The 144,179-nt window shown below is 38.8% G+C and overlaps 5 protein-coding genes across 5 annotated transcripts in view; 4 read left to right on the forward strand and 1 right to left on the reverse strand.

The window, feature by feature from the left end:
• The first annotated feature begins 24,584 nt into the window (after positions 1-24,584).
• LOC139710331 (cyclin-dependent kinase 4-like) lies at positions 24,585-80,820 on the forward strand. Its single transcript, XM_071622257.1, has 8 exons — positions 24,585-24,899; positions 52,199-52,570; positions 68,297-68,435; positions 72,465-72,632; positions 73,596-73,705; positions 74,669-74,719; positions 75,502-75,640; positions 80,479-80,820. The coding sequence occupies exons 2-8, from the start codon at positions 52,341-52,343 to the stop codon at positions 80,812-80,814; spliced, it is 1,173 nt and encodes a 390-aa protein (XP_071478358.1). The 5' UTR covers positions 24,585-24,899; positions 52,199-52,340; the 3' UTR covers positions 80,815-80,820.
• Positions 36,055-37,939, forward strand: LOC139709896 (uncharacterized). Its single transcript, XM_071621855.1, has 2 exons — positions 36,055-37,413; positions 37,907-37,939. The coding sequence occupies exons 1-2, from the start codon at positions 36,055-36,057 to the stop codon at positions 37,937-37,939; spliced, it is 1,392 nt and encodes a 463-aa protein (XP_071477956.1).
• Positions 38,032-40,140, forward strand: LOC139709906 (uncharacterized). Its single transcript, XM_071621867.1, has one exon. It carries the CDS (start codon positions 38,032-38,034, stop codon positions 40,138-40,140), a length of 2,109 nt encoding a protein of 702 aa, XP_071477968.1.
• Positions 80,821-110,152: 29,332 nt separating the features above from the next.
• Positions 110,153-121,339, forward strand: LOC139709916 (uncharacterized). The gene is made up of 7 exons (XM_071621875.1): positions 110,153-110,218; positions 110,970-111,085; positions 113,259-113,311; positions 115,108-115,330; positions 115,886-116,063; positions 116,763-117,008; positions 121,129-121,339. The coding sequence occupies exons 1-7, from the start codon at positions 110,153-110,155 to the stop codon at positions 121,189-121,191; spliced, it is 945 nt and encodes a 314-aa protein (XP_071477976.1). The 3' UTR covers positions 121,192-121,339.
• A 3,064-nt stretch (positions 121,340-124,403) lies between these two features.
• The window catches only part of LOC139709927 (uncharacterized), a 43,331-nt gene continuing 23,555 nt past the window's right edge, over positions 124,404-144,179 (reverse strand). Inside the window, exons 2-12 of the mRNA XM_071621886.1 lie at positions 137,829-137,995; positions 134,650-134,788; positions 133,547-133,704; positions 132,793-132,949; positions 132,047-132,143; positions 129,285-131,667; positions 127,979-128,028; positions 127,274-127,439; positions 126,514-126,688; positions 125,086-125,174; positions 124,404-124,497 (exon numbers count right to left, since the gene is read on the reverse strand). Of these exons, the coding sequence (XP_071477987.1) occupies positions 124,404-124,497; positions 125,086-125,174; positions 126,514-126,688; positions 127,274-127,439; positions 127,979-128,028; positions 129,285-131,667; positions 132,047-132,143; positions 132,793-132,949; positions 133,547-133,704; positions 134,650-134,788; positions 137,829-137,995 (3,675 nt within the window). The remainder of the gene's footprint in view (positions 124,498-125,085; positions 125,175-126,513; positions 126,689-127,273; positions 127,440-127,978; positions 128,029-129,284; positions 131,668-132,046; positions 132,144-132,792; positions 132,950-133,546; positions 133,705-134,649; positions 134,789-137,828; positions 137,996-144,179) is intronic.

Raw genomic sequence — 144,179 nt, forward strand, 5'->3', positions numbered from 1 at the left:
GCATGACGAATCCGCCATGTATAATAGGGGCCTAATTCCTGCAAGGGGTTTTCGTATTGACCAAAGTCACTCCTCTGCAGCAATCACTCGATCTCTGACCCAAGCAGGCTTTATTTTCTTCTTCAGAGTGTTTTCATCTTCTTTCTTTCTGTTCTGTCACACATCTGCAGCCAGGCCAAGCAGATCTTCAAGAGCAACAGGACGTCAGGGCCACATAGCAGGGCCTCATAGCAGAAATTATTTATTTTTCTCGAAAGCCATCTTAAAACAGACTCTTCGGCGGTGGTCAGAAGAAATCTGCATGATAGAGAAGGTGTGCTTACATACATTATTTCTGTAAATTAGGGTCCATGAATTTTCCGGGTACTTTACCAGGAGTTGGCTGAAGGTCTCAAAATTTCACAAATGGTTGCAAAGGATTTTTCAAATGTTGTTAATCTTCGGGGAAAAACAAAACCGTTGCTAACATTTTGTTTCCAGTCGCGGGGTATCTCACCGAGCGACGAATTATTATTTGCGAACGTATAGCGAATTTTGGGTTTCGTCAGAGTTCGTGAACAGTTTATCTAAGTCTGCAGTCTATCTAATTTACAAACTGTTTTTACTTCTAACAGAAAGTTTTTCTTGTCGCAAGGAAATTCTGAACAGTTAAAAACGTCTTTGCGACAATAAAACCCCGGGACCCTGACGAAACCCAAAATTCGCTTTACGTTCACAAACTTTAATATCCGGTCAGTGAGATACCCCGCCCAATGCTTTTCGCAAACACTCAGACGAATGTTTACAACTCTTTCCTACAAGCATGCAGTCATCATTGCTGACATTGCTGATGAGATGTGAAGTTTCTCCTTTTTTTCCATGTACAACTTTTGTGCATTTTTGTGTGTAGGTTATGACATCATCACATAAGCTATGATTTGCAAGTGCCGTTCCTTTATGGTTTCGTGAAAACATGTTGTACACTGCGGATGTTACAGTTCAATACACTTCAATACGTTCAGGGGGTCATTTCATGAAGCATTTTGTCCGACAAAGTTGTCAGACAAATTTGCTCTTAGCCAATCAGATGCAAGGATTTCAGTAGCTTGTAACAGTTTGTCAGAAAAATATCCGACCAAAATGCTTCATGAAATGCCCCCCAGATTTTTTGTCTAATCTCGATGAAGATGAAGCCTCTATCTCATACCAATCCTGATTTCACTCTAAAATGAATTACAGGAAACCAAAACCAAAAGAGAACGCGGATTGAGGGAAAGCAGCAACATTAGTAGAACACATCAGTGAAAGTTTGAGGAAAATCGGACAATCATTGCAAAAGTTATGAATTTTTAAAGTTTTTGTGTTGGAACCACTGAATAAGGAGACTACTAGAGTTCGTGGCGTCGTGTGTGGACAACAATATATAGAAAATATAAAGAGAATTCCACAAAAATTCATTTTTCATGAGAAGTACAAATTCCATCAACTTGATACTGCATGACATACCGTAAGGGTAGTAATAGTATTCCACTTGCTTTCTGAAAGCGGTTAGTCAAGTGTTCTTTCATTACGCTAGAAAAGTGAAAGCATGTTGAATTTTCTTTATATTTTCTTTATTCATATTTATGTACAAAGGAAGTGAACTTTATCGGAGTAACCCATTAAGCGAGCTACATCAAGACGACATACCGCAACGGATTGATACTTTTATATGAAAATAGATTTTTCTCCATCAAGAACTGTACATCAATATTAACTCGTCGTTTCACAGTTTTTCACCCCCTCAGTGTAAACTAATCCACAACTTTATGCACAATTATGTCATGATGATTAGGAAATGAATAGTGCCGAAAAGAAAATAGATAAGATCAAAAGGGAGGAAGAAGAGGAGGATGAGGCGGAAGAGGAGAAGGAAAAGATGACAATGTTATGCAAAATAATAGATAAAGAATTATAAATAGATAGATAGATAGATAGATAGATAGATAGATATAATAGATAGACAGATAGATAGAGAGGGGAGGAGAGAGAGAGGGAGAGAGGGGGGAGGGGGGGGGTTAATGGTTATCAAAATCATAGTCTCATTTTGCACACGTCCTTATAAAAATGGTAATCTCCGCTGGACTTTTATTCAGACGTATGTTGAGTACAGATGGAGTGAATAGGGCTTAACACGATGGGCCATACTTGAAGATGTTAGTTTGTATCTAACTGTACTTAGAGGCAGGGGTTCGAGCTTCATGCATGGTTGTTAAAGGCCAGCCCGCCCCTCTTTGTAGCAACCAGTTTAGAATACAACATTAATCTGCTTAACCAGTTTAGAATACAACATTACTAATCTGCATTAATCTGCTTAATCTTTATTCTACTTTGATTACTCCGTACCTTAATTATGGTATTCTTGTGTGGGGGAATGCAACTAGAAATCTTCTTGATATACTGTTCCGTATTCAAAAACGTGCCATCAGAAATATCAACCATGTCGGATATTTGTCCCACACGAATGATTTATTTTTGAAAAATAAAATACTGAAAATATCAGATCTGTTCAGTTACAACGTCGGCATATTTATGTACAAATTTTCTGCCAACGAGTTACCGGATGTTTTTACTAGCATGTTCAGAAAAAAACTATTTGATTCATAATTATCCTACCCGCCAAAGTGACGCATTTCACCTTCCACGTACTCGAACAATTTTCGCTAAAAAAAACGATAATGTATACGGGCCCTAGATACTGGAATGACCTCTCCCCCGAAATAACAAGCTGCTCGTCTTTATATTCCTTTAAACGTAAATTAAAAGAGTTTTTATTGAGTGCATATTTTGCAGACACTGAACAGTCGTAATGTCTTATGTAATACTGTGGTATGTTATTGTCCAATCAAACATTTTGTCAACACGTTGCAGATTCCATTTAGGGTCTTGCCATCGGGCTCTCTGAATTCATCATTAGCAATTCCACATTCTACTTCGTTTCCCTCTCTTCCTCTTTCCCTCTGCCCCTCTCTAACCTTTTATGCAGAGCTTGACGGCAGGCACCAAATGGCTTAATAGTTGTACATGTTACTTTTTGTGTCTTACTGATCATATCCTGGTGAAAGTTTTAATGCAACAATAGTTTATAGTATATATACCAAAGTAGGCTGTATAATAATGATGGCTCGGTCACAGTAAGTTCATATTAATGTATAGTTTGTTTGTTTTTCTTCTTCTTCTTTTTCTTCTTCTTTTTTATTACATAAAATTTGGCAACCTTACATCATCATTCTGGTCTTATCTTCTATCCGTTCTCCGTTTCTTTTTCACAAACACTGATTACTCGGGGCTTACAGCCAAACAAGCTAGCTTTCACGTAGGTCCCGTCATACTTCTCTTTGATCAACCCCATTTCGATTTCGATTTTGACCAGTTATCATTACATGTAATTACTGTGTAATCACCATGTATATTGTTTGTTTTCTGCACATTGTTCACAAGGTAAAAGAACTTGTCTGGTTTCTGTTGTAATGTTCATAAATGAGAAGTATGAAAATAAAATGAATTGAATTGAATTAATCATTATGACATGTAATCTTGTCCCTCCTCTTACCACACTGAACCAATCGAATAGTAGTTTGGTTTCCAGACCCTTTGCTAACTGTACTCCTTTTACAAAATGCACCCTCCGCTGCGACGTAGTCTCCGCCCACGACGAAGTCAGGAAGTCGCTGCCTTTGCCGAGCGCAGGACCATCCAGCTGAAACCGCTACCTCTTCTGCCGTTAAAGGGCGTTAACATTCTGGGAAAGGAAATTAGTACGAACACTCTGACGACGGTCTGATCTGGAGCCAGACTAATCGAATAGTAGTCAATGGTCATCTGACAAAATGATCCTGTCATGTTCAATCAAGAAGCCAGTTTGTAGTTCATGAGCAGAATAAGGTCACTTGAGATAAAGTATCTGCGTACAGATGTAATGATTATTCATATATAGATAGTGCTTGTCAGCATATATCCACCTGACAGAGCGTTCATTAAAGGTATTATTTGCCATTTGCAGATGAAAAAAACCCCAGCTTTAGTAGGTTCTTCAAATAGTTCTAAAAATGTGAATGAAGGATAGAAACAGCCAATGTAAAGATATTAATCAGTATAATCAATGTTAAGTATTACACAAATTGTGTTATAATAGAATTGTTTCTAGAATAAACCGTCTATATACAGTTATGGTTTATTGAGAAAAACAGTGACATCTCCTTATATCTTAGACTTTTCTGCGAATATTTTCATATGGTAGGATATCTTGTGATACAACTGACCTACACCTGTACACATAATGCATCAAGGTGATAACTCGGAACATTTTCAAATCACTGCTTCCAATGGTATGAATGAATGAATGAATGAATGAATGAATGAATGAATGAATGAATGAATGAATGAATGAATGAATGAATGAATGGTAAACAATACCTTTAAAGCCTGATATTTAGCAATATTGATAGAAAAAGCTTGTTCATACATTCAATACACAATCAATGAAATGGATGATTCCCAAGTGTTATGGTCACCTGGTCTACGCAGGACCTGGTTAGATCTTTGCTTGAACTTGAATTCCATATACGCCTTATGCATTATAATCTCCGCTTTGAAAAACGAGTGAAGTGCCTAACCAACTGAGAGAAGAAAGAAAGATAAATCATTTCACGTGAGCATATTACGATCTGGTTTATCGGACAGCTTTATTAACAACACTATAATGAAAACCCCGTGTATTTGGATACGGAGTGAAAGATACTAAATGAAATTTCACCTGCTGATAAAAGTATATGAATAAAACAAAAGTCAATCCGATCCAGAAAAATATATCCAAAAGTGTAAATCAAAGCTGATACTGAATGAAATTTCACCTGCTGATAAAATGTATATGAATAAAACAAAAGTCAATCCGATCCAGAAAAATATATCCAAAAGTGAAAATCAAAGCTGCATGGTCACCTCTCACTCATCAAATTTGCATGTGTGGCTATGAAAGACATCACTTTTTTTTTGGGGGGGGGGGGGGGGGGGGAGGGGGGAAGATATGTAAAAATTACAGGAAGATATGTACAAATTACATAACAACGTCTCTTTATTATCTATTTCTCATTAAATATGAATCAATTTGCGGTTTTGTGTATCTCATTTTACTCCATTCATCACTTTCAGGGAGCGTGGAAAGATAAAAGTGTCACTCTGGTAAATTCAACCTGAGGGCCTGTTTTGTGTGCAGAACTGATGATGTGTGGGAGGAAAAATAAAATCGTTGAGGAACTGATTATTTTCTTCTCTCTCTCTCCCTCTCTCTCTGCCTCGAACAACTTTATCCGTCATCCATTTTGCTGTGAAGCACGCCCTCTACGGCAGAATGATGGATTCGCCTGGCATCGCAACCTGAGCACTGAGGAGTTTCGATTCTTGTTTTACTTTGTTTTGTTTCTAAACATAGAAGAGAGAGTGAGAGGAAAACAAAATTGTGGTCTACGTTTAAGTAAAGTGAAAGCATAATATTATTACCTTCAAAAACTAGACGTGAAAAAGGCACGACTTTGCGTAGAATTTGGCAGTACTGTCGATTGTACACGCTTTGATAAATTTTGATCAAATCTTTTGACGAATAAATAGTACGGTATTATTGTTCGCGCTGTAGAATTTAATCGGGCATACTTAGAAAATATAGGTCGGGTGTTATACCAGTGACAGAGCCAGGGAAAGTTGAAATTGTTCAGTCCACCAGATAGTGCTTTGTCACGATCATTCCAGGTAGGGGTGCGGTTGACACAAAAGACACCGCAGGAAAATTATATAGTTCGCTATACCACCCAGCGCAGTGGTCCACACACAAAAAATGCGGGCATGGAACCCGATATCCAACGGTCGGAATGAATTAGTGTTAAGTGTCTTGGTCATAGTTTATCTCGTTGGAAAATAAACAAAGAAATAGACAAGGGAAATAGATAGAAGAGGCTTTTCATCACTTTCACTTTTTTCCGACTTGCAATAAAATTTAATCTCTGTAACAGCATCAATTCTGACTATAACAGGTAGTCTTATCAAATTTTAGACCCTACTTCCTTCCACTTTAGACAAAAAGCCCACGATAATTAGGAAGGAATAACCACTGTCTATTTTCACTTTGCATACTGACCATGCTGCCAAGGCACCACTTCTATTAAAGAAGGACATAAAATTAGAGTAAGGTCTTCTCTCAATCACGGATGGCGTCCGTTGATTTAGTATATCATGAATTTACAGACTTATTGAGCAATCCGGTTGGCGTGTAGAATACTGAACGAGCAACGAAGTTGCTGCAGCACTGAGTGCGAAAGTCGGATTTACGTAATGTCATATTGCTCTGTAGAGAGTGTAGATGGTGCTCTTGATTGGCTTAACGAATGCCTGATATGTTTCGTCATGAATTCTAATAGTTTCCTACTAAAGAAGACTGACTGCTTTTTCTTACCTCTGCTTATGATGTGGTTATCAGGTGCCCCTCCAAGGTGTTCCCTTTTGCCCTTCGTTTCATCTAAGAGAGTTATACTAATTGTTTAAGGTTTTGACTTTTCATTTTTCTTTATAATACTATTGTTATATATATACTCTCTAAAAAAGATCGAGTGAAAATGTTCACTCTAAAAGGAGTGAATTCAAAAAAAGAGTGAATCTAGAGTGATATTGGAGTGAATTTTGAGTGAAAATGTTCATTTTCACTCATTTTGGAGTGACCTCAAGGATCACTCGAAGATTTTGAAGTGATCCCTGAGGTCACTCTAAAAGGAGTGGAAATGAACATTTTCACTCAAAATTCACTCTAATTTCACTCTAAATTCACTCTTTTTTTAATTCACTCCTTTTAGAGTGAATATTTTCACTCGATATTTTTTAGAGAGTATTTTTTTCATTAGTGCAAAACTGAGCAAATAAAATGGAATTTTATTCGAAATTATGCGGGATTCGAACCCGAAACCTCCGGATTGCTATAGACCGGTGATCTGGTCAGTTTAACTTTGTTTGCGTTTGTTATATACTATTCTCCTTCCTTTCTCATAATAACTCTCATATCATTCATATATACATATATATATATATATATATATATATATATATATATATTTATATACATATATATACATATATATATTTATATATTTATATATATATAAAACATCTGCCTGTGTGTGTGTATGTGTGCGTGTGTGTCAGTATAAAAAATTTTCTCATGTCGTTAGTGTATATCTTTGAATCATAGGCTTGTATTCATCTATTATATAGAATTTGGATCAGATGTGTTTGTTGTGGGAACACTGAGGTAACAGAGGAAGGCTCTGCTGCCTGTGGGTTTATAAACATTAAAAAAGTTTTTGAGTACGAATCTTTCCCATAGGATCTTCCTTGGACCTAATATTCTGGCCAGAACTAAATGTATTAATTGAATAAGAATAATCGGCACCTATATAGCAATGCTTGGGTAATAATAATGGCAAGTATTCAATTTTTCAATTCAATTCAATTCATTGATTTCCATACTTCTCAATTATGGACATTATAACGGGTTCTCTGGGAAAACAGTTTTGATAATTCTGCAGTGGCTACGTTATTGTATGGATGCCAGTGGTCATCTTTGATAATCAATGTATGTACCATGAGGATTGAAAAAAAACAACAACATTCAAATGTTTTCATGTCATGCTCAATAAGATATTTCAATATAGGAAATATAAGCTAAAATCAACAAATAAGAAAAGGGATTTGGTTTAATGCATGTAAAGAGTTTCTTGTAATCACGCATCCACAGTATACAAACCGATAAGTCACTCATCATCAAGAATATCCTATATACACACACAACACACACACACACACACACACACACACACACACACACACACACACACACACACACACACACACACACACACACACACACACACACGAATGTATCATTCACACAAAGATTGACAGAATAATATTCAACGTGAGGACTAATGGGCAGCGAAAGCTTTGTTAAATATTTTGATTGCCTTGGATAAAGTTTGGTTTAGAAAGCGATGTATCGAAACTGATTCTGATTTATTGTCTTTTATTTTCAAGATAAACTGAATCCTGGGATATATTATTATTCTTCATTACAGGTCAACGATATTTAAATAAACAAAATTATATATTTTTTTTTCGAACTTTAACAGCTGTTCAGGAACACGATGACGATACGTCACGCTCAAAGAATCTGGCAAGAGCCTCCTGACGAACATGACGGGAGCGTTGTAACTTGCGAATTAACAAGTATACTGATGTACCGTATGTCCCCCCCCCCCCCAAAAAAAAAAAAAAAAAAAAAAAAAGAGAGAAAATTATAATCGGACTTTCCGCAACGATAACTTTAGAAATTGTGAATCAATCCCAATGCAATTTCGAGGTAACAAACTATAACTTACTACCTACATCTTACAAAAAACCTCATCCGATTTGCTTCAGTGGGCAAAGAGAAATGAGGATCTTTGTATAGAATGTCAGGAATCCCTTCCCTCTAAGTTTGTCCATTGTGTTCACAGTTAATTCCAAGAGCATCGCGATCCAATATACTGAACTTGGAAGAAACGGATCCATGACATGCTTTACAATTTACGATCCACATTTCTCTGTGACCTCTTGACCAAAATAAATGGGTTTTTCTGCAAAATGTAGGTAAGAAGCTATAGTTTCATGCCCCGAAGTAGCATTCAGATTGTTCAATCATTTTGAATGTTATTAATGTGGGAATATGATTGTATTTTTGGGGGACATTCTATATTTTCTGAGACGAGAATTTTCACAGCTCCAGTGGATAAGACCACGGGCTCTCAATTGTGAAATTCCTGGTTCAAATCTCCCGGTAGCAGCTGTCGTGTCCTCAGGCATGTAGGCAAAGCACTTTATCATCATGGCCTAATCCCTGGGAGGGGTCTAAAAGTCGTTGGTTCGGCACTCATACTGTCCATACAGAAGTTTTATTAGTGGCCATGTGAAACAAACTATCTAATTCAGTTATAGTTCAATGCAGTTCAATCAATTTCAATATTCTTCTGCGTCACTATTTGGCAGAGCGAGAACAACTAATTTCAAAATCGTGTATCTCGTTGCAGGCTCGAAGTTTCAGATCCGACTCAGTAATCTATATGTTTATGATAATAATTATTGTCCACCCATTGCTATAAATACTCTGACAACATAATCATACAGTACCAGTATACAGAAAAGGGGGAAATTTACAGTTCCTGGAAGTTGAGGAGGAGTTGAAAACATCACGGAACTCACGATGCAAACGATATCAAACGCTACAGAATATCACAGGGAGATGTATATTAAGCATCACGTTTTTTATTTTACTGGAAATGCGAAATATATTTATACACATATTCGTATGAAATCGCAGGGAAGAATCACCCAAACTCTAAAATCAGTATAGCATACTCTCTAGCAATAACCTTTACGAATAAGATTAGATTTGTCCGTCATATCCTGCCAAATATGCCATGATGTCAATAAACACGAAGTCATATAGGGGGCAATCGGTTCTGTAGTTCCTTCATTGCACGACCTCAATCTCGGTCCCACTGATCTTGATAATAATTATAGTGTGTTCTTTGACAGACGTGTGAAACGTGAAACTTCCTACTTCATGTAGGCATGCAACATTAGTCAAATAGGAATAAAAGTATCACATTTTTCAAGAAATTACGTTTTTGTTCAATATCTTATAATTCATTCAGTACAGTGAAATGTAATAACACGCATAATTTGTTGTGTTTTTTCCCTTTTCATTTGAAGAAGAGTGTATTACTTATAAATCCTTCCTATAAAAGTAAAACAAAACTAAACCCTCAAAACAGAAAAAACCCATCTCTTTTCGCAACACAATTATTTGCACTAATGTTACTTTTCATAATATTTTTTGTTCTCTTTTTTTCATAAATGATAATGATGGTAATAAATACGGGCAAGGAAATATATAGGAACTGTATGACATTTCCTCACCTTTGTGTGGGACTTGCAAGTTGCACTGACAGGTAACTAAGTCATGTAAAAAAAATTTGATTGGCTTTCTCATTATATGCTTCCTGGCTCATTACATCATGCTCATTGCCCCTAGCCATCCTGTCATTTTCGGCCAAACGAAATAAGTTTTATAAAGAACCATGCATAATAATGGCTTTTGCAAAATCATCACAATAAAGAAGGAAATAAACGGACCCCCCCCCCCCCCCCAGGAAAAAAAAAAACAACAACAACAACAACAACAAAACCAAGAATGAATACTTTGATAGATCAATAGATGGATGATTGAATGAATGCAGATATGAGATGGACAAAAATGGATAAATGAAATGAAGGAATGGAGATGTACAATGATGATAGTCTACAGCTGAATGGCCAAAATGACAAATGAATAACAGAAACAATAACAAGATAGATTATAGACGAGAAAGAGAAAGGAGTTTTGACTGGTATAAATAGACCCCAAGCAACACAATTACTATACAAGCCGTGCATATCAAACTAAATATGACGTCTTCCGGATCTGATTGTCTATAGTCACACGCCCATAAAAAATGTCATTCAGGTATATAGAAATACCAAAGTGTTGTTCTTGTTTAGATCGGATCAAGTGAACAGGATTTGATGTCATCTTTTTGCACAACGGAGTGACCACCCAGTTTCCTAATTGCATAACTTCTCAGCTTCATTAATAGTATTCCTGTGATTGTGGAAGTACAACCATCACTAAGGTTATAGTTTTATAACGCTATCTCTTCATCCACGTTGTTTCTACTTCCCTTTCGTCACGTAGCCTCATTCGTAAATCAATTCATTTAATTATTTCGCATGTACACCTTGCGTATTTGGATGGATTGATGAAAGGGGAGACTATTTTGATTAGGCAATTATGCATGGAAATGAATAAAAAAACAAGCAATTACGTATTAAATTTAAGAAAATGAGTTTCCTAATTGCATAACTTCTCAGCTTCATTAATAGTATTCCTGTGATTGTGGAAGTACAACCATCACTAAGGTTATAGTTTTATAACGCTATCTCTTCATCCACGTTGTTTCTACTTCCCTTTCGTCACGTAGCCTCATTCGTGAATCAATTCATTTAATTATTTCGCATATACACCTTGCGTATTTGGATGGATTGATGAAAGGGGAAACTATTTTGATTAGGCAATTATGCATGGAAATGAATAAAAAAACAAGCAATTACGTATTAAATTTAAGAAAATGAGAGAAAATGGTGCACACTTTGTAATTTTCACCGCTGGAGAGAGCGCGGCATTACACCGTTTGCAAACATCGTCAGTTACTTTGCTATGAGAGCAATCACCGATATGGGGTCTTCCCATGTGTTATACAGTCCACGAACTCGACATAAAAAAAAAAATGGTCCATGAGTCATAGAGCCCGCGAGTCACACAGTCCAAGAGCTCGATACATAGTCGTAACAAAAGGCCCATCAGCTCGACAATAGACAAATAAGGACCACGAGACCAGTACTGCGTACATTAAGCCCTGTGATGTAATGTCGGTCTCGTGGGCCTTTATTGCCTAGTGTCTAGTTCGTGGGCTGTATGACTCGTGAGCTGTATAACACGCGGGCTGCATGACTCGTGGGTGTCGAGCTCGTGACGTGCACCCCCCCCCAAAAAAAAAAAACGCCCACCGTAGTGCAATGCCACTCCCATATTCAAGTTTGTCTAGAGGAAAATCAAGCAAATGGAATCGTACTCGAGATGAAGTAAATAAGTTAGTGTGATGTTTGTTATTCCAAAGGTATAGTTTAATCCGAATATAAAATATTTTTTTTTTTGGTTTTTATTCTGAGGATGAAAAAACAAAAAACAAACAAACAGACAAAAACGGTGCACATGTATAATCAGCCTTGGAATTAAACCTCACGTACTTCGTTTCCATATCAACGACCCTTTGGAAAAGCTAACCTTCGAAATAACCAACTGTTGCCGAAAGTTGTGGGACTTTACAATGATATGAATTTTGCAAGTCTTATAATACGAAAGGGTAAAGCTGGTCTCAAACACCCAAACTGCAAAATGATACAATTACACGTCATCAGCGAGACCAGCGAAATTTCCTTTGATGACATTAAATCAACAATACAACGACAACAACGTAATAGCACAACAATGATCACCTTTACAGGAAGGGGTTGTAGTTAGATATATACAGGAAAGATATTTTGTCATTCATTATTCATGTTTACAGACCGATGGAAGAGTCGTGAGCTGATGACACCATCGCTTTATTCACTTGTCATTTGTATGATTAATGACGCGACCTCGCATTGCCACACAAAATGGTCACCGTGTCTCCTGTCTGTTTAGGTCATTTTTTTTTTTCAAAGAAGAGAGTCCAAGCTTTGACATAAAAACTCGTCAAATTAGAGTTTCATACGCACATGATAGAAAGTCCATCCTACAGGAATGCTATTTTCAAGAAAGTTTTTTTTTTCTTTTCTTCAGGTTTTCATGTATTATGACCCAGCGTATGGGAAATAAAGAAAACATTGATGATGTATATGCAATAGTGAATCTTCAAAAGCTGTCACAAGAATACATGCGAGTGAGAAGATTCCAAAGAAAATCAACATTGCTTGAAATCTGTTTTGTGATGTAAGGCCAAAAGATTAATGATGTGGTCGCGACCGGTGTCACTTTTCTGTGAAAACATGCGAAACTCCAAATTTCACGACTTAGTTTTCTTTCGTTGATTTGGACGAAACCTTTAAACTGTTATGTTTGTTTGATTGATTTTACTTCTTTTATGATGGAGTGGTAAAGTTAAACTTCTGGACATTATATTTTATTCGATAGTCTATATGTAATCCAGATTTATAACCTGTCCTATTTGCCTTAACTGTTGCTTATCTCTTGACAAATTGTTCTTGTTTTAATGTGGTCATGGGATTGTGATAGAGAATTCTCCCCTTGCTGCATTTTTTTGTTTGTTTTTGATAAATCAACCTCTCTAGCAACCCTTCTTTCCATCAGTCCATTCGTCACTCATTAATGAAAGGATTTTTTACTGTTAAATAAAAGTTAGTGAAGAAAAAGATGGAAGCAGCAGAGCAAAGAGAAGACAAAGTGAGGACGCCATCCAGGGCAACGAAGGGAACACGAAGAGGAGCTGGTTTGCTATACAAGAAACAAAAGAAAGAAAGAAAGAAAGAAAGAAAGAAAGAACGAAAGAAAGAAAGAAAGAAAGAAAGAAAGAAAGAAAGAAAGACAGACAGACAGACAGACAGACAGACAGACAGACAGACAGAAAGAAACATATATGTATTGATATATAACGAGATCCATGTCTCAAAGCGTATAGTGAGGGGCTGGACCTGATATTATGATGCTGACCAATCACAGCTCTCTGCAGTTGGCTCATGTTCTCACATCAACACAGTAATGCGAGAGTAAGACACTCTTTTATATAAAAGTATGCTTTCTCCCCAAAGGCAGGTAACTTCGGGGAATGCTATATCTCTCACTTTCAACCAAATTTGTCATTTGAGCTTTAGATTTGGACAGAATATATACAGTTCTTGAGCTACAGATACTTTAACGTGTAACTTAGGTGGAAACAAGTGAAAAAAGGAAAAGGAAAAGGAAAACAAACAAACAAACAACATCGTAGTCTGTAACGTGATATTAAGAAACACCATGTTCAAACATGGCAGTGATTTACCTTGAATCATGTTGACCGTTTCGCTCATGGAAACCACAAACTAACTATATATACATGTGCATTTTTTCTTGTTTGTTTCGTTTTTAATTTCAAATTTCTGTTTGTGTTTCAATTACAACTTAAAGGGGAAGACGAGACAATAAAAAGCTTGAGGGAGATCGAAGAACTCGATAGATTTAAAAACCTAGAGTTCATACTATCGAAAACAATATCCGGGTTTTTTTTTTTTATTCTTTTTTTTTTTTTTAACCGGAATCCTTTCGCCCGAGATAACGGATATCCAGTTGTTGATCCTTACCCCAAAAATGGTCGATCATGTGTTTACTTTTATTCGAAATGTCGGCAATCAAAACCCACTCTCTAGATAGAAATAAGTTGACATGTAGTTGCGCAAAATGCGTTGATTTTATCAAAGCACATAATTATGGAAATGCGGAGATTCTGCTGTATAAGGATGTCAAACTCGAAGCTGTGTGCCCGTCCACGGCACACATCGAGTGAGTCGCTAAAAGTAGAAGTTTTGAGAGCATCTCGTAGCTCGGGTACACTAGTTAGAGTTCTTTGAATTTTAGTGCTTTCTTTCTCTCTATTCGCACGCAGTTTCCTAGAGCCCTATCCTCAATATTGATGTAGACGTGTGATGCCATAGAGCCTACATATCAGCTGACTCTTTCCAGCAAGCTGAAGGAGAGGTTTGGATGATCATGATACCGCAATTTTTACCAACATTTGATAGCAATGAAGATTTATTTCAAAATATGAGCTATATGATTACAGAATTGTATCACGATGTGGAGTAATGACTGGTGTAATTCCATTTTTTTTTCCCAGAAAGAAAATCATAACACAAACTCCGACTCCAACTCTTTTTGTTCACCAAACAAACATACGCACACGCGTATTTTCTTTTTTTTTAAAGGGTTTAATCACTTTCAATGCAAATTAATATACAGATCAATGCCTTACATAAACAAGAAAAAATATACACTGTATACACACAGTTCATTTAATAAGAATTGCCATGGCACTTAAAGAACCTAAATGAAATTCTTTTCATCCTTCTTCTCCCCGTCGAACATGTCGACGTATACAGAGCGAGGGGAAATCTAGATGGCATTCGTCATTATTTCCGTATAGTAGCATGATGAATGTATCATTATTACACTGTATTGCAATAATACAACAATAATTATGAAATAATGTGCTATGGTTAGCGTGTACAACCTCGTTAACTGAAACTCCTTCCCAATCTTCCTAGACTTATCCTAACACACATATACATACACACACACGCACACGCACACACACACACAAACACACACACATACACACACACACACCACCACCACCACCACCACCACCATCCTTCAATATTTTAAGCAAAACTTATATAAACGTATATATATATATATATATATATATATATATATATACATATATATATTTGCTTGACTCTACCCCAAAATGCTGGAAATGAGCATTATCAAATTGATGTATTGATTTGAGCTTTTTAAAACGTTATCTTAAAAGACAAAAGTAGGATCGAGTAGTAAGATACTAAGATTATAATTTCATTTAATAAGATCAATAAAAAATCGAATACACCCACACACCCACACCGCTACCACCGCCACCACTACCACACACCTACCCCCCCCCCCCCCCACACACACACACTAATGTGGAAGAAAAAGCTCCATAAACAAAGGGGGAGGGGGAGGGTGACGTTTGCGCGGAACATTTTGGTCGCTCGCACCTGCCACTTGATTACGAGGAGCTCCGCTGCAAAAAACGTGTATTTCAAGTGCGCCAGCGGTCATATTGAAAACAAAGACCTACATGTCAGAGCATTTTAGCTTCTGCTAGATTGATCTGTTCGCAATGATCAGAAGTATAAAACAGCGCGATAGAGGTGAAGTGTCTCGAGATCAGGGCTCATGAACTTTTGGTCTTCATTGTGTTTAGGTTTTATTTAACCCGTTCAGTGCAAGAACCTAAAATAGTCATATAAAACTTTGTACAGAAACCAAACAGTTCCCGGAGAAAAGGGGTAAAATGCATGTCTCAGAACAGACACTACTGATACAATCACTCCCCTGAAAACAAAATTAAAGTAAACAACAGAATGCAAGTAAAAAGCAAAAAACAAAAAACAAAAAAGGAAAGAAATGTAACACTACCTCAGGAGAACAAAGAAAACACATAGACAATATGCCGATTCTGTATTGTATTCAAATTTAATGCATGCTTTGTTCACAAAAGTTGTCCTTAGCAACCATAAAATGATGTAGAAAGAGTAATAATTCGTGAGGTATACTTTAGTCCCAAAATGAAAAAAAAAGGAAAAAGATTCGCTATTCCGAAGGTTGGATACTACTCACCATTTGTTTGTTTGTTTGTTTGCATTTTCGGATTAATGAACCTTATTTCCAAAATTTTCGGACCATCGCACGTTCGATCATACCTCATACTACTTTCATAATGAGCGAACCTTCGGAATAACGAACATCACCCTTATAAAAAAATGAGTCAGGTGAATCAATTCAAACGTCTCCTTTCGGGAGTATAACTATAAATTTATATAACTATGAACTATGAATAGTCCAAAATTTGTGCCTGTATTCCCCAATATCATGTGCTTTCAAATATTGATTTCTATTCACCGCAGGCCTGATAATTATTCTCAGCCGATTTAGCCGAAATTGACGAGCCTTCTCCTCAAAGTTCATTCTTCTGCTGTGGTGATCTTCTCCTGACCATGATATACCACAGAATGCCACCGAAGTTGCATGCAAAAGATGGTGACGACAGGAGATTGGAGATTCTATTTCTTCCCAAGATGGTAAAGAGTTCTGTTGTGCATCAGTATCAAATAATTATGTGAATCGCATATGTGTTTAGCAATGATATCATATTATTATCATCATCATCATTATTCTCATTACTACCACTAAATCAATACTTTCTTTGTTCTTTTTTCCCCTTTTTCTTTTTCTCTCTCTCTCTTTACTGTCTTGTTCTGCCCTTTGTATGTATACCTTGCTTTTTTAGCTTTCATATAATTACATTGTTTCGTCATTACTATCTTGTGCCTTATCTCCATTGCAAAACGAATTTACATTGGTACTTTCTTCGTTGAACCCGCGGTTACAAGCTTTGCTTCATATTTCCTGCTAAAGAGAATTATCTTGTATAAGTACATAAGTATTATGCTGACATACTTTCTTGTCATGTCCCACTTTATATCATACTTTGTATCTTGCTTGTTTGTATTTTTTTTGCTTAATATATGTATTGATGTGAAGTGAAATATGAAAATAAACGTGCTGGAACTGTTCACTGTGTCTCGAGAGTAAGACCAGTGCAGTTGGGTGCACGTCCCGAGACCGACACCCACGAGTCATACAGCCCATGAGTCATACAGCCTACGAGTTATACAGCTCATGAGTTCGACACTAAGCTCATAAGGCCCACCAGGCGAGACCGTATATCTGTAGAACTCGTGAGCTGTTTTTACCTATACAGTGTCGAACTCATGGACTGTATGACTCATGGACCTGTTTTCAATGTCGAACTCGTGGGCTGTATGACTCGTGGGTGTCGGTCTCGTGGGATGACCCCGTGCAGTTCAGTAATTCAATTCAATACCGATAATGTCAATGATAATGACGACAGTTATATGATATCATAATAATATCATTTTATCATTATTATTATTATCATCAGAGTCTAATTCCTCGTTCAGATTAATTAGGGCTGGTCTGTGTGACCAGCAATGACCAAGTTACAAGAACCTCCAAACCTGAAGACCTTTTTGTTTCATTGGATAGGCCTAAAAGTCTAATATAGGGCAACGATAAAAATAGAATAAAAGAGAAATCCAGAAAATTCATGTATTGAATGAAACGTACACATGACTTATTAGTTGGTATCGCAAGTTAAAAGGTAATATCATTCCCCTTCTCTTTTTAATGAGCTAAGTCAATTCGTACTCTTTAATCAACTAATTATACTATAGAAATATGAAAATAATACTACAATGTTGAATTCTGTTTAAACATTTTCCTTACATTGTTGCCCGACTGTTGTAGTCTTCTTATTCCGGGATGACGATATTATACGGATTTAACAATATTCTATAGAAACTCATAGCTCTTTGAACGGATTGTCCATTTTTCTTCAAATTTAACGGAATCTTTGTGTAATAGGGCCTATAACTACATATCAATATTTCTACATAACTACTGAATCCACATGATACATAGATCTACCACCTATATCAGAGGGACTTGTATGCCAGTCTTAATACACATCAAAGTCTTCAGTAGTTTTCTTTACATGTCTGGAGGCTAATCAATTAAAAAGCAAAACAAAACAATAAACTTCTTTCTTGCTCTTTCTCATTAATCCCCTCATAACCAGACACAGCTACATCAATCATGATGCGCGGGGTTTTCTTCCTGTCCGACAACAGCATCATCATCACTGTGGTCTCTGGGGCAGGACCCAATGTCTGTTTGATGACGTCCAAGGACAATTATAATGTTCGTTATTCCGCTGGTTCGTTAATCCAAAAACACACAGATTCCCTATTTTACCTATCAAATTGTTCATTAATCCGAACATTTAAGTCTTTTGACGTTTATCCGAAGGTTCGTTAAACATAAGGTTCGTTAATCCGAAGATGAAATATAAAGGCTTGTTAATCCAAAGAGAGAGAGAGAAAAAAAGAGAGGAAAAGGTAGCATACTAACAAACCCTTGGAATAACAAACCTTGTTCCGTTTTCAGATAAATCTTAACATTTAGGATTAAAGAACTTTCGGAACAACGAAGTGTAATCATTGAATTTTATCGACATTGCTCCTTATGTATAATTTGTCTGTATATAGATTATAAGTGCTTTTAGTGTATATTTCTGGTGATATTATTGTGCTGTTGTCCTTTTTCATTTATACATCAGATGATCCACATCTCCTCTTACTTTACATAAAACACTTTAGGCGAATTATAGGGAGAAAATCACCATCTTGTTTGTCAAGATTTTCAAGTTTCTCGCACTCTTAAAGGGATAGTACAGTAGGCCTATTGGTGGAGATGAGAATTGGGCTTTTAACTTTTTGCGAGATACCAAGAAAACACTTATGATATAGTACAGAGCATACCATTTTAAGAGGAATTCAAAGTTTATTTGATGAAAATCGGGTTTCGAGTGAATGAAACATCCAAAAACAAAGTAAAACAAAGCGATCGTAATAAAGTGTGGGTCCCACACTTTATAGAATCGCTCTTTTTTGGATATCTCAGCCATTTCAAAACCAATTTTAATCAAATAAACGTTGAATTCCTCATAGAATTACATGCCCTTTCATATTTCATAAGAGGTTTCTCATTATCTCGCCAAAAAATGTTAGAAACCTGAAATTATGTCTCAACCAAAACTGTACGATCCCTTTAACAGCACCACATGCGCATCACATTCTCTTTTTGTTCTCATTTGACCTACAGTTATAACATGATAATTATAACATACAAACACACACGCACGCACAGAAACACACACACACACATATATCTTATATATAACGTATACCTAAAATGTATTCGAGGGTTTTATATTTTTACTTGTTTTGATGCCACCATTCTATATATTAGTGAAGCTTTGCTGATGACAGTGATCTAGATCTGTATGTATTATTTTCCTTTTTGTTCTGCGTAAGACGCAATGAATGAAATGTATGTGATATATACTGTATGAAGTGTGTATCTAAGCTATATTGACTGATGAAGTCACGAATCATTAGTGAGAGCATGCTTTATAACTATGTTTATTTATAAGATCAATTCGTGCGTCATTCCACTGATTTGTGAGCATGTTAATATAGAAAATGCAAACATTAAAAAAAAATCATCGTAACGTTGAATTATCGTTTATTACAATCATTAGCATGATAATGTTAACATTACTTTGATAATAATCACAATCATGTTGAATTGTTGTATATCATGATAATTATAATCAAACTGATACCTCTTGATGATGATGATTATCACGTTTGTTACCATAACTCTATCATCACTCAATTTCATACTTTATAATCGTCATAGCGAGGGTGATATTTCAGCGTGATTATGGCGTTCATATATTGACTTTGTAAAGCAATCTTTAATTTTGATTGCATGAAGTCATTGACTCTGTTTAAGCATGCAGGTGTTCCATCTCTTCTTTGTTATCAACATCCCTTGGTTCCTAAATCTGCAATATGAATAGAATAACATAAGCAAATACGTCACGATCCGCGGACATTACACATCAAACACAAGCCATGAGATCCATGATAAAGTGACACTTTATCACACTTTTATTTTGTCATCAGTCTCGAAAATTCGAATATGTTCTGTGCAAAGGTGCCTGCATCGCAGAGGACAATTCCGGACCAGTCAAAAATTGGTCTGGAAAAAAAAAAAACACCTAATTTTCGTGAGCACAACAGTTAATACATAGAAATGGGATATAGGCCCCTACATGTAATTAGGGAATATATGAAATTGTGAGATTTCCCTACTTTCACGAAACAGTTTTTTTTTTGAAGACCAGTCAATATGAATTACAAAGAAATTTAAAGGACGATTTAAAGAAAAAAAAGACGAACAATAGTATTTACAAGCGCAATGAAAATATTATAAAAAGTGAAAGTGTTGAAGTATGACATGGTTAAGAAGTATCAAAAAGTTTGACAAAACTAAAAATATTGAAATGTTTCAATTTCATACGTTTTTGCTAAATATCTGAATAAACTTGCAACAAAATGTATTGCAGTTAAACTTGAACAATGAGCACATGGCTTTGCACCGTGATGTTGTTGTTTATTTCTTATCATTTCCAACCTGTTCGCATATTGTGACTGCTTTATAGTGGCATGTCTAGGTATTGGTCCTGAAGGGCTAAGGAACCCACAAACGGAAACGATCAAAAGCACACACACACACACACTCCCTCACGATTGACACTGAAACCATGCACACGTATAAAATGGCACAAAAACCGTGCCGTCGCTCTTTTTTTTTTCCGCGCATGCTGATGAGGTCAAGACGACACACCTTTGACCTTTGTATCACGTGAGCAAAGGACTGAGTTATGCGACTTACAATCCCGATGGGGGTATGCCACGACAATCGAAAAACCGGGTGGGGGGGGGGGGGTGAGAGCTATCATCAGTGGGCATTCCGGAAACAAACAAAAACAAAAACAAAACAAAACAAACAAAAAAACCTACAACCTCTCTGTACTACACTTGAAATTGCATCGTGGTTAGGATGATAAATAAAATAACAGTTCGTAGCAATTCTATCAGTAAACATTCCTTGTTGCTGTAATGAATCAGGGAGGTGAGACTCACCTCCCTGAATGAATCAACAAAGCTGTCCAAGACATCATGTACAGTATGCCTTTAAATTATAGTTTGCAGAAAAAAGTGCAATAGATTCAAGAGCTGTTCTTCCTTCTCCTTAAGTGGTCGATGCAGGAAATTATTGACAAATTGATAAAATTATCATTATTGTCCACCAGAACAACAACTGGAACGTTGCCATGGACCATTCGAAATCAATACAATAACAACATTTAACTTTATTATTGATAATATAGATAATAACACCAACTGATACTAATATAGCGCCTTTTCAAAATAGACTCAAAGCGCTCATTGCAACAAAGTACAAAATAATCAAAAATATATTTACTGAACTAGTCAAAAGAGCAAGAGAGAGACCCAGCAAACACAGAACGTTTTCAGAACTTACACGAAAACGTTTTTATTAAGTCCGCTACATCTCGTCTTTACAGTGAACGTTCACAAAACGTTTTTATTATACTATATAGATCCGCTATACGCCTTCATCATTTATAAACGTCCACAAAACGTTTTCATATAGGTCTGTTTCGTATGGACGTTTAAAATCGTTTTTGTTAGGTCCGCTACGTCTTCTAATGTATTCTATATCATGAACATTCATGCACATTTATGAATATTCAAGTAAGAAAACCTAAAATTTGAAAACGAGTGGAAATAGATAAAAGACATTGAAATCTATAAAGTATCAGTTTGCTGCTTTCAAACTTTTTAACTGTGCTAAAATTGTACTGAAATTCATTTATTCATGATTTCAAATTGTATCTTAAAGAGGTTTTGTTTTTCTAATTTTGATATGCCTAATCAAGGTATGTGTGATTTAATTTCAGTCACCATGTTTTCACGTACACGTATTAAAACTTTTTTTTTTTTTTTTGCCGGTATATAAAAGAAAGTTGATGCAGATACATCAGCTAGGAATAGGATGTGGTATAGGTATAGGTGGTATAGGACATATTAAGGGACAGGTTAGGATAATATTATAAGATAAAGATAAATTAATCCGGGATATAATCTCTTAACTATCGTATGCCCAACACAACCCTATTTTTTCCCAAATGGGCCCCAAGTGGAAAATAACGTAGCTGGGGTTCTTCAAAAGTTTTGTAAAAAGTTCTTAAAAGGTTCTTACAAGGTTTTTAAAACTTTAAAGTTTTCTAAACGTTCTTAAAAAGTTTCCTATACCTTCGTATAAGGTTTTCTGAACGTTCTCAAAACGTCTAAAGGTTTTTTGCAGGTCCTTCGTCTGGAAAAAGCAAATTCCTGAATAGCTTTTAGTGGTTTTTATAACGTTTAAAACATTTTAAAACGTTTAAGTGACATTCAAAAAACCTTTCAACACACACACACACACACACACACACACACACACCACACACAAAACGCCCCCAATTTTTTTTTTTTGACGAAACGTGCAAAGAACCAACTTGGAACGTTCTTAGAACGTTCAGAAAACGTTCGATTTTTAGTTGGGGAGAGAGAAACAACCCAAAACCAAACGAAACAAGCAAACGATAACTTTAATTTTGATGTGATCAGGACAGAAGGGCCTATAATAGGCCTACCCCTGAGGATAATGGGGTCTAGCTGCGGCCTATACCCCTCTTGGTTAGTGACACTACTAATCCAGGGACGGATCCAGGAATTCCGTAAAGAGGGGGCGCGTTTACAAAATTAAAGGGGAGGCGCACGCACCCCTCCCCCATTTTTTCTTTTTATTTCTTTTGTTTCAACAAAAAATAAAGGGGGGGGGGGACGTGCGCCGGCTGCGGTCCTCCCTGGATCCGCCACTGTAGTCTAGTACCTCCTTGGTGATATCAGAGTTGTCCTTCGAAGTAAAGATAAGGGTTAGTGTTAGATTTAGGGTTAGGGTTAATTTGGGTGATAAGTGTTAGCTTTAGGATTAGGATTAGGATTAGGGTTAGTGGGAAGGATGGGGTAATCGTGGTCCAGGGGCAACTACTGTCCTCTAGAATCCATTGACCAGCTATAGTATAGGCCTATACAATTATAGGCCTATACTATTAACCCATTTAAATCCAACTTATAAGTAAAACTCTTTATGAAGGCCTAGTTCTGATCCGATTCCGAGTGCTATATCGCTGTCTGTTTTTTGTTATTGATTTGTTTGATCAACTGAAATTCATATAGGGCCTATAATAGGGGAGAGTGGGGTGAACTATGAGGAAGCGGGAGAAGTGGGACACCTCTCATATCTCAAAAAGTTTTGAACTAATCAGCTTTCAAGTCGAGAGTCAAGCACATGGTAACACAAAATGAGACTTTTAGGAATATGAAGTAACAACCCATCATGTGCCCTAGCATCATTATATAGTCTCTTGGTCCAAGACATAAGTGTCCCATTAATCTATAAATACCAGAAAAGTTATAGGAGAAAATTCATCAAATCACAATTTTTGTCCCACTTCTCACTACTCTCCCCTAGGCCTACTGGTAATGAGCGAGATTGCCAACATAAGTCAGCTTCACTGGGAGCCTTATGACCAAGATTTGTTCTACCCCCCCCCCCCCTTCTTCTTCTTCCTCTCCGTCGTTTTCTCTCCCCCCCCCCCCCGTTATCTTCTCTTGTCCTTCTATTCTTCCTTTAATACAATCCTCCTTCCTCTATTGATCTTGTTTATAGCCAAATGCCGTTTAGCAATTTGTATTCTTTCCTCCCCGTCATAATCGTAAGTCAGGAGAATCTTATGGCCTCCCCATTCGTTTATAGAAATATTGAGATTATCTCTCATCTACATCCCGGTAGTTAATTAGGCATCTTACTAGTACAGTAGGCCTACTGAATTTTACACACAAGAACACAGGATATTTCAATACATGCATGTTGTAGCCCTACGCCGCCCCCTCCCTTCCGCCCCACTCACGCCTCGTCCCGCATCAATCTTTCCAACCTACCTTCGCATCGGCCCTGTAACATCGAATCAAGAGCGACACGTGGTCTCTTATGCTTGAGCGGGTCGGACGCTCGACAACTGAGAAAATTATCGGGAAAAAGAAACAGAACAACAAAAAAGAAAACACGAAATCCAAATAAAGCGAACGACTCCTCGTTTGCCACTTGGTACTGGGGCCGGTGTCCCCAAGAACCGTTCGGGCAGGTGCACTGCTTTTGCAATTCGTGCACTTTGTGTTGACTTTTTAGGAAAAGACCTTCGAGATAAGCTGAACACAGAGAACATGGTATCCTAAACAAGGGTGTTTATCCTCTTATGGAACCTAGGGCTCGGCCTAAATGTCGAGGAACACGTACGTACGTCAACCATACTAACTATCAAAATATTTTATATAATGAAATTATATATCCATTAGTCTAACGGAGTATTTGTTTTATCTTGTCATGTCTGTGTAACTAGTTACCTGATTGCGCATCCTTTCTCTTTGTATGTGTGACACTTTCTTCATTTTATGAGAAATAAAACACAACAAAAGCTTGAAAACCATTCTTCCCAGATAAAAAAAAGGAAGAAAAAGCTATATCACAAAGGGTGTTCCAGAGCTTTGTATTGACATAGGAATGTCGTCATAGGTCCATAGCCCACATGGCAATCGAACCGCGCTTGCTACCACGCAAGGTTAGAGATCAGCTGCGTGCAGATGCAGGTTCCAGACCCACAGACTTGTAAACAAAAGAACAGGCACGATAGTGCGCCGTGTCACACCACGCTACCCGGGGCGCCGAGTGAGTGTACCGCACCGTGATGGCCCGCCTTGTTGGCTGGTGAGGCAAAGGGGAGGTGAGTGTGGGGTATGGGTGCTGGCGATGTTCTTTCGATTTTGCCTACAATGTACACACCTGTTGAATGCACGTGGTTACTTGAAGTGTTGTGGAACTTGTTATTTAAAGTTTTGAGTAGACAAGGTAGAAACGCGATTCATCTCGACGTTCCAAGACAGCAAGCTGTGCTTATCAATTTCAATTTAAATACCAATAGTATACCAGTATTGCTTCATTGTTGTAAAACTCAGGCTTATGCTGTGGTATAAAAGCCCACTTGCCATCTAATTGCTGCATGTATTCTGTAACTTTCTTGTCGCAGATATAAATATCTATTTAATTTCTTAATTATTAATTCAAATGAGTAACTGCAGGCTGCACTAGTGTTGGATCTCCAAGTGTTTTTGACATGTTTCTAGTTACGAAACAGCACCAGTCCAAACAATGAATCATTTGCCCAATGTGGAAATCAGGGCTTAATTGTAGATATCTGTGTGGAGTATTGGTCCCTCATGTGTATATTAATGGCTTTAGAAATGTCCTTGTGATATCTGACTGTTTTTATTACAAAATTCTTCACAGCAGAGATTTTGTGCAAATCTACAGTGTGATATGTGGATTGCAGTGCAGTGGTAAAGTATCATTAATGTTGTTGCAAGATAATCAGAGAAATCACATAATTTACGCAATATCTTTAGAAATTGTGAATTCATGAGAAATGCTCCAGACGACCAGTTGACAATATGTCATCCCATTCATCTAGATCCAAGTTTATTTCAATATGAATGACAGTACCCGTAAACAGTTTTACAACTTTAATCATGTTAGTTTGCAATCACTTTTTGCAACACACATTGCTGAATATCTCTTTAAAAAATGTAAGTGAAGTTTATGTGATAGACCATCAAGTTCCTTCCAGCACAGGCCTAAATAATGAAAGGGGATAAGGTCAAGGATTAAGCTTTTCCTTTTGCCAGAGCTCTAAAATCCACCTCGTGAAAAGGCCACCTAGACAATTGACTTCTCAACTTGTCGGGTCAACTTGTTTCAAATAGGACACATTAGAAATGTCTTGTGGGACCAGTGTTTTCACATCATGACTACTACTGTTACTGAGAGAAGGTGTATTATAATCATTGTTGTTCTTATCAGTGCTGTTATACATCATTTTGGCTGTCATGGCTAGGGTACACACCGGTACAAATTTGGCTGTTTTCATGGTTTTCATATTTTCATTTTTGTGAGAAGTAGTAGCAGCAGTATGATCATTGTTATTTCATTACCATTGTTTATGTACTTATTTTGCTTTGAGCCTGAAATTATTAGCATCATTGATATCATTTTCCATTAAGAACCACATGAGACCATTTGTTCTACCAGTGTATGTGCCCCCTCTGGATGTTCCTCGAAGTCATAAAAAGAGAATTGTGAGAGGTCGGATATAATGTGCTCTCTGGCTGATTTGAGTTTTCGGGAGTAAAGTGAGGTTTTACATGGAAGTATAGATCAGAGGGAGGTTGTGTGAAATAATTGTGAAACAGAAGCTTAACAGCTAACAGAGTGTGTGACAAAGTTAAATTATACTTCACAGAACCCTTCCCCCCCCCCTTCCCTTTGCCCTCCTCCCCCCCCCCCTTCCCTTTGCCCTCCTCAAAATCTACCCTAAGTAAATGAATGCGTGGTATAAAGGCCACCTCTCTTCCTACCGAAATGCTGGAGTATAGATCTATTCAAGTTGAATTCCTTTGTTGCGCCTACAATGTAATTCAGTTGGTTTTTAAAGGACCCCGCGCATAGAGCCTGCATTGATTGTTAAGCATCTTCACTCCACATTGCTGGCTTTGTTTTCTGGCTGGAATGTGCGGAGGCTCTGAAAGGGCTGCCCAGGGTCACATTCCGAGGAGTATTACACTTACAGGAGACCAGTTGTCTGCTCTTTTAACCCCACAATTCAGTAAAGAACCAGGGAAAGCCTGTTAAACTCAAGCCTTTTCTATGTTTTTAATTGTTCCAAAGTGAAAGTGTAATTCTTGAGAGTTATACATGTACAAGGAATATTTACTGTGCTGGTATCTATCATTAGTTACGTTCAGACGGGAGCCCTTAACCTCGAAGTTAGGAAACTTCGAGGTTAGAGCTTGTAGTTAGGGACCGTGAAGACGCACTCGTAGTTAGCAAACCTCGAGGTTTGCTCGAAGTTTCGAGCCACGAGAAATCTTATGGTTAGCGCTCTAACCACGAGCCGCGGGGGGTCCCCACTCGTAGTTAAGCACCGTGTGGACACAAAACACAACGAACTCGAAGTTAAGAGTGACCTCGCCGTAAACTCCGGCCCCCACAATTTCCCTCTGCTTCCGGGTCAACCTCCCAAACGTACACCACAAATACACCACACGTGAAAAACCTATGACGCATGACACAACAACATCATCTTTTCTTCCCATGCGCTTGATCTCTGAAACTGAACACGTCGAACTCGCTATCAAACTGTATTCTATATTCTTCTCCGACGCTAAAAAAATGTTTTCGACGAATATCTTCATAAAGGCATAAAGTCATCAGTGCAGTGCTATCTCTGCATACCATGACAGAGAAAAAGAGTACCCGTAAGCGAGTCCGACAGGGTTCGACTAAAGAATAAATAGACGCCTTGTTAGCAGTGTGGGCTGAAACTTCCGGTTTTGTGGTTTTAACATCGAGTAGGACCCACTCGTAGTTACGGGGGGGCAGAAGCTTAACCTCGAAGTTTCGTAACCTCGAGGTTAAGATTCGTCGTGTGGACACACGTCGTAGTTAGGGGGGAAGAGCGAAACCTCGAGGTTTCCTAACCTCGAGGTTAGGGCCTGCCGTCTGAACGTAACTAGTGCTTTTTAACCCGTTGAGGACAAATCCCGAGTATACTTGGGCAGGTGTTTATGGGAAATGTTGTAGCAAAATCAGCCTGTCCTCAACGGGTTAATAGCTAGAGGCCCCCAACAAGATTTGCCCCAATATATTCAAATGAAATAACATAAATGCCATATCACTCCATGTTTTTCTCTTGTCTACTTTTCATAGTTTTTAACAAGTGGCCTTAGAGATGTGTATTGAGAATAGATTCATCATCATAATCCTATAATTATGATCCCAATCCAAAGCCTCATGCCCCATAATAACATAATTATTGCAAATTATGATTGTTCTTTTTTATCCTTTTTTTTTTCTATCAATACATTTTACTCTGGTCAACCTCTGTTGTTTTTTTGCCAATATGTTCTTTCTCATGTTGTAGGCCTAAATGTTATCTTCTGTTCTGTATCATATTGTGTTTTATGCTGTAAAATGATATACGGACTCCCCGAAAACACAGCAGTGAGGCTGATAGTGGGTCTTTTAAAATTGTATTGAAATAAATAAAACAAATAAGACAAGAATGAATCTAGCACTGCCTCTGGGCTCATTTCATGTACTCACAATATATATCTACTTTTATTCTTTCTTTTTTAATGCTAGACACTTTCCTTAAACATTTCAGCGGTTTGCAACCCTTGGAATGATTGTGATATATGCATATTGCCTTCCCAAAGTGAAAGGTTTGTGAAATGTTGGTATCAGTTTCAGAGAAGTTTGATATTGCACCATACCGAGTCAGAGCTAGCTGAAATGGATGCCTTTCCTTCAGATTTTAGGGAATTGGCTGGCATCCACGAATTACTTCTTTAATCAGAAATACCCAGGGACATTTTAATTGATTAAGAGAGTATGATATGGAGAAGAATTAAAAAAAAAATCCAGCTGATGCATAAACAGAGCATGGTAATTCCTGAGAACAACAGGATATGAAACAACCTCAGCCAGTTGTTACCAAAATAGTGATTTCAGATTGCAAGAAAGTATGGTCATAGACTTCATATAGTCAGGGGGATGGCTGTTCAGTGTAAATAAATTTTGAAATGGAGCTTTGTAATAGAGCTGGCAGTATTGCGCGAGAAGATTTAGAAAGATTATTGATAATTACTTTGATAGATTAAAAGAAGACCGGTCTCTCTGTGGTTAATTTGCAGTGTTTAAACACAGTAAAGTGTGTGTAATTGCAGGTTGTTCTCATCATAAATATAAAACTTAAAAGAGACAAAATGTAAGGTATAATCTGTTTTTATTTTGAGTGAGGTTGAAAAAGACAAAAAAGGAAAATCAAAATTATATGATCGAAAAAGAAAAAAATCAATTTGCATTTACAGAAGAAACTTCAAAGTGCTTAGCCCAGCTGTTATCGGAATCTGTTTGATTAAAGAGACAAAGTAAAATTTTGTATGGTATCATCTTTTATGTTAAATGAGAGCATTAAGAAATACAAATGGAAAACAGGAATGTGATTGAAAAGGAAAAATCAGTTTGCAAGAAATTCAAGGTTTCTTAGCCCTTGCTGTTATCAGAAATTTCTTTGATTAAAGAATATCACAGTACAAGAAATGTCATGGTTGTATGATTGTCATGGGTAACCAAAGCCCGAATGAGCAGATTGCAATGTTCTTGTTACCTGCTGTGGAGGCCAATACTTCTGCTGTGGCCTCCACCAGTTCTCTACTCATCTACAACAAATACATCATTAATGCATCATAAACATGATCATTTCAGATTCCACAACTATTTATGATTACAAAGTGCATCATCATCTTTTAATAGAATATGCTTTCCTTGGGGGAGATGATGGCAGTTTATTTACTTTTTTTTATGCCTCCGCCACGAAGTGGTGCCGGAGGCATTATGTTTTCGGGTTGTCCGTCCGTCCGTCCGTCCGTCCTTCCGTCCGTCCGTCCTTCCGTCCGTCCGTAATGAATTTTGTGGACAGGGTAACTATCAAAACCTTTTGAGGTAGACTAATGAAACTTGGCATGTATGTGTATTAGGGGGTGAAGTTGTGCCTATCAACTTTTGGGTGCACATGCTCAAGGTCAAAGGTCAAAAGGTCAAGGTCAAATGCTTAAAATTGCACTATTTCCCCCATATCTATGCAATGCCTGAAGATATTTTCTTGAAAATTAGTGTATACATGTATTACCCAATTAAGATTCTTTGGTGAAAGTTTGGGGTCATGAGGTCAAAAGGTCAAAGGTCAAAAGGTCAAGTAAAATGTTAAAATTTCACTTTTTTCTCTGTATCTTGGAAATTGTTCAAAGTATCTTTATGGAACAAAGTATACATGCATGTACTGACTGTCAGTAGGTAGCTAGGGAATTTGGGGTTTATGGGGTCAAAGGTCAGGGGTCAAAGGTCAAGGGCAATACTTAGAAATTTTACTTTTTTCCTTATATTTATGCAATGCCAGCAGGATTATTTTTTTAAAACTTAATGTATGCATGTATATTACCCACTAGAGATTCTCTGGGATTTTTTTTTTTTTGCCAAGAAGGTCAAAGGTCAAAAGGTCAAAGATCAAGTGAAAGTGCTGAACTTACTACTTTTTCCATATCTCAGAAGCGGCTCAAGTAATCTTTAAACTTAGTACATATTTATGTATGTTCTGCCTGACAGTGATTCTCTTATGAATCAAAGGCCAGATGAAAATGATAACAATTTACTGTTCAATACAGAAATTGCACTTTTTCTCCATACCTTGAAAATTACTCAAGTGCGTAAACTTATGAAAGGGTCAAAGTCGAAGTTAAAGTACATGCTCTCCTATTCATCCAATTCAACATAGGTCAAGGAAGGTAAACATTCGATGCATTTGTGACAAACATGTCATTTTAATATTTTGCCAATTTTGTGAAAATGTAATCACACATTGTCCACATGTACTATAGACCTATTAGGAGAATCGTGCATTATGGCGGAGGCATACCAGTCGCCATAGCGACATTTCTAGTTTTTTAGTAGGAGCCTTTCAAAATATCTCCACTTCATGATATTTTTGTTTTTGTTTTGTTTTTGTGTTTTGTTTTTCTTTTCTGAGGTAGTCGAAATTTCTGCTCTTGGCACTCACATTGTTAATAGGGCTGAGGTTTTGCCAAGAACTGAGATGCTCTCTATACCTCTCTACAAGTACAACTCAAAAAGGTCAGATGCCACTCAATTCTCAGCATTATTGATGGGAATCTAAAAAAAAAAATACAGAAAATCAGCATAAGATAGATAAATGGAAACATGTTTCCATTTCCAAGTATTTGTTCAAGTGAATTTTGCAGATGTCGAGGACAACCACCTCTCCATAACTACAATGCATTTTTGCTCATTAACCACTAGCTTAATCATCACTATTATGTGCTCCATCCAAAGACACTTGCGGAACCCCCTCTCCACCTCCACCCCCCCCCCCCCAAAAAAAAAACCTCCAATATAAATGACCGATACTATAACTCATCAATTGTATGGGTTTTATACCGTATTTCCTCAGAAGATAAAAGGCATGTGATGTTGAACAATAAGGTTGCCACTAGGCTCACCCCACCCATTCCATGTGATTTCCTGTTGAGCCATTTTCCCCAAGAATTTGAGCAAACGACGTCAGGGAAAACTACGAAGGTAATTGCATTCAACTATTCTTCAGAGGCTAAACACTTTGTTTCTTTTCCATATAAAAAGGTGGATGAGATATTAAAAAAAAAATGACTCTTGGAAAAAGTGGTCTGTTCTTTTGTTAGAGATGGGTACAGTATGTCCCATAAATGTAGTCAGTGTTCATCTTTCTGTTTTGTACTCCTTTTTTATGTAGAGCTACATGTACATATACTCTGATGGCAATAGAAGTAACCGATCCCTTCAACTCTGAATTCAAATACAAAGACATTGTGTTGACATTTGATTTGCCGCCTTGTTTCTCCAGTTTTAATCAATAAAAAAAGATGCCAGTCTTGATGTGGATAAGTACACTGAGAGTTGCAATTTCAAAAGGAAAGATAATGTGAAATAGAAGATGCATTGCCTGAAAGCTGTTCAATGAAATCAGCTCAAGAAATCCTGAGCAAGATCACTCAAATTCTTGTGACAAGACAATTGTGACTGCTTTAAAAAAGAAGAAAAGTTTTTACATCATCCCAAGTTGCACTGTATGTTAGTGGGCTATTCATACAGGTATCACAGTCCTTTGCATATTATGACCTCCATTGTGTTCTGTTGGTATTTAACTTGATGTTTAGGACGAAATGGTTCAAAATATGACCATACAGCTCACTTCAGCAAAATTGCCATCGTGCTCATTTTTTGTCTCGCTTTTTGTAATGCTTTATTTTTGCAAAACAATCATCCACAATACGATACCAGGAATCTCACATTGTTTAACTCTTGCCCACTTTCTTCACAGATTGGCACAGTATGTCTGGAAACCAATCATCAGTGAATAGAGATTTCCTAATCTCTCTAATCCCTAATCCCTGTCATTATTGTGTCACCAAGATCTTTCTGTTTGACAGAGTCACACACCTTCACCTGAGTGGGCTTTGTTTACTTTATTACGTCAAAATTTGGATGGGTGACTGAATGCTAATGAAAAACTTGACAAGTTCAGTTGTACTTAACATGCAAAAATTGATGCCTGGGCATACAAAGGTTAAATGAGAACTTTGTACCCCCCCCCCCCCATCCCCCAATCTTTTGGCATGTACAATTGTATATATGCAGTTATACCCCTTTATAACCCAGTTTGCACTCTATGATCTATAACTCCCCTTGATAAAAAGAGCACAGACAAAAACAGAACAGTGAAAGTTTCATTCAGATTTAAAAAAAAAGAAAAATGAAATGATATCAAAATTCCTTATATTTTTACAGAATAGTGATATTAGTCACTGATTACACCTCTTCATTACCTTGAACTTTGTTGTTGGAATAAAAATATATTGAAAACGTGTGTGCTGATAATGGAAGTTGACAGTGTAAAGAGTAACAAGTTCATATTTAAATGTCCCTACCTCTAAATTACCATAGAATTATGAAGCATATGGCATGTGATATTATGGAACTCAATGAAAAGAAAAACAACTTCTTGAGAGTTTGTATGCAAGCTAGAAGGAGACTTTCTAGAAACGACATCATATTCTAATCTGATTATTTTATACATTTGATTTATTTCTACATTATAAAACAAAAATTGTTATAGTTTCAAGTCATAATTTACATATTCTTTGTGGAGGACCAATAAAAGCCTATTAAGCTTGACGGGTAAAGAACCCAAATTAAATACAAGACTTTTAAAACTTTAAAATAGGGGTACAAAATATATAAATTGCAAATGGTACACAAGCAATGAGGGTTAGAGAAGGAAAAGGATGCAGCACTGGCAGAAAATACATAACTAAGGTGCTAGTTACAGAAAGTGCAAATGAAGTTAAGTTATTTCTAAACTGCTTGAATGACTTGGAGTTTTTCAGTTTGTATGGTATTTATTATTCCATGCAGCAGGACTTTGATAAGAAAATTGTTGACTTTGCTAAATCAGTTCAGTAAAGGGGAGGGTGAAAGTTTTGCAGATTTCTATTACAAGAATTAATATTACCTGTTGAGATGAAAACAATTTTTGCCATGCAAATTTTGTTGCAGAAAAATTCCTGTTTGAAGAGAAATTTCAATCTTTAATTGATATTGTTTTTATTTCTTTTTGATTGGGCAGAAGTTGGAAATAGATAATGTGTGCTGATTTTTATATGAATAGCTTCTTTTTGTTTACAACAAATGAATACATTTCACTTTCTTTAGATGAATAGCCCTTAACTCAAATGAGGTGAAATGAGAGACTGATATTATTTCAACACATGTTTCTAAAGGTTAAAAATTGCATTTTTCAAATTATGCCAAGTAATTATGCCTCTTGAAGAGCAGATTGATGAGACTATTCCAAGACAGTTTGTCATGAAGGTAACACCCCCCAAAAAGTTACACTTTGTATGTTTTTACTTTTATGTAATAAGAAAAGAAATTGTTATGCTCATAAGTTCTAAATATCATTAGTTTCAGTCCTTCCTGCATTCAAAATTAACTTATTTGCCTGCATCCATGTACATCAGATTCCTTCAATTTTGAGTATATTGTCATATTTGGTAAATCATTGCTAGACATAGAAGTTTGTGTCATCAGCAAACAAAATAATTATGATGCAGTGATTGAGAACAATTTGGCAAATCAGTGTCAAAAGGTAGAGGGCCAAGAATGGAACCCTGAGGCACTCCACATCTCCACCACCTTATCTGATTTGAATCCTTCAGAAGATATGCTAGTCTATATAGAAAGAGGTGTTAATTGGTCACACCTCCTAATTAGCGCTAATTAACTAATTAACGTCCTCCTTCCGTTGCTTCCGGAAGTCTAGTGTTTTAAGGATGAACTAATTAATTAGTCATCCTCTTTCGTCACTCCCCTAATTAGCGAACTTCCCTCCATCTTCACGAAGGGGAGATGCGTAATATATGAATGTTTATGAAATGAACTTATGAATATATGCATCGGTAGTGTGTTGGTGAATATTGCTGCACTGTAGTTGTGCAGTGCAGTTTTGCTGGATGAGGATTGCATGAGTACTATAACGGTCCATGGTGACTTACACATTGTATCCAGCTGCCACGATAAATGGTAATGCACAGGGTGAGTATCCAAACAGCGATCAAGAGTGTATCCACAAGCACAAAGTTTTCATTCTCGGTGTATATTGTACACAAGGGTATGCAGAATGCGAGTGTACATCATGTACATAGATCATGGCATAAAGGAGAGAGCAAGTTCACACGGCGATAGCCTACATGAGAATGGTGAGGCGATCAGAGTTTCACTTTACCTCGCTGTGCACAATGTATAGGGAGAACAAGCCCGGTTCAAGGCAGGAAACCAAGAAACAATATTCCAGTAGCCAAGGTGGGAGAAGTTCTTTGTGAGAGTTTAAAACAAAGAGTCCAAGACAGGAAGGTAGGTATGAAAGCCCGGTTCAAGACAGGAAACCAAGAAACAATATTCCAGTAGCCATGGTAGGGGAAGTTCTTTGTGAGATTTTAAAACAAAGAGTCCAAGACAGGAAGGTAGATATATCAAGACCGGGGGAATACAATGTAGCTATACAGGGCCAAGGGATGCACGATTTAAGCAACTGTAGAGACTGAGGATGCGGGGGGGGGGGGGGGGAGATTGGAAAACAATGGGAGTATGGTAGAGCTATGCTGTACAAAGAGGACGTGGCCAAGTTGACTCGATGAATGGGGACAAAAGCAGGGTGCATAGATGGGGGGAGGTTGGCAGGAAGACTGGTTAAAGAGAGGGAGACAATGAAGAATGGGGGTGAAGGGGACAAAGGGCTATGGTCAATTCCAATGACCAGTGGGGGGCAAGGGTGTGTGACCAATGGGAATGAAGACAAGGCCTACTCCAGCATACCCGTTACAAAATGCCGCGCTGTGATTGGTCAAGAAGGGTGACGGTGGTCAGCCCTCTGGAGATCGGGGTGAGTTGTGATTGGTGGTAGTGAGTGAATGTATGTATGGCGGGTAATACAAACCTGTGGAGAAGGCACATACGCAGTGTAATAAAAGTGGCAAAATGAAGATATATATAGATTTAAACTTTTAGGCTTTCTCAACATTCGATGATCTTCGTTCATGACATTGACATTTTTTTCGCTACGTCAACGTTATATCGATGGAGAGGGGGCAACGCTGAGTCACCATGATCACCACGGCTGAACTTGTACAGCGTTTGCACGATTGTAAATGCCTCGCTGACGTGTCTGCTCTTAGAGAGGAACTCTACGAAGAGTTAGAACCTGAACAGCACTGTTTGATTTTCACGAGGACAACTCACTTTTTACAACAGGAAGATGCCCCGCAGAGTTTCCACAATCACCCGAGTACAGGTACGTTACATCATTTCTTTCTTTCTTTTTTATGTTTTGTAGATTGTTTCAATTTGTATCCGGTACATGTAAAATTCGCCGTTGAAAGTGATTTCGCTCGTAGGACTATACGTTAAAGAGGTTCACAGTGAGAGTGCAAGAATGCAATACGCAAATGGTATGTATGTTAGACACATCTCAATAAGCAATTCTTAGCGTTGATGCTAATCCGCTCTTCGATATATTTCACGTCATAGATGACCACAGCTGGAGGAGGAGTCCCCAACCCGGTCCAAGTACCAGTCATATCGGAGGAGCACGGTCAACTGGTGGCAGTTCAACTCATCCAAGCGAGGAGGAACATCCAACGACAGTGCCAGCAGCAATGACACGTAGAGCTGAGAGGCTTCAAACATCCGGAGCCGGGAGAGGGAGTACGTCATCCATCGCAGGCAGGAAGCGGCAGGCCGAGGAGCACGCTCTCCCCCAACTACACGCTCAACAGTTACCATTGTACAATGTGAGAAAGGTCAGTCAGAGACATTGTAAAAAGTATAATGCCGCCATGACTGATTACACAGTTTCTTTTAACCCGGTTGGAAGAAACGGCCCCATGATTGACATGCTACCTCGTGTGAATGGGATGTTCGATAACATTGTAGATGAGATGATAGAGGGTGCTCGGGACAGAGATTTCGTTAGAGTTGTTTTTAATGCCCCAAGACTGGATAAACCAATCAGCATGCCATTTGTTAGGAAGGACCAGTTGAGGCACGACGCCTTCAGCACCAAATTACAGGCAACGCTGCAATCACACGAGGAGTTGTCACTAGACGAAAATTGTACGTTTAATGTCATACATTTGACCATGCCTGAGGGGGGAAAATCAAGTCGAAGGTTTGTGAACATAAATGAAAAACTGTTGAAAATGCGCAGCATCATTCGCATCAAAAATCGTGGAGTGGATGAGATGTGTTGCGCGAGAGCGATTGTAACGGGTATCGCTAGGTTAGAAAAAGACCCAGACTGGGGTTCGATAAGACAAAGTTATGGCAAACAAGCAGACTATGCGAGAGCCTTGCATAGGGAAGCGAATGTCCCGTATGGAAAATGCGGTCTGGAAGAGATCAAAGCCTTTGAAAACACTCCTCAAATGAGAGACTATAGAGTCATAGTCATTTCAAAAGAGAATTTGAACACGATAGTATATTCAGGCCCCGAGGATCGAGATCACGCCATATACCTGTACTGGCATGACGAACACTTCGACTTGGTTACCTCCCTCAGCGCATTCTATCGCAGATCTTATTTCTGTGACAAGTGTCTGAAGGGGTACGATGTAAAGCACGAGCACAAATGTGAAAACGCCTGTAACCTGTGTCACGGGAAACACTGTTCCGCACCATCGCAAGACGAAACATTGCGACACTGCTTGAGGTGCAATCGTAACTTCAAGAATGACCTTTGTTATCGCACCCACAAAGAAACGAGGGTCTGTTGGAAATATTTCAAATGTACAGTCTGTAACGTATTATGTAATGTCAAGTTGCTTCAGAAGCACAAAACGTGGCACGAGTGTGGGCAAACATTGTGTAAGATTTGTAACAAGTTTGTATATCCGGGACATATGTGCTATATGCAACCCGTTAAAACCACGCAGAACTTGGATCAGAGTGAGTCCGAGGAAACTGGGGTGGGGGCAGAACCACACGTAGATGTAGATGGTGTTGATGATGTTGAAGTTGTGAGCGATGAAACGGACCAGCCTCATGAAGGGCGCGGAAAGGAAAACAAAAAGAAAAGAAGGAAGAAAAAGAAAAACAGCGCCAAAAAGAAAGAAGCAACCAAATTCATATTCTTTGACTTTGAATGCACGCAAGAGAGCGGGACGCACGTCCCAAATTATTGCGTTGTTCAGAAAGCGTGCTCAGAATGTTGTTCGTTACCCCTTGAAACACCGTGCGACACTTGCGGAACCAAAGAAAAAGTATTCAAGGGGGAAGACACTGGTAACGAATTTTGTCAGTGGTTGTTTGGCAACGAAGAAAATAGAGGCAGTACGGTCATCGCCCACAACTTCAAGGGGTATGATGGAGTTTTTATACAACGTTACTTGTACGAAAACTGCATCATCCCCAAACTGATCATGTCGGGAGGTAAAATCATGACGATGTACGTTGAATTCAGCAAGATCAGATTCATCGATTCGTTAAATTTTTTGCCAATGCCCCTGTCAGCCCTCCCATCCACCTTTGGGATCAAAGAATTGAAGAAGGGCTTCTTTCCTCATTTTTTCAATACGAATGCCAATGCTGACTATGAAGGTCCCATACCCGACGTGAGATATTATAATCCCGGTGGCATGTCGCCAAAGAAGCGGGAAGAATTTCTCGAGTGGCACGCGGGTGAAGTAGCCTCTGGGAAGGTATTTTCTATGCAAAAGGAAATCCACGAATACTGCGTCAGTGATGTAGACATCCTCAGAAGGTGCTGTTTAGAATTTCGGAACTTGTTCAAAAATGTGACGAAATATCACAAATTTGGTGTGATTGACACCGGCGTAGATCCCTTTGAGAACTGCATCACGATCGCAGCTGCCTGCAACCTCGTATTTCGGCGCAACTTTCTGCAAATATACTCAATCGCAGTCATTCCTCCCAGAGGTTACGATCCAAAAGACATACAGTCAAAGTTGGCATTGCGGTATTTGGCGTACGTCAGTCAGTCTGAAGGCGTTCATATTCAGCATGCAAAGAACAAGGGGGAAGTCTGGATCGGTCCTTACAAGGTGGATGGGTTTTGCAGGGAAAACAAAACCGTGTATGAATTTAATGGATGCTGGTGGCACGGCTGTGCGAGATGTTATGAGTACAACACGCCGTCGGGTCGAGAGGGTAAATGTATGGGTGATTTGCACTTAGAGACCGTGATGAAGAAAAATTACATCAAAAAAGTCCTTCCCGACCACAAATATGTTGAAATGTGGTCTTGCGAATGGAAGGAAATCCAAAAAGGTCTGCCAGCGCAATTCACCCAGAACATTCACACTCTCAACCCACACGACGTTGTCACCCTTAACCCTCGCGAAGCCTTCTACGGTGGAAGGACAAATGCAAATTGTTTGTACTATGAATGTGGGGAGGGGGAAAGAATCAGGTACGTGGACTTTACATCCCTGTACCCGAGCATTAACAAGTACGGGTCTTACCCCTTGGGCCATCCAGAGGTCATCACTTCGCATTTTCAAGATGTATCCGCCTATTACGGGCTAGTTAGGTGTAAGGTGTTACCCCCGAAATCCCTCTTACATCCAGTACTGCCAATCAAAATCAATGGGAAATTAATGTTTCCACTCTGTCGCACATGCGCGGAGACGAGACAGAGGACTCAGTGCAACCATGGTACTCAGGAGCGACTGCTCCAAAGCACTTGGGTTTCCCTCGAGCTAATGAAGGCAGTTGAAAAGGGTTATCGAGTACTTGAAATTGAGTCCGTTTGGCACTTTCCAAGAAAAGCACAGTACGACCCCAATACTAACGCGGAGGGTTTATTCACATCCTACATCAATACCTTCCTGAAAATAAAACAAGAAGCCTCTGGATGGCCCGAGTGGGTAAAGTCCGAAGAAGACAAGGCACAGTACGTTAGGGACTACTACCTAAATGAGGGTATACGGCTAGAGCCGAACAAAATTGTAAAGAACAAGGGATTACGGTCCCTTTCGAAACTCATGCTGAATTCTTTTTGGGGACGTTTCGGCATGAGAACCAATCTGCCCAGTATTGAAGTCATAAGTTGTCCTAAAAAATTGTACGATATGTTGACTTCTGATCAGATCATCGTCACCGATTTGAACTTTGTCACGGAGGAAGTGATCGAGGTCAAGTCGGTGAAAAGGGATGAATTTGAGGAGGTGGCTGCTCGATCAAACGTAGTCATAGCCGCATTTACGACAGCGCAGGCGCGTCTTAAACTGTATGATGTCATTGACCGCTTAGACAATCGCGTTTTGTATTTCGATACGGATAGCGTCGTTTATGTAGAGAGAGATTACAACGCCGATGAGTGGCGTCCCGCTTTGGGCGATTACTTGGGAGAATTGACGGACGAACTGGATGGTCATCACATTACGACCTTTTGTTCGGGCGGTCCGAAAAATTACGCCTACCAACTTGAAAATGGTGAGACGCACTGCAAGGTCAAAGGTATCACCTTAAACTACAAAAACTCTCAACTGATCAATTTCGATACCATGCGAGCTATGGTTAGGACTTTTGGAACTGATGATGAGAGACCCATCACTGTCACTGATGACTACCAAATCACGAAAGATGCCAAGAGAAAGCGGATAGAAACTAAAGCAGCTCGCAAGGATTACAGAGTAGTGTACGACAAGAGAGTGGTTCAGCCTGATTTTTCACTTTTCCCTACGGGTATGTCGCACGCGATTAGTTCACGGGTTATAGTTTGATCGAGCAGCAACCATCCTCGAATACTAATCATAAATACGGGGTTCTTTTCATTTCGTTATCATTATTTGCACGTGACTCCTTTCAGTCAACATGTCTGATTCGCCATTCAATTTGAACGATACTTTGCAACATCGACGAATTACGATAGGTATCCGAGTCGTTGTAATTGTTATTACGCTGTTTGTGTTATCGATCATTTCTTTTATCGCCGAGCGTGTATTTCAAGGTAAAAACCTCATTTCAGAGTTATTACTGACGGAATCAAACTTCCTCCCATTTCATAGTAACGTAAGCTATCTACTAAAGCGCAATGGGTCCGAGGCGATGCCTTTTTCCCACGCAATCCAAACCCACTATGTTAATCTTACGGAATTGTCTTAGAAATGTTTGCGCGTGGATCGTGTCGATACCACTCGCCTCATATCTTAATCGAGGCAATAACTTTTTATATTCAGTTCCCACTACATTGTTGTCATTTGTCATTCGGTTTTTCTTGAGTACGGGTAGCTCGCTTTTGAGACGCCGGTGAAGGAAAGAAATCAATCAATCATGGTTTTGAAATTTGTACATCCGTTTACGTGCATCGTAGCGGGTCCCACAGGTAGTGGTAAGACCGTCTTTGTGCGTAAGTTGATAAAGCATAACCAAAGTATGATCGATAGACCATCGCAAAAGATTATGTGGTGTTACGGCGTGTATCAAAATGCTTACGGTGAAATGTTATCCGAGTTTCCAGGTATTGAGTTTATAGATGGGTTTCCGGCTAATTTTGAGAGTACGATCGATCCAAACGTTCGTAATCTATTAATCGTCGATGATTTAATGGCCGAGTGTTCGACCAATGCAAAAATGACCGCTCTTTTCACCCGAGGGTCCCATCATCGTAACCTGTCGATTATTTTCATAGTTCAAAATTTGTTCCATCGGGGTAAAGAGACCCGTACAATCAGTTTAAACGCGCAATATCTAGTCATGTATAAGAATCCGAGGGATAAATCACAAATAATGCATTTGGGGCGACAGCTGTATCCCAGGCAATGCAAAGTATGTGCAAGAGTCTTACGAAGATGCTACTAGGGAGCCGTACGGGTATCTATTGATTGATTTGAAATCGAATACTCTGGAAGAATATAGATTACGAACCAAGATTTTTCCAGATGAGTTTACCGTAGTTTATGTCAGTAAGGTATAATAATCGTTGCAGCGATGAGAAAATCATCATTCTGTCAATATGGTTCATAGACTTAAGAAGCACGAGCATGTCTTGCGAGTGTTGGCCAAGTGCGCTCCAAAACAACGCAAGGCCTACCTACGCCATGCATCGAGGGATCTGGTTACTTGTCTCGCGGAATGTTGCGCCAATACTTTAAAAGGCAATGTACCTCTTACTTCGAATCAAAAGAAGACTTTGTCTAGATGCAAGAAACACATTCGTGCATTAGCCGATAAACGTCACGGGCATCGCAAGAAAAAAGAAATCTTGATTCAAAACGGTGGATTTCTCGGTGCTTTACTCGGTCCAATTTTATCGCTTTTGTTTAAATAAACATCATTTGTGGAAAGTCTTCAAATTTGAAAAGTCAACCTTCTACCCGCATACTGTCCAGAATTGGACGAAGAAATACAGTCTATTTTGAATTCGGAGAATATGTCGGATAAAGAAAAAGTTACTCTTTACAACGAAGCCTTGCAAAGGTATTTGCAGTTGCAACATGGCGAAATGCGACCAAATCCCATTCATATAAGTATCGAAGGTGATAAACACGGAGAATGCTCGACAGAATGAGGCCGAAGGAAATACGATTGTCGATCAAAGTGCTAAGAATAATGTATTGAGTCTGTTACCGGCTAGTTTGAAAAACGCGCCGATGTATTATTGGATCGTGTGTTACTCCGCCAACCAGGAGCTACCTGGCAATGGAATAAACGCGGAGAGTTGGTGTACGAAGGAAGGACCATACCTGGTTCAAATATCGTTGATTTGATACTCGATGTGAATGTATGAGAGGACGTAAATCGTCCAACCCGATTGGTTGGCAACATTTTCTTCGAGTGTTATCCGAATCAAATGTACCGGAATCTCTGATTTTGAATAATGAACGACTGAGTGTTTTGCAACAATTGAAACGTAAGTAGTCCTCGCGGTATTCTGGCAGCGAGGTGCATCACCCAAACTAGTTACCCTCCACTCCTATTCTCACTACACGTATCGATCAACCAACGCTCAAACAACCAAAGAGAAAAACACAGGCAGAGGAAGTTGACTCGTTCCACCAAACCCAAGTTGACTTGGGGAAAGTTTTGATTAAATCATACTCGCTCCATTCATTGATGCAAAACACTCGGATTTATAGTCGTGGCAAATTTGTATCACATTGTGTAAAAGTATCTCATGTATTTGTAAACATTTTGCGGATTGAATTATCCGTTTAAATGTACTCGTTTATGTTCGCGTCATGCTTTATCACTGACGTTGTATTAAGGAATGTACTTGTCTCAGTCTGGATGCATTTTCATCCGCATGGAATCTATCTTTCTCACTGTACGTGTACGTTCATGGTACGCGTTGATTACTCGTTTTAAATGGCGTTGGTTAAATACCTCGCATCGTCATCATCATTCTCTCATCGATCACTCCCAACATGCTTAAACTCTTTGTAACACATTGTAATCAGACGAATGTAATTCACAAATGATGCGTATATATTGTCATACGATGGAGATCTTTATTACGTTCAACGAACTTTGTACAAATAAACTCAAATGTATAAACGAACTTTACTGATTCACATTGACTTTTCACTCATCTACGAGTCGGTATCATTAACTACTCATCGCATGCACCATGGAGGAAGGAGGAAGGCGAAGAGAGAGAGAGAGAGAGAGAGAAAGAGACTGAGGGAGAAAAGTAGAATGAAGTATACGATACGTGTATATATATATATATATATATATATATATATATAACGCATGACCAAGTCGTAGGTGAATATTAACCAACATATAAATATATACACAGACATTGCGATACATCGACATACAGAGAGATGGCAAATAGGGCTAACACGAGCCACAGAGGACATACATACATTAGTTTAAAGACTTTGATATTTGCCGTAAAATTAGATTCGGGTCATACATATGAGAATTTAAATTTGGATATCGCGTATTGACAAAGGCGTATACTTTTCGATCATTCTGAAGTTTATTCGAATGAAAGTTTGACACGATACTTTTGCATACTGTTTCCTCTCACTCGCTGAAACAAGAAGTACAAGCAATATTGCCCGCCATACCGTTGACCAGTCTGATTGAAGAGATCGGGTATTATATTTCCATTCGTTCGAGTTGTATTGTAAAAACTCGGTGAAATAACTAGAATACATCCTCGGGTGTCTCCCGTACGAGTCAAAAAAATCTGGCCTGACCATATCTATTTACGTACATAGCCGATCCAATGACTACCCGGTTCATTATGGTTATCGACATTGGCGATCAACGCCGCTGGGTAAGCTTTTCACATAATCAGGTACGTGGTCGCGGCGGGAAAAATGCCCAGAAAATACTCTTCTCATCAGTTTGTCTCGTTCAACAAAGTTTAAAAGATGTTCCGTATTCATGGTGAATGCCCCGTAGAGATTTAACTGTCTCTCCTCCTCTCAGTTTCCAAAATCCACAATCACGTTTCGATTTCTATCAATTTCGACGATGCTCTCATATTCCGCATACACCAGAACGTTGATAGTCTCTGGTAGAGCCTCCTCAAACTGCATCTCCAGACGTTACGTTTCCGTGTTTACGAAGGTTGAAGCAATCACCATCCGAGAGGTCGGGTGTCAGGTCAAAGGCGTACAGTGAATATCCATTCCCGTAATCTTTTCGATCGATGTGATTACCTTTTGTCCCGTAGGTACAGGGAATTTGTTCCGGAAAACAGAGTCTGGTAGGCTAAGATGTAACTCGCATTCTGTTCGGCGAATTTAGGACGGAGGGGGTTTCCAGGGAACTTGCTCGGAATCGGCGTACAACGCCAAGAAGTTGAGGTTGTAGTGATGAAAGTTGAACGGGTTTTTTCGAGTAATCTCCGTTGAAGGCTGTGTTACCCACGCATCCTATGACTAATCGTTTGGGCATTTGCCCCAGAATCAGGCTCTCTCTGGTGAATGACAGGTTCCCACGCGGTATGCTGAATGTCTTAACTTCCACACGCCTTAAGCGGGTACTTTGCCGTTTGCGTCTCCAAGGTCTTTGCATGAAGCAGCGCAGCGTCTGAACTCAGCTTGACCCTTCTGACAAACAGAGACGCGTTAGTGACCTGGACTTTGTAGCTGGCGCCGTCGGTAGCGGAAATTAGACTGAAACTATCTTTGCTGCGATTGAGTTTAAGTTTGACATCCACTCCTCCCAAGAGCAAACGTTCTTGAAAACACATATCCAAGTGAAGAACTCCAACCATGTCGAGAGTCCGACTCTCCTTGATGTAATCTTGCCTCTGTCTCATTCCTCCGTTGCCAGGCGTTGCGCTGAAGGGGTTGCCATCATCCATAAACCCAGGGTGTGTCTTTAAAATAGAGCGACGAGGTCAGTTGGGATTCTTTCGCAGCCGGCCCGTAAGTTAACAGAGTTTCCAAGATGGCTCGGTAAGGGTAGGTATTGGTAGAGGGGGGTGACGAGTCTGTCGTTTAACATCAAGTCCACATCGCTGAATAAGGAATGCTATGAACAAGTTTGTCGGGGGCAACCTTTTCATTTTCGCCGATAGGCGTGCCCATCACCGTTGACCACTTTGACTTGAAGGTGCAGGAAGGTCTGGGATAAATCGGTGTATTCATCCGTCGACCCTTGTAGATGAAACTGAATAGGCGTGGCATCGCCTATGTTTGTAAGAGGAAAATATTCGACCCATTTCCCACTCTCGACCGTCGTTTGCGTAGGTGGAATGCTAAACAGGTCCACTTCTGACTTTGAACAATCGCAGGATTGGCGATGGATCTTATCCATATTGTCGAGACGTGAGCGTGCACACACGGCCAGGTGATGATACGAATGAGTTCACTTGTCAAAAATATCCGATGTCTTCCTTCTCTTTGCTCCTTTCGAAGTGACCCTTTTCTTAATGGGGCGCTTCCTTTTAAACGCTTTATTTCTCTTCCTGGGTTGGCTGGATAACTGACGACCGAGATGTTTAAGGTTTGCCGAGGTGGCGCGCTTTAAGCTGTCTCCCTGACGACCACATCACTGGCGATGTTAAGACCAGTCTGCAGCGCCTTTTTTACCCAAATAAGGTACGGCTGATCGCAGTAACCCCTTCAACATACTTCCCAAACCATACCCTCGTTGCATTCGCGGCTCCTCGAAAGACGGGCAGGGATGTACCCTGAGCCGTCATGACTATTAAAAGAATGTTTGTTTACGAGAGAGATCGAAAGTGCAGTTTCACGATGACTTTCCCACTTTGAAATGGCACCTTTTCCCCAAAATCACTCCTTATATCTAATTGTATCGTATCTTATATATTTGATTTTGACGCTAACCTCCGTATCATCTCTGACATTGGCGGTCACTTTACAAGAAATTGCATCGACGTCAAAGTGCGCGTTATTTCTCGCGGAATTGGGGAATGACTTATTGATTGCATTGCATACGTCAGCCACATTTCTATAATGACCTTGCGGCACGCGTCCTACGATAGTCTCCTCATTTACTGTTATCCGGTATCGGTTGTTGGTCCTGTTTACGTTTCGACCAGGAATGCGGGTAGATGATATCCACCAAGGCTACTTCCCATTCGCCCCTTAATTGTAAAGGCGTTGCTAACTTGGTAGTAAAACTCGTGAGGGTGTTATGCGGAAAATAGTCGAAAGAACTATTGCTCGGAAGGGTGACATAAATTTGATCTTCACTCTCCATCGTTACACTTTGGAATGTTTTCTCTATTGCCCAACGTACGACTTTTGTATATTATCCACCCATTGGTTAAAAGATGACGGGTAGCCTAAAAATTTGACGTAGTATTCGGTCCTCCCTCGCCTCTTTCTTTTCCTCAGTACCTTTTCCACCCTGTACAAACCACCTTTATCCTTTCGCACTTTTTGCAATTCTTCTTCGTAAAAAGTACCGGACACGCTTTCCCCCGTGTCATCCACTAAGTTATAGACGGGTACCCCTCGCCTTTTGGCTCGATCTACGTTGAAGACCTCTTCCGTCCAATTAGGGAGATAGCCCTTCTCAAAAATTTGTTTGGCTTTACTAATTCTTACTCTATCACCCGCTTTATACCGACCCGTTTGTCCTCTCTTTTCTCTTCCCGCGTAAAGCGTGTCCCAAACATCACCCTCATTTTCTTTAGTGACCAGAATGGGTTTCGTTTTGATAGACCCGTGATGAGAATTATTGTACGCGTTCAGTAAACTGTCCAGCACCGAAATGTACTTTAATGAGTTACGATGCGTGAAATATTTCCACATCTTTTCTTTCAACGTCCTGTTAAATCTTTCTACGACACATGCCTTGGTACTATTCTCGGTTGTGTAATGCACGATGTCCTTTTCTTTGAGAAATGTTTGGAAAGCCTTGTTTGTAAATTCAGTCCCCTTATCCGTGTGAATGTGATACGGTTCTCTATTTGATGTCTGGATAATCTTTTTTAGAGCAGAGATCAAACTCTTGCCCGTTTTATCTTTTAATGGTACGGCCCAGGCATATTTTGACAAGACATCGATGCAAGTCAGCAAGTATCTGTATCCCTTATTGTGTCTCGATAACGAAGATAAATCTACCAAGTCCATTTGCCACACATCATCCATACCATACACCACTACCCTGCTCCGAGAAAACTTACGTCTTACGGGACGATGCAAAGTATACGTGTCATTGCTTTCTAACCACTTTTTAACCTCTCTTCGCGATACATCGTGCACACCATCTCTCTTCGCAAACTGATACAACTTTTCTACTCCCGAAAATCCAGCTTCGTGTCCCGGATCGTAATATATCTTACTCAAATATTCCTCCATTCTCTCTCTCTCTCTCTGCACTTTCCTTCACCACAATTCGTTCAAGTTTCAATCGTGAGCAAACCACTCGCAAACATCGAATGACGACCAACATCCATCTCACGCTTATTATATGACGAGTATTACATTCGACACAAACATGAAAGCAACGATTGACATCGATTGATTTCAAATCTCCATCTCGAGTAAACATTTAATACATATTCAACCCAGTTACAAACCATCAAACTGCAAATATGTACACACAAATCTTCACAATATGATTATACAAGGCACGCAAATAGCATTCATTTTTCTTTTTTTCCCTTCCCTTCCCTTCCCTTCCCCTCCCCACCCCCACACCTTTCAACCTTTACCGCCTCTTTAGCTTTGTTTTGATGTACGATTTCACTGAGTCCTTTGGCAAGTCCAAGTAGAAAAACTCCGTGGCTTCAGCCACGCAAGCCTCCCGCTCTTCGTCAAACATTTGTGCAATGTTAAACACTGCATCCAGGAACCCAAAGTACTCGCCCTCATTCAACTTGGCCATTGCGGGGTCGAAGTATTTCTCAACCACATCCTCCCACAGTAGCCACGTACAGTCCTCGTGATCCATTTGACTGCTATATCCATTCTGACAACCTACGCAAGAGTCATGGATGAGCCTACTTATTTGGCTCGAAAGTGCTCTCATCGTCATCATTACTGGTCCGGCCGGTAGGTGTCCTCCCTCCTCCTCCTCCTCCTCCTCCTCCATCAGTGCCCCTTCCTCTCTCTCCTCACCCTCTACCTCCTGCGGTGGCTGCTGCGACCGTTGCTGATGCTCCTCCTCCTCCTCCTCCATCAGTTCCCCTTCCTCTCTCTCCTCCTCCTCCTTTTCCTCATCGAAGTTCAGAGTTTTTCGAACACTCTCCAGGCTGATGATGGCCGATGCTGGTATCTCTGCCGGGTCTCCTCCTCCTCTATTATCCTGACGTAAAGGGGCATGTGGTGGCTGAGTTGATCCACGGGGTGGTGTAGCTATCTGCAGGTCCTGCATGTATCGCTGTCGGGTTCTCAGCCGCATCAGTCGCATTCGACGTGGCACCGCTACAGCCGGGGCATCGGGTGTTGGTGGAATGCTGATTGGTTCCTCCACCACTGCATTCTGCCTTTGTAGCTGAGGTCTTGCTGGCATCGGTCCCTCTGGCGACGGGAAAGGGGAAAATAGCAGCGGCGATGAAGGTGAATCATCGATGTAGATCGGCCCAATATCGGGGGTTGGAGGAGTCAAACACGGCGGGGATGAAGGAGGTCTCTCTTGCTGCAGATCCACCTCAGCAGCAGCAGCCTTTGGTACGTGAAGATGGAAGAGTAGAACGGTATAGTCACTGAGTTACGAAACGTTTGCGTTTTGGATCAAATCATTTAGAATGCATCTCTGAATTGTTCTATTTCTTAACATTGCTCAGTTCACGGACAGCAGCGCTGATCTTAAACGAGGCTTTCATCAGCTTCCACCAATGTTCACCCGTCAAATTGATTCCCTTTTGCCCCGGCAGCATTCTCTTTGTCCCTTTCAGCTGGTAGTACTCACGAATATTAATGTAGGGGACCCCTCTGAACTTTTTCACTACCGCAAAACGTTTTCCGCCCAAGTGAAATGGTTTTGACCCCAATTCGAATTCGCAAAGTTTGTAATCTATCTCGTGGCTATACCGACTACCCGCCTCTTCAACAACCTTCAGACTACTTTCTCCTTTTTGATCAGCACTTGCCTATACAGAACAAAAGAAACATGGGATACCATCAATACTCTCGTCGATACTCTGACAGAAATCATGCTGTATCGTGCATGCCCATTGATTTACTATGCAAGACTTTCATGCTATATTATGTTACGTACGTTTATCTTAAACGTTGGATTTGATACATTAAAAAAAAATCACGCATGCAGCTTATTTAATTTATGCATAAATATATTATGCAATGATCATTTCTACAGAGCATTCAGGTATTACGTGTATAGTATTGAAATCGTTCAACTTACCCGCATAGCAAGCACATGGGGTGGGACCTTGGTGTTGGTTTTCTCCTGAAATACCGGTCTAGAAGGAGTTGCCTCGGTGTTGCTAGCGTCGAATTCACCAGGAGCCAGGGTAGCCATCATGATGTATATAATGTACACGGTCCAACGAAGCAAACTGAAGGTCACGCAATGTAAGTATAGGCGATATCCAAGAGACAGTTCGAAGACTGACACTGATGATGGCTCCAAATTTTGTCGGGCTTTTATAACGATCCTTCTCATACTTTAACACACAACCCTATGGGACATTCCATCATCCAATCACAACTCACCCCGATCTCCGGAGGGCTGACCACCGTCACCCTTCTTGACCAATCACAGCGTGGCATTTTGTAACGGGTATGCTGGAGTAGGCCTTGTCTTCATTCCCATTGGTCACACACCCTTGTCCCCACTGGTCATTGGAATTGACCATAGCCCTTTGTCCCCTTCACCCCCATTCTTCATTGTCTCCCTCTCTTTAACCAGTCTTCCTGCCAACCTCCCCCCATCTATGCACCCTACTTTTGTCCCCATTCATCGAGTCAACTTGGCCACGTCCTCTTTGTACAGCATAGCTCTACCATACTCCCATTGTTTTCCAATCTCCCCCCCGCATCCTCAGTCTCTACAGTTGCTTAAATCGTGCATCCCTTGGCCCTGTATAGCTACATTGTATTCCCCTGGTCTTGATATATCTACCTTCCTGTCTTGGACTCTTTGTTTTAAAATCTCACAAAGAACTTCCCCTACCATGGCTACTGGAATATTGTTTCTTGGTTTCCTGTCTTGAACCGGGCTTTCATACCTACCTTCCTGTCTTGGACTCTTTGTTTTAAACTCTCACAAAGAACTTCTCCCACCTTGGCTACTGGAATACTGTTTCTTGGTTTCCTGTCTTGAGCAGGGCTTGTTCTCCCTATACATTGTGCACAGCGAGGTAAAGTGAAACTCTGATCGCCTCACCATTCTCATGTAGGCTATTGCAGTGTGAACTTGCTCTCTCCTTTATGCCATGATCTATGTACATGATGGACACTCGCATTCTGCATACCCTTGTGTACAATATACACCGAGAATGAAAACTTTGTGCCTGTGGATACACTCTTGATCGCTGTTTGGATACTCACCCTGTGCATTACCATTTATCGTGGCAGCTGGACACAATGTGTAAGTCACCATGGACCGTTATAGTACTCATGCAATCCTCATCCAGCAAAACTGCACTGCACAACTACAGTGCAACAATATTCACCAACACACTACCGATGCATATATTCATAAGTTCATTTCATAAACATTCATATATTACGCATCTCCCCTTCGTGAAGATGGAGGGAAGTTCGCTAATTAGGGGAGTGACGAAAGAGGATGACTAATTAATTAGTTCATCCTTAAAACACTAGACTTCCGGAAGCAACGGAAGGAGGACGTTAATTAGTTAATTAGCGCTAATTAGGAGGTGTGACCAATTAACACCTCTTTCTATGTAGACTAGCATATCTTCTTCCTTCTATTGCAGTTTATTGCTAGTGATTGTTTTAATAACTTTCAAACCTATTTCAATGGCATACCTCAAATACTATGTTATACAATGAAATTCAGTAATCGATGGAGTCCAAGACTTTGACAGTTTGATGAAAACAGATAAAGTACAGAATCATATGTAGTTTTTAAATTATATTTTGTAGAAATTCTAGTATTGAAGGAGATTGGGAGTGTCCATTTTTTCTGAAGCCATAATTATTTCGGATTCATGAGAGTATTTGAACCCTGAAAAAATGCAGTAACTCTATTGCAAACGCAGTTTGACTTGCAGTAAAATTTCTCTGTGAATGGTCCGGAGATGGATACATGGGCCATTTAAAAATTTTGTAAAGCTTGATGACATTGAGGAAATTTGCTGGTTGTCTTTTGAAGATTACTTGTCTAACCTTTGTTCAAAAACTCAAGATTGATGCTCTGAAATAACAATGTGCTATCAAGGTTTTCAAATTGGTGATGTGGAGATGAGTGGAAGAGCACTCAATATTTGAATTTTTGACTGTAGTGATTATTGAAGCATTTTCCAACATCTTACTTGGACAAGTGGTGGAGTAATATACTTGTCCCCCAACTTGCCATCATGTCAAGACATCATTTATAAATGACATCGTTTTGCCAAATACAAGTTTGCAAAGTTACATTTCTTTGCTGATAAAGGACATTGATAATGTGCTTAATTGCAAGTTCAGCATTTGTAAATCAGATAAAGAAAAACTTCATGATAACCATTTACTTCAATAAAAACTTATTTACTTCTAAATACTGCTGTTTGGTACCTTAGCAATTTTATCATGTGGAGGAGTTCTGTTTTTTTTGGGAAGTGATTTGATGATGAATGCCATGTACGCTTGATGCTCTCTTTGATATTGTATGTGTAGCTATCATATGATATTGATAACATTACAAGAAAATGGATGTTATATTTGCTACACCCTGTGAAGTATTTCCAGCAGTTTCTCTCTTCGTCTCACTTGCACTTTACTGAACATGTTTCAAATAGCATACCAGATACTTTTCCTCATTGACTGCAAACCTCCCAGTTCCAGGGAGACCATGATCTCGTGAAGATCCTGTTGGGCTGGCTGCTTGGGTATGTCCCATTGGAATGACTCCAGATGAAGCGATGGTTATATTTCTGGATTGGTTTAGTCAGAAACTGGAGTGTGTGGGAGGGGACAGAGAAAAAGGAGAAGCTGTCTTAAGTTGACGAGGCAAGATGAAACATTCCCAGTCACTTGAAATCCTCCGTTGAGACAGGTTCTCTATATGCTTGGCTTGAAACCTCTCTTTCATCCCAAACTTGTTGGAAACATTAACGGAAGAGGGCTCCATCAGATACATACATTTCTGTCTTGATTCAGTTATTGTGACTCTGACCCGACATATTTGCTAATAGCTTTACAGGCTGTGTGTGTGTGTGTTTTACAAGTAAAATTTCATTTTGTTGAAATTCACAATCCAAATATCTAGCGTGCTGTGCCCGCATTTTGGTCATGCTGCTGTCGAGGACCCCACCTCCACGATGATGGCTGGTACGCCAGTGACAAGAACGTGACGCAAACAGGACAAGGTTTATTCACCACCCCAGACGGCTTATCCGAGCAGGGGCATCATGGAATCTGCCAGTCGGGATCTTGAAAATCGCTACGTCCGGGCCGAACAGATTGGGAGCGGGGCCTATGGCACTGTGTTCAAGGCCCGTGACCAGGAGACGGGCCACTTTGTGGCGCTGAAGAGTATACGCATTCCCCAGGGCAACGAGGAAGGCATGCCGCTCTACACCATCCGAGAGATCGCACTCCTCCGACACCTGTGCCAGCTGGATCATCCAAACATTGTGAAGTAAGTCTTGTAAATGACGTAGACTGTAACAAATTTGAGGTGTCCAGACTGCTTGCCCTAACACATGTCTTGCCTGGTATTCTGTCAAAATGGGGACACATTTTGAAACACATGGTGCCAACAAGTCTTGAGAATATCATAAAATACATTAAAAGAAGGAGGTGATAAGAAAATAGAGACATTTATCAACCAATTGGATGGGAAGGGGGGGGGGGGGAGGATGGATTGCTTGACTTTGCGTCGTGACTCCAGTTTCATAAAGCTCTCAACAATGGTCCAGCACCAATAGCTTGAAACTTGTTTGCAGTTTCCATAGAAGCAGTGCAACAATCAAATGAACATTTGACCATCTTTTCTTTTTTTTTCCCCCAAAGTAGCAGAGAAAGCAACTTGTACATAGAATGTTTCTGAAAAGATCTCAAAATTTCAAGTCAAAGAGAGCGAGAGAGAGAGAGAGAGAAAAGCTAAAAAGAATTGTTAACATGGAGTAGATGGATCGGAGGGGGCAAGCTGTGTTGAAATATCTTGTGTCTTTAATAACTCCTAGACTAAAGTGCGCAGGTGTTGGCGCTTTTACCACGCCATTTTCTGCTCAAACTTCTCTGGCTATGACATAGGCCTACATGTATTAATACCTTTTCCATCCAAGTGAATGATCCTTTCTGTTCATAGAAAGTATGATGACTGCTTGCTTATTTTAGAAGAAGTTTTGTTGTTCACTTTGGTTAGATTACTGAGCTGTTTTTGTTTTGTGTTTTTCTTGTGTTGTTTGAGTGATGATGACTTCATTCGTGTCTCAATGTAAGAAGTCTGTATGTGAAACAGACTTGTTTCCATTGCTGAAGTATGAAAACAGAACAATAGTGATAGATGGATTCTCAAGATATTAGAAAGCTGGAAACTTCATGGATTTTAAATCTGTTTCTGGGACTGAAAAATTCATTAAAAAAAAATACATGTTGATTAACTTTAGTGTTGGTGCATTGTTGCTGTTTTCAATTGTTCCAGAAAGAAACTGCTAACAAAGAATATATTTCCTTTTTGGGCACATTTTCTCCATCAATAATATTAGTAAAGATGCCTAGAGGGCATGTAATTGTATTTGTTGAGCCATTTCTATACATATTTTTATTTTCAAAACAACTTTGCTCTGGAGGTAAAATTTGTAATGAGATGAACAATTTGTAGTATTTTTAGAACAAGTGGATGAAATGTTTGCTCAGAATGGGTGATCATTATGAGGGTATTCATCTCATAGTTTTAATTATCACATCGTGACGCTGCATGATGCAATTAATGTTACTGCTCAAATTTAAAAAAGAAAGAAAGAAGAAAACTATATCCATTTGTCAAATTTGCAGGTTGGTGCACAACTTTTGATCTACTAGTACCAGCAATGTAAGATAAAGTAGCTTAATGACTGCTGCAAATGTTGATGGTACATGTAGTTTGATAACTTGTATTTAATGAACTGTCTATCGTTTGGGTTCTGTGAGGATGAAACAAACAAAAAAAGTGATTTCAGTTAGTGCTTCCCAATTCACAGGTTGTAATCTCCAGGGAATATGCTCATGTAAGTCTAAAAAATAGAAACGTATTGTTTACAGTTTACACAATGTTGTGACTCGTATCACAGTAAAAGGACATTTATGACAGGGGATTTAATAATTGTATGAAAGATTTGTATTTCGATGTTAAACACCTTCTTCCTTGACATCACTGGACTATAATAGAGAGATATGAGGAGATGATGGAAAAATGTGCTCACTTGTGTCAGAGCAGGGGGGGGGGGGGGGGTTACAGTTCGTTATACTGAAGATGTGTTAACCCAAAAGTCAAATAAGGTTTGCTCTTGCAAAGGCTTGTTATTCCAAGGGTTTGTTATTCCAATATTCCCAAGGTTTGCAATTCTGAAGGTTCCTTTATTTGAATGAGAATTTCTTTTTTTCACTCAGATGGTTTGTTATTCCAAAGGTTCATTAATCTGAAAATGAAAGAGCATTTGATATTCCAAGGATTTTTGAATCTGAAAATAAATGAAATAAGGTTCGTAATTCCGAAGGTTCATAAGTATGCATCTTCTTTTCATTTTCAGATCAACAAACTGTATTTCATTTTTTGGTAACTAAACCTTCAGAATAATGAACCTTTTCCCCTTTTCTGATTAAAGAACCTTCAGAATAATCAACATCACCCAGAGAGGGATGGGGAGTAAAATTAGGTAGAAAATGAAAGCGCACAAATCGTAAGCTGTAATCCTTGCCTTCTCAGCTTCAGTATGCTGCTGTCTGCTTTGACTTGCACCAATTTGGGCTACTTCTAAAGGTCTCTGTGCTGTACTCTTTCAGATTCCCAATGTATTCAAATTTCTGTACATTATTTATTGTGTTTATTTCTGATAAGGACAGTAGAAAAATTTTTGAAGTTTATGCTCAGTCACTGCTGGATGAGAAGACTACTGCAGCTTTTGATGTCACATGTGTAGAATGATATAAAGAAAATATAAAGAAAATGTAACATATTTTCAATTTTCTTGCAAAATAAAAGAACACTGGACTTCCCTCTTTCAGAAGGCAGGGAGGAATAATGTTACCCATAACATACGTCAGAGACAAGTCGCGGAAATTTGTGTGTTTTTTTTTCAAACAATACATTTTGTGAAATTCTCTGTATTTTCCTTTTGAATATTGTTCTACACGTGTGACATCACACACTGTAGTAGTCATCTCATCCAGCAGTGACTGCGCAGATTAATATAAAGATTCATGGCTTTTGAACAGATCGTCAGATTTTCCTCAAACTCTCACTGATGTGTTCTACTAATATTGCTGCATTCACTCAATCCACATGTAAGTGAACTTGTCCTTTAATAACTAATAACTTTCATTCAATACTTCTTGTGACCAGTGTATTAGGAAAGTGGTTTTATTTATTTATCTAACTTTTGATGTCAAGAATATTTTGCTCAGATGGGCTACAAGGGAAATATGAAACCCAGAAAGTACCAGTAGGAATGTTAACTGGGGTAGCAAATGTTCATGAGGTAGCAGAGAAACTGGGCCTAAGTATGATACAAAGTAGGCAAAATTGTTTGGTAGATCCATGTAGGAATGTAATTGTAATGGAAAATCCCATGTTTGTAAAAACTTTTTCCTTTGGGGAGGGGGGTGGTGGAGAAGAAATAGTTTCATACTTTCAGTGACCCATTCTGTTTTTTAGATTGATTGCAGTGTACATTCATGACATGTATCGAATCTTACAATAAATGCACACAATCTGAGCAAAAAAACAAAAAAACCCAAAACAAAACAAAACAAAACATGTAAGAGTAGTAGACACCTATATAGAGGTCTGGAATTGGAAGTGCCTTGCACAATTATTTCAATAATATAGAAGTAATTTCTTGTAGGGAAAAAAAACTATCACAAAAGCAACAGCAGCATGGTATAATTATGAGTAACATTAATGGAATGATACAAATATCACAACCTTTCCATTGTTGTACAGATGTTTGATGTAGCCATCCTGGTCATGTGATCTTCAGTATTTAAATTGTATATTTTTTTTTTTTACTGCACTGCCTGAAATTTGACCCCCTAAATGATTTCTGCCTAACAAAGTGAAGTCATTATTGAAAGTGATATTAAGGATTATAGATTGCTGAGTTTGACATGAACCAAAGACATGATTTTTATAACATTTTTGTGTGAACAAGCCTGTGTGATGGTGAGGATGCTGCTGCTTCACAAAAAACAAACAAAAAACAATCAAATACTTTGCATGTGGTTGCAACCAAAACATGTGATTCTAATACTACATTTACACCGTGTTTCCAGTTGCCATGGCAGCCATGCTTGCCCGAAACGTAGTGCACAGTGGGTAGGTTGAGTATTCTCATGTTCTGTTATGCCTCTGCCATGAAGTGTCCCCGGAGGCATTATGTTTTCGGGTTGTCCGTCCATCCGTAATCAATTTTGTGGACAGCGTAACTAAAAAAATGTGTGAGTTATCCTAATGAAACTTGGCATGTATATGTATGAGTGGGCGAAGTTGTGCCTATCAATTTTAGGGTGCACATGCTTAAGGTCAAAGGTCAAAAGGTCAAGGTCAAATTCTCAAAATTTAACTATTTCCCCATATCTATGCAATGCCTGAAAGCATTTTCCTGAAACTTAGTGCATACATGAACGACCGACCAAAGATTCTCTAAAGAGAGTCTCAGGTCATGAGGTCAAAGGTTAAAGGTCGAGTGAAAATGTTAAAATTTCACTTTTTTATCCATATCTCACAAATGGTTTGAGGTATCTTAATGGAACTTAGTACATATGCATGTACTGACCAACAGTGATTATCTATGTAATTCATGGGTCAAAGGTCAAGGTCAACTCCTCAAAATTTCACTATTTCCCTCTTATCCATGCAATGTCTTCAGGATTTTTCTGGAAACTTGTGTATGGATATTATCCAATAGACATTCTCTTGGAAGGTTTTTTTTTTTTTTGCTTATTATAGGTCAAGTGAAAGTGCTAAATTTCACTTCTTCCTTAAACTTATAAAAGGGTCAATAGTCAAGTACAAATCCTCAAATCCCCAAATACCTGCACTCTTGAACTAGACAATATAGCCATTCATCCATTTAAACCTAGTTCAAGGGAAGTGATCATTTAATACATTTGGAAGAAACCTGTCATTTTGATATTTTGTCAATTATGTGAAACTGTCTCACACATTGTCAAGACATTGTACTCTAGGCCTATTTAATAGGAGAACCATGTATTATGGCAGAGGCATATCAGTCGCCATAGCGAAATTTCTAGTTTTGTTTTGTTTTTTGTTTTTATCCCTCCATATTCTAGTCTTTTTAGCTCACCTGAGCCAAAGGCTCAAGTGAGCTATTGCGATCGCCCTTCGTCCGGCGTCCGTCGTGCGTCGTCCGTCGTGCGTCGTGCGTCGTGCGTCGTGCGTCGTCCGTCGTGCGTAAACTTTTTACATTTTCATCTTCTTCTTGAAAACCCCAAGACCGATTTTCGTCAAACTTGGCAGGTAGCATCCCTAGGGGGTTAGGAACTCAATTTGTTAAAATGGGCACCATGCTTCACCCAGGGGGCCCCCAGGGGGGCCCAAACCCCCCAAAATTAAGGAATCTGTAAAAATCTTCTTCTCTAGAACCAGAAGTAATAGAGCTAAGTTAATACTATGAGTTGGTACATTGATGACTGTAGTTTCAAGTTTGTTCATGGCAGAATCAGGGGTGCCCCTCTTGGGACCCAGGGGAGGGGGGGGTGGGGAGGGGTCCTAATGGGGCTTAAATTGTACATTTTCATCTTCTTCTTGAGAACCCCATAACCCATTTTCACCAAACTTGGCAGGTAGCATCCTTAGGGGGTTAAGAACTCAATTTGTTAAAATGGGCACCATGCCCCACCCAGGGGTCCCCCAGGGGGCCCAAACCCCCAAAATGAAGGAATCTTTTAAAATCTTCTCTAGAATCAGAAGTTATAGAGCTAAGATAATACTATGAGTGAGTACATTAATGACTGTAGTTTCAAGTTTGTTCATAGCAGATCCAGGGATGCCCCTCTTGGGGGTGGGGGGGGGGGGGAGATTGGGAAGGTCCAAATAGGGGCCTTAATTGTTCATTTTCATCTTCTTCCTGAAAACCTCTTGATGGATTTTCGTCAAACTTGGCAGGTAGCATCCCTAGGGGGTCAGGATCTCAATTTATCAAAATGGGCTCCATGCCCCACCCAGAGGGCCCCAGGGGGCCCCAATTCCCCCAAATTAAGGAATCTTTAAAATTTGGGCCCTTATTGTACATTTTCATCTTCTACTTGAGAATGCCTGGTCAAATTTTGGTAGAGCTGTGAATAATTTAGATTAGTGACTGCGTGAAAGGTAAACTTGCGATACTCAGGTGAGCGCTAGACCCGCGGGTCTCTTGTTTGTTCCAGTCCCCCCTCCGTTGAACAAGTAGCTATCAGATGCTGTTCTCATGGCGTCTGGTCAGGTTAGACTACATAATATTTTCTGATCAGTCCCAGTAATACTGTATACGCTATATATTTCGCGGGGGTTTTATTTTCGCGAATTTCGCAAGTCGGGAGCTATTCGCGAAATTAACAACACGCGAAAATATTACCTTCCAAAATGAATCCCTTGCCTTGATGATACGAACATTTCAGTACTAGTATACCATGTCATGGCTTACCGAACAGACCATACTGGCTAAGCTTGTTTACGTACATATAGCACGTCCACGTCTACTTACGAATACTGTAGAGAGCCAATCCATTGCTAGTATTGCAAGGGGACCACTCGTCAGAAATCTAGCGCGATGAACTTAACCACTTCAAAAATGTTGAATTCTAACTTACTAGTTCGCAGAGTTTGGTAAGTTTCTTTCATGCAGTGTATAGCATGTATCATTCTTATTTGCTAGTAAGTTGAAAATTCACACTTTCTTTGCCACTTCATATTTTCTCTGGTCCCCCAATCGCGAATTTAACCACTCGCGAAAATGTGTGACAGCGGCAATTCGCGAAAATTTATGTACGCGAAAATTATAGCGTATACAGTAGGTGATCTGTCACTTGGTCTACTCTCACTTCGTCTAATAGCCATTTAGTCTCAATCCATACAGTCTAATCCTGTTTTGTCTGCAACCAGTTCGTCTATTATGACCATTAAGTCCACTTGCCACTTAGCCTCATTACCAGTTGGTCTACTTCCAGATGGGCTATGCCCACTTCGTATAATACCCACTATTAACTACAGTTTATTAGACAAAATGGGAAAAAGGTTCTGGAGACAAACTTCAATTAGACCATCTAGTTTTTAGACGAAATGATAAGTAGCCATTCTGGGCACTAGCCCAAGTGAGAAGTAGACCAAACAGGCATTAGACAAAATCGATAGTAGTTAGACCAGTGTGAGTTTAGCCAGAGTGGTGTTAGACGAACTGGGAAGTAGACCATCTGATAGTAGACCAAACTACCACTATGGTCACAATGGACTGCGTCCAAGTTTTGTTATGGCCTATTACGTCGCTGATTCAGAAGATATTGTAATGTGAAAGAACCTAGCGAGGTAGCCTTCTCTCATACAGAGCTCAGGTATGGATGGATGGTTGGTCCATCTTGTGCAGTTCAATTGCCAGGGGTATATGTGAGTTATGGAAATGGCAAGCAAATTTTGCATCTACTCCACAGCTGATGAGGCAGGAGACAAAGCAGTGCAAGAAATGTGTCCAGTGCACCCCTTGTATAGTGAACATGGTTAATTCAAATAATGAAATGATTGAAGTAAATATTCAAGTAATTTTTTTTAAAGAATTCTGCAAAATTTCATTTTTCATGAAAATTATGCATTTCATCAACTTGTTATATTTTAAGGGTATTGTACATGGATCATTGCCCCTGCTTTCTGGAAGAGGTCTAATAATCAAGTGCTCTTTCATTAAGCTGGAAAAAGTGAAAGTATGTTGAATTTTCTTTATATTTTCTTTATATTGTTGTCCACACATGATGTCATAAACTGGAGTAGTCTCCTTATCCAGTCATTACAACTCCAAAACTTAAAAAATTCTTAACTTTTGCATCGATTGTCCGATTTTCCTCAAACTTTCACTGATGTGGTCTGATATTATTGCTGCTTTCACTCAATCCACATTGCTCTTTGGGTTTTGGTTTCCTTTAAGGTCAAATTTGATGTGTCTGCATGAAGATCTATAGACCTGTCTATTTGTACAAAATGCCCTTTTGCATTTGTACCTGACAAATCCTGGTTCAATTCTGTTTCATAAGAGTCTGAGCTGCTTGAGCGGGGGGTATTAATCACTTTCATTGATACATGTAGTTCTAGTTTGTTTTGTTTTTGTTTTCTTGCCAAATGTGGTCTTCAGTATAGGTTATCCTGCTATTTGAATTAGTCTGAACAAGCAGAAGTGCACATTAATTTGAGCAATGTGCATATATCCATTCCCATTCATCGCAATTTCAACAACTTTTCCCCAAATTGGACGTGTTACAGAGTCGAAAAACAAGCAGGTTAGTTTAATGGAAAAGTTCACATTCTTCTTTGTGTTTGTTTTTCTCACTGACCTGATGACATACATTCTGCAAGTAATGTTGTGATAGTGAAACAGACACAAAACACAGTGCTGTAGCTATAGGGGCAGCTATTCACATTAATATTCCTAATGTTATACCCCTCTTTTTTTGTGCAGGTGCCTTGCCCTCGTTGGCTATAGTTATATCACGTTATCAATTTCTTTGAAATGATAACAATACTGCCAGGAAATATTAGAGCCAATTTAATGACATTTGCAGAGAGATATATATTTCAGTGGGCAATATGACCTAAGGTGGTATGTTAAATGCTACTTGAACATACAACTGTAGTGCTACTGGGGGAGACATAACACATACAGACACAAAGAAAAAAAAAATGACAGAGAGAGATAGAATCAATACAGTAGAAGATGTCACAACTGTGAAATAGATCAAAATGAAATGAGAAGGGGTATCAAGTAACATCACAATCTGTAGTAGTCTTCTCATCCAGCAATGACTGTACAGAAAGTTCAGAAATTCAGAACTTTTGGATGGATTGTCTGATTTTCCTAAAACTTTCTCTTATTTATTCTACTGATATTGTTATATTCACTCAATCCACATGTATATTGAACTTGTCCTTAAATATTTTATGTAAGTAGTTTCTAATTATCTTGCAAACTCTCTAATGCTGTCCTTAGAGTTAAAGGTAGTACCGGTAGTTATTTGTTTTATTGTCCCTATCAAAGTCGGTTCTTTTTTTTTTCTTTTTTTTTCAGATTGACATCTCATACCCCTTTCAGGTAATCGTGGATGCGGATAATAGGAGCACTAAGTCGTAAAATTTTGATTACATGAACGGGAGAGGAGTAAAAAAGTGCGCATTATTTTGATGCTGCTATTATCCGCGTTATTGCAGCATGAGGAGTTGATCGAGAATACATGAACGCGTTTTACGACTTATGTGCACTAACATTCCACAGTTCGGTCAAAGGTCACTCGATTTCCCGCACAACCGCTGATTGCTGAGCTTGAGCAGGGAGGTGTGAGAGAGTACACCTCCCTGGCTTGAGCGAGAGCTGTGCATACACGTGAGTATATATCACCGGAAACATTACGTCATTATGGAGGCGTGCGCAGTAACCATGACAAATACTCCCGTCTTTCGCACCATTATATGAACGGGCGCTCGTAAAAGTAGTGCGCACTTCATGGGATATATGAACGCGATTTTGATTACTTCATCCGCATTATTTGGATGCGGATAATTGAACCGCGATTACCTGAAAGGGGTATCACTGTGATTGTGACCAAAGAACAGGATGAGAGAAAGATAGAAGGAAAAATGAATGATAAAACAAGTATATTGAAAGAGGGAGCGACAGAAAAACTTCAAGCTATTCTAACCTTGATCATGGGGCTACAGTAGCTCCATGCTTTGACTGATGCTGTGCATATATAGAAATGTCATACAGGCGGAACTGCCCTATACATTAGACTGTCAGCATACTGTGGTCTTGTTCATTTAATAGCACAGTGGTAAAATAAATACTCAAAGTGAAATCAATGTTGATGTAGAGCAAAAAAAAAAAAAAAAAAATGGGGACTTTGAGCTATGTATATACATTATCTTTTACCACTGTCCTTCTGGTGTTCAAGAGCAGAAATAAAGCATGGTATTTTGTGCAGGGTTTGTATTCCATGACTTGGCTCACATCCTCCATTTATTTCGTCGCTGCAGATTCAGGTCTATCATTTCCTGTCCTTGAAGTGTCATAAAATTTTATGCCGACAGACTCCGTAATGGTGAATCCTGATTCCACCACCCCGGCAGGGGTATTTCCGTCCACCGATTATCAGCCTGTCATGCAATGACTGTATACAAATTATATGTAGGCTTGTTGTCCAAAGTCATACATAGCTCTCTACCCTGTGGAATAGTGCCTGGTGTTTGAATATATGACCCAGTAACTGCAGTTCCATACCATTTGCTACCTGCCGTCCACTGAGGAGTCACGGTTCAGAGTTTGAATTTGTTGCACGGTGCTTTTCTCATTATGCTGTACGCCGCACATGATTGCATGCATGGCTCTTTGCTATATAACTCCCCTTACACAATCCCATTAACTTGGCCTTTTCTTTTAGCAAACAAAGCCATAAAACTTACCCGAGCTCTTGGAGAAAAGAGAGAGTTTGATGTGGTACTACTCCTCTGCCGTTTTACGCACATTGCAGTGAGATTTATTCCAAGATAATATTCCACATGGAAGCCCATAGGGCCAACAGAAATTCACAGTAGAGCTTGTGGTCCTTCTAAAGAGTGTGAAAGACTGGGACGGGAAGATCGCTACACAGCTCAGCTTCCGGAAGTAGCACTGCGATGCCGACGCCAGGCACTTCAACATTATCTGCAGCTGGGAATGAACTTTCATGTAAATAAAGTGTCGCGACTGTTGTGAAAGAATGACCAAACGTTAGTGTTAATGATCCCTTGCACGCTAGTTTTGGTTTTCATGTATCAGTTGAGCAGCGGACAGCATTGATTAAAATGAAAACGGTACAAATCACATAGAAGTATTAACTTGCTTTAGGCTCAAAGGGGAAGTATATTCAAGCCAGGTAATGTTAAAGTCATAACAGAAGATGCAATGTGGCATAATTATGCTGGCCAGTGTTGATAGATTCTGGGCATTATTGTTTTTTGAAAGGTTGTATTTCCCCCCCCCCCAAAAAAAAAAAAAAAAAAAGAAGCAATGATGTTATTTGTAGTGGATGGGCAATGCTCTATGATATATCCCTCTCTGTGCATTTGGACACAGAAATGCTCTGCAGTCAACAAGTAACATAGAGTAGCCTTTTGTCCAAGGCTTACTCTAGTAAAATTGTGAGAGGAGCGAGCAGAAAGTCGTCAGGTGAGGCAAAGACAAGCCACCAGCGCGAGGCACGTACCGTACCTGGGAGAGGGCCTTTTGAATCCCATCATCTAAATTTGCTAACTTCCACCTTTGAATCACCAAATTTTGCTACCAGCTTTTGGTCTTTGCCTTGTGCGATCCTCTATAAAATTGCTACACCCTCACTATGTTCACTTAATTATTACAATTCACAAATACCGTGAAAAAGCTGTAGAGGCTAGTAAAAAAAAGAAAGAAAAAAGAAAATGGGGGATCTTGTTTTAGAGCAACAGATACCTAGTTGCTATATATCCAAACTAATCATCCATGCAGTGCTGATTTAGATAAAGAAAAGAAGAATATTAATTCTGTTTATCTTTCATCCTCAGAGCTGTGGCATACATGTTATCTGTTATTTTGTAGCCTTGAGTCTGTCTTTGAAGGCCTAATGCTACTTTGATTTGAGGTTCTTATGCGGGGATACAGTGTGTGATTTCACAAACTCCTGCCCGCGTCAATAATTTGTACTACTGAATAGAAAAGATTATTGGACTGGCTAAAGTGTGGGAACCAGAGAGAAATAGCAGCTACACATAATATGTGCAAGATGTTCAGTAACACGCTCACTGAAGATCAGAATAGTAAATGATGTCAAATACTCAATGAGGTGTGACATACATTTGTACTAGAGTACTGCCGCATTTTAATTTTTTTGGCTGTCATGAATGCCTGGCTTCTGATGCGTGACCTTTTGATCCATTGATGCTTGCCAAGCTCTTGAATGCTTGAGGTTTTCGAAAGTAGCTTTAGGGATCCTGATCTGAGACTTCCATCTGATCTCTCATGGCCTGTTGGCATTTCAAATTTCAAATTGATTATTATTGCATTGAGTTGTTTTTAATTGGAACTGATTGACAAAGTGCCCTTTATCAAAGTAAATAAACACCGATTATTCAGTGGTGTTAAGAGTAATAGGCATGATGAAAAATAGGCATACATACTCGGGTGGGATTTGAACCCACGACCTCCTGATTGATAGACATCAGTTACCAAATCCTGTAGACTATACTGAGCTTCTTCTCCATAGCCAGAGATGATTCTTATCCAACTTGCAGCAGGGGATACTGCATTCATTCAAAAAATTGACACAAGCTGCTCCATTACCAACTTTTGTCTTTGGATTAAATGTGGATAGTAAATGTGACCTGCAACAGCAAAAGGATCCGAAAGTCAGGTGAGGATGATTTTTGAAAACGACATGACATTATTCCCTTACTCTTCCACTTTAATTTCATATAACATGACTCATAAAAGTACTCAGTTGCGGAAATATCGATGATTATATTAAGCGCATGTCGAGTAGATTAGGAAATCAGCATGTGTGCGAGAAAACCGCCTTTAAAGTTTTCCTTCCGACGCTATCATGATCAAGGGGAGACAAGACAGTTTTCACCTCTTGACGATAGAAGGGATACTCCTAGCAACTTCTGCCATGTTCATTCAAGCTTAGCACCAACAGTCTACGCACGACCAATAAGTAACCAGGATACCACGCACTGACCAATTAAGATCACTCCCTCGTTGCTAGGGGCAGAGTCTATCTGCGCTAAATCCAAATCTTTGGACATGGGAAGGGGGAGGTGACCTTTTGTAGGCCAGTGGCTATCTGTTTTCCTCCACCTCCACCACTGGTACTTCTACTGGAAATGGTATGTCAGTATCCCATAACTTGTTTCACTGTGAAAGTTTTACAGCATGTGTTCTTCACCTGCTTTTTACCCTGTGCGTACAGTCGTATGTTATTTCATACTTGTACTGTGTACCTGTAGGTGAGGAGAAGTTTTATACTCATGTGTGCCAAAGGAATCCCACGTACGGTACACACACTGTATGTGGCACCTCATGCCTGTCAATTGCAGTACTTTCAGAAAGCGTTGCACCAAAATATAGACAACACAATGGTGTTTAATGGCTTGTAGAATAAAGAAAAAACAATAACATATTTTCTATTATTTAAGAGTCTTGCCCTTACTTCTACAAGGGTAAAATTCTCTTTGATGCATCACGCATGGGGTCTTTGTGGGAGTCTGCTGCTTAAGAGCTGAAGAGATGACAAAGAATGATGATGTGCTGTCTCGCCAAAGAGTTTAGGGGGCACTTACAGCACCAAAGGACCCCCCTCCCCCGGCCCCCCCCCCCCCCCCCCCAAAAAAAAAAGAACTTGGGGAATAGACAAGGGAGCACTGAGGCATGCATGGTAATAAGAGCACAAGTGAGCCCACCAGCTATATAAAGTAAACCTTTGTGGCCACCTTTTATGCTTTATCAATGTCACACGGTAATCAAATCGGAAGCGGTCGAAATGTCTTGCATAGCAGCGGGCCTCTTAGGTGATTGCGGTCACCTTTCGTTTTTGAAAACTTTTCAAAAATGTACTTTGAACCCAGGCATCAAAAGGACTAAATAATCGACCCGAGTTTTCAAGTGTTCCCTTTTGTGTGTATGTGTAGATGTGCCTGTGAGTTATATATGTGTGTGTGTGTGTGTGTGTGTGAGGGCACATGCTTCTGTGTGGCTGCTTTCATTCTCTCTTCTCCAACCAGCAGGTGGAAGGTACTTGCCACATTAAAGGGACTGTACAGTAGTGGTTTAGGTGGGGATTCATGTTTTTAACATTCCTAAGTGAGATAATGAGAAACCTCTTATGAAATATGGAGGAGCATGTAATTTTAAGAAGGATTCAACATTTATTTGATGAAAATTGGTTTTCAAATGGCTGAGATATCCAAAAAAAAATGATAATAATGAAAGGCGACAGGCCACGCCTTTTAGATCTCTTTGTTTCACCTTGTTTTTGGATATCTCAGCCATTTGAAAACAGATTTTCATCAAATAAACTTTTGATACCCCTTAGAATTGCATGCTCTTTGACATCTCATGGAGTGGTTTCTGAATATCTCGCTAAACATTAAATGCTAAATCCTCACCTCAACCAGAGCTGTACATACCCTTTAAAGGGATGGTATACTTTTGCTTGAGACTTGGCTTCAGGTTTCTAAGTTGTTGTTTTTTTGTGAGATAATGTGAAATGCTTTTAGAAATATGAAAGAGCATTTAATTCTAAAAAGAATTCAATGCTGATTTGATGAAAATTGTTTTTGAAATGGCTGAGATATCCAAAACAAAGTAATCTTGATAAAGATGGGACCCACCTTTTATTAGGATCATGGGGCCCACCTTTTATTAGGATTGCTTTGTTTTACTTAGTTTTTCGACATATCTCAGCCATTTCAAAACCGCTTTTCATAAAATCAACTTTGAATTCCTTTTAGAATTGTACGCTCTTTAACATTAGGTAAAGTGATTTCTAAGTATCTCCCAAAAAGTTAAAAGCTGAATCCTCATCTCAACCAATACTACATTTTGTATACAATCCCTTTAAAGGACAAGAAATGCCTCTGCAAGCAGAACAGGCAGATATTCATGATATCAAACTAGCCAATGATTACATCAAACAAGCAGATATTTGTACTCAAGTTTACTGTAAGCTGTACAGCAATCAGCTGACAAAAGTTGTCAAAGTTTGGAGAGCTTCTGATAAATGTTTGATCCACTGTCATGACCATGACTGTCTGTACAATGGGGAGAGTACTTTAGAGGAATTTTACTTAATTGTCACATTTTCTTGAAATCAGCAACATTAATGAACCATTTGTTCTGGACGGCACCATATTGTGAAAATGGACAAATTTGGATTCTTTGTATAGTTATAACTCTTCAAAATTCCAGTGGGGATTACAAATCATCCATGGGTACAGGTTGAAGCTCAGAGGTTAATTTGAATAAACAGTGCAACCTTGTATGAAAAGCTTTCCATAGGTTTACCTGAAATACTCAAGGTGGTTAATAGCCATTTGAAACTGATTTTAAAGATGTGACCAAAAATGTGTCAAAATTTTTGTAATTGTTTCCAAGGATTGAATATTGCATTGCAGCTAAAGATTAAATGTGTAACAGGAGCTCTTCCTCGAAAGCTCAGTTTCATTGATTTGTGTAAAAGTTGAAATAGCAGTTGACCTTTGAGTTGTTGACATGTAAAATATTTGTGTTTTTATTGTCTCATTATCTGTCTTTCCACCAGTCGACCAGTTGTTTTCTTTAACTACCTACATTATTTGATGTTTGCCTGTCTGTCCTCTTCCATCCATTCACCTGTCCATTCTCAGGTCTGTCCTTCTCTGCTGCATGGGGGTCATCCCATGAGACCGACAACCACGAGTCATACAGCCCACAAGTTTGTCATTGAAAACAGGTCCACGAGTCATACAGCCCATGAGTTCGACACTAGGCAAATAAAGCCCATGAGTTCGACACTAGGATAAAACAGCCCAGGAGTTCGACAGATACAACACGGGACTTAATGTGTTGGTCTCGTGGGCCTTGTTAGCTTAGTGTTGAACTCATGGGCTGTATGACTTGTGGGCTGTATGACTTAAGGGCTGCATGACACATGGGTGTCAGTCTCATGACGTGCACCCCTGCATGGGCCTGCTGTATAAATTTGCATAAATCGCATTTAGCCTAGCGTGCCCGCAAACAGCTGCTTTGGTATATACTGCTTTTCCTGGCTGCGGCCTGAGTGTCTAAAATTTGGGTTACCGCTAATATGCAAAGCACCATTGTAGATCATCAACGTAATTGAATAATCGCACCTGTCATAGTCCAAATATTCGTTACAGTTCTCATGTTTTTCTCCATCTTTCTTCCGTTCCTTTCAATAGGCTGCTTGATGTGTGCGACGGCCTGGATGTTGGAAGAGCAGAGATGATGCTGACGTTGGTCTTTGAGCTGATAGACCAAGATCTCGCCCAGTACCTGGACAGGTGTCCACCCCCTGGCCTTGGTCATGCGACCGTCAAGGTTAGTCAGTCTCGACCATCAACGTTAGTCAGTCTCAACCATGAGACACTCACAAAATTATGATTTAACTCGTCATTCCTTTGAGTATGTGAGGTTGATCAGTAGTTTGTGAATTCATGTTGCAGTTATTTTTCAACATGTACAACGTGAAATATAAATCATTAACTCTTTATGTGCCATGTTCGCACGTCTGACTCGGTCAACGGCGTGCCAACTTCGCATATTAAATTCTGCTCAAAATAAACGCACAAACCCGCCCAATCTGATCGATAAATCGCCAAATGCCGATGTACAATGAAAGCGTTTCTATTCCTCTAATATATAGCTAACATTTTATGTGGTGATTGAATATGAAGCTGTGTTCTCTACTGGATTTGCGTGTAAATTGAAAGTTTCTGTCACTATTTTGTGTGCAAAAGTCATGCCTTTACAGTAACGTAACTACTGGTCATGTGAAAGAAAAACAGTCATAGATTTGTCATACGTAATACATCAAAGCAAAGCTTGGCATTTTCTCCCCAACTTTACTCACTATTTGTCCATGCACAACAGAAATCTATAGAAGTTACATAGACTGGAAAAACAGAACCTTGTCTCAGAGCATGACAGCATTGTTGTCTCAGAATAATGTGGCACACAGGGGGTTCCCACCATGGCACATAAAGAGTTAAAGAAATAAAAAAAACTATATTGACAAGTAGTGCGCGATAGTATCTTGCCATTCAGATTTTAAGTGGAAATAACATTTCGATATCACTTGACTGTCATTGCAGTATCTTTGGAGCATTTCTGGAAAGATCTTCTAACTGGTTCAGAATGTGTCAGTGATTTCGTTATGAAGTTTCACATTTGCACCAAAATGATGTTGATTTTGGATTTGTGACAAAATAAGCAAAAGTACTTACTGTTCTTTTTCAACACATTTTATTTTTTAAAAATCATTTTCAACTTCATTTGTGTCCAATCTCAGAAACACTGGTGGAATGTTCGACCATGTTGCTGTATGATTGTTTTTTTTTTTCTTCGTTCTTGTAGACTGGAAACCTTGTGAAACATATGGCCTTTAAACTAATCATGTAGTTTTGATTGACATGGGGCTTCAGGTTTCCAACTTATTTTTTTGTGAGATAATGATAAATGTCATATGAATTATGAAAGAGCTTACATATAAAAAGGAATTAAAAGTTTATTTGATTCAAATTGGTATTAAAATGGCTGAGACATCCGAAAACAAAGAGGTCCCTAAAAATGGTGGGACTCACCTATTATTAGTACCGGTACCGCTTTGTCTTCCTTATTTTATATATCTCAGCCATTTAAAAACCAATTTTCATCAAATAACCTTTAAATCCTTTTAGAAATGTGTGCTTTTACAGTGTATTTTATATTCAAAGTGGTTTTTAATCATCCCACAAAAAGTTAGAATCTAAATCCCTTATCTCAACCAAAGCTATACCATCTCTCTAAGCACTGTGAGTTGTCCAAAGTGCTTCATCCCTTTAAGCACTGTGAGTTGTCCAAAGTGCTTGACCATCGTGTAAACAGGAAAGTACCCAGCAAGGAGTGGAAGGGAATATCCTGGTGGATTCTTTGCAACAGAAAACCTCTGGTTACTAATGGCGAGATGTCATTGCACTGCTGAGATGATGTATTTACTGCTTGATATACCACCACCAAAACAACAGCAATAACAACCATATAACAACCGCAACAACACAAGCAGAAGCAGCAGCAAAAACAAAAACAGCATGCAGCACTCCAAAAATGCCTGCATTGATACACAAATCTCATTGATACACAAATCTCCAGTGCCCTCACCTTGGTGAAGATTTTAAGACAATATGATATCGGATTATCATGCCAAGTGGAGCACTTAAGTTGGCGATTAGTATACAAATAGTGCATCATGGTCACGAGTGCCATGGTACCAGATTTCGCATGAGGTGAAAGATGAGGGAGTGTCCCGGCAAGGTGTGCAAGTGAATATCCTGGCGGATTCTTGGCAGCAGAAAGCTTCTTGTTTACAACAAGATGTCATTACACTGCTGTGATGATATATTTAATGCTTGATGTACCACCCCCCCAAAAAAAAAGAAAAAGAAAAAAGAAGAAACACCCCAAACTAACCACAACCACAGAAGCAAAAGCAGCAGCAAAAATAACAGCAACATTTAGCCTTCCAAAAATTCCCACGTTTTACACAAATCCCCAGTGCCCTCACCTTGGCAAAGATTTAAAGACAACATGGTATCTGAGTATCGTGCCAAGTAGAGCAATCAAGTCAGGTGATTAGCATACGAATAGTGCATGGTCATGAGGGCCATGGTACGAGATTTCACTAGAAGTGGAAGACAAGTTAGTGTCTCATCTTTCAGCGAGTGCAAAATCTTGTTCCATTGCTTGAGTAAAGACGATACACTGTTTCTTTCATAAAGCACCTCAGACATCAACGAACATTGTCTACTTCATCTTGCTTTATTGCTGATTAGCAATCTATATATTTCACATTTGCCATTCTAATGCCAGCTAGAATCAAGCTTGGTAGCTTAACCTGTTGAGGACGAGTCCTGAGTATACTCGGCCAGGAGTCTATGGGAAATGCGTGTTATAGCAAAATCAGCCCGTCGTCAACGGGTTAAAAGTTCTTTGAACCCCAGTTGCCCTGGCAACCACTCAGGAGCCTGCTCCTGCACTATATATAAGACCGCGCACGCACACATGCTTCCTCTTTCTTCTGCCAGCGCTTTGCATTTCAGATCTCCCCAGCAGTTCTCCGACAGTTGAGATAATATCCTTTTAAAGATTCAACTTGATTATAATGTCAATTTAATGATTGTTAATAAGCATATTTCTAACCCTTGAAATTCATATTTTGTGTATACTTTCTCGATTTGCTGACTATGATTTATACAATAAGCCCTTTTAAGGGCTCCAATTACTGGTAGTCATGCCGCCCAGATGAGATGGCAAATTGAGCAAGTCTCCGACGACCATTCCGTCCCGGCGTACTAGTGTGCTTTGGGACTATTGCCAATTCCTGTGTGTATATGTGTAGGTGTGAGGAAACATTTGACTCCCTCTGTGCCATGGTCTTTGGATAGTGTGTACAATGTTGTTGAGTTTTTAGAGCAGATCAAAAGGGCAAAGCATGGCTATCAAACTCTTCTTACATGAAATTCTTGTCAGTAATGACTGAAAAACTCCTTATCTCATCTTAAGATGGAAGTGCCTTATAGCATTATATATGTGACCTTGCATCACAAAACGAACAAAAAGGCGCACTTCTTGATTTTACGTGAAGACTCTAAAAAGGAGAAACGTGTCAACCAAGTCAATATTGAGTTTTTCATATTTTCTGAAAGAGGTACCCTTCTTCTACATTATTCTTAAGTTTGGGATCGTAAAATAAATGGGAAAGTGCATTTTCAGCAGCTTTTTTACAACCCTTTTTTTTTGTATAGTAGTGAGATCAGGTATGTCTCAGAGGCCCCTCTTCATTTCTTGAAAACCCTTTGCACACTCTTCACTTTCAAGTCTAGTAATGTGTGTAGGGATAAAGCCACTGCTTTGAAAGTTGGTATTAATCATGGATAGAATGTGCTTATTGAGCATATTTAATTTCAGCAATAATTTGGTAATCTCTTCATTGTTGTGGCTCCGGTGGTTTACACTCTGTCTTTGTCACATTCATCGCACATCTAGCACGGTTTGGTGAAGATTAAGCGCTTGAATAGACCCTGTACTTCAGAGCCTCTTTTCAAGGCTCACACTTTTCCAGTGTGTGTGCTTTCTTTCCGATATTTAGATAGGTTAGGAGAGTCCATTTGAGTTGAGCTATACATCATTTTAAAGCTGAGAGTCTGCTCTTTCAGAATCTGCTCTTAACTAAAAATTCGTCTCTGGCGACTTTTTGTTGGTTTTGTGATGCAGGGTCACATATACTGTATTCATATTCATATCCCCTCCTTTTTTTCTCTAATCCTCCTGCTCCTGCTCTGCCTCCTCATCCCAACGTCTTGCTCCTGGTAGTGTCTAATGAGTCAGATGCTGAGTGGTGTGGAGTACCTCCACTCTCACCGCATCACTCACCGGGACCTCAAGCCTCAGAACATCCTCATCACCAGCGACAACAAGCTCAAGCTGACCGACTTTGGTCTCTCGCGCATCTACAGCTTTCAGATGGCACTCACCCCCGTGGTCAGATTTATTTTCTTTTCTTTTCGACTGTATGTGAGCCTTATAAGGAGGGAAATATGCTTAGAGTCTAAGGCCTGAATTCACAAAGGTGGTACAATTGAAACCATAGTTTAAACCATGGACAGTATGTATGGAGCACCAAGTGTCGCATGGCCTATTTCGTTACGAAATCAGTCATTTTGTAGACTAAATGACCTTTTTGTTTAATAGTAAAAAGATCATTTCGTCAACGAAATGACTGATTTCGTAATGAAATAGGCCATGCGACACTTGGCGCTCCATACAAATTGTCCATGGTTTAAACCGTGGTTTCAATCGTACCATCTTTGCGAATTTGGGTCACAGTGTTGAAAATACATCAGAGAAAATCTAAATGTAAGAATTGGGTCAGAGACAGTCTAAATGTCAAAATTTGGTCAGATATCAGCAGAACTGCCAAGTCTCCCTGCTTCTGCTCCTGCAGGAGGCTTCGTTGAAAACTTCAGTATGTCTTAAAATGTCCGAGTTATAAAAATTTCCGTGATTTGGGTATTTTTACTGTTGCCCAGTGAGATGCAGACAACATGCAAATGTTTCCTTGAATTTGATGTGTGAATGTTGGCAGCCCTATATTAGCGTTATAGCCATCAATTATTAAACACTTTTGCTGAACATCTCAGAACTACATAAAGAGATTGTGGTGAGATAAAAGAGAAAAAATGCCTTCAGCCAATGAAATTTTCTAAATAATGTATTTCCCCAGTAATGTCTCTGAGTATCAGCATTTGGGGGTTGTATCCTATGTTAAAAGAGATTGTTTGTGCAATACTGTATACGCCGAATATTTCGTGAGGTTTTTATTTTCGCCAATTTAACCACTCGCGAAATCGTTGGGAATTCCCGATTTGCGAAAATTTAGACCCGCGAAATATGTGGCGTATACAGTATTTATATATGACGCTATCTCCCTGTGTGCATCGTCAGGTGGTCACCATGTGGTACCGTGCTCCCGAGGTTCTCCTCCAAGCCAGCTATGCCACACCCGTCGACATATGGAGTGTGGGGTGCATATTTGCTGAGCTGTATCGCAAAAGGTACGCACGCGGCGGTCCCTGGGATCTCCACATCATGTCTTCCCAATAAAGCCTGAAGATTCATAGTTTAATGTGTCGTCATGATGGTGTCGATATAAGTGCCTGGACAAAAACAACATCAATGCAAATAAGAATAACAAAATTAAGAGCAAAAGAGTTGCAGTCCCAAGAAAAAGCAAAACAGAAGGACTGTTTTAATAGTGCCCATTGATTTTAACAAATTAGCTGAAATGCTGATTCCATAACCCAAGTGCAGGCATTGGAAAAGCTTTTTGTTAATGACAGAATGTTTTGCAACTTCAGTGAACATCATTTGCCAAGCAATGTACTGTGTATTCAAAGATTACCGTCAGGAGTTGTGGGGGGGGGGGGGCACTGTTGTACATGTATCTTGATGACATTTTCAGGCATAGATTGAATTGATTGAACATGAACATGCTAGATGGATGCCTAATGCCAATTCCATTCACTTTTGAGACTGTGCTCTGTTGAAAATGATAATCAATTGTTCATTGTTGCCTTTTCTGTTTGTTTTTTCTTTCTTTGCTTTCATTTATTCAGTCATCCACTCAATTGGTCCTTCATTCATTCACTTTGGATTTTGTTTGATTTTAGTTTGCATTTTTTTTTAATAGTAACAATGTTTGTTCATTTCTAAATTTCTTGTCATTGTATGAGTCTTTTTTAATAACTGCATTTGTCTTGCAGATTGTTTGTGTAGTTATTTTTCTAAAGAAAAAATCTCTTCAAAGCTCAATGTTGAGACCTATTATGACTATCTCAATCTCTGAAATGTTGCACCACATTGATATCTCTCTGGAATCTAAGAAAAACATTACTTCAATTAACAAGTTTAATGACAATGGTGATACAATGCTGCGGTGATCCCTGACAAACGTGTGTGGCCTTGACTACTTTTTGATGAAGTTCTCTTCTTTTTATGTGTGTGTGTGTGTCTTACAGGCCATTGTTCAGGGGACAATCTGACAATGATCAGCTGCGGAAAATATTTGAGTAAGTGTTTCTTCCTCCCACCTATCCTGTTATTGTTGTTGTGGGTTTTTTTCTTTGATGAATGTTCCTGATTGTGTGTTGTTGTTTGTATCAGGTCATTTGAAAAAAAAAATTCTATTAAAGACAAGTAATTGATGAAGAAGTTTATCATGGCACACTTAGTTGGTTGATACAAATATGTATGTATTGTATTTGTCATTTCGGACACATGTTCGGCCATGGTACTACACGTGTAAATGAGGAGCTTTCATTACTGATATCATGTGGTTGTATATAAATGTGATGCTCTTTCTTTAATTTTTTTTTTGTCACCATTTTTGTAGGTTTTAGTCCTTTGAAATTCTGGCTTTTTGAAAGAATAAATGAGCCATTGTTTAGTGAGGTATTAAAAAATAAATACATACACTGAATCATGTCATAACCAAATTGACCATACACAGATTCACATGATTATAGTTTACAGTTTTCTGTGCTTCTGGAGAAGAATTGGTGCATGTACTTCGGTGTTGCTTTCATCTCTGTTTGTAATAAAGAGTGAATCAAAATGTAGATATCAACATGTGTTTTGCAGAAATTCTACCTTTGTGTCAGAATGTGAAGGGTTGAAATAGTTGATTCTCTATTAGCCACATCTTGGAATTTTCAACCTTCCCTCCATAATATTTCAAAAATATTGAGCAGAATCTGTCATATTCCCCATATGACCATGGAGCAGGTATACAGGTCAAGTCTATCAGTAACCCAATCTCAACTCATCTTTATCCCCCCAACCCTCCCCACAGAGTGATAGGACTGCCCCCAGAGGACCAGTGGCCAGATGTGGCATTGTCCTGGAACTCTTTTCGGTCTACCGGTCAGCGACCATTGTCAGACCTGGTCCCAGAGATCAGTCACAGTCACCATGCTCTGGCTCTGTTAGAGGTGAGTTCCTTCAATATTTCTGGCTTGTTATAACTGTACCTCCAGTATATGTGTGTGTATTGCGTGTGTGCATGTATGTACAATTGTATGTACCGGATATGTTTATGCAGAGCTTAACATTAGCAGTGGCCTGGGCCAACAGATTTCCAAAAAGGATATCTTCTGGTGGCCCAATCGGGCAACAAATATGCAAAGTTGATTGTTATGTTTCCTTCTATTTCAGGCCAATATATTTCATTCTCTGGCCCACTAAAGTTTCATATTAAGATATTTTTAGTTGGCCTGATCATGAGTGGACCACCAGACTAAAAAAGTTAGTTTTGAACCCGATTATATATGGAGAATTTGAATGAAAAAGTTAGGTCAACATCAAGTAGAGAAATATTAGATCTTTTCACTGATGCTGCACATGTTACATGAAAACAAATATCAGTGAACTGAAGACACTAAATTTTCACATACTTGAATTATTTTGTGTGTTTCCAACAGCTTTACTCTCAAATATCTGAAGTTGATGAAAATGGATATATCCTTTTTTTTTTCATTTAAAGGGATCGTATAGTTTTGGTTGAGACCTAATTTCAGGTTTCTAACATTTTTTTGTGAGATTATGAGAAACCTCTTATGAAATATGAAAGAGCGTGTAATTTTATGAGGAATTCAATGTTTGTTTGATGAAAATTGGTTTTGAAAATGGCTGAGATGTCCAAAACAGAGCGATTCTAATAAAGTGTGGAACCCACACTTTATTACGATCGCTTTGTTTTACTTTGTTTTTGGATGTTTCAGTCATTCCTAACCCGATTTTCATCAAATAAACTTTGAATTTCTCTTAAGATGGTATGCTCTGTACCATATCATAAGTGTTCTCTTGGTATCTCACAAAAAATTAAAAGGGCAATTCCATGGGAATGTGGACATGGCACTAAAATTTCAACTTTATCATATTGCAAAAAAATTACTCATTATGTATTACCCATATATTGAAGTTAAAGAAACTAAAAAAATCATATCAATCGGTCAAATATTTCCCGAGAAACAGCTACAAATGTCGAAGACAATTTTTCAGTCATCCAGATTGCTAAAATGCATGCTTAACTTAATATAAATTTTTTTAATAGAAAAATTCTGCTAGCACTTCAATTAATTTATTTTAAAGAAGCAAATTAGTTCTACTTCAGTCTCCCATGAGGAAATTTTTATGCCACCTTCAAAAAATTCTAATCACCACATGAAAGTTCAGCCCTTGAGCCATGTAACGCGAGTTACCGAAACAAGAAATATTTTTCATTCTGAAGGAAGCAGTGGAGGTAATTTGTTGGGAATCATAATTTTCTAAATTCATCACACCCTGATACTGTACACAGGATGCTGACTTGAATAAACACTGTTATCACATTAAAGAATGTCAATGAAAAGTGTAACGCGAGTTACCATGTAACGCGAGTTACTGGCATGTAACGCGAGTTACCAACTATAAACACAAGTTTCCCCCAACATAAGCAAATTTTAGCACTTAATTGAGCTAGATTGTGGTGAAAACAATCAAATGCAGTGTTATACACACTATGCTGGACTGAAACAAAGGAGGGCAGTCTAATAAACTGTGATTAGCATCAAGGCCACTGATCACATGCCACATTGAAGAGTCTAGCCAGGCTTTCACTGCATGTGTACATGTACAGTGTATCCAGCAGTGAATGAGACCATTCAATTTATCTTTTGAATTTTCTGCATCAGTATTACAGAATTTTTATTACAGAATGCTATAAAGCACAGCAAGTGTTGGTTCTAATCCTTGTTCGGTGGTCTTCTGAAGATGACACCTGTCCAGAGATCAGGAGGTTGTGGGTTCGAATCCTGCTCGAGTATGTATGCCCATGGGATGATTTTTTATCATGGCTACTAATAAAACACTGATCAATTCAGTGAGCTTATCAAAGATGATGTAGGGCAATTTGTCAATCAGTTGCAGTGAAAACATCTCAACGGAAGAATTTCATGAATTTGAATAATTACACAGTACCCACTGCATGCTATAAGGAGTAGAACCAGCACTTGCTGTCGGGCGAAAGCACAGTGGTCTAGTAGAGATGACGCCTGTCCGGTGATCAGGAGGTCGTAAGTTCGAATACTGCTTGAGTATGTACGCCCATGACTTTTTTTATCATGGCTACTACTAAAACACTGATCAATTCAGTGCTTATTTACGTCGATGTAGGGTAATAAGCCAGTTTGTAATTACACTGTAGCTCATGTACACATTGGTACAAATAACCTTTCTTTCTTCTCAGTTGGTTCGTCACTTCACTTGTTTTCAAAGCAGCATAATGCATAAGCTTGCACGACATAACGATTTATGGAACTTTTATGTTCAAAAAAAGAATGAACTTGCATTTAGATCAGGGGATCAGAATACTCCCATCAGTATATAATTTAGCAGGCATCCATTTCATTGTTTTGTATTGAATGCAGTAACAGCTTATTTCCTTTTATATTGCCAAATACAGAATGTACCATTCTTGCTGTGAGGTGGATGTGCTGGCAAGCATCATTTAGATAAGGATCGCATGAATAATCATTGCATCACAGATGCTTATCTCAGTGAATTTACAAACCAAAATGCCTGTTGGTACAAATGACCTTTTTTTGTTCATGCTCAAAGTGGAATTACGAACTGGTCTTTTTGTCAATCAGTCGCAAAGAAATGTACTAGTTTTCACTCCTCACAAAGATAGGATTTGAATTTTTGAAAGATTGTAAGCTTTTTTGTAAACTTGTAGATAGGGTTTGATACTTTTATGTTTTGTTTTAAAAAGACTTTCAACATTTTTCATCTTTACACTCTGAAACTTACAATGCACTTAATACACCTAAATCATCTAGATATTCAAATATATTCAAGGTCTCTATGAGGAGTGAAGCTCTTATTAGTCTTAAATGCACTCTTCTATTGGGTTTATTAGTAAAATATTTGTTTAACATTTATTCATTTTACTATCTACACAAATAAGCATCTCTCAGAATATTCAATGTGACAAGATTCAGTGCCATCAGAACAATTGTATGTCATCAATTTGAGTCACCCTGTGTTAGTGGACATAATGTAACGCGAGTTACCGACATAAAGGCTCCCTACATTTTTCCAGGTCATTGTTACTCAACTTTGATATTGTTAATTTATGAGTCCTAACCCACTATCAATTCAAGGTAGGAAAACTTTTATCAAGATTGTCTAGTATGAGGAGACTTTCCAAAAAGAGGTCTTCATAGAATTGATCATGTCCTTTTTGTGTAACGCGAGTTACCGAAATCAAATGATCCAAGAATCCCAACATGTTTGTCCTTTATTTTTCTTTTTGGATTCATTTAGTTGGTGTATGTCTACTTAACCCATGATGAAAAAAGTAACTTGTAGATCCTACCAATTACAAAGATATTGGCACATTATCCCATAAATGTACCCATTATTTGTAACGCGAGTTACCGTGGAATTGCCCAAAAGCCCGATTCTCATCTCCACCAATACTGTACCATCCCTTTAAACTTTTTTGTGTATGTGTATGAAAAAAATATAAATTATATAAATGCATTGTAGATGATGTGCAATGATATGTCCTGGCAACATGAAAAGTATTGATGACTGTAGCAGCTAAAGTCAATGAATGTGTTGATGGTGTAAAGTATCTATTTAGCAGCTGTTAAAATGTTTCTATTCAAAACTGAGGAGAGTAACATTTCATTTGCCTAGAAAAGGAATATGTGTGGAACTTAGTGAATTGATAAATGCCAGACTGATGACTTTTATCACTTGATGGCCAGTAGATGAGAACATTGTGATGTTCTGACATAAAAAAGATATCTGTGTTCTGCATAAATCCATGTATTCTGAAACCCGATTGGTCCTGTAGAATGTTTCTTATTGATTTCAAAATCTTGTGTGTTTATGTTTGGTCGTACTGTAGCTCTGTTTTACAAGCTTTCCTGATTTTCCATGACTTATTGATGTGAGATGACATTTGTCGAATGAGAAACAAACTTCCTCTTCAGTCTTGATGTGAAATATTTTGACAGGAAATGAAAGTTTACATCAGTTTCCTTTCAATTCTGTAAGACCTTCATTCATATTGTAATCATTGAAATGCATATAACTCTGTCAAGTATCATTAGTGATACATGTGTGTTGACTCACCAAGATATGTCATATTGTAAAATGCAATGATTTCTGTTACCATAGCAACAACTGAAATCTTGTAGAGTCTGAGTGATTGTTGCTGAGCTTTTGTTTTGTATGTACAATGATAATATATTGAGTTGCCTGTGTGAGAACACACAACATGAAACTCAGAAAGTCACAAACATGGATTATCAGCACTTGGCAATCTTTCACCGTTTTGATGTACTTCCTCTTTTTTATTTGGTTCAAGAAAGGGCTTTATTGAATGGCTCTACAAGGTCCTCCAAATAAGACGAGCAAAATATCACTTTAAAAATGAATTTGATTCTTTTTAAGACAAGGAAAATAAAAACTTCAAGTTTTTGACTTCAGAGGATTTTCTTTAAAGGCTGATGGTCATACATATGTTACTACCAAGCTCAAAACCCACAAAAAGTAGGTCAAGTGAATTTCCACATTTCTACATAGATTGAAATAGTATCCTCTAAGCTCTATAATGATAATTTGTAACAATTGAACCATCCTATTTATAAACCTATTCAAAAAGTGATTAAAATGAGAGAGATTCACAACATGCAGTTTCATAAAAAGGGAGATAAGAGGATTTAAAGATAGACTTAGAGATAGAAAAAGATTTGTTTGTTTGTTTTTTTGTCTGTAGAGCATGCTTGCATTCAACCCTGATCACCGCATTACGGCTGAGCAAAGTTTGAGCCACAGCTACTTCTCCAGAGTTGACAAGGATGACGACGACGATGATGAGGATGATGATGATGATGACGATCAGGAGGAGGAAGAGGATGAGGATGAGTTAGAAGAGGGTAGTGATGATGATAAGGAGGATGGAAAAGAAGAGGCAGGAGAAAAGGACAGCTGTAGGCAGCCTGAGGCTGCTGCGAGTGCGTGCGGTGTTTCCCCGAGCAAATCGTGGTCACAGCCGGATGGCAGCCCAACCTCCTACATGAGCAGTCAGCCAAGCAGCATGCCGGAGCGGTGAAGTGGGATGATGGGTGACTTTTGTCTAGACAACGAAAGAAAAAAAATGGTGAAGCTGAATAAGGTTTCAATGCACCAAACCATCATTAGCTCCCAATTAATGTGTGCCATTGCAGAGCCAGCCCAGCCTTTGTTTATTAGCAGCCTCGAGGGCGTGGCCGCACAGGGGTAGAGAGGACAGGTGTTTCAGTGAAGCAGCGGTCAAAGTACTCTCGTTGCGATGGACAGATGGACGTGGTTCGGTGGACAGTGATCGCAAATTGACTGACTGTCGATGTGGCGTTATTTGTGTTTGGTTCATGGTCCAACTGAGTCGCGTGTTCACTGCCCCAGCATTTTATGTGCTTGAAGGGGACTTCAGTGGATGCTAATGCAGCTGATTCAATCTGCCAAGGTTTTTTGTTGAGCAGAAGTTTACTCTTTCTGTCTTTATCATTATTGTCTTCTCTGTTGTTTTGATAGAGACCAGAAGAGCACAATGTAAACGTAAGTAAGCTTTCTTGGTCATTATGTGTTGAACTAGACTGTATGGAGTTTTGATGGATGCAGTGTGTACATGCATTTGAGTTCTTTTCTGTAAAGTATTAATTGAATTGAATACGTGTATTGAATTAATATCAATTTTCTTCTCTTTTTTTCTATTTGTCTGTGGAGGCTGCTCATTTTTTGAGTTAGATTTTACTGTAAGTTTTGGTGACCACAGTGCAGATCAGGGTTATATTGTCATTCAGAATATTCATGATTAAATTATAAAGAAGGTGCATTAATGACAATGCAGCCAGAGTGTGTATTCAATGCCATGGAGGATGTTCGTGTTGGAAGAACACCATTTCTCGAAGCTCTGCTTTTTCCCAGAGATAATGACCATTTTCTGGTGGACATGGCATTACGGTCATACCTATGTATGTCACTGCTGCTGTAGTCTGCTGCTACATGTATATACTGTACAAAAGCATTCACGGCTCACTACAAGTACTGTCTGTGCAGTGCCATTGAAAGTTCTTTGCTGTGGTGTCAAACTTAAATATTTGGTGTATTTGACCCTCGGGGGAGGGGGGTCCAGTGGGGGAAAAATCAGCAACAATTTAGGTTGCTGTCCCCTGGTTTTTCACCACGAGTTGAAGTTGAGACTGCTACTGGTCCTTCTGTATGATCCAAGGATGTTGATCTCTGTATGGACTGCCAAGAGAATTAAAGATGCCACATTCAGGACTGTGGACAAAAAGGGAGGATCATTTGATTCGAGATTCCCCCTTCCCCTCCCCTACAAAGAAAAGACCCCTAGAATAGAGCGGTACAGTACCGGAGTTTGACATAAAAGTGATAGTGATGGATTTTCTGCCAGTGGGATCCCCTTTCTGCCATGCCTCTGCGGCTGGTGTGTTGTGCCTATGTGTGCCTTTGCCCATTACTCCCTGCAATGATTTTGTAGTGTGCTTCTTTCCGGAGGGCCCAGGTAGGGTAAACTCCCTAAAGCCCATAGAGTTACGCAACAGTACTGTGTATGTCATATATTCAGTGACACTAATTTCTAGTGTGTCAGGACTTCCCGATGATCTCACAAGTGGTTAAATTCGCGATTGTAGAGTACAGTAATATTACAAACTTTGTTCGTGTGCTGTGTGCTGAGTACTAGTTCATGTATGCTTGCATGTCGCATTCCCATTCACTCAAATTCGCGAATAGCACCGAACTCGCAAAATTCACAAATATAATAAACCCCTCGAAATATATTCCAGATACAGTAATTTGGAATACTTCACACCATTATGTTCTTCTGACTGATCATAATTATTTGCACTGCAAAATTCCATTCTTTGCCTATTCTAGATTCTTTCAGACATGTGGAGGAAGAGCCAACAGTAAAATTTATCTTGGATAATGTGCTGTGTACTATTTTTCAGTGAATTTTAAGGTTGTCTCCCTGGTATTATTGAAAAGCACAGAAAACTGTTATGTTGTGCTCTTGTTGCAATGACGTCAACATTTTATGTATCTTTTCTCCAATTTCCTTCCTTTTCGGAGTTGAATATAAAAAAAAAAAAGAGAGAAAAAAAAGTTAATCCTGGAAAAATATTTTTGAGAAGTTATTCACTCAACAACAAGAAGCCTATTCTGATACAAATCTAATGTAGAAAACTCACAAAATTTACAATGCAATGTGTAGTTTATGATTGGCTAAAAAAGAAGAAGAGAGAAGCAAGAATTGGGAGAAATCAAAAGATTTTTTTTGTTTCCTTTAATGCTGGCATTGCATCATGTCACAGGTACAGAAAAATCCTTGGACTAGAGATCCACCCCCTTACTTTTACTTCTTTTCCTTTTTGACACCCACAGCGATTTTCCCCCACCTACAGATGTTTCCTTCATGACTGCACTGTGTACTAAAAATTTGCCAGGATCCGGTGATGGTATCTCACTTAGTTTTTAAATTTGATAGCCCAGGCGGGATGTTTATCTTCTCTTTGCCAAGGAAAACAGTCGTTTCTCTTACAACAACAAAATTAGATAGAAATGGGCATGCAGTCATGTTCTTTTCATGTCTTGCTGTGGAGGGGAAGAAAGGGGTTCTTCGTTTCATTGGAACATGTTTGGATATGTAAAGCAGGGCCGTCACTAACACATTTTTTTTATAGGTCTGCCCTTTCCGTGTTGGACCAGTAGGTACCAAGTTTTCTGAATTTTTTACTGGTCCATCTGTAAAAAAAGTAATTGGTCCGACAGTGATCTTTACTGGTCTGGACCGTTGGACCAGTGCCAGTGTGCAGCCTTGTGTAAAGTCTAGTTTTTCATGTTGGATTTTGCTACTGGGGAAGATCTCAATAAACAGACAGAAAATTGAACAATTAAATTGATCGAAGAGTAGAATAAGTTTTAAACATGAGTAGAATTCATGTAGGAGAAAGGTGACACAACATTTAACAGTGTCCTGTCTGAATGTAATTGAAATAACAGGTTATTATTAATAATTTGGTCTTTGTTTGGATTGGAACTCATGCCATGCAGCTGTATGCTTCTGAACCAACCAAACACTTTGCACAAATTACTGTAGCATTGTCTATTCTGTACATACAGTATTTTTGTGTATGCATATGTATGTGTTTAAATAGTGTGTTAGTGTGTGTGTGTGCCGTGGTATGTGGATGTGTGCATGTGTTCATGTATTAAACCACTGAGGATGCACCCGCTGAACGAACATGATGTCATGACCAATCAAATGGTGTTCATGTGCCAAAAGAGCTTGTGAAACAGAGATGGACCCAGTGGTGTGTACACTAATGGATACCTTGTCCTATGAACCTCACCATTGGAATTCTTTCAGCCACTCACCTTTCAAACTTTTGATACAAAGCTGCCCAATTATTTCCAGCAGCTGCAGCAATATTAGAGGTAACACATGTAGGTAGATCTGTGAAGTATGTACCGGTAGATCTGTTGGCTTTGGTATCACATTGCCAAGTCATGTGTCGAAGTCTTTGCTGAATCATTACAAGGAGTGGTGTCAGCAGCACTGTCACTTTCAGTGATATACGCGAGTCTGGTATCCAGACTAATGTCTGCTTGTTACATATGTGACCGTGCACCTCAAAACGAACATAAAGTCGCACACACTGATTTTGCGTGAGGACTGAAAATAAGTGAAATGGGTCAACCTAGCCGAACTTGACTTTTTCATATTTTCTGAAAGAGCGGCTCTTCTTTTACATTATGCTAAAATTTGATATCATAAAATGGGCAGGAAAGTGTGTTTTTTTTTTGCAGTTTATATTGAATATTTTAGGTAGAATAGTGTGATAAGGTGTGTCTTTAGAATCCCTTTCTCATTTCTGAAAAACCTTGTCCACACTCTTCACTTTCAACTCTAATAACTTTTGAAAGAATAGTGCTACTGCTTTGAAAGTTGGCATTAATCATGGACAGAATGTGTTAAGGAGGCATGCGTAATTTCAGTTTAATCAGATAATCCCTTCATTGTTGTTACTCTGGTGGTTTACTTCCTGTTTTTAGTCCCATTCATCGCACAGCCAGCATGGTTTGGTAAAGATTAAGCGCTTGAATAGACACTGTACTTCAGAGCCTCTTTTCTCAGTTCACACTTTTCCTGAGTTTGTGCTTTCTTTCCAATATTTAGATAGGTTAGGAGAGTCCATTTGATTTGAGTTATACATCATTCTAAAGCTTAAAGTCTGCTCTTTCAGAATATGGTCTGAACTAAAAATTCATGTCTGGCGACTTTTTATTTGTTTTGAGGTCGTGCAGGGTCACATATATAAGAAGAGAATGTACCAAATCAGGGAGAAAATGCATTTTACCATAAAAATCATAGTTTCATTCATAATGTACTGCCTTCCTTGAACCAAATTTGTAGAGGTGTTACTGTAATGTGAAATAGAATTGATTATGCAAATTGAATTGAACTGCATTTCCATCAACAAAGTACATTAATTTTTAATAGTCTTTTACACATGTATAACAAAACGATATGCAAAAGACAAACAAAATACAATATTTTTGCCATGATGTGAAAATAAATATAATGACAAACTATAATGTAAGTTACAAGTGGCTCAAGATGGAAATAGGAGATTCCACTAAAAATTTGGCTTGTAAGTCATGAACTTCTTATGACTATGATAGTAAATCAAATCGCGAAGATCCTATAAATGCAGCATACTGTAAATCCAGAAATATTGGCAGAACAAAGCTCTTTGTGAATTGACACTGGCATTCAATGCAAATAGTGCAGGTAGGAACTTTTGCATGCATTTTAATTTTGAAAATATTGGCTCTTGCAAAATTCACGAAATCAAAATGCGCATGAAAATTTCTGGTTTTAGAGCATACACAAGTACTTCATAGACTACTCGTGTGTGTGTGTGCGTGTTTGTGTGTATGTGTGTGTATGTGTGAGAGAGAGAGAGAGAGAACTGTGAGTGATGTCTATGGGTGGGTATGTGCCTTCAGAGACTCAAGGACATTGTATTGTAATTTTAAAAATAATTTTATGTGTGCCAAAATGTAGAGACAATGTGTAAAAGGACATTGATAAAAACAAATACAAGAATTAACGAGAGGATACTCGGATCACCGAATGAAAGATACCAAGGAGTTGTCTATGTAGAGGGTGACTCAATCAGCTTTTTTTTTTTTTACATACCGGTAATATGCTGTATTGTAAAATTTGCATTTTCCCCCACCACAGCTGTGCTTGTTCATCTGGTTTTGATTTTTGCAAAGTAATGTGGAGTTTTCATCCAAAGTGCAAAGGAAATGAAGAGTTGATTTGCCTCTGTGCTGCAAAGTTTTCTTACGGTTTATAAGTGTTTTTTCTTCCTTCTTTTTTAGTTCAAAACTGGTACCAATGCTGTGGGGAACTGAGCATTTTGAAAAGTTCCAAGTTTCTGCCATGAGATACTAATAGTTGAATTTGATTTGTTTTTTGTATAACAGAATGGCAGGGGAAACTTGACATTGAATAGCACAGTTCGTGGAGAGTTGTCAAGTAATGGCTCAGTCCTTGAAAGCTTGTACATCTATGATTCACATTTTGAGCAGAGGTACTTCAGTAGAGTTTGTCCATGAAAAGCATAAAATTTGTGGTTTTCTTGAGGCTGAGGAGTAAGGTCTCCCATAAAAAAAAGGGAAAAAAACTTGAAAGTGAACACAACTTTTTTTTAAAAGAGTTTTTGAAGGGGAGATTCTTCCATGGAAGCTTTAAGTTTGGGAATTTATTTTGAGAAGAATTGTGAAAAAGCTTGTCTGTGAAAACTTGAAATGGTGTTTTGTTTTTACAACTATTTTGCGAAGTTATGGTATTCCTATGAAAACTTTGTATTGAGGAGTGTTTCTTTTAAGCAATGTTATTAAAGTACAGTTTCATGTAAAAAAAATTACAATAGATTTCCCCCCCTTTTTTTCATCAAAAAATGTTTAGTCTGGCAAATGCATCATAACACAGTTGTGAAGATATTATTTAAGGAAAACTAGTCCTTGATGATTGTAACATGTGGATAGATAACTGAATCGAAAGTTTCCTCCATGACAAAAACTTGTGATTGTTTCATGAGCAGTTTGAGGTAAAGGCTTTCTCATGAAAATATTTAATCATTTTTTTTTTTTTTTTTTTTTGGGGGGGGGGAGGGGGAAGAGAAATCTAAAGCAGGGTATTGAAGATAGGGCTGATTTATATCTTGAAATTACTAATAGTCACAGGGTGCTTAAACATGGTAATCATGCAAATGATATTAATGATGTAAGGAGCAAAGAGAGGGTGCTTCTGCCACCACCATGACACGTGTTCCTTTTTACTTTGTCGAGTTGGAGAGATAATGCACAACCAGGAATGGGGCATGACACGCCACATGTGGATAAGATGGCTTCAACACATTTTTTTTTTTTTTTTTTGGCTGTAGTGTGTACTGAACAGATTTTGGCGCCATTTAAGTGGAAGCGTTTGGTATTCATGCTGGATGCCATCAGAGAAAAACAAAAACAAAGGGTTGTTGAAAGTGTTGTTGTTTTTTCCTCGATCTTGTGAATGGAGCCGATGGAATGCATTTGTATTTTTATGGAACCATTTATAGTGATTGTCTACAATTAACTTTTTTTTTTTCACATGATGTGCCGAAACAAAGAGAAACACCATAGCATTGAAGTGGCTAATGTTAAGTCTCAACTTTGTTACAAGTACCTGCCATAGAAACAGTACATACGTAAATTAAGGAAATGTTATCATGCATGAATCGTGACCAGTAAATTGTGTTGTCTGCATCCAGTTCTGACCCTTGCAACTCTCTGCATCTCTTTAACATCACTAAAAACAGAGAACAGTTTCTCTTCAAAAACCCCAGAGAACAGTTTCATAGAATCATATGCAGGAAAACCCAGTTATACAGAGCTCACGTACAACAAGGTACCGCTTTTGAGGTGACTTCAGCAGTCTCAATTTTCCATTTCTGTGTGTAGCTGGGAATATTTTGCACATTGGCAACGCGATATCGGTTGTTAAGAGGTATAAATCATTAGTTCCAGTGACCTTGTTATAATAGGGTTTCCATATGGGTAATTCTCTACTGTCATTTTCCCCACTTGTCTGCCTATGCTCATGAGCACCTGTGAGAATCATTTATTCATTGAAAATTTTGCAAACTCCTCTTGCTGGGAATGAATCGTTAACTGCCTTGTAATGGATGGAATGATGATGAAAAGTGCAAATCAAATGAACGTTTCTTCATCGTGTTCCCTTCCTTTATATGTGGTTACAAGTATTCTGTGTTGTCAGTAACAGTGCAAGCATTGCCATTATGTTCTTTATTGGAAAGAAAAATGTGGTGAATGCTGCTCACTTTGAATATTATGCAGAACATTACATCTTTGTGTAGAAGTGAAACCTCCCAAAGCCTTGCTGTTGGTGTGTTTCTTAACCCATTGAGGACAAGTCCCGAGTATACTCGGGCATGTGTCTATGAGATATGTGTGTTGTGGCGAAATCAGCCCGTCCTCAACGGGTTAAATATATTTTGATGCCGTTTATTATTCCTGACAAACTGAGAATTGACATGATTATTAATTCATTTTCCCATTTGCTTTATTGTGTCAAAATATTACACTATATTTTCTTTTTCAATCAGGGTTAGGGGAAGAAATTTTGTGACTCATCTGAACTCTCCTGCCTGCTTTTTCAGTCACTGGTGTTTATCGACACTTGGTACAAAACTGCCATTACCATGTCACGTGTTGATGTGCAATTGCCTTTCCGTTATCATCTTTCCTTCTGAGCGACAATTGGAGAAAAAAAATCATTTTTGCTGCATTGCTACTAGCTAGAGCACACTGGCCAGACACTGATCACTGCAAACATAGTAAAGCTGTGAAAAGACAAGTTTGGTTTTCAGGTATGCAAAAAAAAAAAAAAAAAAAGTGACAATACTGCATGTCTACAGGTGATAATCTTTTATGTACGTTTAACCTTTTGCATACATGAACCATGCGGGTCATGTATAGAGTCTACGGGGATGTCAGACTCACACGGGGAATGGATTTCAGTTTTGTATGGAGGTTCATTTGTTTGTTTGTTTTTTCTCGCTACACTTGGGTAGATGAGACAAGAACCATCTGCATGGAACTGAAAGAGTGTTGAGACAGGCTGCATCTGCCAGTCAACTCTTATTGGACAAAAATACTCCATTCTTTGTGTTGGTTTGAAGGGGAATGGTTGTGGGAAAGATTGCACATAAAACCTCTCTCCTTTGGTCACTGGTACTATTCCGAGGCGTACAAGTAGACAATTAATGACACACAACTTGCTGTGCTGAGTGACATCAAGACCTTCTGTGAAAGATGTCTACCAAGTCGTTTGGTTGTGGTTTGTGTCTTTTTCGCAAACATTCTCATTTGAGAAATGGAAAGAAGTGACTCTAAGTACTGTATAGTTGTATGGGTGTGTGTCACACTGTGTACTTCAGCTGCATTTGTGGCCGTGCCTCCAGAGGATAAATGATAACTTGGTTCAACTTTTTAGATTGTCGTCTCAGCTGGAGGCAAATGATAAATGTGGATAATTACTAAATATTTAAATTGATTCTTTTCTTCTTCTTTTTTTTATGAATTAGGCTCTTCCATTATCTTACAGTTTGGTCATTAAGTTAGTGCCATGTATTTGAAATAAAGTATTTATGTTTATTCATTTATTTCAATACTCCTCATCACTCATTATTGTAGTGTTTATTATTTTTTTGTTGCATTTTTTCATTATCTTTGTATCCATTCATATCTCTTCTCATGTTCATTCATGCACAGATTGATTGATTGATTTATTGATTGATTGGTCCATTAAAAGAGTGTATTTTTGTATGTACAAATGAAAGTCACCAGTTTGGATGAAAATGGCAAAAATGCAAAATGCGTTGGCACCTTGAGCTAAAATTTGACCAAATTTGAATACCAGCTGTTACCTGTAGAAAAAAACACAAGTTTGATATACAGTGCACTTAATTTTTTTGAATACTGCTTCATGAACTTGTGCTGGCAGGATTGATGATAATACAGTACTGGCACATTATTTTAACATTGAGCTTCCTGTCCAACACTTCAATAATCAAGTTTTAACCGCTCTGTATGTTGGTACTGGCTGTGTGAACACTACACGTTATATTTATAATAATCATGAACTATTGTATCATTCCGAATTGGAAGTCTACACTTACTCAGTACTTCTGGATGGAAGCATTATATACATATACTGGAAGTTTCATAACTTATTTTATATGACTTGGTCATCCGTTACCTTATATCTCTTAGGAATACAGTATCTTTTGATAGCAATATGCCAATAATGCGTATTTTTTGTACCCATATTAAATTGTGGAAAATATGTAAAAATTACCACTTGAGCTCAAAAACTTGATCAACAGTACTAAATACATGGAGTCAGTATTACCTTGTGAGAACGGTTGGCATTAAAGTCAAAATAAGTTGGTTTTAATAAGACTACCACCTTGAAAAAGTATTTGAATAATGAGCAATTTTTTTTTTTGTGCAAAATTTCATACTGGTCTGTACAACAATTAATGACTTGTACATTGTCATATCCTTTTACAAGAATTGAAAATTGATTAATGGAGGAAGTTTGAGTTTGATGATAAGAAGTCACTGCGTATACTGCAACATACCTGTACATGTACTTGCATTCTGGTATTCTGAGGCTTAATTGCATTTTAGCCAGTGTCTTATAATTAATTTTACACCAATAAATGTTGGTAATAGTGTTGCATATATAAGTGGCTGCTTAGCATTGTATCATGTTGAGTGAATTGAACATATCAAGGGGCAAACCCAAGGAATGGAAACCAAGGAAACACATTCTTGAATGAAGACCGAAAAAAGAAGTTTATGTTGAAGCAATTTTGTATCAAACTGAATTTTGGAAGCAGGTTGTTGATGACAGATTATGCATTCCATTGGACAGCTTTTTTGTGTATTGATTCCTCTTTTTAATCTCTGTTGTTCATTATTCATTGTGGACATCATTTTCAGATGCAGAATTTGCTTCAGTTGTGACTGGTAAATGCAAATGATCAACACTTCATGATAATGGATTTGGAGGACATGATTTTAAAACACAAATGCATCATTGTCGTATGAAGGGTTAGCTTTCATGGGAGGAAAGCAGCAGCCTCATGTTGTTTTGTTGAACTGCATTGGCAGAGGCATTTCTTCTTTTTTTAATTGCAAACTCATCAGTTGTTTGAAGCATTTTTCATCATTCTTGTTTATATCTTGTAAAATCAACAATCAGTTCAGTCATGAAACTGCGAATCATTGCCTGTATTTATACTCGAAAGAGACATGGGCTGTATTCCTTTGCACTGTACATCACGCATCTTGAGTAATGTAATATTTTCACTATGTGTCTGGTCATTTTCATACAGTTGCTACATACATGTATGTATTTTGTTGTAAACTTGTATTAAAGGTGCAAAAAAAAGTAATGAAGAATTATGGCTATTTTTTGTTAGATTTTGTCAGCTCTGACAGATTTTGGGCACGGATGCATGTGAACTGTGATTGTATATGTGAAAAAATTTGCAAGAGCAGAAGTGGCTGTAGAATTAACATAAGCATCATTTCCATGGCAATGGCAGTACATATTGTAATTGCAAGCTGCTACTGCATTTGTTTATTGGGGCTCTTTGGCGAGATAATTCATCGCTATCTGTCTCTCTCCATCCATCTCTCTCACTCTCTACATATATGTCTGTAGAGAGAGGGAGCTATGGATATCTATATAATATAAATATATGTGTATATATATATACATATATATGTATATTACATATAATATTATATATATATATATATATATATATATATATATACATATACAGCTGTATATATATATACTTATTATATAGAAAGAGAGAGATACAGAGACAGAGGGACAGACAGACAGGCAGGAGAGATTGCAGTCATTTCACAGACACAGAGACACATTTAAATATGCCATCTTAATTCTCCACTACTACATCTTGGTCCTTCCAAAAATGTGTCCAGTATGAAACTGTACGAGCAGAATAGCGTTGGTTTCTTGTGCAAATTTTATGAATCGCCTTTGAAATGCTAGAATGATGGGTAAACATAGAAGCGTGTAAAAATATTTCTAATAAAAAAAATCTAGTAACTACTGTAGGTATATGTAAAGCATTGTGTGGGCCATGGCATAGCAATATCTGGGGCATAATAACATGCTTGTACAGTACTTCCAATGTAAAACACGCTATAGAATTGTTACTACCCAGGGAATCACCCAGTAAAAACATTCGGTGAATAGTATTGTTGCTCACTACTCTTTCTTATTCATTTTGTGCTTAAAAGGTGAAGTAATGATTGTCGGACTCTGCAACTGTGAAAGTTACAACATACATAATTATGTCTAACAAGTAAAAATTCGCAAAAATATCCACACTAGAATTTCAGGTCGTACAGAACGACAAAAGCCAGAAAATGGTCAGTTAACAATATAATGATTAAGTCACATTCACTACTTTCATGAGAAAGAATAGTGCTACTGGTGTGCATTTCCCCTCTTCACGCACGTCATGATAAATTAGAGCATTTGCCAAAAAAAGGACACAGGACATTATCATTTGCCCTGTTAATCGTTCATGATACGATCACTGTTCAGGAAGTGTGAAATGCTACAATGGTATAGCGAGTGCCGAGGCCTTGCTTAATGTATCAAAATCTAGGCTGATAAAAAGTAAATATCTGATTACGTGTACACGCTCTGGCACGGGCACTTAAAAAAAAAAAAAAAAGCACACTGCCAGCTGCGTCTTTGCTGTGGTGAACGTAATGAACAGAATATATCACTGTCCTTTCAGAAGCTCATGGTACCAATTTCCACGAAGGAAACTTAAATACACCGAGTATAAATCTCACAAAAATAAACTTGGTCTGGTGTTTGTGCTTATGAAGAGGTTTTGTTTTTGTTTCTTTAAATAGAATTTAAAGAAATTTTGTTTCTTACACTGAATATAAATCTCACAGACATAAACTTGGTTTAGTGTTTGTGCGCATGAAGAGGTTTTGTTTTTGTTTCTTTAAATAGACCTTACTACATGTAGCACACCTGATTACAAAAGAACACACATGATATAGGCGTACCTTACTCCTAACTTGTCCTTATTTTTGTTTTCTCAACTGGGTATTCCCAGCGCTAGATGAGTTTTCTCTTTGCTGGTAATTAAAAAGGATATTTTGAACCATGATGACTCTTCCAGGTATCCACACTCAGCATTATATCCTCGTTGGGTGAAAAACATAGCGCTATGTTTGCACTGGATATTTCGGTGAAGTTACTAAGTAGATGCTCCGGTCAGGAGGATAGATTTTTACAACATGATGCAATACGTGGTAGTACTGACAACGCAATACATGCAATACTACGGCTTTGTTTCATACGCTGTGATGTAATTATGAACGGACGGCCTTTGGACGCTCAGTTTGGCAGCCGGGAGCGAGGTGCTCTACAGCAGTGGTTTGCTACTTGTTTTCCTTCCACATTACCGTACTTCTGACGAGTCTAGCTACTGTTTCGATATGGCTGTTTTCATATTGCTTTTGAGTTCTACTTCTCCTTTTTTTTTTTCTCAGTGCAAAGATTTCAACAGTATCGACACGTGCTCATAATTACATAGACTTACTGATTCGTTCTCTTCAGCCTTCCCTTTTGACCTCCAAAATTTCTCCTTGGGTATATCACTTCACGCATCTATTTCATTATTACCATTATCATTATTATTATTATTATTATTATTATTATTATTATTATTATTATTATTATTATTATTATTATCATTATTGTTATAATTATTATAATTATTATTATTATTATTATTACTTTAAATTAGATGAGTGTAAGCAAATTGGATATGGTTGTACATTGTAGAAGTAGACTCTTAAGTCTTAAGCTACCACTTGAGAGAATTTCATAGCCACTACATGACAAAATTTTTTTTGTGGGTCTGTGTCAGTGTCGGTTCATTGCACTTTCCTATATGTTGGATTCAACAAATAAACTTTTTGTTTGTTTTAAATTTCATAAAGACTGCTGCAGAAATCCTCTAGTCCCCATCAGATCTTATTGCCAACTCTAATCTTACTGCATGTCATATAACACAGTCAAACCTGTCTATAGCGACCATCCAATAAGGGAAACGAAAAAAGCGACCACTACAGACAGGTGGCCACTATAGACATGTTGGTGGCCATTTTTAATTTCAACACTTGCATTGTATTGGAAGACAATAGCTGGTCCATAGCGATTGACTGAAGTGCGAACACTGACATTATTCGTCTCGGGGCGCGACAGTTTCGATCACTTACAAAAAAATTGGGTGTCTCAAAACTATTAAAGAAGATAAAGGCATTACTATATTGATTGATAAAGATATATTTACTCATGAAATATCTTAGAATCATTTTTTTATGTCTTCAATCTTTTTTGAAGATTTGTTAAGTCTTCAAAATCACATTTCAAGCCTGAGGAACTGGTTCGTAACGGTTTTGCATGAATGGGGTTCACAAGTGAATTCGAGGAGATCAATAAGGCATGAAGCTGGAGTAAACAACAAGCAATACCCAAACAAGTGTCCCATTGTCCTTATTTAAAAGGATTTCAATCACTTATTAGTCAGCATTTTGTTAAAATTCTAAGATGTTATTGTATTGTAGGAGCTGTCTTTGCCTTTGTAGCATCTATTAAGGGCGACATTACTGAAGCCTAGATCTAGTCAAGTTAGTACTAAGATGTCTCTCTGTGGGGAAGAGCTGCATTTGTCAATCATGTCTGTGTGATTGTGACTGAGCTAGGACTCGGTAGAGTTTAATGTCGCGACTGAGCTAGGACTCTGTAGAATTCAAGCAGTGAGCGTAAAAGCCAACATTATTCACAGCTGATTTCACGGTTCAGCTAGATTTTTAGTTAGACATTCACCACAGGATACAAAACGAGTGGCCACTGGCCCCATTAGGCAGGTGACCGCTATATAAAGGGTCTATAATACAGCAGTTTGGTGCGGGGGATTTTGCATAGCCACTATAAGCAGGTGGTTGCTATAGACTGGTGGCCGCTAAGACAGGTTTGATTGTATTGGCGAAAAAGTCTATTACGGTGCAATTTAACCTGTTGAGGACGGGCTGATTTTGCTACAACACGCATTTCCCATTGACCCTTGCCCGAGTACACTCGGGACTCATTCTCAATGGGATGTTACTGATCTCAAATGTAGATAGGCCCTACAGTTGGACACACATGCATCCAAAAGTCCTTTTATTGAACATCGAATCACTAAAATACAAACCAAGCATTTGTTATGCCCCATTCTTCAATCTTCCACCTGTGTCCAATAGGAGAGAAAAAAAAGCTAATCTTCCTCCCATTCTCAAGTGCACATTCAGTGTAAGTGATATTTGTGGATACATGCCCTCCAGTATGACTATGCGTACTCATCTATACTTCACATACTGACTTCTGGTGTTGAGTAACACCCCTCCCCCAGCCATTCCCACTACCGGTACTCATCTACACTTCACATACTGACTTCTGGTGTTGAGTAACACCCCTCCCCCAACCTTTCCCACCACCCACTACCCACTACCCCCACCAACTCCCACACAAACACACACACACACATAGTCATGATTTTGCTTCATGACACAGCAATCACACAAGCATACAATTATTGCTAATGTACATGTATCATCAGTCATTATAGTTTTCATATTCTTTTTATATAAATCCTCTTCCTTTGTAAGACTATGCTCTTACTTTCCATGCTCAAACAATGACAGCAGTGATAACTGTCTTACACAAGTTAACCACTTCATCTGGAGGCAGTATTTGATACCGGTGTATCATCTGTTGATTGTGAGCTCACACTACTGAATGACTTGCGGTTAGATTTGGAAGTGTTCTGTGGCTTTCCTTGGACTGTGACATCTCTGAATGTTTGGTCTGAAAATAACCAACATGAAATTCATGCTGTGACCATACTGTAATGCATACCTCTGGATGAGTTGTGAGTGCTTCTTGTTTATTTTTGTTTTATTTATTCGAAGGAGCTTCATCTTGATCAGCATTGCACCCGATACTATGGGAATACCCTCAACAGTATCAAGGAAATGTTTGTGACATGTTGTATCCTACCAATACCATCACTGGCTGGGACAGCCTTGTAACATGATACACAATATTGTAACCAGATGATACTGATAAATGCCCTTTGAGATATTAGGTACATTCATACGGAGGCTAATCACCAATGATAGTTAATTTGCGGCAATCGTCCACATGACACCTAATCTTTACGAGTTAACTTTCGGGTGAGAGTCCCACTCAATGACTAATCCACAGAACTTGAAGAAATACACGCAGCGCTGGCGATACACCCGATATTGTGTGATGATACAGTTGTGTACCGCACACATGTGGACTGTATTTACATTCTGGATGTTGACACGGAAACTAATGAGGTTGGGGTTCATAGAGAGGTCATGCAAACGAGTTTGTTGATTATCATGTCCACACAACTCAAAACTACAAGTGGGGACCCCTTATGCCTTGTGGATAGAGCATAAACCATTGAAATCTTGTAGTTTTGACCTACAACTAATCTTTAAATATTGCTAACTTCTGAGTCCACCTATGTGGGGCTACACTACAAGCTAATTACTGAAGTTTACTCTTAAAGGACAAGTTCACCTTCATAGACATGTGGGTTGAGTGAATGCAGCAATATTAGTAGAACACATCAGTGAGAGTTTGAGCAAAATCGGACAATCGTTCAAAAGTTATGAATTTTTGAAGTTTCTGCTGAGTCACGGCTGGATGAAAAGACTACTATAGCTTGTGATGTCACATGAATACAACGATATAAAGAAAGAATAAAGAAAATTCAAACATATATTTCCATTTTTCTCGCATAACAAAAGAACACTCGACTTCTCTCTTTCAGAAGGCAGGGGGAATAATATTACCCTTAACATACGTCAGTAGCAAGTCGAAGAAATGTGCACTTTATTCAAAAAGTAAAGTTTTGTGAAATTCTCTTTTTATTTTCCTTATATAGTTGTACGCATGTGACATCATACACTGTAGTAGTCTTCTCTTCCAGCAGTGACTGCGCAGATACTTAAAATATTCGTAACTTTTGAACGGATTGGTCAATTTTCCTCAAACTTTCACTGATGTGTTTTACTAATATTGCTGCATTCTCTCAATCCTTATGTATATGAAGGTGGACTTGTCCTTTAAAGATTAGTAATGTAGTGGAAACCTTTATTACTGAATAATACATTGTTTTCATGATCACTGCAAAGAGGAGCAAAACAAACATATAATGGCATCAAGCAATGTGTGCCCGCACATGAAGCGTGGGCAAATACCTTGGTAACAATAGGATGTGATGTCAGAATGTAATATTTAGCATAATGACGAAATGATGCATTTAAAGCATGCAAATCTCCCACTAGCTGCCCGCCTTGGGGGATATAATTGATATATGAAAAGTATGGAACAGTCTGGAAACTGCGTGCGTGGTTATCAAATGTGTAGCTAGATTCAGAGAGAGTACAGGGGAGATGTCCCCTTGGCGAGATTTTGTGCAAACAAGGATGCATGACAGGATATGATAAAGGGGGGAAACAACAATAACAAGGGGAGGGGATGGCTTGACGGGGAAATGAAACTTTGCAACAAAGTGACGATAACAACACAGTGAAACTGAGAGAGCGACGGCACGTTGGAGATAAACAAGCCAAACGTCACACACAAAACATCCAATCACAGCCACAGACCGACTCGGCAAAGAACATCACAAACACATTTCATTTTCATTTCCAGCACTTGAGCTCATTCACAGAAATGGATCAGTCGCCATTTCACAGTACAAAGTATTGTTTTATTTTTAATCGGACAAGCAGAAGTTTGCTGTTTGTTCTGATAATATATTTTTGTTTCACAAGAAAAAAAAAATCAAATTTCACATATATGGATAAACTGTAACATAACAGTGTACATGTAAAATGAAAGCCTACTTTCAAGCAAATATTGACTCAGATTGCTACTTAAATACATGTATAGTGGTGGAATATCAACATTGATTTTCCAGTAAAGACAGACAAGGGGGGGGGGGGGTAGATAAGAAAGAGAGTCCTGAATGTGACTTGCCTTGATCACATGACAGCTGATATAGTTTTTTCTAATTATCATCATTATTAGCAGAATTTGAGTGAAACTGGTCAATAAATTCATACAGAAGTACCACTGCATGTCCATCATGATACAACTATTGCATCTGATAGGATTTTTCTTTCTTTCAACATTCAGGTCAGAAGTTTGTCGTTCCTCAAAAGAATTTCCTTCCAGTTTCCTCGTGGGGTGATGATATTTGATGGCACAAACAGGCCTGATTGTAAAAGTACATCATTGTACTGCATGGAAAAACATGACTACAATACACCAGCTACTATTCAATGCCATATTGTTTAGCACATACTGCAACTAGTTTCAGCTCACTACTGACTATATGACCTTACACTGAAAACTTGGGGAAGTTCAAATTTGTATCCTATTTGCTTGATCATGTGATGCGATGGTTCACATTTGCAAAACTGTCCCTATTACTTTCCCCATAGTTTGAGCTAGAGATACACTGCACAGACACATATGGTGGGTTTTCAACACTGCCATATCATCACATCAACTCCTTCAATTTCCCTTTCTTTAGGGTCTTCAAGATGTTACCGTGACAAAACTCTGCATCCTTTCTGCGAATGATCAACATGTCATTCACCAGATATAATACAAATCACATTGTGGCAGTCACAGCTTATATTCTAAAAGGGCAGCCATCCCCTTTAAATACTAGATAGCCAATGCAGCCATTCTTTTAACTCTTTATGAGCCACGTTCACATGCCTGAGTCAGTCGACAGCATGCCAAGTTTGTATATTCTGCTTAAACATACAATCCCGCCCAAACCGATCAATAAATCGCCAAATACCATAGTACAATGAAAGCATTTCTAGCGATTTCATTCCTGACACATGTATAACTTGCACTTTATGTGGTGATTGACTATCAAGCGGTGTTCCCTACTGAGTTTGCAAGTAAATTCAAAGTTTCAGTTACTGTTTTGTGCGCAAAAGTCATGCCTCTACAATAATGTAGCTACTGTTCATTTGAAAGAAAAACAAAATTTCATACATTTGTCATACAATTTACATCAAAGTAAAGCTTGGCATTTTCTCTACAACTTTGCTCTTTACCATGTATATGCCCAGGGTAATAAAAATCTAAAAGTTACATAGATTTGAAAAACAGAATGTTTTTCATTGCTGTCACAGAATAACGTGGCGCATATATGCACAGGGAGTTTACACCATGGCACTTAAAGAGTTAAATAACAGCTGTGTTGATCTTTACAGCAATTTTTCTCTCAGTCTTGAGCTACACATGTACACAGTTTAGTAAATTTATATTATCGGTATTTTTCTTGATCAGGAGTTTCAGATGACGAAAAAGACAAAAATCATGAAACTTCCTTCCATTAATTTGACTCGGCAAAACCTGTCTTGCCCTTTGATACCACAACATGTATCCGCAAGGTGAGGGGCCAAGGTGGATCTTCCTCTTTTATCCGTGCTCACTCTACTTTAAAGTGCTCAAAAAAGTTCTGAGTTTGTTGTCCTCCATACCAAAGGCCAATTTGATAAACACATCAGCTAATCATGTGAACAAGGACAAAGTACAAACTCAGCATACACATGTACAACTGTATGCAAACACATTCAGTGTCCACCTCTCGACTGCCTCTGCCAGTCTACATCTACATACACGTGTATATCATCCAGAATCTTATACTTAATGTCTCTTCTGGATCAATTTAAAGGACAAGTTCACCTTCATAGACATGTGGGTTGAATGAATGCAGCAATATTAGCAGAACACATCAGTGAGAGTTTGAGGAAAATCCAAAAATCCGTTCGAAAGTTATGAATTTTTAAAGTTTCTGCTCAGTCACGGCTGGATGAAAAGACTACTATAGCTTGTGATGTCACATGAGTACAACGATATAAAGAAAGAATAAAGAAAATTCAACATATTTCCATTTCTCTCGCATAACAAAAGAACACTCGACTTCTCTCTTTCAGAAGGCAGGGGGAATAATATCATCCTTAACACACATCAGTAACAAGTCCAAGAAGTGTGCACTTTATTCAAAAAGTAAAATTTTGTGAAATTCTCTTTTTATTTTCAGTATATCGTTGTATGCATGTGACATCACACACTGTAGTAGTCTTCTCATCCAGCAGTAATTGCGCAGATACTTAAAAAATTCATAACTTTTGAACGGATTGTCGGATTTTCCTCAAACTTTCACTGATGTGTTCTACTATTATTGTTGCATTCACTCAATCCACATGTACATGGGGGTGAATTTGTCCTTTAAGTGATGAAAAAGGAAAAGACAGGTACAGGAACAAGAACAGTGTGTGACTGAAGGAGAAAGAGCCCTGCATACATTGTATTTCTAGAGCACATGTGAACAGCAAATTACACGATTTGTTTTTGCCTTGAGAAAAAGCAATCTAATGTATGGTGGCTAGTTTGCATTTCATTATTATCATGAAACCACGACAACTACAGTACTTAGGACTGCAAGTTGCACAGAGAACGGTGACCCGTATATGACTGCCATGCAGCAGACATTGCTTCTGACGTTCAATTAATACTTTGAACTGATGACACATTTGACCGTCATATTTTACAGTCGTAGGATGGCTACTGAACCAAAGCAGAACATGTGTCCATAAAAGTGCACCCACATGATAGTGAAATATACCGTACCAGCAAACAATTCTTATAAACCGCAATTCACCATTTCACTGACATGAACAGCCCACCTCATCTTAGCTGACAGAGTGTACCCTTCAAAGCAATCTTCCTAATGGCTAGTGTACTTCAAATAGTTCATTACCTGTATTCATTTACAATTAGGCAGTTCACATTTCCACTGCTATCAAAGACAAGATAATGCAGTGTAACTCATTCACAATTTTACAATGATACACCCAGCACAGTTCTTAGATATTTACTGCGTAAACTACCAAGCTCCCACATTTTGATCCAATTGGTAGATGAAACATACCATCAAATGTTTTAATTGTTTTATGGGTGTACGCCATTAACACTTAAAGGACAAGTTCACCTTCATAAACATAAGGATTGAGAGAATGTAGCAATATTAGTATAACACATCATTGAAAGTTTGAGGAAAATCGGACAATCCGTTCAAAAGTTATGAATTTTTGAAGTTTTTGTGCAGTAACCGCTGGATGAGAAGACTACAGCAGTGTATGAATAACTTAGATGTCACATGCGTACAACAATATAAGGAAAATATAAAGAGAATTTCACAAAATTTCATCTTTTGAAAAAAGTACACATTCCCTTGACTCGTTACCGACATATGTTATGGGTAATATTATTCCCCCTGCCTTTAGAAAGAGGCAAGTCAAGTGCTCTTTTATTATGCGAAAAAAGTGAAAATATGTCGAATTTTCTTTACATTTTCTTTATACTGTTGTACGCATAATTACTCACAAGCTGTAGTAGTCTCCTCATCCAGCGATTCCAACACAAAAATTTTAAAAATTCATAACTTTTGCATCGATTGTCCAATTTTCCTCAAACTTTCACTGATGCGTTCTACTAATATTGCTGCATTCTCTCAATCCTTATGTTTATTAAGGTGAACTTGTCCTTTAAGGTGCTTTTCTCTCCTTTTTCTTCATTTTTTTGGTGTCAGTACACTCTTACACGTATTTCATTACTGGATAACATTTCATTGACTCCTCACGCCCAGAAATAGGCTTGATTTTTGCATTTCATTTGTGAACCTCCTTCAAGAAGACTGCACCACTTCACAATCAACTTAACATAATATTTGGCACTCAAAATACTTGCAGTAGAAAACATGACCTTAGAAATCACTCTTACAAAATTTCTTTTCTATAAATTTTGAACTAACTGGCTTCACAGGATCAGAATATTTCTGATTTACAGATGCTACAGGACCATGAGTTTACGATTACATGTACAGTGTATGTGTACAATTACATTGCATACTACCAGTTACAAACATTACTGTTTTGATGATTGCTAACTTCTCACATGACCATTTACTCAGGCAAAACCTGAAAAGCCAAACTTATAAGCATAAATTTGTTTAATTATTTCTAACACGACTTTGGTGATAGATCAGTACTATTTCAATTTTCATAAATTAAATGATCACTTGAATCAAAAGACCTTTTTGAATTCACAAATTAAAGTCAAGGTGCTAGATTATCATTTTTTTTCAATATATGAAAAGGCAAAGACAAAAAATTATTCCAACTTGACACATCTTATCACATCTCTACCCTTTAAAGGCGCATAGTCCCGATGGTTTAGTCAAATGCATACGCGGGCGTACGGCGCAAGTTTCCTATAGAGACCTACGCTATCGATTCCTCTTTAGCGCTTATGCCGTGGCCCACTTCCTGAGTCCGAAGAAGTCTGATCCACTGTAGTCAGTGGTCCGATCACAGTTCGACTCATGATTCCGCTGAGAGGGATGACTGCTTTAGCAAACTTTTTTTGTGATGTCATAATAAGAAGCACATTATGCACGCACCCTGGCATTACTACAGACTGCGCGATGCACAGAGAAGACAACGAAGGCAATGTTACTTAGCAACACCAACGCACTTTACTCTTGATGACAGCTCAACTTCGGTAATCTTCGTATCAATGCTAACAGTGATCGGCAGTACCATCAACAGCGCCCTCTACATTACCGGGACTATGCACCTTTAAAGGTATGTAATGATATACAGGATGGCAAATGGATGCTAAATGGATGCCATGAGTTGGGGGGGGGGGGGGAGGTGTGATAGCGTGGTGGGAGGGATGACAAGAACCATACATGCAGTTGCTGCAGACCTCTAACTCATCCTGAACCAGAAGAAAGCTTGTAGTTAGTATAAATAGGTACAGTACTTTATATTTCTAATTGTGGAAAGTAGGATATTATCTAAAACAACCTTTAATTAATAGTATCTGCATGAAGAGCATGAAATATATTCATCTATGGCTCTAATACCAATACTTTTAAGTACAACTCTTTGATGTTCATTCTTTCCTAGTACCAGGGTACTTTAAGCTTACTTTTGTTGCTCTTTGGTGAATTACAATGTATCTCAGCTGTTGAGTTGTCTTCTACAATAGCTATATACGGTACTTGACTTGTAGCATGTATGATGAAAAGTGCTACATTGTGCATTACCCTGCATGTGTGTGATGCATTCCCCACATAATATTATGATGGTGACCTGTCATCACAGATGCCTGATTTCATGATCTATGCCAAAAACTTGACTTTCTGGTCTCAGCATTTCACACTTTTCCAGACTTCCATATGATGAACAATACCAATGTGTGCCACTTGATTTAGAATTGAGCAGCATATCACAAAATTAATCAAATAAGCTGCCCACTATTTTCTGGAGACTTCTGAACAAAAATTTGGAATAAAAGTTTATGTCAGGTCAAGCATACGGGATATTATCCAATCAAACAATGTCAATTGTTCAAAACATCCCTCTTACACATCAGACATTCAGAATAACCTTGCACTGTTTTGTACTTCCAAACAATTTGAGACTTTCAAATTTGTAAAGGATGTATTTGATTTTGCAACAACACGCATTTCCCACAGACACCTGCCCGAGTATACTCGGGACTCGTCCTCAACGGGTTAAGCATTCATACATATGATTTTTGATCTGTGAAATTTCTCTAGTATTATTAGAATATCAAAATTATCTTACACTGTCCATTTTATAAGCTTCAGTGCCTGTGACCTTGTAAAGATAACGTGATGATGGGCCACACAATCTGATATCAGGAACTTACTGTCTTGTCAAAGCTGTCATGAATGATGTTATATGAACTGAGCTGAAGGCTGTGACTACTACTTCAATCACAAGATTTGTGAAAAATACGGGGAAAAATATCCAGAAAAGTCATGCTGCAGCATAATCTGTTTTTGATGAATATTTGCTTTCTTTTTTTCAAGACTTATACAAAATTTGAGAAAGGATTACAAATGCTGATGGGGACAGATACATGACACGTTAATGAGAAACATGGATATTGACAAGCCTTGGGTTGGTATCTGAGACACAGAAAACGGAATACTAGTACTTGCGGTCTATGTTTTTATCACCCGTAATTCTTATTCTTACCCTGTTTTCAGAATGCCAAAGTCCAGATGAACACCTAGAACTGTTTTTCCAGAAAGGTAGGCTTTTCAGATGAACAGTAAGCCAAGTGTACCAACTGAAAAATGCCTTTTATGTCTCCTAGCATGCGTTCATAATCTAATCAATAACACCAGGTTACTAATTAATTATCTCGACCAGGTTCATTACACCTTGAGTAAACTGCAGTGAAAAGCAACGTATGTTAAAGAAGACTGTTAGTTATCCTTCAATTTTTCGCCTTTTGTGAGGGGTGAGCAAGTCACAACTTTTTCCATGTGAATGAGAAACAGATGCTTTTACAACAAAGCATGTGAACACGAACTTTATCAATGACCAGGGCATATTTGCTGCAGTGGGTTGATATATATATGACAAGTGGACATGATGTATCACTAAACATCTTTACCGATTTGCCACGGAGATTCAACACTCCTGTCCTCTACACCAAGAGACTGTGTCTGCTGTAAAAAGCATATCAACAAAAACAAGCATGACATATTGTGCAAATTACTGTCAAAATCCAGAATAAAATCAAATTCGCCAGTTTTCCTACTGCTTGGGCTCATGGAATTCTCCATAAGAATAAAACTCATCTCCCCCCCCCCCCCATATTATTGTGATCTGTATTAAAGGGATATATAAAAAAGAGGGTCTTGTATATGAAGGAAATGTTAGTGTTGAGTATGCATTAAGAAAGATGTGAACATATCGTAGCGACTATAGGGAAACAAACTCTGAAATAACATTAGGGCATACTGTGTGGTAAAATAACCACTCAACACAGACATTAGTACCTTCACAACTCTCTTTCATAAAGATATTGCAATTATCATAATATTGTAAACATTGTAAATCATCAATTGCAAAAGCAACAAAACAAAAAGAGAAATCTTCCCTTGAATAATGCAACACAAGCACAGCTAATATTGGCAGTAAATACCATTGACAGTACTTAGCAATACTAACAATACATATGCTGAGCAGTTTTAATGCGGTATTATAGAAGAGTATAAGCATCACAGTTTCCATTTCAGTCACCAGGGTCTGGACTAACCCATTGCTAACAGTAACCTGGAGTATCACACATCCAGTCTATGGGGAATTATCAAATTTCACAGGTAACGATTTAAGGCCAGAATTAAATATTTAGGTTGCTATCAAAATAAAAATTCACATTTCCACAACTGAGAGGAACTATCAAACCCCAGACATTTAATTTAAAACAATACATCTAGGCAGCTTGTACATTGCATGGAACACATTTCCACATACTGTGCAAGGGACATTTACAATGGATGTTTCTATTAAACTCTTTGCATGTGAGATTTTGAAGTGAGAAGACAGGCTTCCATCTACGATGCCCTTCAATTCATGACACGAATAGCAAAAAATACAAAAGTAAAAAGAAAAGTACAAATCGTATGAAATTTTCATTTTTCAATGGATTTTATATCAAAAATTTCTTCTAAGAATGCATGAAAAACAAATCTATTGCACATCTCTGTGTCCTGCAATAAACTGGTCAAATGGCAGAAAATCTACGAACACAGGTACAGCACACATATCAAGTACCGTAATACAACTAAAACTATAGTACAAAAAAATAGACAAAGCTGCTACGATCATTCATCACTATTGATTTGACAGTTACTGTCCACAACAAATCTATGTTTTAAAAAAAAGAAGATTACATGCATGAAGTTTATGTTTGTAGAAGCCTAATAGTACAATCTTTTACTACCATATCACTGACTATGAATCACATCTAAAGGTAACTCTGCGTGATTCAGAATATTCAACGATCTTTAATGTAAGATGCAGATAGCATGTGAACAAAAACATCTTTAATGAAACACAAGAAAAGAAAGGAGAGGGAGAGATTATATCATAACATGAATTGCACAAAGAAATGTTTTAGCAAGTGAGATATTAGCTGTGTTGCACAGCTTCCCTTCCCCTCTCTCCTTTATAGTCCGGATATTGTCGATACATACTGAATCTTTACCAGTCCATCTAAAGGTGATTTCCCTTTGAGGTGGGGGCAGTGAGGAATTAACTTCTCATAAAACTACAAATGACTATGTGTATATTCAACCTGGGGTTGAAATTTGATTGTTTTTCAATTTAGACATACAAGTGACTGCAAAATAAAAATTCATCTGCATATTATTTTCGGAGTTTCCTAAATCTTTGTGAGAGAAACAAAATTGTAGCTTGGCCCTACAAATAACAAACACATCTGTACTATAAACTTAAATGTCTCCAGGTACTGAATCTTTTCTTCCCCTCACTTCATCTAAAAATTTCTGTACAATCATGACATTCAAGCACGTTACTCTATAGTATGTATCAAACTAGATATATCGCTACGGCGACTGATATGCCTCCGCCATAATGCATGGTTCTCCTAATAGGTCTATAGTACAATGTCTTGACAATGTGTGATGACAGTTTCACACAATTGGCAAAATATTAAAATGACAGGTTTGACACAAATGTGCTGAATGTTCACTTTCCTAGCACTAGGTTCAATTGGATGAATGATTAAAATGTCAGAGTGCAGGTATTTGGGGAACTGATGATTTTTATTTGACTTTTGACCCTGTTATAAGTTTATGCATTGAGTAATTTTTCAAGGTATTGAGAAAAAGTATAATTTCAGAATCAAATGGGAAAGTAGCATTATCTAAACCTGGCCTTTGACCTTTGACCTCACAGTTCCAAAGAGAATCACTGTTAGGTTGAACATGCATAAATATGTACGTTTCATGACGATACCTTGAGTTACTTTTGAGATATGGAGGAAAAAGTGCAATTCAGCACTTTCACTTGACCTTTGACCTTTTGGCAAGAAACTTCCCACAGAATATATATTGGGTAATACATGTATACATCAAGTTAAAAAAAAAACAACCTTCATTCATTGCATAAATATAAGGAAAGTAGTGATATTTTGAGGAGTTGACCTTGACCTATGACCCCTTGACCCATGACCCCCAACTTCCCTAGATAATCACTGCCCATCGGTACAAGCATATATACTAAGTTCCATGAAGATACCTTGAACCATTTGCGAGATATCAGAGAAAAACATGAAATTTCAATTTTTTTTTCACAAAATAACCTGTGACCTTTGACCTTTGACCTTTGACCCTGTGACCCTAAAATCCACACAAAGTATTATCCCCCAAGGATATACCCTCATACCAAGTTTGATGTAAAACCACCACACGGTTCTTGAGATATCGACAAAAACAAAACGGGACGGACGGACGTACGGACGTACGGACGGACGGACGGACGGACGGACGGACGGACGGACGGACGGACGACCCGAAAACATAATGCCTCCGGCCACTTCGTTGCGGAGGCATAAAAAGTACCAAGTACATGAACAACACAAGTGTACAGCTCTCGCGGTTTGTTTCACGCCTTTTCCTGAATAATTGCATTTCCCTTACGACATACAGGAAACACTCTTGACAAAGATTTTCTATTCTGACAATTTGACTACCACATACTTTCATTTTGTTTTAATAGAATATACAACAGTACTATATTAGGTGTATTCAGTACTGCACTTACTCTAATGGGATACAATTCACTGAACTACATGTACAAACCTGTATGGTTCATTGTATGCTTGCCTTTAAAAAAAAAAAAAAGATAAATTCACTGCACAGTACGCATGTCTACTGGTACTGAAAAACGCAGCATGTAAATATGTCAATGAGATTTCCACATTCTCATAGACAGGATTCAAACTCTGTGAACCCTCAATATAAAAAACAAACAAACAAAAAATGAACATGAAATCTCAGATGATTACACACTGGCAGATGCACTCCACAAAAAATAACACTTTGGTGGCAAAAACAATTTTGATTTTGGTCACAGTAGGGAATAACTTAAAAGTCATTACCAGCCCACAAATAAAAAGTTAAACAAGGCTAAAACCGAGAAGTAAATGAACAAACTCCTCCTAAGATTCCACAAAACATATCAAACAAAATAAAGAAACTACCACAAACAAAGCTGGCTGTAACAAAAAATGGATAATTAAACAATAATTTCCTGTCAGAAGTTACGCAAAGTTTCAATAATTTTTATGGTGTCAACAACTCAAAGACAGCCTGAATGAATACCGCATTTTTTATTTTTATCTTGATGTCATTCTACTGCGTAGGCAGCCTAGGCATGATCTTCTTGAGATGTATATTAGGAAAGACTGATAAATGCAGAAAGTTTTGCAGTGAGAAGCATTGTAGATACTCTATCATGATAAACATAGATTCTAATGTCATATTACAAACCCATCTTTCCCTGACTATCATCAGCAATATATACATAGTACACCAGAACGGAAATAAGATCGGAAAAATAAAATTTTCTCTACACACACCTGATTAACATCGTGACTCTGTGTTGTCATTTACCACTGATAGTATAGAACTTTGTATTCATGCAATGTAAAGAATAACTATGTCTAGTCTGCGCTGTGTGCAATGAATTTTGTTCTCTATAGCAAGGACTTGCATTTTGTCTACAATCTTTCTATTTTGTCGACGTGTGACAGTGACAGAAACTACCAGCGATTTTGTAGTATGCTACAAGATAGAGGAGGCCTCCCGATCAACTCAACACACTACGAGTTACGCGAAAATGGAGCTACACTGTAGGTGCCCTAGGGGATGGTGTCGTACCTGGTGACATAGCTTCGGCGATACGACCTCGAGTAGATGAACAGTGCAAACGACCACTTCCAGGTCATGAAGACCCACACTGCGGCCAGGTAGTATCCCTTGTCGTTGCCTTTCACCGGCATCAGATCTAGAGAGAGAAACAAAACTTTGATGGTGAGCGTATAATTAGTGCTGGCACAAGAGTACCACTTCATACCATTGTGACATTGATTTTTACAGTGATAACAAAGTTTTCGTATGCCTGCATAACCAGATTTTGGCTCTAATTATGAACACATCTATGCATATAAAGAAATGTGAGGAATAATGCATTAATAACATGATTTCAGTTGGGTAACAAAGAAAATGTGAAATGTTAATCAAAAATGTTTACCGGAAGTACAACAATCCCAGAGCTTACCTGATCATGGTTGCTATCAAAAGACATTTTTTATAACGGATTATCGATAATTGACAAATGAAGTCACAGCAGTATCCACCAATCTACAGTGAATCAATTGCAGCTTGTTCGAAAAAATGATTGGCGGGGCACGACTGATCATACATAATGTTCTCCCTACCTACAACTGAACTGGGAAGGTGCTGCAAGAATATACATTGTGTGCTACAATCAAACTTATTTTTCACATTTGATCTCAAAATATTTCAAAACAACTCAATATCCCAGGGCAAAGTGCATCAGCCAGACAAATGTCTAGGTAGACCCTTTTGACGCATTGCAAGCCAATTCCGAATGGTGGAAAATGAATTTTGAGGCAGAGTCCTTCTGAGAACTGTTTTGGCTTTGAATAGAACATGTACCATGGGATTGGTATGTACAGCAACTATTCGCAAACTGACAGACATTCAGACACTAGCTTGTCATTCCTGACAAGGTTTAATGCTTTCTAAATCAAAATATTAATATTCCTTGTTATACAATTTGTATAAGCATTTCCTGTAAGACCCCTGTTACACATACGATAAAGCTGACCCAAGGCCGACCCTAGTTATGTGTATTAAGCAGTCACACAAAACTTGGGCTGACTCCACTTTAGGCCATCTGTGGAGGTGGTCTGAGGCCAGCCCTGCTTGTACAAGGCGCGAGGTTGGCTTTCAGAGCTGTGATTGACTGGTCTTATGATCTTCTGCAGTGGTTATGCACTCAATAGTATTATGTCAAAACTAAATACCGGCCGAAATGATTGTTAATACTGACAGGGCGCTCCTACGGCAGAGGCTAGAAAGGTGACGCGAGGGCTGCTAATGTTGTAAACAGGGTCCATGAGAAGTGCTGTTGCTCGAGCCGGCCTGAAGTTCATGTGTAAACAGTTCTCAAAGCAGCCTAAGGTTGGCCTCAGGCCACCTTTCGTGTGTAACAGGGGTCTGCACTGAATATACATTGTACAGTGTACCTACACATTTGTACCTGATATTTGAAATCAGGAAGATATGAGGATAGGGAACAGAGCACAGGATATCATACAAATAATACACATCATCCAACAGATCAGTAAGGCATTGGTAAAAATCATCGACACAAGATATTGTACCTGTGGAACAGTCTAACACGCCAGAGGTGATAGCTGAGGGCATTTGGACTGTTACAAAGGCACATAGTGTGGGTTAATATACTAATGACTGAAGAAAATGATATGTAGTATACCGGTATTTTATGAAATGATACAGCACATCCTTGTCATCAAAATTATTTCACATGTAGGCATAATAAGTTCTGCGGCAGCCATTTATGTATGTAAATATTAAAAACAATGAAATCTTGCTCAGTCACCATTACGACATGAAAGTGCTACGTGTATTTAATGACCGGTCATCATGCTTTTACGGATGACCGGTCACAGGCAAAAGTATATGTTAGGCAAAATAAATGCCTGGTCATGTTTACGCTCTCAACTAATCATGCGATTACGATCTGCTTCATCATTTAACAACTGTAATTACCACTGAACTAAAAGCAAAAGCATGGTTCATGAGAATTTTTGTATATATTGAATGCACTGCAGATATATTCATCACCAAGTGATCAGTGGATGTGCATCCTAGTACATGGAGCTTTACCTTGACCTCTGACTGCACCCAGAACTACGTACGTCACCAGAGCAATGAGGGCGCCAAACTGCACTGTGAAGCCGAGGATGATAAAGAACTTAAGGCGGTATACCCAGAGGTCACGCTGCCCTCGCAGATGTTGAATGTGTACGGCTAACGTCAGGAAGGCAAAAAATCCTGATAGAGAGTGAGAGAGTGGAGCAAAAGAGAGAGAGAGAGAGAGAAAGGTGACCAAGTATACATAAGATGAGCATTCGAATAATAACCATGGCCGATCATTCTGCAGGCTGCTTAGAGGTTGAATGGTACCATTTTTTTCTTTTGGTTTTTTGTTTTGTTTTCACAGATGGACAAGGTCTACGGACCTGTGCAGTTTGAGGAACTTGAAATACAAATCTGATGTTTACTACCAAGTCTGTGATATCCCCAACAAAACATTGTGACAGAGAATACATGTATATAGTTTTAGAGTCTAGCAATAATTCTTACTTAATTTGACATGAATGCTCATGACAATGAGGACATTCTATTGGTACAAAAATTTGTCTTTTATTGGCTGGGGTTAGGATAAATGATGTAACACTTACAGACTGGTATTTCACTATGACATTAATATACCATCTCAATGTCAGGCAGCCCTCTCATGAAATGTATGGGTGGAGAGTCACTAATTGAAACCAATTCATGGTTTCATTTTCATCTTACTCTAGGAGCTGTCTGGGACAAGGTACTGTAGTAAATAGTACTCATAGTACTCATATAAATATTAATCAGCAATACATCATGTTGAGGTATAATGTCAAGAAGAATTAATGCTTGGAATCACAAGGTTTTTACTGTCAACAAGCAAGAGCAAAAATCACAGTTTTTTAAAAAATCAGTCTTTTTTCAAACTCTATTTTACTCCACTGGCTTGCAAGTTTTGGATAAGCATGCAGTTTTCAGCAACTTGTTGAGGTTTTTTGTACTATTAAACAAGATATGTATAGACTGTGGAAAGTTGTGTGGATGAACATTAATTTAAAGGAACACAACACACAAAATTTCTAGGAACTGTAGACAGTACATCTATAGTTTTACACATTCCAGTACTATACCTGGCTACGTTCAGGACTGTAATATAAGTTTGCATAGAAAAGTCGTGATCAGGATCAAATGTCTTGACTCTAGGATATGTTTTTTCCAGGAATTAGAACCTCTATCAAATATCTACGGTATATATGGTATCTAAATTTGGCAGCAATGTCTTATGGGCCCTCAATACTGTAGGCCATTAAAATGCTACGTGAATAGGGTGAATGTTTTTCATTATCATTTGTGAGCCAGGTACAAGTTTAGGGGACCTTATAGTTAATAACCAACACGTACCTTACTTCAACGAGCATGATATGCCAGATCAGCAACAGGCTGCTAAAAGACATTGTGACGTCTTTTGCAAATTGCTCGACAAATCACCCTACATAAACACTGAATCGATTGTTGTTGTTTTTTTTTTCGAGGGGGGGGGGGGAGGGTTCATTTTTTTTATCTTTTTATTTTTTAGTGGGGTGAAGCAATGACAAAATAACTCATGCACATACAGCTAATTAGGCCCTACATAACTCCAGCAGGATTTGAACCCATCACCTCCAGATGACTGGATTGGTATCTTATCCACTACCCTAGCTAGATCACCAAGCTTCCACCCAACAACTAGCCAGTGCAGTTGTGCTGGTTCTAATCCTTATGTTTGTAGCATGCAGCAGGTACATATGTACTGCGTAATTATCCAAAGTAGTGAATTTGATGAATTTGAACATCATGACATTATTATTAAATTTAAAAAAAATCAGTAACATAAGCCGCCCATAATTTGACCATAAAGGCCATCAAAAATCTTCCAGTATCTTTGGTAAGGTATCAAAAGAGGTCAAACCTTGGTGCTGTTTTTCTGTTTTTATCTCCGCCAAGGGAGGAGGTTATGTTTTTGTTACCGTTGGTTTGTTTGTTAGTTCGTTAGTTTGTCCGTGTGCAAAATAACTCAAAAAGCAGTTAACGGATTGGGATGAAACTTGAAGGAAAGGTTGAGAATGACACAAGTAACAAACGATTAACTTTTGGTAATGATCCGAGAATTTTGGGGGAATTTATGAAGGATTTTTTTTTTTTTTTTTTGGCAGGTAGGGTCAATGAACTTGGGAGTTCAGGCTGCACGTATTTCAGGTTTGCCTGCGCGCACTAAAGTGCGTGCTCTAGTATCTGCTGGGGGGAGGCGCGCCGTGCAGCTGAAGGCTTATGACGTAACAAAGGCTTCTATATTTGGAAATCTGGCGACTTTTAGCACTGATGTTGTGTGTACGAATGATATCTCTATGGAAGAACAAGATCAGTGTAATACTAATGGTGGAAATAAGCTTCATGCTTGGCGGAGGTCTGCACTCTCAGAGTGCTTTTCTACTTTATGCATTTGTTTTAGATGTTTACTTCCGACACACAAGAGCTTAACAAACAAGTTAACTTAAATATTCATACAGAACACTGGAAACTATAAATGTTACCAAATGACAAGATATTTGAACCAAGTTTAAAAGAACCTCTCTCACGTTTTTGTAGAGAGCGCAAGCTATAAGGTCTAGAAAAGAACTAGTAAATTTAAGCATATCTAGTAACACACACCACAGGTCGGGAATTGCTTGGGCAAGTACAAGGTTTATTATGAGGGATCTCTGTGTGTGCCGGATCAATGACAAGGAAGTAAACTACTAATATATGTAACCGTTAGACCAGATGGGATGTAGAATATGTTTGTTTGGCTGAGGCTGAGCTGACTTTAATTTTGGGCATACATTTTTTTTTTTTCCGGCATGTCATTTACCACTAGCTAAACCCCAGAGAGCGATGTGTAAATTGAAGAACTCGGCAACAGCAATGAAGCAGATGAATACGGCTAGCCCGACGATGACTCCAGTAGCAGCGAAGGCAATTCGACACCTCATCCATTTCATTCCCGGATCATCCATTATTATTATGCAATCGGCCGCTTGCGTTGATGACAGAGAATCCTTCACGCACAGCACATAGAAACACACGCACACGTCCAAACGAATAGGGACGGCAGTGCACAGTGTTGAGCCGCAATCACTGCACTGCGATACTGTAGGATCACGGTCTATCAGTAAATGTAAGGCAATTGTGCTCGTGTATTGTAGAACAAAGAAAGAACCCTCTTCCTGATTTAATGCTGCCGGTTAAAATACATTCATAGATCCTTTCGCTGAGACCAAATCAAGTGCCGTAGAAAAAATCTGTATCGTGATGTGGTAACATGAGACACGGTTGTCGGAGAAAAATAGAAATATCAATAAAACAAAAACAATAAATACATCTATGATGTAAATACGCCCTCTAACGTCCAGCTCCAAATCGTGTAGTCTACGATTGCTTTCTGCAGCGAGAATTATGATCTTTAGATGATATTTTTGAAATTCAATTTGAATTCGTAAGTACCCAGTTCGTATGAATTTGTATGGTCGTCCATTTGGCTATCATTATTTGATATTGACAGTGATTATTCATGCTGACTGACGTGGACCTGCATCTACGCGACTTCATTTTTCTAGTTGAGTCCCGCGTATTCATATTTTGGTTAGTTACAGGATATTGCATCAAATTGTGCATTTGTAGCATTCATTCGGATACGTAGTACCGGTAAATTTTACCTCATACACAATTTGTTGTATCATGACATCATCTAAATCAGCGTCAGTTTTACAATTACATATCATTCATGAAAGCTTGCACTGACTGTAAAGAGACTAAATTAGCAGGAAAAATGTGTGTTTTATGTTGTGTTTTGGTTTTGGTAGTAAAGTCAATTTCGATTCAGCATCTGAATTCTAGGTACGGTACATACACTATCCATATTGTCCATTAGAGTATTAATCACAGGGTTCTATTTTCATATTGTCAGACATGTTTCAGAAACATTTTTCATTTGACATTTGAAATTTTCTTGCATAGAATTACTGTCTGCTTTTTTAGTTTTATACTCTAATTTTATGTCCTAACATGTTTGTTTGGTGTGCATTTCTACATGATTACCTGTTTGTTTGCTTGTCTTTGTCTTCTTCCGTTCATGTGTCATTCAAAAAGAATGGAAGAAGATGCAATTGCTGGGAAAGGTCACCCACATATAGGTCAACTACCAGATGAAATCTTTTTGTACATCATCATCCCCATGCTACCGATGCCTGACTTGTGCACAGTGAGGGCTGTGTGTAGGGAGTGGCATTCTCTGGTCAATGCCTACTTTGCTCGTCTCAAGATTCTTGATCTCACTCCCTGGAATGTCCTCATCACGCCAGAATTTCTTCAGTGCATTCTAGAGCAAGCATCTACACTTAGAGATTTAAGGTGAGTTTGAGGATTCTATATACAGAATGTCTCCACAGTGTTTTGCTGGCTACCTTTAATGAGGCAAGTCCTCTTACATGTATGACAACCTCTAATGCTCCCTGTCCTCCATAGTTCTTTTCACTTCTTCATCCTTGTCTCTATTCCACTTCCATTCACTGAAGAGTCTGAAAGTGCTATGAGGATGACAACACTTTGGAAAGGCCCCATATAGAGTAAAAGGTAGTAATAATAATAATCATCATCATCATCATCATCATCATCTCATCATCACCGTCAACATCATCATCACCATCATCATCATCATCATCACCATCATCATTATATTATAGTATTACTATCAATATTATTATCATTTTTATTGTTATCATCATTATTATTATCATCAATAGTGGTAGTAGTAGTAGTGGTTGCATTACCCTTGTACTGTTATCATTACCATTGTCATCAATTTTCTCATCTCTTGGTATCTACATGAGACAGGATCTGTGAGATGAAATCAGGTTCAAGAAGACTTTCCAGACATGTTTATGCATTTCACATTGTTCTGTGCAGACTGGATAATTGCTGGAAGGCTGTAACAGACGACACAATGAGTACTGCAGCCGAGAGATGCCGGGAGGTTCGCAGTGCATCTTTCTTGAAGTGTGGGAAGTTGACGGAGAAGGCAGTGATAAAGATGGCCAAATGCTGGAAGCATCTGGAAGAGCTAGACCTCAGTAGCTGTTTTGGGGTAGGCCATCAGCCTGCATGTACTATTCGGTTTATCTAGCTATCTATTTTTTTTTTTTTACGTTTTAATACATGCAGTGAATAGGCCTACCTTATTATTATGTGATATATATGTATTAATCTATACTTCTGGCTTTCAAAAGACTGGAGAAACTGATCGATCTATAAGTCTAAGATCTAAACTTGCTTGACTCTACGCAGTGCTGGCTGTCAAGTATATAGATTCAGTGTCTCATCCATCAACCATACTGTGTTTTGTTTGTGTGTTCGTTGTTTGTCTGTTTATGTGTTTGTTTTGGGGGGTTCTTTAGTATTTCACAAACCCTTGATGTGAATTAGGCCTTTCAAAGCCATTATAGATATTGAAGCAAATTAGATGTTTGTAATACTTATGATATATAAACCTTGCAGGTGTATACAGTGTGTGTAAGTTTGGTTCTTCTGCAAATGTCTTTTGCATAGCTGAAACATACTCTGTAGTGTGAGATGCCAGAATTGATTCTATGATATCGCTAATAATGATGACAATTATGACAAAGGCAATGTAATTATTGTAAGGATGAAGATGATGATGATAATTCTATGATAATAGCATAGATTATCTCAGTAGGCAATGTGACCATATGGCATATACCAGTTTTGATACATAGATACATCCATTCTTGCTGTTTCTCAATTGATGCTGTCTTCTCTTCTAAAGATTACTGATGAAGCCGTGTGTGGACTGGCAGAGGAGGCTGCGTCACTGAAAGAACTCTACGTGGGGAGTGTTTACGGGGTGACTGACTATGGTGTCAGTCAGCTTGCGTACAAATGTCCATCGCTGGAACTCCTCGATGTTAGTTACTGCCACCGAGTCAGCAATGCTGGCCTCCAGGCATTCCTTGTTGAGAACGACGGGGGATGTCCATCGCTTAAGCACCTCAGGATAAAGAACTGCCACAAGGTGGGTGTAGTAGGGACACACTATCATCACATAGCACAGAGCCTCTGCTCTAGACACATGATAGCAGTCATGTTGGTGCCCTCTCTACATGTTTGCCAGAGACATTGCTTTTTATCTTTTCCTTCCTAGTCACTTGTTTATCTGTCCATCAGTCCTTCTAGACTGTTATATTTGTAGGGATAGGATAGTATGAACATCTTTAAAGTAAAACATAGTTTGCATATGACTGCAGAAACTGTCAATTTTTGCTGTAGGCCGAATTGTAAAATGGAGACATATGCATAAGAAATACATGTATGTGTGAAATTATGCTGTGATAATACAATTTCAGTTGCATAACAACGAAAATGCAAGATTTTCCCCAAAAGGGTATGCTGTAAGTACTGCAATCTTTAAAAGAACATACCCAATCGTAGATGCTACAATGTATGTGATTTTTTGTGATTGATAACCTCGATTAAAATCAATTGGACCATGATAGCAGTATCGATTGCGTGAGAGGGGATTGCTTGTGCAGCTTGTTAAATAGCTGCATGCAATTCACTACTAATTAGGGTACATTTCATTCATCATAGTACTAGTAATGTTCTACCAACCCACTACTGAACTGAGAGGGTGCTTTTGGTTTGCAATGGTAAGTCGGGTACACCGACTTTAATTATTCCACACTTTTGATCTCAAAATACTCCAAAACAACTTATTATCCTGGCATATTACAACAGCCAGACAAGTTTCTTGGTAGAGCCTTTTGATATCTTGCAAGCAAAATGATGGAATATGACTTTTGAGCATTTTGAGCAATTTTGAGAATCATGATTTTGAAAGTGATGTTTTAGCTGTAACTATTGGATCTTTGGTGATAAAGCAAAGTTGTGGTAAATAAGCATGACTAAATTGAGAAAAATATGTTCAAATTTTGCAATTTCATCTTCATTCAATAAAGCAGGAACATTTTTTTGATTGATTTCACACATGATCACAGCAAACCAAAGGGGTTTGTTCATTTTGTATGTGACAAATTCTGCTTTTTATGTAAGTTAGAGGTTAAAAATTACATATTCCATCAACTTGATATGGACATATGTTAAGGTAGTAATTATTCCCCCTGCTTTCTGAAAGCAGTTGGTCAAGTGCTCTTTCATTACTGTAGAAAAGTGAAAGCATGTTGAATTTTCTTTATATTTTCTTTATGTTGTTGTCCACACATAATGTCATAAACTCAAGTAGTCTCCTTATCCAGTGGTTCCAATACCATAACTTTATAAATTCATAACTTTTGCATCGATGGTCCAATTTTCCTTACACTTTCACTGATATGTTCTACTAATGTTGCTGCTTTCACTCAATCCACATTTCTCTTTGGGTTATAGTTTCCTTTAAACATTTTGCTGCATACAAAGTAATGACAGAACTGGTACGATGCATAAACTAATCGTAGATTTGGCAAGATATGATGAAGGCAAGAATGGCAAAGAACACTTCATGCCTTTGTTTCATGCTGCATTGTGTTTTATATCGTACACTCTTCATCCATTGTATATTTGAAATGGATTTTAGAAGATTTTTTTGTTGTTGTTATAAACATTGTACAGTACACTCTCGTTATAACAAGTTAAATGCAGATATTACATAATTTTGTAACAATGAAGTAGGAATTCAGGTTCTAAAATTATTATCTATATATGTATATCTTTGGACAGCTATGGGTTCCTGAGATTTCATTATAATGGGAGTCACCTGTAGGCCTATTAGTTACAAAGTGTATAATAATCCATTACTGATATGTCAGTTAACAGCATCTATTCCCTTGTTGTCCCCGCCGAACGAGTTCGAGCAGGGGACTATGAAACGGGCTCCGTACGTGTGTGTGTCCGTGTGTCCGTCCGTCCGTCCGTCCGTCTGTCTGTCTGTGCGTCCGTGTGTGATCAAAATGTTCAATTTGCTACTTCTCTGTCATTTATGAGCCAATTTTGATTCTGTTTGCTTTATATGATAGCACTACATGGGAGCTTTGAAACTTCTACACAGAATTTCAGTTGTGACCTTTGACCTTGACCTTTGACCTATATTGTACATTTTGCTTCAAAATGCTACTCCTTCCCAGAGACTCCAACTCTCCCGTTGTCGACGGGAGATCTCCCGCCGAAAGCCTATTTTTGCAGAATCTCTCGTTCTCCCGCTGAAGATTTGATTTCTCCCTGTGTCTCCCGGTGGAAAGGATTTCTTACTTATTGCTATCGTATGTTGAAAAACTTAGCTTTAGATAGCACCAGAGAACATCTAGAACCTAGGAACTTCGCGGTTCGCACACATCAACTTGGAGTCTCCCGTTTGCTTGGGGTTTCGGGCGGGAGAATCTCCAGATCAGAAGGTGCTTGGGGTTGGAGTCTCTGCCTTCGCCATTTCTAACCCGATTACGATTCCGTTTGCTTTATGTGATGGCACTAGGTGAGGGCTTCAAAACTTCTACACAGAATTTTGACCTTTGACTTCTTTGACCTTTGACCTTGATTTTTGACCTATATTGTACATTGGCTACAAAATGCTACTCCTTCGCCATTTCTAACCCGATTTCGATTCCGTTTGCTTTATGTGATGGCACTAGGTGAGGGCTTCAAAACTTCTACACAGAATTTTGACCTTTGACTTCTTTGACCTTTGACCTTGATTTTTGACCTATATTGTACATTTTGCTACAAAATGCTACTCCTTCGCTATTTCTAACCCGATTTCGATTCCGTTTGCTTTATGTGATGGCACTAGGTGAGGGCTTCAAAATTTCTACACAGAATTTTGACCTTTGACTTCTTTGACCTTTGACCTTGAATTTTGACCTATATTGTACATTGGCTACAAAATGCTACTCCTTCGCCATTTCTAACCCGATTTCGATTCCGTTTGCTTTATGTGATGGCACTAGGTGAGGGCTTCAAAACTTCTACACAGAATTTTGACCTTTGACTTCTTTGACCTTTGACCTTGATTTTTGACCTATATTGTACATTTTGCTACAAAATGCTACTCCTTCGCCATTTCTAACCCGATTTCGATTCCGTTTTCTTTATGTGATGGCACTAGGTGAGGGCTTCAAAACTTCTACACAGAATTTTGACCTTTGACTTCTTTGACCTTTGACCTTGAATTTTGACCTGCATTGTACATTTTGCTACAAAATGCTACTCCTTTGCCATTTCTAACCCAATTTCATTTCCGTTTGCTTTATGTGATGGCACTACAGTCTGTAGGTGAGGGCTTCAAAACTTCTACACAGAATTTTGACCCTTGACTTCTTTGACCTTTGACCTTGATTTTTGACCTATATTGTACATTAGCTACAAAATGCTCCTCCTTTGCCATTTCTAACCCGATTTCGATTCCGTTTTCTTTATGTGATGGCACTAGGTGAGGGCTTCAAAACTTCTTCACAGAATTTTGACCTTTGACCTTGATTTTTGACCTATATTGTACATTGGCTACAAAATGCTACTCCTTCGCCATTTCTAACCCGATTTCGATTCCATTTGCTTTTTGTGATGGCACTAGGTGAGGGCTTCAAAACTTCTACACAGAATTTTGACCTTTGACTTCTTTGACCTTTGACCTTGATTTTTGACCTATATTGTACATTGGCTACAAAATGCTACTCCTTCGCTATTTCTAACCCGATTTCGATTCCGTTTGCTTTTTGTGATGGCACTAGGTGAAGGCTTCAAAACTTCTACACAGAATTTTGACCTTTGACTTCTTTGACCTTTGACCTTGATTTTTTACCGATGTTGTACATTTTGCTACTAAATGCTACTTCCGGCGGGGACATATTTTACGCACCGCGTAATTTCTACTTTTCCTTGTTTGATTTTGATTTGATTTGATTTGATTTATTCACAAAATGCATATAACACACAAATATACACATAGTTTGTACATGGAATATGTCATTATACATTTTGTGTGGATTGTCATAAGCTGTAAAAAGCTTGACTGGGATGTCCAGTAGATATGTCTCACACATAATTATGTATTGAAACATTATACGATAAAGAAATGTATTATGCACGTTTAATAGATTTCGGATTTCATAGTTAAATTATTCACTCCTCTTTGTTTTCTGTTAAATCAGGTGAATGCAGTCATGATAGGAAAGCTCATCAAGGCTGGTGTCCAAGTCAATAATATGTTCTGATGCACAAGTCTGGCTGCATTCAGGGAGTAAATCAGCAACATATGGACAAGAGAAAGCGTAGGTCATGTGGTGCTACACACCTGTGTGTAGGATGTACTGCCATGACAACCATCGAGAAGGGACACAGTGGAACACTCTGGAGCAGTCTGAATGAATGGAAGGGTGAAAATGAGGTGAGGCAATCAAAATGCGATGGATGGCGCCGTTCATTATAAAGACACTCACAGCTCACCTTCCCGGCTGGAATGCCAGAGGGACTCATAGCTGTCGGATGTTGTGTATGTGAGTAAGCCTTTTCCTCTTCTCCAAGAAGCCACACTGTCTGTCCTTGGAACGGACATTCAGTACAACATAACAATCGTGGTTGTATGTGTTGGAGAGGCACAACTTATGCTCATGGTAGCAATCTCACTTCATGTCAGTGAAATAGTGGAATTAATACACAGTGACAAGACATACCAGCTTCAAGTGTATGAATGAGTGTATTGCCTGGTGGCTCTAACTCCTAAATAGTACTTGATGAATCATGTCCGTGAAATGCAATGGTCCTGATGGTCCTGATGAGAAAATGTTTCTCATTCTTAAAGACCTTAACACTGTAACAAAGCAAGTGCAGACTTGGAAGTGGTTATATTTTTAACCTACATTTATGACTATAGACCCATTGCAGGTATGTTGATCTTAAAGAATCATTATGTGGCACAGCTGGACTGTATCCATTGACACTGCTTGCAAATTCTTCTGAAGTGAGTTCAAGACTGATAGAAATTAATCATCAGTTTGAACTGTAGATACCTAAACTAGTAATAAACAAACCTAAAGAGATTGTATCTCCAGAATTATGTGTATCTTATTTTCCCCCAGTGTGTCTTCATTCATTTCATAATATGAATCATGACCTGAGAAAGGAAGTGCCTAATGAAACATTGCCTAATGAAACATTGTGATTGTTTATACAGCTGTATGTGATTATTTGCTCTCTTTTTTTTTTTTTTTTGGGGGGGGGGGGGGGGAGGGGGGTTTGTATTATGATGTATCAATATGAATGCTACACCTGTACAAAAATTGCATTTTTGTCAAATTTTATGTTCATGATTCGCTTTCTAATTGGGTTTACCATTTTCTTCCTGCTGTATGTGAAAATGGTCACCATGCCTTCAGCAGGTCCTTTGTGAAAGGTATGTGCAAATGGATGCTTGACCTACATGTATCTTTGGTGTGCAATTGTGTTTAAGATTTTGTTGCTGATGCTTGATATTTTTAGAGGGCCTCCCTAGGTTAAGTGATGTTAAGTAATGTGCAGTGCTACAGCTAGAAATCATTGATTTGATTGATGTTGTTTTTTATAATTCTTGCTTGTGTCACATTTTGATACAGCAGACTGTTATCTACTAATACATGTATATGTATGGAGATTATCTTTTAAAGTGTGTACATTGTCACGGAGAGATAACTTTGATAGTGAGAAGCATAGTAGAAATGACAAAGTAGGTTGATGGGACACTGGCCTAACATTTGTATTGTAAAAATATGACTTTATTTTATTAAAAACTTTCAGATCACCATCATAATGAGCATTCATTACTGCAACTGTCACATTTTGAAAGCCTAACAAACTTTACCTCTGTTTCACAGTCGAGGCTGTGATGGACCATCTAATACAGTATGAAGTAATTCACAAGATGCTATTTCCATGCACTTGCTATACATAGTTTTCCTTTTTATCACTAATCTAATAATTACATTCAGTCCCTATCTCATACTGTAGGATCACACTGTACATGAAATGATAATCACACAAAATACACACATAAGTGATAAGGCCTCATACCCCACAAAGAGTACAGTATAATCGCAGTGCAGTCATAGTTACAGAGAGGCACGATTTCCTAAGTCGCAAAAAGGCGCTCGTACACTGCAGGAATTTGCAAAGTTACAATAGATTCAACATGTACAAAAATGTTAAGGAATATACACACTGACATTACTTAGTGAAATTGTACACTTATCCAGCCTTACACTAACTAATAGGCAACAAAGCTATACCTACAATATCTTGTATGATATTTCTATTGCACTCACAATTCTGCTTTTTAGCTTTGATAAAGTTCATGTATTGGAACTTGTTGGTGTTGGTTAGGAAACCCTTCCAAGAAGAGTTGAGAAGTGTTCTGTTACAGCATAATCTAAAGCACACCTTTAAGATTTTCTCAAGATGTTCTTCTGCACACAAATGTATAAAGATCCCTAAGGACTAAACTTGTGGGAGCCAAATTTGTATAGATTCATTATATACAATACATATGTAATGAAGTTTACATACATTTTACCAGTTCCTTGAAGTTTTATCTATACTCACAACTGCATGGAATCAATCATCTATTTCAAACAAATTTCAGATGGTATTTTCAGCTACATCATAGCTCTAAAAATAGAGACTTGAATATGCATACAGATAATACGTATATATCTTATTGCAAGTGTGAGCTGAAAGCATTATCAAAATAGACACACCAAGTGTAAATGAAAGCTCCATCACATATATTGAATCTCTGTTATTTTGTAAATCATTTTTGTAGAACTTGGTGATTGTTACATATTGTTTTGTTTTTTTATTTGTCTTATGAAGTGATATCATTTCAGTGGAAATTGCATGGATTTGTTTTATCTGTCAGTTAAGAGCTGAAATATATTGACTATCAAATTCAGCAAAGTACCAATCTATTTTCGTGCAATTGATTTGAATCCATGAACAATATTGCCTAGCAATCTACACTATTTCCCCGTGCATTGTTAAACTAACATATAAATCTCTCACTTTTACATACCGCATAAACTTACAAGATTAGCACAGTGCATTTTCTGTTGAATTGAACAGAGTTACACAATAGATAAGGGGTCTAGATTATCCAAAAAGAATGTACTGAGAAAAAACAAACAAACTAACAACTTCAAATCTTCACACTATCCTATGAGACGGAATGACTTTTTTTTTGTTCTCTTTTCAGTTAACTCTACTCTCAGGATAATTTGTTGTACTAAATTAAACAAGTGTGTCTTGTACAAACTCATCACGTAATACCTATAATCAAAACATGGAAAGTTAGTTTTCATTTTGACGGGAAGGTGTATTGATTATATTCTGATGATCACTTTATACAGTAACATAAAAACGCATATCATTAAAATGCAATAAGATTAGCTGAACCCGCCTATGTAGATTGCTTTTCTGCTTGTGTTTGTTGAATCTTGAGCAGTCTCTTCCATTTTGTTATCTTGTCTTCACCATCACAAGAGGGATATTTCCTGAAAAAAAAATTAGATATATATCAGAGAAACCTCAACAGACATAATTATTTAAGGATAGATTACAGAAATATTTACCTAATTTTCCTGTATACGTCGGTTCTTATTACTTTATTTTAAAAGGGTATCGTTGCATAATAGTATCAACGAATGATTAAAGGCACAAAGGCTCGTCTCCTGTGCGCCGTTGCCATTGACACAATGACATTTTCATGACCAAAAATTCTAAACCTGCATCATATTTTACTGTTATACGTACGATAGTACCAATACAGTAGCAGGCTTGGACCATTCGATATGGTATGAGTATATTTGCTCGCGACTCATCGCTTAGGAATTTCAGATGCCCCATGATTTAGATTATACATGCGAATGCATTTCTGAGGTTTCGTGTCAAACGAAACATAGACGGCAAAAAATATCTTGGCAATGCATTAATATTTGTAGTGCAACACCAGCAACCACTTTACAATTGCACCAAAACCCAAGTCCCAAGATCTTAGAGATACCAAAACGGTTTTGATTTCTAGGAAACAGAAACTAAGGATTTCTTGCATTTAATTGAATAGCACTATTAAGTCTACTTACTTATCAAGGAACCAAATACCAAAGACTGCCGCTGATATAAGGAGCACGAATAGTAGGAAGATAACGAACCAATTTCTCTCCGACCAAGTCTGCAATGTTGAAACGAACAAGTCGTTAAAACATGAGTTATTGCTTGGAAAAAAAATCAAACAAATGTATAAACAAGAAAAACCAACAAAACCTCCACATCACCAACCAGAATGGTAGCCATACTCGGTCAGATGGCGACTGTGAGAAGTATCCGTACAATTCTTCTGCCTTTGTAGGGGTAGAGTTGTGGTTTGGGAGATATCGTCATGTCTTAATTCGGCATTATTAATGTCAGCGTTAAAAATTATCAAATTCCTATGGTGCGAACTACTGATATAATGTTCCAAGCAACTCAAATTTTTACGGTGCATGAGGAGATGAAATGGGAATCTTTTATGTGGAATTCGATCTGAATTTATAAGAAACCCATATAACAGACAACTCCAAGAAGTCGATAACAATGATTACTACTTTAAGCACAATTATCTTATTATCTAGGTCGTCCCCTTCATATTGTGAGTGTTAAAGCGCTTTACAACATAATTATGAACCTTGTCACTCAAATGGGAGTATTCGAGTAGGCTGCCATTGTCAGACACACACAACCATACTAGCACTTCCCACATTAATGTTTAGCTTCTTACTCTCTAAAAAAAATCGAGTGAAAATATTCACTCTTAAAGGAGTGAATACAAAAACGAGTGAATTTATAGTGAATTTCGAGTGAATTTTGAGTGAAAATGTTTGTTTTCACTCATTTCGGAGTGACCTCAGGGATCACTCCAAAATTTTCGAGTGATCCCTGAGGTCACCCCAAAATGAGTGAAAATGAACATTTTCACTCAAAATTCACTTCAATTTCACTCTTAATTCACTCTTTTTTGTATTCACTCCTTTAGAGTGAATATTTTCACTCGATTTTTTTTTAGAGAGTACATTGTATAATAGGCATTTAACTTGAAAGAGGGAGTGTCCTGCTCAAGGACGCTGGCACCGCAGCAAAACTCGAACACTGAACCCTCTCGTCTAAAGGGCAGTGAGCAATCGTCCACTAGACCGTGATACAGTCAAGCCTGTCTATAGCGGCCCCAAGGGAGACGGAAAAAGGGTCGTAGACAGGTTATCGCTCTAGACAGATTTCCTTGATATGGCTTTTTTCTCGGGGGGGGGGGGGGGGGGGGTATTTGATGGTCGTATGCGCCAGGTGGCCGCTAAGACAGGTTTCACTGTGATTGTTCGACATTTACTGCCATGCCAAGAACTGTCATGAAATATTGCTTCGACATAACCCAGCATTTTGGTTTTTAAACGGAATGACAGGAGTAAGACGAGGGAGGGAGTGTAACCAGCATCCCATGCCTTCTGGCGGAGCTTAAAAGGCAGGCAAGATGACCATACCTTATCTCTCCTTGTCAGTTCGACCACCACGGGGGTATCGACGTACACCTTGTAAGGGCTGAGTATGGCGTTCTTTTCCGTCTCCGACATCGAAGCCAGCGCCTCTTTGATTGCCTCCTCTTTCAGCGTCGAGTTTAGGATGCTCGTGTTGAATGCGATTATTGTGAATGGGAGGCTGTGTATCAGAGTATCATAAGCATAATCATAATCACACACAGACACAAGTTTCATGTACTCTGAAACTCATTGAAAAGGATAAAAATGTAATGAGTTCAAAGGCATCTTACGTTCATATCACCCGGCTTCGTAAAGCAGTGCACAATAATCGCGTATCAATGATTGTGATTTTCTTGAGGGAACTAATTGGCAACAATTGAACCACCTGTGAACATTGAGGGTGAACTGTTTGCATCTTCTCGTGATTTAAAATTTAGGAATGCGGGCATTTGAATACTAAAGCCATGAATGGAAGGATGAGTGGAGGAAATTGATTTCCTCAGTGTGTTCAAGAAGATCAGATGTGATCAGCAGCTATGTTATCCATGAATGCCATTCATCGTTGGTGCTGTACCGATGAAACCCTGTGGGGCCCATGAAAAAGTCCACGGGGATGTTAGCATCTCGTCAAGATTGATGGTAAATACAGGATGGTGCAAGGAGTTTGACATTTTCTTAGAAGAAGAACATAGCAATAATGATTACATCTGTGGGACACTAATATATTTGTAATGAGAAAGGAAAAGAAAGAAAGTCAATCTACCCTGTTATGGTTGAAGATTCGTTGGCTGCATAGATTATGTCGATTTCAATAAGGGTACTAGAGTCCTTCCCAGTCGCTGTGAAGATAAGTTCAGCCAGACGTTTCTGCAGGCCGGGAAAACTTGGATCGATGTGATTTTCTAGAGAAATCTCCGCCACACTTTTTACTGTAGGTGGAGAAAAGGCAAAGAAAGGGAAGTAAATGAAAGGTTTTGAAGTATCGAGCCATTATCACTCACCAATTGGCTATGCAGGACACACCAAAGTGTAGCTGTTTGCTATGTAATAGAATAAAACGCCTTCCACGATTTAGAAACTTAAATTCCTTCTAAAGTGAATAATAATTAAGAGCATGTTTTAAAGAGTAACGATTTCAAAGTGTTACAGACTGTGATAACAAATATTGTCTAGACTCCTCATGTCTTTATGCCGTTGTGTTGTGCGTTCAGTTTAATTTAAATTCAAAAGAACTGCTCTGGCTTGTTTTGTTTTGTGTGTTTGTGTATGTGTGTGTGTGTTTTGTTTTGTTTTGTTTTGTTTTGTGGGTTTTTTTTTTGGGGGGGGGGGGAGATAAAATTCTCTGTAAATGGGAAAGGTGCAAACAAACTTGTACACAAACTCTATTGCAACCAACGTGTTTTAGAAGATGCTATGATAAGTGCACTGAATTGAGGACCTTGAAAATGAGGTACGAGTATCTTCTCACCGAGAGGTATTTCGCAGAGTTCTCCGATGAATCCGGAAGGACAGATACATCTGAAAGGTGAGGGAAAAAAGCACGAAACAACACAGTGCGACATATTATAACGACTATATCTTCAAGCTATAAAACCATGTAACATTTCTGATCCCTGTAACCACTTATATCCAAACGAGCCAGTACATCCTAAGGTACACGGTTTTCCTCATTATTTCTGCCGTTCCGTACCGTACCATACCAAATCCTAACTCATAGATTCATCTGTACATGTACTACATTTTCATTCATTCAGATCAAACCTAAGAATTTGGGAGCATTTTTTAACCAAGAAAAGATATCATAATCAGTTAGCATCTCCACGACATCAGATAGTGAAAGGTACTTCACTGACGAAACTTGCACTGTACAAAGCCAGAAAATTTGCAACCTATTGTTTGTAAAGTTTGTAACGCTATTGAAAGTGAACCAGTTAAGCATTTGTTGAAACCCAGTTTGGTTCGACATGATCTTCGTCCTAAAGATACAAGTCAAAATTCTGCTCTCACCTTTCCGTTGATTTTGTTTTCAAGGTATATAGAGTCTGGCTATTTCATCATCATCATCACATAGTGTAGTTGCTTGTAAGAAGTTGAGGGGATGGCGCCGAGCGTTGATGGCAATGAGAAGTTGGTTATGTGCTTTTTTGCTTTAAAGAGCATGGGCTGGACATAATTTGTCTTGCATTGTTACTTTCGACAATGCCATTGTCTATTACTTTGGAAAGGAAAAGTGTAGGATAACCTGATATCTTCTATTGACCTATATAGTGAACTATATCGGTAAATCTAGTCAACTGGACTTACTTGTAATTTGGAGTAGCGACGTTTCGCGTCCACTCCGGGACGCTTCATCAGGCCGACTGATCTTTGGCGGCAATTGGTTGTTGACCCGTAACAGGGTCGTGGAATTTCGGAAAGCGCCGAGGACCCTGTAACGGGTTAACAACCAATTGCCGGCAAAGATCAGTCGGCCTGATGAAGCGTCCCGGAGCGGACGCGAAACGTCGCTACTCCAAATTACAAGTAAGTCCAGTTGACTAGATTTACCGATATAGTTCATGTGATACTTTACCTGGATGACTGAGAACATTCACAGACAGACCTATATAGTGTTTGATCTCAAATTGTTTGGAAAAATATGTAATCAGTCTTGCCAGAAAACCCTTTTCTATGAACGAATTTACTAGTTCTGCATTCTGGTAATGAACCTACAGCATGAGTTCTTGAAGCGGAGACTTTCGAATTTTTGAAAAAAAAAACAAACTAGTTCTCACTTCTTTCCGCTTTGCTTCCTTTCACACGTTGCTCCGTTCTGGCATGGCATCGCTGTGCATGGGTTGTGGTCCTCGGTTGTGGTAGGTGGTGGAAGTGTTGTCGGAGCGATGTCCGTGCATTCGAAGGTTCCGAACACATTCTTGCAGTATGGAGCGCTCACAGGACAAGGCTCGTACATTATGCTGCATTCATCGATGTCTTCGTCGCAGAATATCCCTGTGAATCCCTCAGCGCAGATGCAGGAGTATCCGTTTACCGCATCCCTGCAGTTGGCACCATTCTTGCATTTGTTCTGGATGCATTCATCCACGTTCTCCTCGCAATGTTTTCCTCTGAACCCAGACCGGCAGTAGCAGAAGAAATTATCAATGCCGTCGATGCAGCGGCCATTGTTCAGACACGTCTGTTGACTACACTCGTTCACATTTATTTCGCAGTGGGGACCGTCGTATCCAGCCTTACACTGGCACCGGTAGCCGTTTAGGCGGTTGATGCATTCCCCATCGTTCAGACACGGATTACTAATGCACTCATTGACCTCTGTTTCGCAGTGTCTTCCTCGGTACCCGTCAACGCAGTCGCATCGGAAGGCGTTGATCATATCAACACATGTGGACAACCCGATGCAAGGGTTGGAAGCACACTCATTGATGTTCGTCTCGCAGTGGGTACCTTCGAAACCCAACAGACAAACGCAACTGTATTCATTGATACCATCAACGCAGCTTGCCCGGTTGAGGCACGGGTTGCTGGCACATTCGTCTACGTTGACATCGCAGAATCTTCCTTCAAACCCTGGCGCGCAAACACATCGGAATTCGTCGATTCCGTCAATGCAAGTAGCACCATTCTTGCAGGCTCCTGCGGAACATTCATTGATATTTATTTCGCAGTTTTTGCCCCCGTATCCGGTTGGGCACAAGCAGGTGTAGCTATGAACCCCATCCCGACACACACCTCCGTTTGTGCAAGGGCGAGATCTGCATTCGTTTATGTTGATCTCACACTGGCTGCCAGTGAATCCTTGGATACAGAAACAGGTATATCGGTTGATACCATCCAGACACATCCCGTTCACACAAGGGTTGCTGGCACATTCGTCGTTGTTGATTTGACAGCGATGTCCCCGAAAACCTGGCCGACATCGGCAGAAGAATCCATTAACAGCATCAATACACCTGCCTCCATTCATGCAGGGTTCTGTCGAGCACTCATTTGCATTGATTTCACAGTGCTGACCGGCAAACCCAGCCCTACACTTGCAGAAATACCCATTAATCTGGTCAATACACGTGCCTCGGTTCTGACAGGGACTGCTCGCACACTCGTCCCGGTTGGTTTCACAATGGACTCCGTCGAATCCCACCGAGCACTGGCAAGAATAACCATTCACCAAATTATGACAACGTGCGCCATTCTTGCATGGGTCACTGCGACATTCGTCGAACTCGCTTTCACAGTTTCGGCCGAAGAAACCAGGTCTGCACTGACAGGCATAGCCATTGACACCATCAACGCATTCGCCTCCGTTCTGACATGGTCCACTCATGCATTCATTCGTGTTAACTAGACATGTTGTACCTGTAAAACCAGCCACGCATTCACAGTGGAAGCCATCTACAGTATCGATACACGTGCCGTTATTGAAACATGGCAAACTTTCGCATTCATCAATGTTGATTTCGCATCTGAATCCGCCAAAGCCCAAAGGACATCTACACTTATAACCGTCAACTTCGTCCAGACACTCTCCACCGTTGCCACAGGGATTGCTGGAACACTCATTTACCTCGATTTGGCAGTCCTTACCAATATATCCACTAATGCATTGACACTGGTAATGGTTTACCATATCGACACAGATCCCACCATTCTGGCATGGGTTACTGCTGCATTCGTTGATGTTTTCCTCGCAGTGCAGCCCTCTAAAACCACGTCTGCAGTGGCAAATGTATCCCGCGACCGAATCAATGCACCGAGCACCATTTTCGCACGGATTGCTCTGGCATTCGTCGATGTTTTCAGTGCAGTTCACTCCGCCGAATCCGTGCATACACCTACAGACGTACGATGCCACTCGGTCGTAACAGGTACCTCCGTTCTTGCAGGGTCTGTACACTTGACATTCATCGATCTCGTGCTGGCAGTGGGTGCCGAAGTACCCTGGTCGACAGTCGCAGGTGTAGCCATTGACCTGGTCGCGGCATCGGGCCCCGTTCATGCACGGAGAGGAGGAACAGTCGTCGACGTTGAGGTGGCAAAACCGACCGATATAGCCCGTCGAGCACGTACACGTGAAGGTCGCGTAACCGTCAACACACCTACCACCATGTTGACAGGTCACATCTTTGCAGTCATCTGGGTTCAAGTCACAGTTTGCCCCTGAGATGAGAAGACAAGGAGACTAGATCACCAAATGGCCAATGCTGTTTGCCTTTCTTGGGAAAATTAAATCAAGTTTTGGAGTAAATCAAAAATGAGAATGATAATTCTTGATGTTTACTTTGCTGCCCTCTCAAGAAGTTGCATTTTATTCAAGGCGAGACTCAAACTTTGATATACGGGGGATTTCACAATTGCATGAGTACTTTATCCTAGTTTTATCAGATATGTAGAATTATATGGTCTTAGAGTCGTAGCAAATGTAGGGACCTATTCAACAGATGCTGCTGAAAGTCTTTACAATTTCATTCGCAATTAACCAGGTCACATTGTACACTTCATTTGATATATCGTAGACTTGAATCACTTGGGATCTTACCGAAAGTTCCGTCGACGCAGTCACATCGATATTGGTTCTCCATGTCAATACACGAACCACCATTCATACACGGGTCCGAAACGCACTCATTAATGTTCTGGGTTTAACGAAATAAAGAAGAGAGAGAGAGAGAGAGAGAAATGCGTACATGAGTATTGCGTATGTTGTCTTCTTGTTCTCTTCATTAATGTATTTCGTGTATTCTTTAATATGAACAAGACCTAAGTTGAGACATACCTTTATGCCTTGTTTGAAATGAAAATAAAATGAAGATGAGATGATGAATGAATGGATGATGAAGCTGAAAAATCCGCGGGCAGGATCTCACATGGAGAGGTGAAACTAGGTCTTATCGCTTTTTATCTTTAGGAAAGAAATTAAGAAGACTCTTCTTAACAAAGGTATGTCTGCCATCGCCCTGCGTATTTTCTTTCACTCTCTGCTGATATTGATTGCTACGCATTGCAGACACAATTCAGAATTCATGAAACGCAGAATCTAAGCAGCGATTTCATATCCCAAGTCGGCACTGGTTGGATATGTTTTGGTATTTCATTGACCATTCGTTTAGGATTATTTTTGTGTTTCCAATTTATTTTCAATGTATTTCGTACGTCACAGACTGATGTCTGCTAAATGTGTCTTCTGTCACGATAGAACGTCTCACGCGACGTTCCCTCCCCAGTGCTCATGAAAGACAGATTAATATTGACATCAGTTCCCACGTTTGCTGTTGTGAGACCTACCACATCACACAGAGGCCCCTCCCAGCCCGGGAAACACTCCTTGGCCCCAGTCCAGGCGTGGCAGCTGTAGTGATCCAGCTCTCCCGGGTTGCAGTAGACGTCGCAGTTCTCGCCGTAGAAGCCATCCGAACAGTACACCCGGATTTCAATTTTGGTTCTGTATAGAAATCATGTTCATGAATGACAGTGTTGCCAAGCTGAGTACAATATATAGGCCTATATAATGATACACATTGTATAATGTATATTTAAAAAAAAAAATATATATATTGTATGTATATATAGATATATTTATATTCATATTTTGTATTCCATTTCATCTATAGGTATTCTATTCACATATCATCCTTCATACATTGTACGATGAAACACCTTATTTTCACTACTGCCAAGAATAAACCGTATTTTTTTAAAATTTGAACTGTATTCTGCTTCATTTAAAAATGTAACATATTATACCAAAACATAAAGAACACGGAATAAATGTACAAGCATTCAATACATATGGCAGTTATAAGTGAAACAATAAAACTACACTTAAGACTAAATGTCTTGCCATGGTGGTTTCAAACAAACGGAGCCTAATGCTGAGCCTTTTGCAATTTCGGATGACAAATATGCATTGAATGGAAAATTTTGTATTTCTTGTATTCATATACTCTTCCAGAACCCTTGCATACTCTGCTACAAGCATGACGAGGGATGCATTTTAAACGGTATAGATAACATCTTGGCGAATGTGTATTCAACTTACTCAGTAGATCCTTCTCCTGTAAGTGTATATCTGTAGATAGGTGCTTCGAATAAGTTAGCCTCCGGTCGGATGACGAAATTCCTCGTGTAGAAGTCCACTTCGCTTCCTTCGTGCCCCAGATCAACATCCCACACTCCAACCTTTACACGGATACCCCTCTGCATGGAGCAAAGAGCACAGAGTAGGAGACTTTGGGTGTTTGAGAACTGCATTACTTGTTATGAATTCTACTATCAAATTAGTGTGATATCAACCAGTTGTCTCTTTGCGAGATATAGTTCGGGGACCGGTAATAACGGTTCAGACACGACACCAATTATGCGAGACCTTTAATATGACATTTTGTATCTGCATTTAATTCCTTGATAGTTTCATCGCAAAAACCAATGGGCAAACGTGAACGAAGTAAACGAAGAAATATCACCTTTCTGTTCAGCACTTACTATTTAATATGTTTTGGTTGTTAAAAATGTAAAATGGGGTATTCAATATTTTTAGAAGTAGTATACACATGACATTAATGAGTTCTGTGACAATGTTAAAGAGTTATTTTCGTTTTGCATTTCCTGATGCCAGAGCTTTGTTAATGGATTAGGCGAAGGTGCCATAGGGAGGCCTGGTTATCAATCTAGAAAGAACTTGTGAATGGTAGATACCATTTGCTCTGAATAGCAAAATTGAATGCTTAAAGACCTCATTCCTGTCTGTTGTCCTAGCAGAGAGGTTAGAATTAATGATGACATTGGTATTTATCTCCACACTTTGGAATGATAGTTTGAATTGTTTTATCAAAACATGAAACGAACATTAAATTCATCTTGTATTTTCATCTCCTGGTCCAAGGCCAGGTTGTCTTTCCTTCTCATGTAACAAAAATTCAGAATGGTAGGGGAACGGCGAATTTTTCCCTCTTAATGGCCAACGAGGATGACCAGAAATTATTATTTCTTTTTATAATGCCAATAATGCCAGCTTGAATATTTACGGCTACTCGTCGATACCACGTGCCCACGGTTAATTTTCTTATTTTAATCCCGTCTCCCCCGACTGTCTATTCTCTTCATCTGTCGCTGATAGAGAGATCCGTCGTCTCTTTGGCTCACCTCCCACTCTCGGACCTTCACCAGCATCGGGTTGGGGATGTTTCCAGAGAGGATTTCCGGGAATGAAAAACTATCCTGATTGTCGAAGATGGGTCCCGTCCGCAAGCGGCCATACGGGCAGTTCGCGATGTCAACATCGCTATAAAGAGATATACAGAGATGATAAATATGTGTGAGAGAGAGAATGATCGTGATGAGAGTCCGAAGGAGATGCAGGTGCTGTTGTTATTTTTTTAATTCTTTTTTTTAACTATGTTAATCCGTTTACTTGTATTAGAGTCTTGTTTTAATTCAGTCACCCTACTCAGAACACATAACCTGTTTGATGCTTCCACCCGACGGGAACCTGTTCGGTGTTTTTTTTTTTCGGTTTTTTTTTTTAACCCGAATCAATCATCAACGTCCTTTCTGTTTTGTTTTTTTTTTTTTTTTTGGTGTAAATGGTTCAAGATAAAGGTGTGAGATTCAAGATACATCAGAACCTGAATAGTGCAACTTTACTGAGGAATTACATCTTGAATATGAGGCATTAATGCAAAGGTACAGGTAATATGCTCCTACGAAACTACTTAGAAACCATATCAAACCAATGATTCCGAGACTTCACTGGCTTCTTCATTCAGAGAGTTATGATTCTGTTCGATACTTGGTAGGTGTTACATGATCATTTATCCTGAGAAGTGTTTCTTTCCATCTCCCTGGTTCACATCATACCGTGAATATCCCAGTTCTGATTAATTATGTACTTTCGTGTAGTATTTCTCCTAGATGTAAGAACCTACTTGCGGCTGAAGGATCATTGTCATTTTCGGAGCTGTTTCGCAATGCTTTTGGAATCATTTATCAGGTTCCTTCAGAAACGCTAAAGTCTTCAACGTTTAAAAATGAAGTCCGCTTTTTTTTTTGTCTACAGGTCATTCAGTGCCTTTATGTAACACAACAGAATTTTGTAGCTTTATCACTCCTAGTACAGTTAATTCTATCTTATTCTTATTCTCATAATGCACTTATACGAGAGAGGCGACGTTCGTCATGGGCACTGATTAGCATTGTGATTGTTATTGTTTACATCATTATATTACTACTTGTACCACTACAATCTATGATCATCACCATTATCAGTATGTCCCTATGATCTTCAACTTAGAATAACCAACATCGCTTTAATCCTTACTTCAAAGATTAAAGTTTTGTGTGGGACGTGGACGTAAAATTGAGTGCACTTTGTGCCGGACTGAGGGCCAGGATCTCAAACGCAAGAAATCTGCGTATATAGCGCACAGTTCACCCTATGCAGACTGCGTCACCACATTAATACAAGGTGTATTGTTCAACATTCGAAGAATCTAGTTATGGCAAGTAGCAAAGCTCCATGGAGATGAATTGTCTACTGATAAAGAGGAAATCCACCCCAAAAACAAATTAACTTCAGAAGAAAAAGAAAAATATTCAATACAGAACGGTACAAAAATTACGAAAATTGGATGAGAAAGAAGGAAGATATGACACTTTGAAATTTCATCTTTAAAAAAAAATCTTCATTAGTACTTATGAATATTCAAGCAAGCAAGTTGACGGTGTCATGCTCTCACAATTTCTTATTCATTTCATATACAAAAATGACAAAATTTCATATTTCAGTCGTATAATATACTCTCTAAAAACATCCGGGTCAGAACTGACCCGGAAAGGGTCCGTTGGGGTCACACCTTGTTCCGGGTCAAAAATGACTTGGAATTTGTTCACGAAGACCCAGAATGGGGTCACCCTGACCCAATTCATGACTCTGAATAGGTCATATCTGACCCCATTCCTTGTCATTTCTGACCCGGAACGGAGTGTGACCCCAACGGACCCTTTCCGGGTCAGATCTGACCCGGATGTTTTTAGAGTGTAGGACTTACCTTAAAATCATTCGAAATAAAAAAGAACAAATATTAACTTTGATATATCTTGGTATGAGAACATGCTTTGACTTGTATTAGCTAAAAATAACAATAATTCCGAATTTCATATATAACATACATGAAAAATTGTGAGGGTATCTCTTTCATTTGAAGTATATCTTTTGGGGTGGATTTCCTTTTAAAAGCGCGTTCGAACCGAAGGGTGTCCCATCTCTCGTTCTGTTTACAGGGAACCCTATCGGCTCGATCAGTTAGCCGAATGGGCAGGACACGCCCTCGTCTGTCTACACATCAGTAGCGACTGATGCCCCCCCCCCCCCTCCCCAAGAAAAAAAAGTTCCAGGTTATCACGTACAATATATATACTGAGTAGCCACATCGGCCCATAGCCCTACGAGCGATGTGCATTAGCGTTTGAACTTTGGTGCGCCATATATAGGTTGTTTCTCAGAAGGTTTTTGTGAGATAAAATCATCATAAAGTATTTTCGAGTTCTCCGCTTGTAGGCCTGAATGCAATGCAGGAGCATGACATGCGTTTTTTGCCGCTGGACGAGAACGCTGCTCTCTGGCCTTCGTTTGTCCTCTTCGTTACATCCAATTCTAAAACTCACAGGAGTCAGATAATCATAACCAGACAACGGTTATTGTGACTGCTGAAGATCAACAATGAATAATAGATGAATAAAATATTAGTGACCTCTTATGAAGCGCTGGAAGTCCGACAAAAAAACATGATGCTCACGGGGCTGTTATATAAACAACATGATCTATACATTGCACAACCATGGGGAAATTGAATACATTTGTTGGAACAACCAATATCTACGTATGAAAAAAGCATCTCCAAAACTGATAAGCTTGATAATCATAGACTTAGGGGTTGTTGCAAGAAAGTTGCAATCAATTGCAACTCCCTGAAATCAATCGCAAATCCTGCAATTGATTCCAAGTTGCAATTGATCTGTCTATTGCAAAATTTGCCAAATTTGCCAAATTTGCAATAAATATTTGCAATTGACTGCAACTCGACTTTCTTGCAACACCCCCTTAGATGTAATTTGAGATAATCTTGAATAATAAGGCAATTTTGATTAAAATGTAATAAATGACGGTACAATACTATCTACCAACAATACATTGCGGTGTAAAACACCAACAATCGAGAATAAAACGGTATTATACAGTATACTGCTTGATATTATTCTTGGGGGCAAAGAATGAAGGGTTGCCTAGGTGATATCTCCTGATTCTGACATCTCCCTCTTCTTACCGTCCGGGAGGCCCGAAGCAAACGTCGAATCGGTTGTCGCATCTGTCAGTGCAGGGCTGGTCGGGCGCGTTGTCGCAGCACTGGCCGTCGAGGAGCCGGCTGAGTTCGTTGAGGTAGTTGACCAGTCGGAAGGACACCGTGACCTCCGAGCGAGAGTACAGGACACCCTGACGGTGAGAGAAGAGAGGACAGAAATTCAAAATGGTAGATAATACGACCAAACAATCCTGTGTCATTCAGATGGTTGTTACGTGTTCGGTTGAAATTTGAAAACGAAAAAACAACGCCTTCTCTTGCAGTTTATACACTTCATCATTGTTGCGTAATTGCCCATTCATGGCAATGGGAATGCGTTTTTCGTATGAGAGGGCTGAATTTTGTTTGGTAGTTATCTTGATTCAAAACTCCCTATGAAAACAAAATTGCCAATTTTCCGATAATTACTATAGTGCCAGATTACAGAGAAAAGTATAACAACCACAACAAACCATTCATACAGACCATAGGCGCCGGAAGTGGGGGGGGGGGGGGGGGGGGGCAGGGGGGGGGGGGCGGCCGCCCCCCCCCCCCAATCCAAAAAGTGGGGGTAGGGGGGGGGGCAAAACGCATTTTTCCCCCAAAAAGCCCCCCCCCCCCCCCAAAAAAAAAGATAATAATAATAAAAATAAATGAATAAACAAAGAAAATAAAATAAATATGTATATATATGAATAAAAGGGAAAAAATATGGCTACAAACGGCAGCTTTTGGACTGTAAAATGTCAAAATTTTCAAGCTCGCTGGCTTCGCTCGCTCGCATCCAGCAGTTGAGCCCGGTGCGCCTCCCCCTTAATTTCTAAAGCGAAAAACATAGCTACGACGGCAGTTGTTGGACTCTAGAATGTCAAAATTTTCAAGCCCGCTCGCTTCGCTCGCTCGCATTGAATCGTTATGCCATTCTCCTAATGTTGCTGACAGTAATTGCCAGTAGCTGCGCCCGATGCCCCCACCCCTTCATTTCCAAAGCGAAAGATAAAATAGCTACAAACGGGAGTTTTGGGACTGTAAAATGTCAAAATTTTCAAGCTCGCTCGCTTCGCTCGCTGGCATTGAATCGTTATGCCACTCTCCTAATGTTGCTGCCAGTAATTGCCAGCAGTTGCGCCCGATGCCCCCCCCCCCTTAATTTCCAAAGCGAAAGGTATAGTTACAAACGGGAGTTTTTGGACTGTAACATGTCAAAATTTTAAAGCTCGCTCGCTCGCATTGAATCGTTATGCCACTCTCCTAACGTTGCTGCCAGTAATTGCCAGCAGTTGCGCCCGATGCCCCCCCCCCCCTTAATTTCCAAAGCGAAAGATATAGCTACAAACGGGAGTTTTTGGACTGTAAAATGTCAAAATTCTCAAGCTCGCTCGCTTTGCTCGCTCGCATTGAATCGTTATGGCATTCTCCTAATGTTGCTGCCAGTAATTGCCAGCAGTTGCGCCCGATGCGCCGCCCCATTAATTTCCAAAGTGAAAGATATAGCTACAAACCCAGTTTGGGGACTGTAGAATGTCAAAATTTTCAAGCTTGCTCGCTTCGCTCGCTCGCATTGAATCGTTTTGCCATTCTCCTAATGTTGCTGCCATTTGTTAGCAGTTGCGCCCGATGCGCCCCCATTTATTTCCAAAGCGAAATATATAGCCACAATTAAAACTCCAGTTTTGGAACTGTAGAATATCAAAATTTTCAAGCTCGCTCGCTCGCATTTTATTGTTATGCCATTCACCTTATGTTGCAGACAGTATATAATTTGTCGATCGTTTCACACCGTCATTCCATAATCCATGTAAGGAAAACTTACAATGTTCCTCAATGACTGCGTTGTTAATTGAATGTATCACATTCCGTAATGTATTGTAGTCCCATTATTGCTCACGCACACACGCACAAGCATACTACAGGCCGTCAAAATTACTTTATGGTTCCCCCCATGTTTCGACCCACCATACGCTACATAGATGTGTGTGTGTATGTGTATATTGTGTAACATATGCATGGTCTAATCTTGAGCCCCCTCCAATGTTTGCCCCCCCCCCCCCCCCCCCCCCAATCCAAAACTGCTTCCGGCGCGCCTGATACAGACGTTTATTTGCTTTAAAAAAAAAAAAAAATCTCTATTAAAGGGCGATTCTGTAAATTAACATTTAAATACTACATATTCAATTGTGTCTACATATTGCGGTAGTGGTAGTGTCTTCATGTCTTACTTGTGTTCTAAGATTGAATGAAGATTAAATATGAAGAAAGGGAGATTAGGTCAAATAACGTGCATTACCTTTTACTTGGAGTTACAAGTGCAAAAGGTGCCATATTACGGTATAATAACACTGAGATAATTTTAGACTATAAATGACACTCATTTTTATGATTAAGCACTTTAAAAGAACTTGGGTGCGACACGCGGTGAAAACAACGTACACATGTACCACTTATGGCATTACACGTAGTGGGGAGAAACAATTAATCGAAACGAATTATGCGTGATTAGCAAGTCCGTGGTTTAGACAAGCATGTTCTTGTCGAGTTTGTTGTGTTGTCTTGAAGAACATAAAAAACCCCACGTGTATGTTCTTCCTGTTGACATCAGAATGACCCGCTTGATAAGTCTCTTCTGGTTTCTGTACTATTTATGTACTGGCTATTAATCTCTTTTCACCTAATCTACGTCTCAACACATGCTCTTATCGGAACGCATCTTATCAATTTTTTTGTGTTTTGTCGGAAGGTACGATCAACAAATCATTCACGTATGCACTTCAAAAGGCCCTCAAAATGACAGATGTACCAATCCGTCCCTTGATTCTGTGCTAATGACAATATAGGCTCTGTATCGTATCAATCATGTCATAGTCTATGTTGCTGATGACAGCTCTGCATTCGTCAAGCTCCTTTGTCGTATTTGTGCTGGCGTTGAGCGAAACAGGCTGAACGAACGCAGGGTGCATGGTGTCACGTGACTCCAACTACTAGTATGAGCTGATGATGAACTGGACGAGAGTCTATGTTTCGTTTACTGCATAGTACGTCATGACTCGCCGTGTACTGGTCAAAGATACCAGATTAAGTAAAAAAAATAATAACCATTTGAATAGGTATCAAATTCTTTATTTGCAGTAGACAAATTGTATAATGGATGTTGTTGGTGTGTTTGAGGTTGTTTCCGCTATAGTAGTATGATGTGTGTATCTTTATTTGTGTAAGAATAGCAAATAGCAAAGTAGTGTTTTTTCTTTGCATTTCTTTCTACCTCATATCAAAAGTTTTGTGCGTTTTCCAATAGTTCTAGAAGAAATTACGCAACAATGAGACGCTGTATTCATTCAGTTTGATGGCATCGCAACTTTCTGAAATGTTGTTACAAGGTTCGAGGAACCGCTATTCATTTCAGGATCTGCCATGCCAGCGAGCCATTCACCCGTTGTGTGCCAGAGACTTTGGACAGTGTGTACAATGCTATGGGGTTTTCTGTGCCAATCAGCTCTCAAAGCACACAGAGGGGTAAGTTTCATATCGTATTATATCGCAGTATAAAATAGTAAATAGGATTTTGTCTTTAAATAAGCAACTGTATAAGATGAAAAAGTCAGTAGTGATAAATGTTCGTTTTGTAATTAAAAAAGAGTTGGAAGATATTGTACATTTCTTTTATGAAGGTGAAACTAGTAAGTCAATCTGGAATGAAACTGAAAAATGAATAAATTAAGGTTCTAGAGCACAGATAAGATTTAGTCTGGAAAATATTATTTTTGGTTTTAAAGAAAAGAGAAACGATGCTCTAAATTGTGTTGTGATTCTGATTAGGCAACAACTGTTTGTACAAAAGTTAAAAAACAAAGTCCCAAGTTTTAACTCAATGAAGAAAAAACTTATTGAATATTATGCAGATGAGAGATATATTTATTCTGTATCGGGTACTCTCAACAAGTTCAGTTTAAAGTGGCAGTCACTCCAACATTTGTTTGTGTAAATGTGTACGAGAGAAATGTTCAGAAAAAAAGAGATTATGGTTGAATGTTTTGAATTTGTATTATATTGTCATGGAGATAATAAAATAGTCCATGGAGGGCTAAAAAAGTTTGGAAAAAAAAAGTTGCATATCGGGAACTAATAGGAGGAAGACACAGATCACAGGTCGTCCTGGATGACCACGATGACCGGTCAACTGGTCAAGGAGCAGTCTCGATCCCCTGACAACTCCAGGAGACGATTGCAGTCGTTGACTGGCGGTTGCTATAGCAACAGCCAGGAAACAACCAATCAACTGCCAACCATTTTATGTCGTTGCTGTGGCAACAGTCGTTATTGCGATTTATCAATGCTGGAAAAGATCTTCACAAAGCAAAACGGGCCCCTGGATTCCACAGAAGTCGCCCAGTCTTGTAGTGTAGTGTTTATATCTATGATATTATGCATGGGTGCGATGTTCACGCATAATGTATTATATCATATTCAAATACATTATTGTCATGGTGTATTACCTTGGGTATGCATGAGCTGATCTTGACAAATGGATGATTAGCTGCAGTCTTGCATGGCAAGAAGGGTCACTGTTCATTAAGAGTTGCCTCCCAAACACTGCATTGCAGGAAGTATAGGACTCCTGAACATAATCTTGTGTGATTAAAATAGAATTCAAAGTTGGATTGGCTTGCACATAATATTTACTTCATTTCAGTAAATCAGTGTAAAAAAAAAAAACCATCATATGACAGTATAGCTATAACATAATGTTAGGTAATGCAGACCTCGACATTGGCGGTGGCACTGAGCCACTAAAATATGATGTCAGGCCACCTAATTTTTCTTTGGGGGGCCTGATTGAGCAGCAAAAATTAAAAATTAATGTTATATTTCTTTTTATTTCGGCCATGAAATTTCATATTCAAAGATTGTATAGTGACCCGATGGAGTGGCTGGAATAGATCTTCAGAGAAAAAGTCTAATGTTGAGCCCTGGATAATGTAAAAGTCTTTTCGGCTTTATACCAACTCTTCCCCCCAGGCATGCCTGGGAGATGTGACTCTCTGATAATGCAGAGCTGATGTGTGGCTGCAAAAAAAGACCGGTATTATTGCATAAACATTCCTTAAACCATCAAATTTGATGTCAGTTCAAGATAGCCAATATCCTGATTTTACTGAAATCATATCTATCCAATGATAAATACTGAGACGAACACTTAGCAATCCGTCTAAAAAACAAAAAACAAAAAGAAAAACCGCCGCCCAGACAACAATAACAACAAAAACAACAACATGAGGAAAGTAACAAATAACAAGAAATAAGTTTAGAATTGACTTAGGTTCCTCATTCCTTACGTGTGAAAAAAAAAATTACTATGTAAACGGCTTTCCTCTTCTTTCTGACATCAGTGTAACTCTTCTCCACTACAGTGCACATTCTTATATCCATTTAGATACTTGAATTTGCAATGTGAGCTTTCTTTGTTTGCATGAAAGCTAAAACATTTTTAAGAAAAGTTCTCATAAGGGCGCAAAATTCATATCCCACTATTTGGAACTTGCAATAATAAATCAAAAAGCTTTACCAAGAAACTTGTCTGGTTGAGGCGATTTGCCAGGATCATGAGTTGTTTTGGAGTATTCTGAGATTAAAAAAAGTAAAATAGTTTCGATCGTAGTACACTTTTATTCCTGAAGCATGATGGTCGTATAATCATGTAATCGTGCGCGACCAGTAGTATTCAATCCTATGCAGCTAACAAGTTGCTGCATTGGATTCACTCTCACGCGATGGATGTAGTGCCATAAGTTTATAGCCCGATATAGATCACGCTGCAACCCCGATCGGGTACTCTCCCAGAACGCAATACTTCCGGAAATCCGGCATATCTTTTGGTAATGTTTTGTATTTTCATCGTTACCCAACTGAAATCGTGTTATCACAGCGTTACTTCACACATTTCAAACGCGTTTGTCTCCATTTTAGAGTAAAATTCAGCGGTTTCTGCAGGCGCATGAGAACTACGATTTTAAAAAAAAAGGAGGAAGGGGCAAGAAAGCGCATCATTGAAAGAAGACAATTCTAAGAGGAGTCCTCATTGAACGCTGACAGTCAACCATCATCGAACCAATGGATTATACATTTCAGGCATTGGTAATGAGTTCCATAGGAACATCAGATCAAGGTTGCTGATAAGCTAATCGAGCCCATACATGATTTTCGCCATCAAGACCATCCCAATTTCAGTTCGGTTATTTCCCTCGTCAGCGACAGACGTGACAGTGATTCAACCAAACCCAAGTTCTCATCCAGTTAAAAGAGTTAAAAGGCTCCTTACGCCCATTTCCTTCGAGAGTGCAC

This window comes from Diadema antillarum, unplaced genomic scaffold (assembly GCF_040938485.1).
Source record: "Diadema antillarum isolate AM-2024a unplaced genomic scaffold, OU_Dant_1.0 scf00000038, whole genome shotgun sequence".
NCBI classification, from domain to species: domain Eukaryota; kingdom Metazoa; phylum Echinodermata; class Echinoidea; order Diadematoida; family Diadematidae; genus Diadema; species Diadema antillarum.

Bases quoted from the DNA above. Each gene is read 5' to 3' on its own strand.
- LOC139709896 (XM_071621855.1), top strand. From the start codon at position 36,055: ATGACACGTAGAGCTGAGAGGCTTCAAACATCCGGAGCCGGGAGAGGG. The intron at 37,414-37,906 runs GTGAGCGATGAA...TGCCCCTGTCAG, and splicing joins GTGTTGATGATGTTGAAGTT to CCCTCCCATCCACCTTTGGG.
- LOC139709906 (XM_071621867.1), top strand. From the start codon at position 38,032: ATGTCGCCAAAGAAGCGGGAAGAATTTCTCGAGTGGCACGCGGGTGAA.
- LOC139710331 (XM_071622257.1), top strand. From the start codon at position 52,341: ATGGAATCTGCCAGTCGGGATCTTGAAAATCGCTACGTCCGGGCCGAA. The intron at 68,436-72,464 runs GTTAGTCAGTCT...TGCTCCTGGTAG, and splicing joins TTGGTCATGCGACCGTCAAG to TGTCTAATGAGTCAGATGCT. The intron at 75,641-80,478 runs GTGAGTTCCTTC...TTTTGTCTGTAG, and splicing joins ATGCTCTGGCTCTGTTAGAG to AGCATGCTTGCATTCAACCC.
- LOC139709916 (XM_071621875.1), top strand. From the start codon at position 110,153: ATGAGAAGTGCTGTTGCTCGAGCCGGCCTGAAGTTCATGTGTAAACAG. The intron at 111,086-113,258 runs GTACGGCTAACG...GGCGACTTTTAG, and splicing joins CCCTCGCAGATGTTGAATGT to CACTGATGTTGTGTGTACGA. The intron at 115,331-115,885 runs GTGAGTTTGAGG...TGTTCTGTGCAG, and splicing joins TCTACACTTAGAGATTTAAG to ACTGGATAATTGCTGGAAGG.